Raw genomic sequence first — 126956 nt, forward strand, 5'->3', positions numbered from 1 at the left:
TCAGCCTTGATTGTCAGTTTGCTTACACTTGCATATGAGGTCTCACCGCTGTATGTGTAGCTGAATGTTGTTTGTTTCTCTACATTAGAAACTCTCAGCTTTGTACAAGATGAGGAGACTGAAAACCACGCTGTGTCTTGCTAGTGTTTTTTACATCTGCCAGAGCATTGTAATTTGTGACACCTACACTGCGATCTGCTTCTAATTGCACCACCAGTAAATACTCATGGCTTATTTTTATAAATAAGCTGTTTACTTTTTAACGCATTTGAAGCCTTTGTGTTGTTTTCACATTTTTAACAGAGGCTTGTTTTTTGGAAAATTTGATCTGTATAATAAAAAGAATCAGGCTGCTTTTGTCACCCTTTTTACCTCAAAGATGCACAAATGTACAAGAATTTATGCAAAGTGATTAAGTGTGCGACACAGAGAATGATGCACTATACATGCTTCTCATGTGAGGGCATTTTGTTTTGTACCTCTTGGTGTGTTGCCTGGAAAATTATGGATGCTACAAGCTGTGTGGAAAAAAGTAGTGCTGCTAAAGGGCATGGCGCAATTAATGTTATGTAGGACTTCATGCTTGTGTGGATCCTGCTGCAGGATCAATGTGTGATGTCAGTGTGAATCTGTGTGAGACACTCAGTCTGTGGAGTGGAAGTGGCAGGCTTAGGGTCTAAAATGCAGTATAATGCTTTGTCTTCCAGTTTGTTTTTCTGAGCTCTTCAGTACGTGCTACTGCTTGAATGCTCACCACTTGGTTTCTTCTTTCTTTGAGGCCCTGCCATGCTCAGCAGAAGTGCTTTAGGATGGAGAGCTCTGCATAGTTGAATTTTCAGCTTCCTGCGCTGCTGCATCCTTCCAACACAGTGCTGCAAGAGAAAGAGAAAAGGAATTCATTGTGAGAGAGATCATACTAGGAGCTAGGCTCCCTTCAAGAGACAGGTTAACCCCATCTCCTTGCAGAAACTGAGCCTGTCTTGTCCTGTGTCCTAAATTCCTTGTGTACAAAATGACTTTAAGCTGCCACAAGCTCTCGTGTATGCTGATGCGATCAGTCCCATTTGTTCTTGTATACTCGCTTTTCTGAGGTTTAGGTTTTGTTCAGGTGTTGCACTCTGAATCCAAAAGCCATGAGATACCCAGTGACTTCAGCAGGCTCTGGGGCTACTCCTAGATCCTAACTTCACCGATGCCTTTCAAAGGACCAAATGATTAGATGGAGTTTTGAAACAGGTAAACCAGCGGGATCTCCATGCAAGGTACAGCGTTGGAGTCCTTCTGCTTCACATGTTCTGAAAGTTATTGCCTTCCCTCAGATTAAGGGATGTGATTTTGTACTGAAACTAGTCTGTGATGTGAGACTGTAACACAACTTCCTACTTTCTATAGATAGAGAGAGTATACATTATGTGTAGACATGTAATTACAGTAAGACCTTGGTTACCCAAAGAGCCACAGAAGTCAAATGGGGTAATTTTTTCTGCCATCTCTAATGTAGTTTCAGCTTAACCCCTTACAAGGGTACAATAGCTCGTGATGTTCTTGTGGGCAGGTTCCTTGTGAACCTTCAGGAAACAGGCTCACTGCATCTACTTTTCTGTGAACACAGCAGCTGGTGACATGTAGATCTGTGTAAGATTTAACATGGTTAGAGGGAAAAATAAAGTTCAGATCTGCCTGTAGGCTGCCGGAAGAGACTACTGCCTTCAGCTGGCCAGGACAATGTTTTCTAAGACCATTGGGTCTTTGAAATGGAGCTGGAATATTGGGAACCTTGTGGAGCAGGGCAGTTGTGCCTCTGTCAACTACAGTCAGTTCAGGCAGGTGCTGCATTTTGACTTCCAGAAAAATTCACTTGCTCAGGCTCTTGCCATGTGTCTAGCTCACCTGGGCTCACCATGTTGCTTATGGGCACTTGCTGGGCCTGTTTTCGGGGACAGATGGTGATATTCAAAGAAATGTGGATACAGACTTTAATTTTAAGATGCCATGAATTTGTAAATTCATACTTGTTTAATTTTGTAAAAATAACAAAATTGCATTTATTTGACAACAATAAAGATCCACAGACTGAGAAACCTGTGTGTTGTGTTTATAGAGGGAGACTAGAAAGTGACTTCATTCATTGTAACCATCTCCTTTTTAGAAGAGCTAGAGCGTGAGTGAGTTGTAGCTGTGTATAACTTTGGCCTTGAAATTGATAGGATAACAAGTATTTGTTTTATTCTTGCTCAAAGACTTAACCAGTAGCACAGAATAACACGGAGATTCTCATGGGGAAATGCAGTGCCGTTCTCTGGATTTAGCTGTGGGATTCTGTTGTATTCTTATGGCAATTTTAGCTATGGTCTGTTCAGATCCATGTCGAGACCTCCAATACCAAGGCTGTGTGACTAAGAAATTCAGATCCATCTCCTTCCCAGCAGCAAGAGTCGGTGAGTTTTGAGTCTGGTTCTATGTATTTCCCAGTGTTTAGTGAAAGTTTGGGCATGGTTTTGCCTTGATACTCAGATCTCGCTTACTGAAGACCGTACCTAGGTTCTGTTGCCACTGAGCCTGTGTAGTTCAGCCAGGCATGGAGAAAGCAGCAGCTGATTGCGTTGGTTCTGCTGATGCCCACCATCCCCGGTGCAGAGTCCTATGCACCCACCACACATGCCGCACACCTCCAGCGCCTGCTGTGCCCCGTGGCTTGGTCCTTCAGCGTGGGGCTCCCCGACAGAGTGCACGTGCTGAATTAATTTCCAATGGGCTCCTCCACTGCCATGCCCTGACATCCCCATGGCTGGGAGGGAGGCACTCTGGGGGAACGCCGGTGTGAACAGCCTTTGGGAGGCATTCGTTAAACGTTAGCTTGCATGCAGCCTCACCAGCCACAAGCCTGCTTCATCAAAAGAGACACATTGCCATGTCTTGTCTTTAGACCCTGAAGAGGAGCTGGTGCTCTGGAGTCACGACATCCTCCTGTCCGCAGAGCAGCCTGGTAAGGAAGGCCCAGGGCTTGCAGTGGGTCTTTTCAAAACATTACTGCTCTGTGACTTCCAGCGGGGTCATTGCAGTTTTCTGTGCATCATTTGCTCCCCTGCAAAAAAGAATGCCATTAAATGGACTCTACAGCATATTTTCACATCCTTAAACATAGAATAATCTACAGAAATGGAAGAAGATCTGTTTACATTTAGCTAAGACTAAAACTAGACATTTGAGTTTCACTTTGATGATGCAAAATTACAAGACCGAAAGTATGATACAATAAATCTCCCAAGATCACCGAGTTCAAAGATTTATTTTATGTTGAACAGTAAACGTCTTGTGAAAGATCTGTTGATTGGGGTTGTTTCTGAACAAGTCTCTCCAAGTTGTGGATCTAATCTCTCCTTAAGAGCATAAGGTTAAATAATTCTTTACACCTGCTCTTGCAGTTCAAAAGAGGTTGCTTCGCAGTTGCTGTTTGATCTGATTTCAAGGTCTGTCACAATGCCCAGTTATTTTTTTTCCTATTGCTGCTGAGGAGTCGTGTGAGTTTTTTCAGCTACTGTTGCTTCATTTGAACAAAATAACCACATAACCTTCCGGTGCAGCATTCCTTTCTGGAAGAATGTTCGAAGTCTAGTAAGTTATCAAATAAATCAGCACCTAGCAACAGATTGCTCAGGATACTTACGGATGCGATGTGATTCAGTAATGAACAACTTGGTGATACATACATTGCCAAGTGTTTTTTCCTGTGCTACAGGACAGCAGTGCCATCTTGGGATCTGAGCCTTTTGATTTTTTGTTTGTTTGTTTGAGTCACAGGTGGGCAGTGATTTTTAACTTCAGCCTATTATTTTCTATAGCTAGCGAGGTTTCTGCACGATCTGGAAAGAGGAAGATCCTGCCCAGTCGAGCCCCTGTTGTGTGATAGTATTGGTAAGTCACAAGTAGAATTGACTGGTGCAGTGGTGCAGTGACTGGTTGGGTGCTGCTGGTTAACCACCAGCTGGCTCGAAGGGGAGGTGTTGATCGATCTCCTTGTTTACCATTGATAATCAAGTATTTGAGAAGGTGAAGAGCTAGAAAAAGGCTAGAAAGGTGTGGAAGATTCCTCTCTTCCCCTCCTTTTTTTGTTTTGGCTGAAGGATCTCACTGTGGGCAGCAGCAGTGACCAGTCTGTCCAGGGAGAACCGGTCGCTGGGTTTGGTTCAGGGGGTGGATCTGACAGCTGGCGGGGGGGCATGAGCTGAGCTGAGCCTTACCCCAGGCTTCCTCCATGACTGCCAAGGCACTCATGGGGTTTCACAGTCCCTCTTCCTCTGCAGCGGGAGAAAGAACAGCCACTGTCCTTGGAGGAGTGCTGAGAGGCTGCACTGTACATCAGTGTTGGGAAAGCCCTATGAAATGCGAGGCAAAATACCATTTGTTGTCTTATACATTAGAATAATTCACAGCAAATACTTCCTTTTGAAGAGGACAGCAGTTTAATTAAAGATACGTCTTGTAGTCGTGTTCTTAGCATGGTTTTAGAAGGACTCGCTTGTTCCTGTTGTGGTATTTCTAAGAGTGATTTGGTGAACGAGAAAGAGGAAGCTCTGAAAGCAGCTGTATAAAAATGGCCATCAAAAGCACAAAATAAATTTTAAACCAGACAGGCCGTGCTATTCTTTGTTAGCATCTTGTGCTCTGATAAACTTAGGAGTTGCTGCAACTAAAAATCGAACCGTAAGTGTGATATTTGGATGTTTCTTTCTCAAATCGTGGCTGAAAGTAGCTGAAGCATTTTATTACTCTGTACTATATAACTTAAATAACCCTTTTAGTAAAGGGCTTAGTTTATAGCTCTGCTACTTAGCTTATAATTCTTTATAATGAAGGGATTAGCTTCCATTTGTGTGTTTACCTTGGGTCTGTTTATTTGTTGTATCAAATGTTTGAGAAGTAAAGGCTGAAACCACTGAAGACACAGCACAGTATTCAACACCAAAAAATAGTACAAAAATAAAGTTGCAGTATGTACCTCAGTATGTTTTGTATACTAGATGAAATATTATTTGTATTTACACGTGCAGGAACTAGTTTTACAAGATATGCAACATTATCCATCCACACCACAGAGCCAAATACAAACATAAGGTTGGAGAAAGAGAAGGGAAGGGGGACTGTTGGGTGGACTGGCATCTTCCCTCGTAAGACCAGGAGCGTCCTTCAGCTCAAGTAGTATTGCTGAGGGCTGGTGCTGTCTGTGGTTATCTGGTGCCACTTTACCTTAGTTTAACTCCTTCAGAAAAAAAAAAAAAAAAAAACTAATTAAGTTATTCAAATTTTAAAGAGATAAAGTGGAACATATTTTTTTCCAAAGAGAAAAAGCAGATTTGGTGGCCCTATCTCATTCCATATGTATGAGACGTTAGTCAGATTTTTTTGTTCTGAAAAGCAAAGGTATCATTGCTTTTCTATAAAATCATCATTTTTAAAAATTTTAAGTAAATTTAAAAGATTTAAAAAATAATGAATGATTTTGGGAATACTTTGAATCTTTTATTTTGCTGGGAATTTACAGAATGCTTGTTTTCACTTTGTAACAGAGCCGAAAAATCTTCCGGGGCAGAAAAAAGAACGATACGAATCAGTTTTTCATTTACAAATGCTATCAAACGCTGTGGGAGTGATAATCCTTTTTAACTCTCTCCAACAGCAAAAGCTAGAACAGGGACATGCTTCTCTTGTCAGAGACCCAGCAGACAAATTTTAGGGGATTCTGCGACAAGTGAAGTCTCTCAGAGTCCTTCAAGATCAGCGCCCAGGGCTGGGTTTTTTGAGAATCATTCCTGGGTTCCTGAAGAGCCTTTGGTTGACATATTTAAGTAGAGGCCATCTAAGAAAATCAAGATGGGCAGCATCCATGAGTTAAATGTGTTAGCTGCATCACTGTTTGTTTTCAGCTCTTTGCATTGTGTTACTGGTTTCATTTCTTCCTGGTGAGCACTTTGCTCAGAAGCTATTGTTTCTGTCATGCAAGTGACAGCTGAATCAATTGAACCTAATTTTAAGTGAGCATCCAAAATTGCATTTCATCTTCAGAGGTGAAGCTTATTGGGGCTTTGAATGACTGCTTTGGTCTCCCATCCGTGCTTTAAATGCAAGTCTGAGAGTTTTGAGCAGGGTCCTCTACTCCTTCCTGCAGAAATCAAGGAAATAAGGTTTCCTTTAGAAAAATGTCATATCAAAATGTTCCCAGTTACTACAGTCTTGTGTTACTACTACTATGTGTGCACAGATGTGAGTGCTATTGCTGTACTGTATAGCTTAGTGCAGTCAAACACGCTGTAGTAGGAACACTGTAATAGGAGAGGGGAAGGAAAGAGCATTGCCTTACCTGGTGTGCAACACACATAGGCAAGACCTTAGCTGTGTTTCCCTTGTAGTTTACGTATCTCCTGGATGTTGAAAACCACAGATTTTTGGTCTTCAATTCTAATTAAGATGAAGGAAAGGAAGGATGGGATGAACATCACCACCATCTCTCACAGTGACAGACTGTATGTATGGCATAAAGTAGCATTTGATTCTTGCTGACAGCCAAAAGATAAAAGGTATCAAGAAAGTTCTGAACAGATTGTATTGTCTACTTAAATTCTCCAAGTTCTGTGTTTTAAATGAATTAAGCTAAAAAAAATTAGTTCACCTGTAGCCTTTTCTTTTTCTAACCCTTTTTTCAAAAGCCTTACTTATGAATTGTATTGTTCTGGTTTCCAGAAAATAGAGCTTTCAAATCATTAATGCTAAGACATATTTCCTGAGGGCTTACTGTCTTGTCTTTTCTTCCATTTTCTTATAAAACATCTGAAATCCTATCCTGAGGCACAGACACAAGGTTGTTTGATTTCAATTTCATGTTCTTTAGCAAATTAGCTAACCTTCTTGCTTTGGATGTCTCATGGTAATTGGCCCCAGATTTTTAATATAAGCTCTACAAGCACCTCAGGAAATAGTAAGAAAAGCCCAACCTGTAACTTGGAGAGGACCACTGTGAAAGACTGACCATGATACAGAGCAATGCCAGGTAAGGAAATGTTTCTGTACCAGTGGAGATAAAGCTATTGGACTGTATACTCTTTATGGTTTATGTAGGTAAAAATACAACTCTTAAAAATGGCTAATTTAAGCTGAACCCATTAAACTTGTGTGTGTGTGTGTGTGTGTGTGCAAGCTCCAAGAAGTGTGCAGAGGATGTCCTGAACAGGCGGATATGTCAGCAGGCCACAGTTCACACAAAGAACCAAATTTCTTATTTCTTTGCATCCTGTAGGTTTTTTTCCACTTTTGTGTGAAGTGAGTGACAGTGTTGCATACTGAATTTACCCAAAGCAACACGCAGTCCACGAAGCTTCCAGTCCTGCAACCTTGGACCTTTAGCTTTTAAAACGTTTTCACTTCTTTTTCAATGTGTGCATTCAGACTTTATTTTTTTTAATATTACCAATGTGATGAAATGCAGGGCTGTGGGCTAGATCCTGTTTATAGTCTTTCTTCCAGTGTAACTTGGCTGAATTTGCTGGAGCCAGTCTTGATTTACACGCAAGGTTAGTTCGCAGATCCTTGCTTTCTTCATCTTTCAGCTTCTCAATGACTCTGATTCCTTCCATTTTGTAAGAAATGACTGTGGTTGCTAACACATTCATGACTGGGATGTAATTTTTCCCATCCAGACTGTACTCACCAACAGAGTTTCCATGATGGTTTAAGATAGTATCTTGGGTGAGGGGTAGTAAAGAAGAACCTGAGCTTGCTTTGCTGCAGGAAGACCAGCCCTGCCATCCCACCACTTCTACTTCCACCACCACCATGCTCAGGCAGTAAATGCTGTGTTGGTTAGAAGGGCCAGGATGTCACAGGCAGATGGGATCTGAAGCAGAAGCTGTAAGGCCACTGAGCTTTCTTCTCTGTTTTGTTTGAATTGCCAGTGCTACCTGTTAGGAAGGAGGACAAGGCTTGTGTTCTCATCCTTTCCGGCCCTAATCCGTTATTCCAGAATGGGATGAAACTTATTTTAGTTGCTGGCAACACTTAATATGTAGGTGTGAGCAAAAATACCTCATTTATGGTGAAATGTGCTGCCAGCTACAGATTTTGAGGCAGTCAAAGTGTCCTTAGGCTGACTTAAACCTATTGACAGTCTAGACATATTATCCTGCTTGTATGGAACATTGTTCCTGTTCTTAGACAAGCATATATTTCTCTAGACAAACCAGAACCCACCAAATGATACATGCTTTTATCAGGGCTGAAAGGGGGAAAGTATTTTTTTTCAATGCATCTGAATAGAATCGGCATGTCCTGCAGGACTCCCAGGCTGATAAATAGCTAGCACCCACATCACCCTTAATCTTCACTGCAGCAACCAACACAGCAAGGCTTGTCTGGGTGTTAGATAACCTTGCTGTGAACAAAGTGGAAGGAGTGAAGGCTGCTCAGTGTCATCTCTCTAAACTACAACAAGGTGGCAGCGTACCTCAGGACATTACTGATGCATCTGCTGCTGGCTGACCATTTAGCTACCCCTTCTCTGGGACACCACTGGGTGTACTTCTGTCCTGCATCTAATGCTGCAACAGCACCCCTAGGCATGCAAGAGTCATGAGAAGACGTGTTATTGATTGTCTGTCTCTGGTAGAATAATGACCATACCAGGTCACACTGTAGGTCTCCCATGACAATCAGCATTACATACTAAAATGAATTTAAGTGTCAGGCTGCATGGGTGTGTATATACAGATACAGCTATAGGTACGTATGGAAGGGATCATTGCTGCAGTAGCCCACTTTTGGTAATCAGTGTTGTTAGGGGAGCATCCTGAGCCAAAGCTTGTGTCCAAGCTGTCATTCTTTGTAGCTACTGATGGTCACAGCTTCCACGAGGTTTCCACATTTTAGCCCATTTATACTTCTGTCCTCCAGAACATCACTGCCAGTAAGTACCACAGTTAAGCTGTGCATCAGGGGTGGCTCTTAACCACAGGCAACTGGGGGTAGTTGTCACAGGCAAAGTGGATGATGGAGCAAAATGGTTTTGTTGGGTGCTAAAGCTATAGGTCTGCGTGCGCTTCCGTTAGGCCATCAGGGAGCCTAATGCTGTATGTTCACTGGCTGCTGGGAAGAACTGATTTAAATGCCACTGAGGGGTCCTCACACAGATCTACAGAGCATCTCATTGTCATGTCACATTTGTTCCTTCCATCCATTGCTCACTTTTCCCACTTGCTTATGTCCCTGCACAGAGGAGCTCTTTCTGTATCCTGAGCTGAGGTCCTATGTGCAGTTCTGCATGTGCCAGCAAGGACTCACTGAGCATGGGGACTTCTGCCTTTGTCTGGAAAGCTCTCAGAGCAGGAATGAGCATGTTTGTACCTGGGTGTATACAGGCCATGAACAGTGTTCAGTCCTCCATGGGAAAGGAGAGGAGGACATCTTCATGTTGCTTTCTCAACAGCATGTGTTGTCTACTGTGCGTGTTGCTCTGGCACCCCTGCTGCCTCAAGCTGCAGCCAAACAGCTCCTCAAGGACTGTTTTGGCCTCATAGTGGCACAGATTACTGTGGTGAGATATCCCCTAGACCCCCAAGAAAAGAGGACACTGATCACAGCCCCCAGAAAGGCTTCATGCTTCTTTCACAGCTTCCTTGCTCCCTGCTGGTTGTCTTCCATGGCTCCTGAAAACTCCTTCATTTCTTTTTCAGTCTGGTGCCTGAGGCATCTGCTCGGCTGTCCTTCACACTGATTTGCACTTTGCGACACTGACTGCAAGCAAGAAGCTTAGAGCTGGCTCTGTATTACAGTGTGCTACATATCATGACAGATGAAGGTCTAGAAAGCTACTGGAGATTTGATACCAAGGTGTGTAACCACTAGAGAGGTGAGATGTACAGAAGTATTTGCACCCTTCCTGAAGACATGCCTTCCTCCGTGTGTTTCAGAGAAGCAAGTCTTTGGTTGTTTTTTTTTTTACTCTCATTGAATTTGCTTGGCTGCACATAGGCCCAGAGATGTAGCTCTTGAGAAGACAGAAAAATAATAATTTGGAAACAAGATAACAAGGGGAAAAAAAAGACAGCCATGATTTTAAGAAGTGTAAAATGGAGGGCAAATGTCCTTGTCAGCTTGTAGAGATGATACCATTTTCTCATTCATTTGGAATAGCTTTCGTTTTTTTGGTTTTGCCAGCTGATATATGAGCTTTTTGCTTTTTATTGCATATACAGGATCCTGATTTACAGGAAATCAGGTGTGAGAAAGGAGCAGTGACTTTTAGCTAAATCAAAATTCTTACCTATTTGAGGTATTTTTGCCTTTGAACTTCTCAGAGTCAAGATATCTACTTTCCACTGGAATTACATTCTTGTATTACTTTCCAGCCTGATTCTTTGCTTGGAATGAATTTGGCTATTCTTTTGCAGCCAAAACAAGAACATATTTATTTTGGTTTTTTTTGCTTCAGAGGTGTGGGGTTTTTTTTTTCCCCCAGGACAGCACATGTACAGACACAAACTTCCTGAAAGTACTTTTGGAATGAAACAAGCTTAAAGGGGTGACCAAGTCTCACAGCTTTTTCTGATATTTGTAGAGCTCTTTCCCCTTAACAAGTGGTGGTATGGCTTCAGAGGTAATGATTGCAGGATTGGATTCAGGCTTGAATTCATTGCATGTTCATTACAGGATTATCAACAGCTGCTTCTTCTGGTTGTAAATCCTGTCACAGAACTACAGGATTCTGCCATAAAGGTGAAAATTTCCTCTACTAGAGTTACCTGAGGGAGACAGCCTTGGCTGGGAGAAAGGTGAGACTGCAGCAATGGGGTGGGTGTGTGTTTACCTGAATTTTTCAGGAGTTCACTCTAAAGGAGCTTAAAGTGGAACTAAAGCTGTCCTCGCTTCTCTGGGAAGATCAGATGGCAAAAATGCTACCTAATCTTTCCCAAGAGAGGTGTTTGGATGGTGAATGTTGATTCACTGTGGAGTGTTTCTCTTGAATTCTGATTTTGGGTTGGAACAAACTTGTATCTGGCGCACAGACTAGAAGAAAAATTGTCTGTGGTAGGTGATAAGAACGTGCAATCCTTGGTTGAAAATAGTATATGTGATCAGGTTGGGAAGATGGAGAAATCAATCACTATGTGACAAGTCCTGGGCTGTGTTTGGTAGTTACAGAACGTATTTCACTGCTTTACACTGTTTGCAAAACAGCAGAAAGTAAAATCTAGCTCTGAAGTTTAAGGTGTTTACTCTGTGAAAATCCTCTGAGTTCAGTCTTCTTCAGATATTTATGATCCAGTGAGGATTCAACCTTAGCAGAAGGTTTATGAAGCATGAACACATATATAAGCAAATGCACGCAATTGGATATGCACGTCTGCACATTCTGCATTAAAGTCCTGATTTCCTACTTGGGGGTGGGGTGGGGGAATAATTGGCTCACAATTACACAACTGAATTTAGTTACTTGAAGTAATTAGGGCGGTGTGGAGGAGCTATGAAAGTGACTTTTTGTATGAAACCATAATGTCTCCTGAACTTTTAACTCATTAAAACGAAGCGTATAAACTGACTCTCTTGTTTCAACAGTCTCCTGGGACTATGAACTGTTGAGTTGGAGCTGTAACTGCTCTACAGTATGATAATGCTTCAAAAAAGACTTCCCAAGTAGTGTTTTGAGTCTATCAGCATACCAGCTACTTTGGAGATCATATACAACTGTGAAAGAGGGGGCACACTTTCCTTTGAAGTGGCCTCTATAGACTGGGATATGAGGGGTCTAATAACATATAGTTCTATTTTCAGTAGTCTTTGTGTGCTTTTTGCACAGAGAGAAAATAATTTAATCCTTTGAAGCAATCTCTCCTTTTGGAAATTCATAGTCTAGCATTGCATGTGATTTATATCTACCTCCTCTCCTTTTCCACTCTGAGAGTGTGTGCGTAGTACTAATCTGTAATAACATCTGGGGAAAGAATCACAGTTTTAAAAGGTTTTCTTTTACCTTTTTTATTAGCATTTTTTGGTGGTGGTGGTTTTTTTTGTTTGGTTTGGGTTTTTCGTTTGGTTGGTGTTGTGGTTGGTTTTTTTTGGGGGGGGTGGGGTGGGGTGTGTTGGTGGGGATTTTTTGGGTTTTCTTTGGCATACTGCGTAAAAGATGCTGTGTGTACCGTACGTGGAGCAGTAGCAGATGATAAACTGGCATGTGGAAAAAAAAAAAGGCAAACTTGGGAGACCTAGAAATACTAACACCCTTTTGAGCTAAATTATGAACATGTACTTTGCAGTAGACAAAAATTACACTGTAGTAATTTCCTAGCATTCAAACATATATCTGAGAACACCTGCTATTATAATTCCAGCTTTATGTTCCAAGTGAATAGAATCTAATAAAGGTTACATCTTGTTCTCATTTTCCTTATACAGACTTCAGTTTCAATTTACATAAGCCATACACTGTGGAGTGTTTTTCTGCTTCCTCTGTTTGTCGTTCTGTATATTTTCTTGTATGTGGTAACACTTTGAAAAGATTTGCTGTTTTTCTGAGACATATTGAATGAGGAGATGTATTCTCCGGTTTTATTCTTCTAGTGTTAATTGTCTTACTCCGGAAATAAATCCATCAAGCCTAAGACAGAATATTACATTTTATGTTGAAGATTATGATAGTCAAGTGAATTGGCAAACATACAGAGCCTGTTTGTTCTGTGCTTAGTGGTACTTGTACTGCCCCGGTGTTCGAGATCATATGTCTTTGGTCAACAAATCAAAATGTCATAAAAGTTTGTTTAGCCCATGTTGTGTTTCTGAGTGCTTTGATCTAGCAAAGTATGTAGCACTTGGCCAGCTGGGAGCCTGAAGTTAGAGAACATCTTGATTTACAGTGCAGATGGATGAAATTTATTTGAAAGTTGGTACCGCTGCATTTTCCCACTTTCCTGATACTCTTGCTTGTTTGTTTGTGAACTGTACTTTCCTACTTTTTCTACTAATCCTTGGTAATGCAAGTATTATTAACATGTTTAATAACAACAGAGATATGTGTTTTAATTTGAATTTCAGTTTCTACATTCATATCACAATTTTGCAATTGTAACATGGAGTAGTAAAATATTGCTTTGTTGGCTATGTAAAAAAGAGGACTTTTGATCATCTTGTGTTTTAAAAGTAGGCATAATTAAATCATTGCTAACCAAGAAAACAAATTAAAACTTCTTTTACTAAAATACTTAATTTGTAGTGTTAATTTGCAAAAACCCGGGGGATGATGGGGATTGATCCTGTGATGGGTGCTTAATTTGATGCTTCTGGTGCATGCAGTGCTCTAATCCTAATGACTTCCAAATGATGGAAGAAATGAGTTTTGCTCATCTGCCATTGCCTGAGAATCTTACATATATCAAATGCTGCAATCAGTTGAGAGGACTGATGGAAAATGACAGCACATAATCTCATTCCAGTGAATCTGTGTGCTCCCAGGGGGTTATTACTGAGTTTCTTTCGATACCTGTAGATTTTGCACTGCCATTTTTCTGTTTTGCAGTCTTTCAAACTATCCTTCCCAAACCTGTATCCACTATGCAGACACAGACTGGCCTCTGATTCATTTCTTGCTGTTTGAGAGTTGCAGAATGGTTCTCACAGATGGAGAAAAGATCCAAAAGGGAGAGAGACTCTTTGCTCACACAACTACTGCACACTCTGCAGGAGTGGGCATGCTTTAATGGGGAGGAGAGCTGGGGATAAAAGGGGCAAAAAGCCTTGTGTTCTCCCTCTCTCTCCTGTGCCCTGTGGAACAAATATTCAACCTGTAGCCATAACAACTTCGTACGGTTGTGCATTATCCTGCAAAAGGCCATTGGAAAGAGATTTATTTTGATTTTGTTTTATTTATGAAATTTGTTGATGTTCCCTTTTTTATTTCTTAATTCCCTCATTTGCCTTTCAAATGATCTTCCAAGTAGAAAATCGGTGATGAATTAATTTTGCATAGTTGACCAGGAGTTTACTGCCAACAGCTATGTATTAAATACGCTGTTTTATGATGAAGGTTGAAACCCTTTTCTTTGGGCCCCCGTGGCAAACTGAAGGAGAGATGACTTGTGTTTGACCTCCAGCCCAAGGCTGCTGTCAGTAAGGACTGGGCGATGGGGTGATGCCTTTGTAAGCACAGTCCATTCTCAACGCTAAAGTGGTTCTGCTTTCCTTCGCAGGCAGCAGCATCCGAAGCAAACAAAAAAGGGCTTATGAGCCAGCAGATATCTTGTACGGCATGTATTCATATAGAAATTGCCGTGGCCTCTGGGTTACCTTTGCTTATGTAAAGGAGGGGGTGGCGTGCTCCCAGCCTCAGGGTGCAGCGTGGGCAGAGCACGCTCTGCCTGCTGCCGGCGCTGGGCAGGGGAGCCCGGGCACACACACGAAGCCAGGGTGGTGGCAGTGGCTGAGCTTCAAGGGAAGCAAGTAGCTGGAGGTCTTCCTCGGGCTGGTGGTGGAGCTTCTCCTCGCCATGTCCCTGCCCTCTGTCTGGGAGTGCAGCCAGCCCTGCTGCTGAGCTCTGATGGGAGAGCAGGCATACGCTGCTGTGGAGGTCTTACCCGTAGCAGAAGAACTTAATGTTTTACTGAAAACAGTAAATAAAAACTTCCTGAGGCAGTGCAGGGTGGCCTTAGCTTTCTACAGGCACTGGCATTGAAATGATGATGGTTTATGCTATGTAGTCAGAATTAAATGTATCTTCTCCAGACATTTCCGTAACATTCCCTCAGCCTGAGGAGCTGCGAGTCCTAAACCAACACTCTTACTTGTCTCCTCTTAAGGTACAGTGTTCTCCAAGCATATAGTGAGCTGAAAACATGGGTATCTGTAGCATCACACAGCAGGAAAATGTCAAGGCTATTTGATGAATCCTTTAAGTTTCTGACGTACTAGTGAAGTACAACAAACAAGCATGGACCCCTGTGAATTCCCATGCTGCTTCTAAGACATTGGTTGCTTTTGATTTTTTGTATGCTTGGTTGATATTAATTAACACAAAAAGAAGAGAGATGCTTTTTATTTCTTCTGGAGCTCTTTTTGGTGCTGGAGTTGCCCATGAGTGCATTTGAACTCTCTAGGACTGTCAGATGCAGGGATTTCTTCAATTAGCAGTGATTCTCTCCTGCCGCTGGCTTTTTTGCTTTGTCTCTAAGTATGCCACTTTTGTCTCTCCTTTTCTCTTTTATCTGAATTTCTTCCTCCCTGTCACTTTACAGTAGAAGCTATAATGTCACTGAACGACTGCTGTGCTTCCCTGTCTGTTCTGTATCAATCAAGTCATCTGGGAGAACACCTTGAAGGTCACAGCTCCAACTTTGCTCTGGCTGTACATTGAAATGAAGGTTGTGGGCAAGAAGAAAATTAGCCATGCTTTTACTGGGGGATGTGGACCCTGCGCATCAGTTCTAGTTCTGATGCTGACTGCCCCATTTATAACCTGCGGATGCATTTCCTTATGAGAACAGTGTTACGTGGCTGTTAAAGGAACTGGGATTTCTGTAGAACAAAATTTCTCATGCTGCAATATGGAAAATCTCTTCTGACCAGTCCATGATGCAGGATGAGTAATGGGAATGGGAGTCGTGGGGAAGATGTCATATGGTCAGGGATCTTGAGCAGTAGCGGAGAACAGAAGAATCCTGGGCTAAATGCAACCACACCAGCTACTGTTATCATTACATTTAATTATCTGTGTTGTTCTTTGGCCAGCCTGTGGTAGTCCATGTTTTCTGAGAAGTGTGGTGCCCAGTCTGGGTGCAGTACTCTTGCCAAAGCATTAATATCTACAGGTGAAACAAATGTTTATAGGTTCCAAAGTGAAGTTTGGTTTAGGGTCATCATTTGTTTGTCTGGTTTTGCAACAGCATGACACAGACATATATTTGTGACCCTATCTGATCTCCACATCCACCCATTCTCCATATTGCATTTTGCAGCTAGTAACTATTTCTTCATTTGTTCATACTGTATTATCATCTTATTTTAAGTTCCAGTTGATTTCTCAAATCCTTTTAACTTCTAATTCTGTCCTCACATGTGCTCACAGCCCCTTCCAGATGCTGCCTTTAATGCATATAGAAAATGTGTTTGTTATTTCGCTGTCTGTTGAGACCTACACAAGTATCACACAGTACAGCCTTCCTGTTTAGCAGTGAACCATTGCGAAGCACTTTCTAGTTTTGTATTCTGAAAGAGCATAAAAAAAAGCTGTGTATTAACTGAAGATACAGAGCATCTCCTACTTCTGTCTTACAGAAAGGCCTTTTATCCTACTGTAGGAGGAAGAGTGACATGATCTGTCTCTGATAAATCCATATTAACTTTTCCTTAACACACTGTAATCTCCTGGGTGCTTGTCAAAGAGAGAGCTCATTTCTCTTCCTGCTTCCATGTTTTCTGTGAACTTAAGTTCAGTGGGGCCAGGAAATTACTGATCAGTTAGCATATTTGTTGCTCCCAGAAAGACAGCAAATTATGCATTGAATGGAAGTTCCCGAATACAGTCCACTCTGTCTCTTATGTGGAGGTAATTATAATATATTTTGGTTTGATTTTTCACTGCCTTTTTTACAAAAACTGTGTTTTGCATCTGTAGTTTTGATAGAAAATTTGTCAAGCTTATTTTCAATAATCACTGCTGAATACAGTGTGCTTTACTTAGTAAATTACCATGGCAGTAGAAATTGTGGTAGTCTGCTTTCCAAAACAGTGGGAGTCAGAAAGCAGAATCCTATCTCTGATACAAAAGCATTGATCTGTCTGTAGCTGTTACTATTGGCAGATCTAGATACATCAGCCCAAATTCACCCCAAAGAATTTGAAGCTTTTAAATGACAACTCATTTCCCTTTGCACAGAATGTAAACAGTGCTTGGATAGCAATTTAGGTGCCACAGCTAAAGAAAACAAGTTAGGTGCATGAACTTGGGCAACAGGGAGCAAATAAATGCACTTTGAAGTAAATGATTTACTGTATGAATTGATGCAGTCACTTAACCTCCTGAAAAAAACATGGGGACCTCACTAAAAATGGAATGGCCTGAGAGGGACTCTTTGTATTGGCCACGATTGTGACTATCCAGAATGCTGAGACTAAAAAGACAGGCTGATCAGCCAACTAATTTAGGTTGTGATCCAAATGGCACTAAAATTAATGGATGGACTGTGACCTCATGAAAGCTTAATTGAGCTCTAATAGATAAAAGAATTCACTATGCACAGGACTCTCCAGAATATTTTTCTTGCTGTTTAAAAGTTATATTTAGTTTAAAAGTTTCAAGGCTCTTTCACCATAGGCAGATACTATTTTAAGAACTGCAAATGACTGGTCTGGATTACAGCAGATACGGAGTTAGTGAAACCTTTGTCTGTTCTTGTCTTTCCTCAAAATTCTCAGTTTAAGATTTCTGCCATATCTTAACTCCGTTAAATATAACCTCCTTTGACTCTTGCCTTCATTGCTTTTCATGTTAACATCTTGCACAGTTTTAGCTTGCTAGTTTTAGGGGCAAGATGAATCACAGAACCAGGAAGGTTGGACAGGACTTGGGTGCCTCCCTTCCCACCTCCTGCTCAAAGCAGGCCCAGTTAGAGCAGGTGGCTTGGGTATGCTGCTGTTGAGTTTTGGATATCTCCAAGGATGGAGACTCCATGGCCTTTCTGGACAGCCTGTCCCATGGTCTAGCCAAAACAGAGCTCTGTTGAGCAGATGACATCCAAACCAGAGCTCTGAAAGACAGTGGACAGAGAAGTATCCTGCATTCCCTCTAGAAACAAGCAGGCATTCATAACTAGAGAGACTATATGTGCAATAGATATTCTGTCCTAACTTTTTTTTATATAGCCCCAGTTAGGTTTTAACTAGTGTGCACACAATCTGTAGTCTTACTGGATTTTTTTCAGACAAGGAGAAAACCCGGTCTCACCTTGACTGCTGCATGTCCCATTAAGTTTATCTGGTTGGATTTTTTGTTGGCTGCTACAGAGCTTGCTATTTAGGGTTGATCCTTTGGATCAGCAGGGAAGATCTCTGGGAGGCTGTGGTGGACATAGAGCTATCTGAGCTGGCTGCTGAGTCCTTTACCTTGACCCAGTTGCACTTCCTCTAGGTGTGTTTGACATTGGTTTTGTAGAAAGCCTGTCTCATGCAGGCAGGAGGGAGAGCATTAGCTCTGATAGCCTTCCAGCAAACATTTGGGCCCAAAGTCTGCCATGGTGCTGGCCTCCGTCCTTGCTGAGCTGCAAAAAATCAGTTTGAGGGGACCAGAAAAGCCTTGAGGAACAGTAAGGCCTAGGTCTAGACTTAAAGGTGACTCTCTTTTGTGCCAACCTAGACTAGTAGACTCTAGGGCTTGCCTCTTACAATATTTAGCCTCTATTTTTCTTGAGGCTGAGTCAAGGTGGGACTGTAGGCAGCTGCCTCCTCCCCTCCCTGTTAAGGTCTGGCAGTAATGCTGCAGTTTAGCACTTGGAGGGATGGAAGCTGCTTTTTTCCTCTTAGTGTCCTGGACGTACACCAGTAAACCATGCGCATCATGTTATGAGAAATATTAAATGCAATAACTTTCTTACAAGATTAAAATTTTTTTCGCCTCAGTAGGCATTGCATGAAGATTAAATATAATATTAGCTGAACAGGTTGCTTATATTTCTAGCAGCAGGCACTCACAGGGACACTTGCTATGCTCTGGTGGTTTTAGCGTGAATTCTTTTTGGGATGGTTATGCTCAGTTCTCACCTTTTAAATACCATTTCTAGTTTCTCAAGCACTGGGAAAACAAGAATATTGAGACCTGTAAACCAGAAGACAAAAACTTTAAAAGTATACAATCAACGTCTCCTGGTTGTGTTCTTAAAACAACGTCTTCAGTCCTGGGGACTCTCAGTGGTTTAAAATACTGAAATTCTGCTTTGACTAGCTTGTTCTGCAACCTTATACTGTCTAGAGCTGCTGAAACCAACCTCTGTTTGGGTCTCAAAACTCAAATGTTAATACTACTAATTAACTTCTGGCATGCTAAAATGGCAAGAGTATTAAAATAGTTTTTCACTTTGTGTCGTTTTGACTGATCGGGTTGTTTGGATGTCATTAGGCTACTTATTCATAGCAAGAGTATGAGTGCTGCACTATAAGCAGTGGAAGTAATTCCTGGCTGCTTCACTAGAAGTCCAAATGTTAATTTTTGTTAGTGTTTAAATTAAATGAAAGCACCATTTTGTTCAATTCTTCAGTATCCAAAAGAAATTGATGTGCAATTAAGACCATAATCTCTCCTTTTATCATGCAAGTTGACCTTGCCAGTATTAGCCTGCAATCTTCATGACTTGCTTACAAATATTGTACATTGCTTTGCAGTCACTTAATAAAATTAAACTTCCTGAACTGAAGAGAAATAGTTCAATTGTTTTTAGAATAACAGCTCAGATATCTATAGCATGGGGAGTCATGTTTTATCAAAATACATCCTCAGTAGAAGACACTTTGCAAAACGTGTCTTAATGGAGATGGTGTTTAATCTCACTGTCTCTGGATTTTATGTATGTGATTGAGTTCATGATTCAACACTGTTTAAGCTAGTGGTTATGCATGATACAGGGTCCTTAGATTGCAGAGCTCAACTCTTAATTAAAGCAATGCTTTAAGGAGCTAGAAAGTCCTATCGTGAATACACACACACCGATAATGTGCCTGCCCCCCAAAACCCAAACAATCCACCCCACGCATTTAAAAAATACTTCATGATAGGAAAAAAATTAGGAGTAACCCTTCCCTCCTAGCAGAAATCTTTGTTATAGAATTTGCCTGTTCTTCCTGCACCAGAGCTCAATTAATTTGGTTTTTTCCTAGATGCCTAGGAAGATCTCAGCCTTAGAGATCTCCTCCCTCCCTCCCTCAACTCCATCTTTTGGCTCTTCTCTCTTGTTCCCCTCCATCTGTAGAGTAATAGCTCTGCAAATTATTTTTTTAATTTTTTTTTTTTTTACAATCTTTGGAGTCTTAGCTCAAGAAGTTACCTATTTGTGTAGATTTTTCCCTTGAAAATGGTGTGCAAAACTTGGGATCAGCTAGGGAGTTTGTTCTCAGATCATCGTGTTGTGGTTTGATAGCTCTTGAGACTGCAGCACCTCCAGGGCCTTTATAGAGTCCTCATGACTATGGTGTTGATGAGAAATGATATTTGGTTGCACAGCAGCCTAGGACTGAGCTAAGAACAGACTATCAGGCCCTGGAGTCTCATTTTGGTTTTACATCTGTTTCCATCCTAGCAGCCAGGGCAATGCCTGTGCCTGAAACTTTTTTTGTCCCTGGGGTTTTCTGCCTGTCCAGGTCCAAAGTATGTTTTGGGTCTGACTTCAAGTCCGAGGGACTAAGACTGAGGAAGTACTCCTGGGCTGATCAGTGACTGAAGGAGGACAATTGATCTAGTGATTCTGGTTTGCTAGATACATAGGAAAATTATTGCATTTTAGAAGTAGAAAGTAGTTTCTAAGTTTGTATGTGGTTTTTTTTGAGTTACGTTTGTTAAAGATACCTACGGGCAATAGATGGACACGCAGACATAATCTCTAGATAAGTAAACGAAAGAAGACTGTGATGCTATCACCGATGGTCAATGCTTTAGTATTAACTGGCAGTTATGTGTTAAGTGTTTAAGTGAGAGAGTGCTCTGCAATGTTAATACACTTTGCACTGAAGTATGTAGCGTGATGGTCCCTAGCTGAAGAGTAAATGCTATGCTTAACTTATTATATCTCTGTGGAGTTGGAACCTGATTAAGATACCTGACAGCAAACAGTACAGAGAATGTATTTACATGAAACACAGATAAAATTATTTCTAAAAAGGGAGATTTAATTGGGAAACAGACTGAAAGTGCTAGTGAGCTAAATGCCACTGGTATGTTTTAGTTGTCCCTCAGTTTGCTCAGTAGGGATTACAGTTTGGTGCTGGTTTGTAGCCAGAATGCCATGCAGTGCCATAGAAGGCAGATCAGGTCATTTGTAAGTCTGCTGGTTTTACAGCATGCAGAGAAAGGCAGAAGTACTAGGTGTGAGCAACAAAATCATCTTCCTTTGTTGTATCTGTAATAAATAATAAAGCCAGAATAGTGCAGGATGATGAAAGGACCAAATGAATGTGTTTAATGAATGCCTGTGTGTAGACTTAAAAATAATTCAGTGGAAACAGAAGAGTCCTGAGGTTTTCTTTGGCTGGTATTTTGCAGATCAGACAGGCTGATGAGTATAATAGTCTTGCCAGCCTTAATATCTATTAATTCAAATTATGTCAGTCATTAACTGTTCTTTTTCCCCTTCTTTTTTTAGAAGAGGTACTCACATATTTGATTAGTTCTCAATGAGGTGGCGTCCATTTGATTTCTTCACATAATTGCAGTTCGTGCACATCTGCGAGTAGCAATTTTGAGTTTGCTTTTCATTTTTTCTTGTTCCAGTAAATCAGTCATGGAAGAAATGTGGAGACGTCCAAGGGGAAGATCTAAGTAGCCTGCCAGGCTGCCTTAAGATCAGACATGTAGCAGACTGGCATAGAAAGAATAATACCATCTGGACATGGAAAGAACCCTTAAGATGTTTTCACGTCACGCAGGGTTATTTACATGGTAAATGTGCAGCAGTAAATCCTGCCAGAAATCTGTGAGCTGGTCCGTGTGCTTTCCAACAGCTGTGGGTCTTAAAACTCCCCAGACGAACAGCCTGCAGCTGCACTTTCATTAGCTCCCTGTGTATTTCAGCTATCACCGAAATTTGGTTCCTAGATGGTGGGACTACTTGAAGAAAAAAACCCACAACTCATTTGATTGATTATTTTTGGTTCCCTGGTATGAATCTGTCCCAAAAGCTTTTTCAGTGTCAACAGCTGAAACATACTGCTTTAGCTAATTTAAGCGAGTGCTAGCATTCAGGGTCTATTTTTTCATCCATCTACAAAATTAATCTGTTTTAATGAAAACTGTTCTTAAAGCCTAAAATCTAAAAATTCTGTTCACAACCATTATCCAAACTTGTCCCTAGCAGATGTTAAAACCTCTTATTCTTGTTACGAAGCACCCTTTGGGATAGTTTCATTCCACTGTTTACCTAGTAGAAGCTCTGCTGACCCATTTGGTGAGCATGGCAAAGGCAGGCGGGTGTCATACTTAGCCAGGCTACTTGTTCAGCGTGGACAGCCGACACTTACAGTGAGGGTGCCTGGGACTGGGCTTTGGGATGCAGCTGGGACAGCGTGTCAGCTCTTAGCCAGAATCAGCTGCCTTATCAAGTCCACCGCTTGTTACTAATTTTAAATTCCAAATTGGTATTTTAGCCCCTGTACAGCTAGTGGGACTGGTTTTTCAGAAGCTCTCCCTCCAAGTTTGGAGGAAACAATTTGATCTTACCCCTCTGATTCAAGGAAAGATGACACTGCATCCTGCTGTTCACCTGCACTCTTCTACCACCCTTCGACAACTGTCTCGAATTTGGGGAAATGTAAGTGATGCCTTCGGTGCTCTGTTAAGCAGAACTCTTTCCAGGAGCTAACCCAAACTAAATCAAAATGTGATGTAAGTGAAGCTGAAAGGGGAATGGCTTAAAAGGCCGTCTGTGCTCTAATCACCCCGTGAACCTTTCCCTCCTTGTTTGGGTTCATTATCCCACCTGAGGAAGCTTAAAAGCAGACTGAGTGCAGATGTTATCACATCCAACTCTGTATTCTGTATGCAGAGCTCTGTGCTGCCTCCTGACTCTGCTCCATTTTTAGCTTCAGAGTAATGTAGTGCTCTCATGATTTATTGCACAAAACATTCTGGCAGCAGAAAGGATCAAGAGTGGGTAGGGCCATTATGGCTATTACCTAATTCCTTTTGAATGTTAGGTGGGTTTTTTTTTTTAAAAAAAAAAAAAAAAGCCTTTTTTATGTGTGCTCCAGGGTTTCCATTTTGTGTTGAAAAGAGTGGTCTGTCTAATAGCTAGTTGACCCTTCCTAAACAGGGTAAGATCCGAACACTGAAAATCAAGAGTGAAGAACTCCCGGTAACCTCAGGAAGCCTTCTGTTCATCCTTTAGTGTGACCACAAAAGAGACTTCTCCCTGCTCTCTGGAGGACAACCTGGACATCTCCCTTCCCAACATTTATGCCTGCTTTTGTGGGAGCAGAGGTGGTGCTGGAGGGGAACAGGCACTCCCTCCTGCATCTGCTCCCAGTGCATGGCTACCTCAGCAGACTCCTCTGAAACTACCTGGATCATGGTGCATGGAAGGAGAGGGTAGATGGGGACAAACTCATACCTCTTTGCAGGCTCCAGTGAATAAAGGACAGCTAAACATGGGAGGTAAAAGCAGCTGCCAGAAACCTCACATTGAAGCACAGCATATTTTTTTTCCCAGCAGAGGTGCATCATGTGTTGGATGATGCAATGGGCCACTTGCTGGTCATGTGACTGGGGAATGGCCACAGCACTAAGCCACATCTGTGGGTTGTGTAGTGGGACTGAGGAGAAGGAAGAGTGTCACCATCTGAAATGTCCTCAGCAAGAATATAGGGCTGTGGCCCCTCTCCTGCTCTCCTTTGTGTGGGGTTGAGCTGCTCAAGGAGACCATATATCACGCCAATGAGCTGTGTACAGCACATGGGTGCCCAGCGTTGCAGAGGGACATCTGTGCATGGTATAACCCAGGCCTGAAAATGGGTGTGAGGTAGGAACCAGCATGTGCCTTGTACTCAGTGCAGTGGGGAACAAGTGCTGCGTCCTCAAAGTACAGCTAAAGTGACCTGCAGTGCCGAAACGGTTGCAATTGGCTGCAGTAGGACTATGCATAATGTGCCTCCTGGATGCAGCTAGTGCAGAGAGCAGGAATGAACTGGCCATGAATAAAAGATCTAAAATGTTTTGGAAAAAATAGCATTATAAAAAAGAAAAAGACAAGCTGGTGGTTGCACTCCTTTAGAGAAGCTTGCTTTCCAATGCAGAAGCAATGAAGATTGCTTTACTCTTTTTGTTTGATCAAGTGCATTAGTCATTATTTGGCTTATTCTTTTGCTCTTATTTATACAAGCCTAGAACAAGGGGTGGCTGGTCTCTCCCTGGGAGAGCTTAGGGCATCTGCAGTCTGGAAGTACTCATGTCTGTTGAACTTGAAGCTTGATTGTGTGTGACTGTGTAGGGAGAAGCAAAGGGTTTATCTTCCCCTTATTTGCCTTAGTAATCTTGCAATGAAAATTCAAACCAGTTTACATCTTTTTTTACAGAATGTTTAATGAAGTTTATAAAGAAAAAGTGCGTAACTGGAAAAAAGAGCAACCTAGGTCCTCCTTGCAGTTTCTGGTTCCTGTGTATTCCTCTGGGGTCTCTAGCCTTTTAACTAATATTCAGCTGTCAAAATTCAGCCGAGAAATGTTGCCCACACATGTTTGCTCAGAAAGAGTAGCCCTCAGAAAAACCATAGGCACCACATGCCCTCCCACACCTTCTGTCCATCCTGGACAGACAGGGCGAGTAGGCTGATTGCTGGCAGACCTGCCGTCTGGGCGCGGCGCTGGGCAGGACATGCTCCTGCAGCGCAAGAGGCTTTCTATTCATGCTAGAGGAGGAGGAATCTGGTTTTGAGGAATGCTCTCAGGCTATCTTTAGCAGACAGACCGCTGTGTGTAGCGGTCTAGAAACAGAAACAACCCTTTAGTCTGACCTCTGTGCTGTTCAGGTCTTTGCTGCTCAGCTTATGCTTTTGTTTCTCTCCAGGGGATAACTCCTACAGATACTACATCAAGGCAGAAACATCTACCTCTCTAAGTTAACAGTATCTACTGAACCCTTCTCACCTTGCTGGGAGAACATTCTTCTGGACTGCTTAGGGAACACTCTTGGCTTCCTGAGTACAACTCACCTGTGTTTAGGTATTCCTGTCATCTGCTTTTCCAGCCAGGACTAGGTGGTCTTGCTGTGGTTGCAGTCTGGGAGCAATGATGTTCTCCAGATGCTCAAACACTCTTTAGTGTGACTCTGTCTTCTGCCCTCTTACAAAGGCCTTATTCTTTGCCTCCACGACAGCAAGCTGTATTGTGTATGTGCTAAACAAGTAGTAGTCAGCCTGCAGAGGTGATTTAATGTAGGATGGATTGTGTTTGTATCCCGATTGTCAAGAGTTTGGCAATAATAGCTACCAGTGATTAATTAGATGATGTGAGCTGTATGTCATAATACCAGTATTTACTGGAGTTGTTTTACTTTTGAAACTCATGCAAGATCAGAAAATAGGTCAATCAGCATTTCTGTAGTCCTTCTTTGCAGCACTTACTGGTAACTGCAGTTGTTTGGCTTCATGTACCTCACAATTTTCCTTCAATTTGGAAAAACAGAGAAAGACTTGCATTTACAATGTTCCAAATATGTTTGGCATGTTCCTCACTCATCTCTTGTTTTGCAAGGGCTAGTTTTGAGCATTCATTGCTCAAGTTAGCAGTTGACTCAGTTTGAGTCTATTATCATATGTTTTTGAAAAATTGGCCAGTTTCGCTGGTACTGACTTGAATGCCCACGTACAGAACGTAGTGGTGTAAATGAGCAACAAATTTATCAATGGCCTCAGCCTGTTTTATCTAGTATGAATGTTTAAAGAGGATTAAAATCACTGAAAGTTGTCATTTTCCTTTAAATGTAATATGGTTTTCCTGTCTGATGTAATAGCCAACATACTCCACACCTTATGTGTATTCTTATTGTATTGACTATAAGAGAAGCCAATATGAAATCTCTTCAGAGTAAGAATATGTTTCTGGATTTAATGACTATTTAGATTTTTGGATAGCAGTTGACAGTGCGATAACCTGGGATTTTATGGGTGGAGGTGGTTTTGTGAAGTACAGAAGACAGTAACTGAAAGTAGAACAAGTTATGTCAAATGATTATCTCCTGACTGTGTGGTCATCCATAGGAAATGCATTTTGTGGGCATGGCAAGGCTGTTTTTTATAAGCAGATCTGAATAGGAAGAGGGCAGAAAGCAGCTGACGTGATGTGAGTAAGAACTGGGAAAAATGAATTGGGAAAGAACACCAGAAATAGAAAACAGACAAGCAAAATCAATTTTTAAAAATGTATTTTATTTTTTCTTTATATGCAAAATGTTGGGAGTTGGGTGGCCCAGTGGGATTTCCTGCTCTGCTGCAGTGTAGCTTGGGACTGACTGCCTGGCTCAGGGTACTCCTTGCCTAACTTCAGGTAGCTGAATCTTAGACAGGTACAGCCCAGGTTAGCCATCTAGTTACCAGTCTAGTCAAAGGGGTTTTAAGTATACAAAAGCCACTATGCAATGGTGTAAGACAACTGACACTCTGTTTAAAAGACAGTATACAGCCTCTGAGTTGTGTAGATGAACATGCACAAGATTGTTCAGATGATGAGGTAAAGGGGATGTGTATGACTGGATTTCTTCTGGGACTGTGAGAACTCTCTTATTATCACTGTCCAAGCATCAGGCTACAGCTTGTTGGTGAAAACCTTGAGCACATTGGGGGTACTGCAAAAGAAGGCCTCTTGCTAATGCTTTAACAAGGGCAAGGCTACGCCCTCTCTTCTCTGCTCTGTGGTGGGAGTCCCAGGAAACATTGTCCTCCTAGTTAGATGTTGCTGTAATTAGTGTGTGTAAATACGCTAGCGAAATAGTAGATGTTACACCGGACAGTCCAGGGCTGCACGGACATTGTGTAGTGTCCATACAGCTTGGCACCTGGCAGGATCTGTCTGTGCAGTACAGTGCAATGCTGTATTCAGAAGCAATGCACCTTTGTTAGGAGCAGCACAGGTAGAAAGGCCCAAAGACAGCTTCTAGAACAAACTAATTTTTATTAGTTCATCTATCCTTTTTGATAAACTGAACTTCAGTATTTAATGACTGATGTGTTTGAGCATACTATGATGGTATTTTGCGCTTATTCCAACACTTATTTCTTTGGATGCAGCTCTCTTACAGGGCCATACAGGACAGTGACCTGGTAGGACCAGGTGATCCTGCCAGATGACTGCAGAAAGCTCAGGTTCCACAAAATGATGCATTGTCTTATACGTTTTAAGGATAGTCACTCAGGGATTAAATGCATTGGTTTAGGTATCTTAAGCCAGCTGCTGTTCAGGCAACTCTCACTCTTATTCTGTGTATTGGGTGGCAATAACCGGAGGAGTCAGTTGTTCCAGAAGATGGCTGTAGGGGGTAGGTTAATGGTGTTCTCCATGTGTGTGCATGTGTGCTGGCACACAGTGAGAATTGGACTTGCCTTCCATGTTAGGCTCAGTGTCTGAAGGTTTTAATCCACTGATGTGTGTGTGTTTGTGTGTGTGTGTGTATATATATTTCCCTGCCTGTATAAGGATCTCAGGATTTCATGGGATAAGAGTAGAAGTAGTGCACAGCACCTGTAGTAGGGAGTCCTTATCCAACGGTGTGAATGACATGTGCTAAGGCTCTCCCACATCTGCCTTGCAAGAAGGAATACTGCAAGGTCTCGGTTCTTTCTTACGTGATCCATTAGCTTTTTTAGGAGGAGGACATTCAAGAAATAGGATCTGAAATCCACAAAAATGGATAATTAACCATAATAATTGACAATGCAGCATGTGTGTTAACAGCCTGCCTTTACCTATATGTTTTTAAATCCTTGAAGAGAAACTAGCCTGACTTGTGCTTGGATTTGGAACTTCTTAAAAGTAATGCGTTGAAATAGCATTATCATTGCAAATATCAATGAGCAGTTGCTCTTGGCTTCCTCTGACCTGACATGGTTGCTCTTGAGAAGACTGAGACTTTAGCATTTACATCGAGTTCAGTTCTGTTTTTGTCAGTCACGCCATCTGAAAGGCAGGAGCTTTCCTCTGGCTTTGGAGCCTTGTCCATAAAACTATGCATCTGTTGATACCACTCCTGCGGCTAGAGGTGTGCTGGGTTATTCTCCAGCCTTCTACTGCTCAAGGTTGAGATTCATGTAATGATTTAAGTTGCAAGTAGCAGCATACTGGGAGTTTCACCACCTCCTCCTGCTTATGCACCTCACAGAATGTGTTTTCTCAGAGAATCTGTGTTGAAGAGTGAATTATATTTGAGATAGAGGTTGAGACACAAAGTGTGAGAAATCTTTCCAAGGAGGACAGGATTTTATTCTTGCATCTCCACTCTATCCTAGCAGGGTAAAAAAGCCTTGAATGGATGTAGGCCAGCCTTAGTGCAAATTGTAACTGGGCATGGGATTTGTTTTATCTTTCATCTGCGAACTCTTAAGGTCAGTGTTTGCTCACTAGGCTCAGAAGAAGTCATCTCTTCACTGCAGGGATTCCTTAGTTTTGAGTTGCTTAAACAAATTGAAAAACTCATGCCACTTCCCTCAAACTTATGGCCTCATTTGAAGCCTAGTTGAATTTTGCTGTTCTAGAGACTTCAACTGGCTTTGGATCACACTGATATTCTCAAAGGTAAGTGTTTATCTTTGGGGGACACATGTTAAAAGATAGGGAAAGCCTGTTGGATCATATTCTTTATCTCTCTGAATCCACTATGAGTTTTCCTATGGTGTTTATGTGATTCTTTTCACATCTAATTGTAAATTGCTTCAGCAATGAAGCCTCCATCAGCTGCCTAAGGGAAACATCCCACATTTCGGTAGAGCTGTCTTTCCCAAGGCTCAGCATCCATGCTCCCTCTCTTAGTTGGAACCCTCACTCGTGGTTACATCCCATGCTGACAGACTGTACATGTCACTTGGGAAACCTGAGCTGACCTTTGAGGACATGGGGCTGTTGCCTATCCATGGAGTTTGTTTCAAAGTGTTATCGTCTTTCCTCTCTCGTGCTAGCACTAGTCAGGGGCTACCCTTGCCTTTTAAGAAGGCAGTTGCCTTAGGTGTAGGAGAGAGGGTGAGTTCTGCTTTGCTCTTCGAGCACTATCTGCCAGAAGCAAAAGCTTGTGCACCAGCTGTGATGCTCTCCTCCTATGTTCCCATCTTCAGGGCAGCATGAGCTCCTTGCGGCACTGATGGGGGAAGGAGGGGTGGCACTCCCAAACCAATGACCTGTGTTCGCTCTGGTAGGATGAATAAGTGCTGCTGTTACCGTGGCTAATTTTAATATAAATATCGGTTTTGCTTGCTTGTTTTAAAGAGTATCAGTAGGATCAGGCATAAAGCCGTGGCTCTGCAAACGCCACCACTTGGGTGATGTATTCTGTTCAATGTTTGTATTGTGCCAGGCACAGTGGGGTCTTGTGCTAGACTGAAAGTGCCACTGTGTTATCACTAATAAATAATAACATCTGACAGTAATTGTTTCATTACTTTAAGAGTCAGATGCTTTACTGGGGCATCTGCTAATTGACAAACATGTTGTTCAGCTCTGCGTTTCCATTAAGGAGACTGTACCAGGCTTGTCTGTGTCTTTGTACTGAGATGGAGACTTGAAGTCATTAATCATTGTAATAAATAAAAAAAGACATAAGAAATTAGACAAATAAGTTGGACTTCAGGGCTTAATGGCTTGGTTTAGGATTCTCCCCACTGCTCCAGGCAAATGACATAGATAATGAAGGATTTGCTGTGCTGAAATCCATCTCTCTAGGTGACAGGTGAGGCAGGAGGCAAAGGGAGGGTGGCACAACAATCATCACAGCTTGGCTTTGACTTGCCAGCCTTTGCAGCCACACAGCTGCCCTCCCCACAGCTTGCCAGGGCATTTCTGGGGTGTCCTCTCTGCATTGGCCACCTGAAACAGTCTCACTTGTGCCAGTGGCACGCTCCAAAGCACTGAGAGGCAAGTTAGTTTTAGTTAAACAGAGGTATGATAATAGTCTGAAAATGGAAATTCTCTTCCAGGTTCTGCCGCACACTTCTGGTGATGGCTGGTACAAGTTGCTTCTCTCTCAGTTTCCAAAGGACCATGGAAATACTAATTTCCACTAATTTCCCACCACGTTGCCCTGTTTCCTCCCACAAATCTTCTTTTAGGGAATTTGCAACATTTCTGCACTTTACTGATTAAAAATGTTTGTTTCACCTCTGCAAAATGACACTTAATCCACACTGATATCCTCTTACAGAGGTGAAAGACCTGTCAACCCTGCGGTGATGAACTTCTCAAGAGTTTCCATCATGCATAAAAGGGGCAGTGATTCTGACTGGATTGCTGGGCTTGTATGGATCTCGCTGTATTAATTTCTTGTTGCACAGATGATTTTGAACAGCTTGGAATTGTTTTCCTGCTTTATGAATAAGTCCTCCTTTGGCAGAGAAATACCACTTTGCTCCATGATGTTTTTCAATTCAGTTTTTATCTTCCATCCTGGTCACAGGTTGGTATCTCTTTACATTTATTAATTGAAGTGAGTGAAGGCTCACTTAGTGATGGGTTAGTCTCTGCTATTACTGTTACCTGACTCCCCTCCAATAAACTAGATAGCATGGGCTTTTGGGTTTTGTTTTTTTTTTTTTCAACTACAAGATATGAAGTGGAATTAAATGAGAGGAAATTGTGACATATGGTGTTCGCATTCCATAAATCACATTTCTTACTCTGCCAGCTGTGAGTCCCCTCGTGTGCCTGGGAGATGATTTCTGCAGGCAGTTCTGGATAAGATGTGCGGGCAGGGTATGGCCCAAGCCCTGTCCCCAGCTGAGGGAAGATCACACTCTCTTCCAACACTGGTTCTGGCATACAAGAAAAAAAAATCATGGCATTAATTTTCTTCCTGTCATTTCAGCAACATCACCATTACGTTTGTGGCTCTAATTTCAGCCTAAGAGGAAGGCATAGGAAGATGGTCTGTGTTAGGATATGTGCACAAAACCAGAAGCAATTGAATTGCTTTCTCTCCGGTCATTCCTATTCTTCAGCTGAGCCCCAGGAGCTGCTCGTATGCTGGCGCAGACTGCCAGGAGTGGTGGCAGCCAGAAGGCCATTACTGCTATAATTTATGCCTAGACCCACATGAACTTGGAGGATGGGGGAGCCGAAAGGTGACTGAACATTCTTCTGTGTTTTCCACCTTCTGTTGGTGCTAGGCAGAGTTCACGTCTAGCAACTGGCTTTCCTGCGCTTGCGTGCCTTCAGTGAGACTTCTTAAACCACACTGAAAAAAAAAATTGTAAATAAATCATGCTGAGCTAAAACGAAGACAATTGTTAGGATCAAGGAGATCCAAAATTTCTTTGGATCAAACCCCATTTTACCATATGCTGTAAAACCCTCCCTCGAACTCCAGTTGAGCCAGACTTTCACAGATCAAGCTTATTTTATTTTGGGGAGTTTGCAGACTTGGAGCAGTTTGGGCAGTATTTAGTCATCTGTGATGTGAATGTGTAAAGCAGTGTCATGAAGTAAAGCTAAACAAAGTTCTTAGTTTGCCAAACTCTGCAATGAAATTTTTATGAATTTTGTTACTGATCTTGAAAGGCAGAGAATAGCTCAGTACCATATAGTCCTCAGCACCACATGGTCCTCTTCCTCTGCAAGAAGTTTTGACATTTCAATGTCTTTTTTTCAAAAAAAAATTGTTTTCAAAATGAACTGAAGTATACTGGACCATGTAAATAACTTCTGTTTATGAGAATAACCACACTAAATTGATGCAAATAAAGTCACACAGGTGCAAGAACACTTGCAGGACACTGCTCAAAAGGAAAATGGCTCTGGTCCCATTTACAAGGTGCAAATATCCTACTTTGTAAACACAAATGTCTTTAATTGAAGCATGACTTTCACTGGCAACTTCTGGTTTTGTTTTCAATATATGCCTTTGTGCTCAATGATGGGACAAACCATTTCCCCAGCAGAATTCAAATGTTCTGTTTTAAATTCTGTAGTGGAAAAATGTCTATTGAATGTAATATAGAAAGGACCACTAGGCAAATTTTAGTGGGCACAGGAAGGGAGGTTATATTAGCATTTATTAATTATTTATCTACTTTTTAATATTTATGACTATATCTAATTGTACTGTATTTCCTTTTTTTTTTTTTTCCCCCTGAGAGTGCCAGTGTAGTTAGGTTCTGTAGAAGTGGTATTTTGGGGTAAATAGCAGAATTGTTGACATCAAGTTTAAGAACTGAGACTAACCAAAAAACCTGCTTTCTTCATTTATCTTGTGATTCCTGAGCCTTCAGGCTCTAGGAGAGCTAAAAACTTCAAACTTTTGCATTGTTATTTTGCCTGCTGGCAGGTGCTGTATTCATCTGATGACACTGATCCAGACATGGGGTCCTTTAGCATCATTGTGGGATTCATTATACAGTTATGAGAGCTGGAATAATGCATTGGAAGGCTTGCATTTGCATAGTATTAACTTTGTGATCCTTTAAGTGTCTGAGCAGACATGATAATGCTGAATATCTGATTTGGGCTGAATTCTTTGTCTAGAATTTCAAGGAAAAACAAACAGTTCATCTATTTTGAGGGCAAGATTAAGGAGAATGGTTTGGTCTTGCCTATTGGCTGGTGGGCTGCAAGGACCTAGTCTCCTGTGAGGAAAAAGAGCAAAAGCCTTTTGTAATACACAACAAAAGGGTTTTTGGTTCTTGCAAGGAATGAAGGATGTGGCATGTGACTGTAGCTGTTTTGCCTCCTGTTTCACAGGCTTGGAGAAGGGACTTAGCTCCCAGATTGGCCTTCAGGCTCCCCTCTGCTCCAAAACACAAATACAGAAACACAAATACCCATTTCACCCATTACCCTCTGTTGGCCTATGGGTTAAAAAAGTCCCCAGGTAGTGCTGATGAGTTTCTATTTCTCTGAGGGCAGCAAGGCACAAATTGCTCACTCCCAAGAGGTGTGTGGGATGGAGCATTGTGTGCTGGTGTGCCTAGCCTGGATGTGGGAGGATGAGGACTTTTTTTTTTTTTCTTTTTTGTGCACACAGTTAGCTTTAGACCACCAGATTTGGTCCCAAAAGGCAGATGCGTGGAAGTCTTAGTTCTGGGATTAAGTGGGGAAAAGTATTGGAAGAGCTTAAGTCAGAACTCATAAGGCTTCCCAACATAGGACATGAGTTCAGGAAGCCAGACTTTACTCCTGCTTCTCAGAGAACTTTTTGTCTCCTTAGAAAATTTGTGTAGAAGAACTGAGCAATCTAACTGGAAACCATATCAATTAGAGGTGTACTTTGAACGTACTAAGTGCTATAAAAGTGGGAAGTTCTGTGCAAAATGAAACCAAAATTGGTGGCTGTTATGGCACTGATATTTCTGTGTCTCATTTTCCCTCCTGTAAGATTGTACCCTGTAATTTTCTAATGCATTTAAGATAGCTTTAGAAAAGTTTGAGAACTCTGGGAGTCTGATGATCCCACGGTAATGCCCTTGCAGAAATGCAGGGTACAGGGTTTGGGAAGTGACATTATAAAATAAGAAAAAACAGTTAGAATGTTAGACAGCTAACAAAGGCAAATGACATTTTCTTCATTCAGATGAATAATGCGAGTGTTGTGTTTAATCATTGCCCTTTTTTCTATGTCCTTTAGGGTCCAACAAGAGTATTGCTGTTGTGGTATGCTCTGACCAAGCTCCCTGTAAGGGCAAGCAGAAGTCCAGGACATGTTTTGCAGTCTTGGGAAGCATGGCAGAGCATGGCAGGTCCTGCTCATCTACACATAACCATGTGGCTTTCTGACACAGGCTTTATGCTTGCTGCACCTGAGAGCGAGGATGGAAGTGAGAAGAGTCAGCAGCCAGAAAACAAGTGAATGCTAAGATGTGCTTCTTCCTGGGGTGTTGCTGGGAAGCCAGTGTGTGCATGCTCCCCTGTCATGGTGAAGTGCACCAGCTTCAGCAGAGATGGTTATTGTGATGAGCTGGTGTGCCCTGCACTGTCTCTCAGTTAGCAAGGAAGGAGAGCAGCCAAGCACTGTAGAAGCTTCCTTGTTTCAGGACATGACTTCTTGCTTCCTTCTTACCCAGCCTTTGATTTTTTTTTTTTTTTCCTCCTCCTCTGAGAGGGCTGACAGTTCTTTTTCAGGAGCCGCCCTCTTTCCCTAGTCTCCTGGCAAATGTGCTTTGCCATCTTCTCCCATCTTTGATTACCCTTGGTCTACTCAAGCCTACCTTTTCATTCCCAGTCCTCCCTTGCAGGATCTCTGCCTGCCCATGATGCTCCCAGCCCTCTTCCCCTTGTCTCCTGTGCAAAGAGTGCTAATGGGCACTTTTAAACCTTTACTCTATCCGTGCTGTGTCTTGTGTCTACCATGAATCAGTGGATGGTGATGCAGCTTTGTTGAAATTATGGGAGCCACACTGACCTATGCTTGCTGAAACTCTTGTGGTGGTTAACGAGCAGCTCTGGGTAGCTAATCCCAGATGTGGCAGGTGAAGCTGGAGAAGGTGTACTGTAAGTTATGAATTGTGCCTTTGTTTTAGCCTGCCCGATCCTGTAAGTGAAGCTCTAGTGTTGTGGAGCCTAGTGTTGAACACTGGAGATTACTGAGTGGGGTTATTTGTAGGTACTTTGGCACCAATGTTCATATCAAGAGCTATTAAAATAATGAGCTGCTGCAGCTTTGCTAATGATTTAAGAGATTCTCCTTGCGTATATGAGGCTGATCTGATGCAGCCATCTTCATGATAGCATCCCACAGTGTTTTATCTTTATGAGTACATCTTGTTCTGGCTTGTTTCAGAAATCTACTCTTAGCTCTAAGGTCTGCAATTGTTGGCCTGTAATTAGTACCAATATTACAGTGCTATTACTGCAGTGGTCTGAACTGCTGGCTATTTTTAGATATGACATTGTTCAGGTTTGTGTTGCATAGCTTATTTCTCTCATCATGAATCAGCAGGCCATGGAGTATAAAATAATGCTGGTTTTTAGAACAATTAGTACAGACTTCTGTAGATACCAGTTAGCCAGTATTTACACAAACGTATCTTTAGATGGAGACCGTGGTCCAGTCCCAGACTGAGGGGGACTGTAGTCAATATTCTGTTCTGGAGGTGTGGAATACTAAGTACCTGCCTTGCCCATGGGCTAGGTAGTTGAGTGGATTTACGCTGAGTCTGCAGTGCAATTGGATACTCGGCATGCACACAGGTCATGCAGGTAACTTTTACCATAACTGAAACTGTGAACTGTTTGTCAAGAAGCTAAATACCATTAATGTCTTATGGAGAAAGAGACAGGGTTATGCCTTACTGAGGACTAATAACAGGAAGCCTGATTTCATGAAAGCTTGGGTAAAAACTAGGACATGTGCTGTGTCTGAACACTACAGCTAATGTCTGAGTTCTCTCAACTTGCATCTTCTCTTTGAATTGTAAAATGTTAGCCCTCCGGTGCCTGTAGTGTCCTTGAGTCCAGGTTAGTTTTAATTATAGATTGTGCAGCTTTTGTAGGTAAGTGGCAGCTTCATATTTTGGAGATCTTCTTTGAACGCCCTTAAGTTTTATTCGCGAATAAAACTGTATTCTCTTTTCCTTTCTCAGCTCTGTCATTCAAGAGAACTTCCTTTCTGTTACACCTCTAAACCAAGACCAAGAGGTGCTAAATGTAAATCCCCATTGAGTCTGGTGAAGAAAAAAAAACCCAGGCAGCTGTGGAAGATACAGTCCTTGATTCTGCAGGAGAAATTTTTAAGACTTTAGTATCCCAGAGAGCAGGCCGGTCAACTTAAAGGCTCAGGCTGAATGAGAGGTGATTAAAGGTAAATTAGAAACAGGCAGTTTCTAGCTGTGTTTTTAGAATCCTAGAAAATACTTACATTAGAAAGGAAGACAGCAGAGTGCAGAACTAGAAAAACAGAAATTGGTAGGCTACCTCCAACATAGATGTTCACTGCCCATGTGTACTAAGCAAGTCATCACAAAGAAAGAAAGAAATGGAGTCAGAAAATAAAATGGAATTCACCCTAAAATAAAGCTAGACCTGGGGAGAAATTTTCATGGAAAACTTGTGAAGGGTTTAATTTTGAAAAAATCTCAGGAGTAAGAGCTGCAGTTAATCCGTTATGATGTTGCAATTAATATGAATTACTCTTTATAATTTGATAGCATTCAGAGGTATCAACAACAAATGAGCATTTAGTTTTTTCTATAGGATCTGTTATTGTTTTACCTATACTGACTGGCTAATTCTTGCATAAATCTCGGGAGTGTAATGAAGCTTAATTCATTAATGTGTTTAAAGAGTTTTGATGCTCTGTGCTAAAAGATGGCGTCAATATAAAAGAAATAAGGACTTACATTTTTAGTGTCACTTCTGGACTTTTGTTAGTTGATGAATATCTCTAACATGCATCCCCATGTATGTTTATGAAAATGTGCACATTTTCAGTTTCAAGGTTCAGTGATTTGTACACTGCTCTAGTCTTTTACACTGTGCTTCAGAAGGCAAATTAGTGATAGTTGCAAAAACTGCATTTCTATATAGTGGTGTTTTAAGCCTTACTTACATTTCAAGTGAGAAAAATACATCCTGAGATATGGCTGACCATGGCCACCACTGCTGCATACCATGAACAGACAGCATGTGGTAAGATGTGGGTCCAAGCCTGTGACTCCATCATCTAGAGGGTTGCCGGCAGCTTTCCCTGTAGAAGACATGAGTCCGTTCTGCAGTTGGTGAGAGGATGTTTCAGCTCTTTTACAGAGGCTCTGTATCCAGCTGTCAGAAGAGAGAAGACCTCATGACTGGAGTGGCTGAACATTGTGATGTTCAATCACAAAAACCAAAGGCATTGGAAGTGATCTGGCAAAAATGGAGTAAGGACACTCCTGAGCACCTCCAGCTACAGTGATCGTGGCCTCGTTTCTCTGGATGTGAATATGAGCCTTGTCTGTAGGTAAATGCAAGAAATTACTAGCACTGATCAAACTATCCTGTGGACACTCATGCAGAGATGTGAAATGCTAATGTGGTTGTTCACCAGAGTGAAAAACTGCCTCGCTTCTATAAGCGACTGCAGCTAACAGAACAGAAGTATTTTTCGGGCCAGTTTTCCTCTCTGGTAGCTGAGCAATCTGCCCTCCGCAGGAAAGCAGAAGAGAAACCCTCCTAAAAAATTTGGTTACTAACTAAATTGAAGTGTAGGGGCTTTTTTAATTATTTTTTTTTAATTATTTTTTTTTTTTTTTAGTTCTGGAAATGTCCCTTCTCTTTAGGGAAATAAATATATCTTTATTAACCTTGTCAGGAAATACTGCTTAAGATCATCAGCTCTTTTTAGCATTTCATTTCTAAATGCATACATGTGAAATTTCTAGGCCTCAATGGGTTTTCTCAGTGATGAATATAACTCTTCATTTTGCCCCACTGCACAACCTGCATGTCTTATGTGAGCTGAATCTAGCAGCTTCTTTACAAATTTCTGGAAGTTGTGTGCCCCAGCCAGCCATCAGGGCGTTCCTGTACCTCAACCTACCTCATCCTCAACTTGAATTGCATCTGGTTAGGGCCTTCAGTTAGTGCTTTTCTTCCCCTTCAACTCCGTGTATGTGTGTGTTTGGGAGGGCAGGAGGACTGGGAGGTCTTCATGGGCACCATGTGTGTATCCCCTCCTTCCTCTTGCTGCTCCTGTCCTCTGCTGCAGCTCCTGGCTTCCTGGGCATTGTTCTCAGGAGGCTGCCACACGTTTGACTCACCCAGCCTCTCTTTACTGCCTCCCGCCATGCTAGAAGGTGCATAGGGCAGACACCCCAGTCACCCCATGCCTGCTGTGGCTCTGTCTTGAGAAGTCAAAGTAATTTTATGACAGATCTTGCATGTTCTTGGCTTTCTTGGCTCTTGGAAACCCACAGGAAGGTGTGGTATTTGGAGAGAACAAGAGTCTTCTGAGGTGTCCTAAAAAATGGAAGGCTGCTAGCTCCCATTGGGTTGCTTCAGGCTCCAGAATTGAATACTGGGCACTGTCAATCAGTCTACCTTTGTTCTGTGATGAAATACAGTGTGGGGATTAATATGGTGCAGGGAGACAACTCCAGCTGCTTCTGATCTCCTCACTGGGAGCCCATCTGTCTAGCTGCCAGGTTGTGATACAGTTGTATGCTAGTTGCATGGACTTGTACTCTTGTTTCCTAATGATGCAGAGATCAGTTACCCATATGTTATTTCCAGTCTGTGTATCTGCCTTTCATGCAGTCCCTCCTGAGGAGTTATTGACGTTCCCATGGAGCATGAGAAATGGATAGGACTTTTGGAAGCAGCCTCTCTGCTAATCTGTGAACAGATCCTGAGGAGGGAACTGGGAAATTGTTTCCCTTCACTTAGTGTTATGTGATATACATGCATATGAGTTCTCTCTAACTGGATTTTAATTTCTTTTTGATTTCTTCATTAAACGGTGTGCCCCACATATCTTTTTTCCTATTGCTTATGGCTACTATGCAGCTGAGCAAGTTTTTCAGTATCATGTCAAGGCTGGAAAATAGAGGAGAGCGAGCTGGCTCACACTCAGTGCAGATAAGAAAGGCTTGGGACAAATACCCTGAATATGCCTACCCCCTTTTCCACCAGGCAGTGTTGCACCCATGGGCCACTGAGGGCCCAGATATGGCAAAGGATCCATATGTACTTATTTATGGTACTTGTTTGTATTCATTTGCTACCACTTGCTGTTGCTTCAGTATTAGAGAGGTTTGCAATGAATGACATTGAGTTGCTTCTTAGCTGCTCTGCTAAGGACTAAGCAATGTACAATGCTGTTAAACAGAGCATCTTGCTTCAATCAGATTATACTGTGTTTTGCTTTCTTCCTGAAGGCTTTTGACTTTTCATTAGGTTTTTAAAGTACTGATGTTAACCCTAAGTGGACTGGGATCTGCATGGTGAGAGAGAGACATCCTATCTCAGGCCATATTGCCACAGATGAAACAGAAAAGTGCTCGAGCTCATTGGATTCATTTTTCAAGAGAGCCAAGTGGCTGGATCTGCTGGACTGTTTGCTCATAGCAGCCAGAGCAGGATGGTCTGTGGTGGGGCCCAGCTATAGTGTTAATCAGTGAGGCTGCTTGTCATCCTTGCAGAGCCTTAGGTCTTCTGGCTGCAATAAGGTGCTGGTTGCTAGATTAGAAAAATATGTCATTAACACATGCTACTTTTAGTAGGTTTGTTTTGACTGGACACAGTGACATGGTAGGAAGTAACAGGACTTTCTGTACAGAAACAGAGAGTTAACATTCTTAATCTTGGTTTAACTTGGCAGAAGCAGAACCATGCCACTGAACCTAGCTTTTGCAGTATGTTGGACTTGGAGTATTTATTAATTCTTAACTATATGAAACATCTTTACATGAATATAGCCTCACTTATGCTGAACAAATATTTTAAAATGCTTAATTTTTCCCTAGTTTCATTTTTCCAGAGTCCTGGAAGACACAATCAAAGAATAAAATTCACCGGCAGTGTGGTGTCTCTGTCTTGTGGTTATGTGTGCTTTCCAGTAAGAAGAAAAGTCTTGCCTTTGTTCTTTGCCAAGTCAACGCTCTTCTAAGAGGTGACGTGATGCTGATTTGTTAGGCTGGTTGGTCTGTTTTAAAAGAATTGAATTATGGTCTGAGCATGCACAGCATGTCAATAAATAGCAGTGTTGCTGTCTGCAGGTATTTCTGGGGTTTGGTTTGGCTTTTTTTTTTTTTCTGTTTCATTACTTTTATACTTAATGAAGGAAGCAGACTACTTAAAGGCACATAAGAATTACCAATTTGGATCACAGTGGTAGTTCACCAACTCTGGTTATGATCATAGCTAAGTACATTGGAGGAAAGTATAATAATATGCAGCATACAGTGTACTTCATAACTTGTCTCCACAAAAATTACCTTCTTCATCTCTTCTGTCTGTCCCCTTCCCCCCTCTAATCATGAAGATGTACTTTTCTAACATTACCTTCAAATTTTCTATTTGTAAGCTGTGCTGTTGTTCCTGGGTTGTTCTTGTACAGCATTGTTTGGGTACACAAGTTCTGCTTGTTTCCCTGTCTGAAGCCATTTTCTAATCCTGCTGGTTAGGTCCTGACTATCTGGGCAGACTTTAGGTGGCAGCTGAACCCAGGGAACCATGACAGATACAGAGCATCTGAAAGATGTCTGTGAAGGGAGGGGAAATGTCTTTAGGACAGAAAAACCCTGCAGGAGAGCTAGGAATAAACAGGTTTGGGAATTAACCTTGCATAGCAAGGAAAGCAAGTATCAAATTGGGCAGGGTGGAAACTTCTCTGTGAGTTTTATATTCTTGGAATATAATTCGTCAGATGACAGTGGGATGTGTCTCGGGCTGAGTGGAAACACCTTTGCTGCCTGTTGTTCTGTGGGAAATCTACCAACCCCTAGCGAATATTTTCTTGCCAGCACACGTTCGCCACTCCTCGCTGCATTACTAGCTACCTGTGAGTCTGGTGTTCACAGCACAGCATTGACATTTCACATCATCCCGGTGAACCTAACAGGATGTTAAGGTGGTTGATGTCATCCAGATCATTTGACAGCTAAAAGCCTGTGAACTTCATTTCCTGCGTCCATCAGGTCTCTGTTTATACAGATGTCAACAGGTGACAGCAACGTGTTGAAACATGTGCTGATGTAGGAGGCACCTCTACAAGAGGTGAGCCTGGCCATGCTGTAGAGGCTGTGCAGCCTCTTCAACTAGTCCAGCTGGGAGGGAAAAAAAAAAAAAACAAATGCAATGGAATCAGGTGGTTTTGTACATTCTTGTAAATAAACAGAATTGCATCAAAATTCCACTTTCTGGAATGCCAGAGAAATCAGTAACCCAAGGCAGTGTCCTCGCTCACATCCCCAACACTCGGGACAGCTGGTACCTCCCAAAGGCTCGCTCTGAAAGCTGCTGCAGTCACCTCCTGCTGCACTTGTTCAACCACGCTCAAGGTTTCTTCTGATGCAAGCCATCTCTCCAGGCTTCTCATGCTGAGCTGTCACTCACACACGCATTTCTGACCAAAGCTGTTCTCCACAGAGTTTCACCGTTCAAGGTTCAACAGCCTTTGGCCTTCCCCTGGTTTGGGAGGGGAGGAGGGATGAATACATTCGTCTCTGTCAACAAATATCTGTCAAGGTCTGTTTAGCTAGCTGGTCCCCAAGGCACCTCTTTGTCTCTCTAGCTCCTTCACATTTGTTTTAGGCTTCTGTGAATTTTGGATTTTCTGGATTTTCTTGTAATCCTTTTAGGAAACCAACTAACTACTTGCCCATAAAGGGATGCGATACCACCATCCCCTCATTGGTCTTGTGGAATGTATGTAAGCTTCTTCTGAATTTAACTAGAAGATTCAACACTTCCAGATATAAATACATTAAAGTAATTGCTTTACAAATACCTGACTTTATTAATTTCAACCAAAACTTCTCAGTGAGTTCTGGCTGACTTGTGACTTTTGCTGGGTCAGCTGAAACTGCACACTTTTTCTACAAATAAACTGTTAATATACTGACCCAGTCTTTCATGTTAGTCTAGTGTCCTGTTTACAGCAAGTTGAAACCAGCCTTGCCTTGATGAAATATGCATTTTTTTCCTATTTTTTTAGGAATTTTATCAATTGATAAAAAAAAATGAGGAATTTTATCACTTTCTCATCACTGTCATGGAGATGTTACGCTGGAAACATGAGAAGTATGTTCGTCTGTCAGGAGTTTCAGCTTGATTAAAGAGGTTGAGTATCATCAGTTAAAACAGGAGATCTGTGAATGGACGCTCATTAGAAATTCAGGAGTACTCACAGAAAGGTTAAATGAACTGGGGCACACTATCTTTCCCGGCCCACCCTGACCAAGTAGAAGAGATAGATGCTATTTCCCAGACAGGTGCATCTTGTTGATGAATCCCTTTAGAATTCTTTTATAATAGAACTGTGGCTCACAGTGTCTTAACTTTTTTCCGAAACCATTTCCATCTCTGATAAAGGTGTTTTCTAGTGTCTCTTTTACTGTTACTAAAACAAGCCATTAGCATTTAAATGGCCTTAAACGAGGCAGTTTGTATAACGACTGAAGAGCAACAAAACCAAAACAATGTGCCTCTAATACATACCCCAGACATGTGCATATTATTTAAAGATATTTCAAGGACCTAGTTAGACTTGTTATCTTTTAATTGGAAGCCTAACATTGAGCTGTACTAATGCCACATTTAACTTGTACTGTTACTAATGAGTTTTCTAAATACATTTTAATGCAAGTTGTTACCACTGAATTGCTGGAGGCAAGAGAGTGCTGGGAAACCATACAAGTGGTTGCAATAATATCTGGGACTAATTGCCTCTTAGGGCTTGGCCTTGCCAATTGCTTGGTTTTCATCAGCTTCAATGATTTATTTTTCACAGAATCAGAGTCAGAAAATACAAAATCAGTCAAGGAGGTTTGCTTTTTGAAAAGCATCATCTGTTGTTCGTTTTCAGTGAGTAACGAGGCAGTGGTATCTTTGGGCTGCTGCAGTTGGAGTCCAGTTCCTGGCTTACTTTGTGACTTGAGTTGTTTCTGCCAAGACGCTCCACAATATTCATTAATTTTTAGCTACGTCAAAGTTTAGGGGCAAGATGTACAACTTCTTTGAGGCAGCGTTTTAGATGTATTATGTGCCCTCTGCCAACTTTTGTACTTAGCAGCCATGAGTCAGAACTTCCAAAGTAATGAGATTAAAACCAGTGACTTTTTTCTCTTCGCCTTCTGTTTTATGAGTTGTCAGGTGTCACTCCTGACAGATGTTTAGCTTTTCTTTGTAATCAGAAATTTACACTATTAAAAAATATGAAAGCTGAGAATCTCACTTAGTTTTATCATTCTAGGCCTGGGAGTTTTGAGAAAGTCTGCATCAGGAAATTTGGATAAAATCATGAGAGTTGACAGGGCTGTGGTGGGACAATAGAGCCCTCCCTCCGTTCTGCATGCGAGCCTGCAGGAGGGCTTGCACACCTCTGCCAGTGATATTAAGGAATCAAGGTATCCTGACCCAAGAACCCAAAAGGACATAAGCCAGGAGTGACTGACAAGTGAACGATACTAAGGGCACACTCACCGTGAGTGTGGTCCCCTTGGAAGGGGGAGACAGCTGGTCTCCACATACTTCTTCTGAGTTATGTACCATGACAACTCTTACTCTTGGTGTAGGAAAGGTCATGGTCTGACCTAACCTTTGTCTGTGACAGTGGAGCAGTGTTTATCTGCCCTTGAAGAAAAGAGAAGAAAGTAATACCTGAATTACCTCCCTAGCGCTGAGCGTAGGGATTTACTTGTTCGTAGAGAACTGTGCAACGTTAGGAAAACAGTGTTTACAAGACAGAGCTCCTGGTGGCATTCAGAGCTGATTTTCAACTGCTCGTCAAAGTGACTGCAGTCTGAGCTACTGGGGCACAAGGATAAATCCTAAAATTAGAAATAGTGGTTTGCCGTTGTACATTCTGACCCCCTCAAGATTTTGTATCTGCCTCCAATAAGGAATTAAAAACAAAGGGGTGCTGTTAACCTTGTATAATTCTTATGCCATGGCCAAATAGGAGATTGATTGGAGAAAATGTAAAGAGAGAAATTATTCTTGTGTTTCACAGATACAAAGTAAAAAGTTGTTATCTTTCTGATTTTACATGTTTGCATTACATTTGAAATGGATATTTCCTAACATTATTTAAATAAGTTGTGAATGTACTTATCTGATTCTAAAAGCCTGATTATTTTATCCTAAGGAAGATCTGTGCGTCGTCTGAATGACACACATTTTGGGAGCTGCTTGTGCTCTGCTGAAAAGTCATTACATTGAGGATGAGGAATGGCATATGTTAGAAACTCAGTAATGTAATTATGAGCAAGAACTCTGCTACAGCCTTTGGTGATAAACTGCAGCCTAGATCCAGTCCTTCAGGATCCAAACAGTATTACCTTATGAGTTACTTAACCTGACTCACTGCTGATTCTCTTCTCTGTCGTGTAATGCCATGTGCCGTGCTCCCACCCTGTGTGAAATGTGAAGGCAGTGGCCAAAAGGGCATGTGTGCGATAAAACCATTTCCTTTCGGTATTTGTATTACAGTCTCGCTTCCTTTTTTTTGGATGTGTACAAGTGAAAAGTGTCAGCTTTGCATGCGGAGCTCAAATATGCTCTTTTCAATCAGCCAAGCTAAGACTTGGTGACATGTATTAAAAAACAAAACCCCAACAATCAAGTATCTGGTAGTTTAGGCATTTTGGTTATGATGTGCGCCTGCTCTTTGGTCCTTCCAGGCATGTGGAGTCCACAAGCTGGGTTCTGGAATTGAGGGAAGTTGAGAAATGAGTGTTTAGAGCAAGATGCGTTGACTATACAGCAAGTTTGATTTCGCCACCCCGATGATACTTTCGCTTTGTATCAGCTCTCTCACATGCACAGTGTCTATGCTGTTCCTACGACTCTTCATCTGCGCTCTGCGTGCTAACAACCAGCTACTGCGTGGTGCTTAGGGAAGTGGGCTGGCTAGAGGGAAGGATGTGAAGGAGAGGAGGCACAAACCGCACTCAGCATGCAAAGAGGTCTTGAGAGGAAGAGGTGGGTCAAGAAATCACTTTTTTTTTTTTTTTTTTTTTTTTTTTTTAAAGTTACTAGATGGGTAATGAGAGCTTTAATACTACCAAGGAACTGAGAAGACCTGGACCTGCACTGAGGTTTGCAGTAGGTATCATATTTGGTATATGCTCAGAGTAATTTTTGTGGTGAATTATCTGTACCTCTTACTGAAGTAGGAATCCTTGGAGAAGATAATTTGATTTCAGAAGACTAAAGAAGTTTAGAGGGAAAATGGGAGAATGGGGAAAGCAATGGGACATCTATCAGGCTGAAGGAAGCCAGCTTTTATCAAAAAATGAGGTGTCTAGGTAAAACCAGGAAGCTCATACCAAACCTGCCACAGGTAACTTTATTTTTGATGTTATAATTCACATGGATTGTTTTAAAAGTGGTTAGCAAAGTTATCTCTGTTCTCATACCTCAGTCCGACTTAGCCACTGGCTACCAAGGCTGGAAAGAAGAATAGGACCTAACTTTTCTTGACGTTATTATTGAGGATCCCAGAAATGTTCTTTACTGAATTATTTTTAGGTATGTCAAACTGTCTTGACCAAATTAGCAGTCTGGATTCCCAGATGCGCTTGTTATAAGGCAAGTCTGACTTTTCTGAGTTTAGTTAACAAAATTTGTATTCTCTAAGTTTTACTCAAAATTAGGTACAGCCAATGACATTTGTGTAATTGATTGATTGATTTTCCTTGGAAAAAAAAAATTAGCCATTTCTCCTTGCGTATTTGATTTGTTCATGTAGAGTGCAAGCCAGCCTTCCTTGCGGCAGTTTATTGTGCTAGAATGGCAAATGCTCATCAATGGTCTTCATCAAATGAAGACTTGGGAAAAACTATGTTCTGGTGAAGGATACTGTTCCTCTCTGTCCCCACACCTAATTTAAAGAATCCAGACAATTGCTAAGCTGGTGAGAACGGACATTTTAGCAATGCAGTTTCTACTTACGACTAGAATAACTTATGTCTAAGCGTGCCATGGTGATGATCTAAGCCAGAGAGGTGCTTTAGGTATACCTCAGAGCCTTCTTTCGCAGGTGACACTGGGCAGCTCAGGTGGCTAGTCTTCCTCTTGCCCTGGCGGTGCCCAGGCATATGGCACAAAAGTAGCTGGAGGCGGCGAGTGGGCTCACAGTTTGAGATCCCTGAGGAAATTACCTAGAAGAGGCTGAAGTCAAGCTTCGGTGCTGTGGGACCCTCGCAGCAGCCATGTGGCTGCTTCTAAAGAGCAGATCAGATAGGACTGCTTGAGGTAATCTTTTAGCTCCCCACAGAATGGCACCTATGTTTGCCTTTTTTATGTCAGTTCAGGTAAAGGAAACCCCTTTGTTTATGTGGGAGTTTTGACATATGAGTGAGGAGCCTTATGAGAGCACCGTTTGCAAAAGACTGCTTTGGAGACTTGTGGTAAGTCTCCAGACTCCTGCAAATAAGCTAAAATGTATCTGTCTATTTATTTGTACCTTTCCTAATTGCTGGGAGGGATTTTTTCTATCAGACAAGAGCCCAAGTCACAGACTCAAAAGACTTGTAGCTGAATTTTGTCATTGACTCATCACATGCCTATTGGTAAGCCATCTGTAAATAAGGTAATTGTCTGTAATTTGGGGTGTCTCATCTAAAGACCTCAATTTCTATTGCTAAAAAATGAGACTAATGCAAATAACACAAAGATATTGTGTAGAATAACTCACTGTATCTAAATCTTGAAGAGCTCTTTGCAGGTGTAGAGCGCCTGTTAATGGCTAATTAGCATTATTTAACTCTACTTCCAGCCATCAAAACTGCACTGTCCCAAATGAAAACAAATCAAGCTTTTATTCTAACCTGTACATAGAGAATAATTTTTTCCAGCCTTAACTGTGTGTAACTTGCCGTTTGCTGTCATCTGATCCACTTTCTAGCTCTTGACAGTGAATTGAGTTCAATCTCATCTGTCTCAGTAAGCTCAGATGTTCTTAGACTTCATCCTGAAGTCCTTTGCACATAGTTAATGCATTAAATTCCCATTTTGTTTAACAGAGCGATTTTGTCCCATTTCAAGCAGTTGAGGGGTGAGATCCCTACTCAGTAAGTAGGAGTGCAGATTAAAAAATAAGTATATGCCACACTCAGAAGGAAGCTTTTTAGACTGATGGAAAAGGGACATGATAGATTGCCTGCTTGGGCAGTATCTCACCTGTTGCAGGTATCACAAAGCCACAGAGAGCCTTTTTCCAAAGAAGGTACCTGCTTTGGCAGTTCAGATATACCCTGAAATGGCATGTGCTTCATCTTTGCATATACCAAGACAAAACAAGCTAGGATAACACTAGGATTTTCTTTCTTCTTGGTTTCACTGGCTGGAGATAAGTTCCTTATTCATTTACTCTGAACAAGTGTCAGGATAGAATGTGGAAGGTAGCACGAAAATGCTGATCATTATCTGTAATTTCACTGTGATGTTTATTACTATGTTTCACAAAAGTGATTTCCTTTATGAGGCAATTTCATGCCTTACTACTTCCTGATGCGTCTTGCTGCTACCTTGTAACGGACAATTTTAGAAGATGTTTCCACAAAATCCTTTTCAGTTCCTGAATTTTAAAATATTCTATATACTCCAGCATGAATGTCATTAGACTTTAAGATCTATAGCTCTATTGTGTTTACTTTTAAATTTCATTTTCTAGAAGTACTCAGTTACTTAGAGAAACATGTGATTGATGATACTTCTGCAGCCTGGTGGAATCCAGTTACTTGGTTCAGCAAAAAGTTCACTTTTTGAGGGGTCACAGTGGGAACACATTATCTCAGAGGTAGTTTTCAGCAATTTCCCATTTCCTCCCCCTTGCATGTATGTGGTTGTTTCAGCATTTGTTATGCTGTGCTGAAATCTTGTCTCTACAAGCTCAATTCCTACTCCAGGTGAATGGCGTATTCTCATTTATACCCTTTCAGGTGTTGTGGCTGAACTTGCCATCTAAGCAAGAGAGCAGAGGCTTGATCTAGAGCTCTTTGATTTCAAACTTTATATTTACTCTTTTTGGGTTTTATATACTGGGTTAACAGCCCACTCCAGTCAATTGCAAAAGCAGCACAGCCCTTTCCCCAGTCCAGCACAGAGCAGGTTGTCATAATTTCTTTCATTCTTGTGCCAGTTTTTTTGCAGTTCAGCCTGAGTGTCTGCTGTCTGATGTTTCTGCCATGGGATGCATGTTTTACAGTAAGCAAGGTTTGTTTTAATTTCTCCAAGATAAATTGCCTGTAAAAAAGATAATTGTTGCTTGAAAAAGCTAATTGCACTTAGTCAGTCTGAAACACAGCAGTTAAGTGTGTCTCGTTTCAGAGCTGGAGGCATGTGTCTTGAGCCCCTTGCTCTGCTCTCATGTCAAAGGCTTTTCCTAGTAAGCGCTGCTGGGAATGAGTACCTGCTGTGTCAGGGCCAGCAAAGCAAAGGTACAGGACATGGTACTAACCCCACCCAAGTGAGCTCTTGTGCTCCAAGCTACAGTAAGGAGTATACTTGCTGTGCCATCTGAATTGGGGGTGGGCCAGGAAAAGAAAAAGATACGCCTGAAGCTAAATGTCTAATTTATTTAGCAGAATGAAGTTTGTATTAATGTGAAAGTGGGAATGATGCATGTGTGTCAGAGAGCGAGAAGGAGAGAGAAAGGAAAGAAAGCTTCACATTATTGGAAAACAAAAAGTTTTAGACCTGTATGTTCAGATCCGATGCTAGTCAAATTTCCTAGTAGTTCTGAAGGATGATGAATGGAAAGCTAGAACCTCCTGAACCTAAATATCCTCGTATTGTAGTTAGTCCTGCTAGACATATATGTAAATCCAACAGGAGAACTTCTGTGTCCACAGATGAGAAAATACCTGTGTAAATCCTCTCACACCTTCCTGCCTACCTTGTCCACCTTGAACTTCTGACTAGGAGGAGTTGGGAAAGGACACTCCGTTGGATTTGCAGTAAAAATTTGGCCATGCACATATCATGTAATTATGTCATGCCAGACAATAGCTGTGTTATGTCACCTTAATTAAAAAATGGATCTGCTGTATGAATAAGGTACTGCCTATCAAGATGTCAGTCTGGACAATGCTGTTGATTTGGCAGACTTTTAAGCAAAAGAATTCTAACCTGTTTCCTCTTGATCACTTTATTAAATCCAGATTGATCTTTCATCCAAAATGTCAAGGAATCTGCCAGCAGCTTAGCAATTACTGAGAATAATGACCTGCTGTAAAACAAACAATGGTGAATTAAAAGTACAGGTCATGTCTGCATTTGCCAACAAGATACAGATAACTTTCTTTTCAGCTGTTCTTAATTATCATCTTTAAAAAAAGACATAGATACTAGGGAGAGTCTGTTAACTGCGATTGAACTGAGGTTTCTATTTGAGTGCTCAAAGGTTTTGGCTCACAAATAGGGACAGCTTATGTTAAGTCTGCTGCAGCGATTCTGACCCCAAGCTTTTCAGTCTGCTCTTCTTCAAAGATTTCTGCCCCTGCTGCTGGGATTGCTCGGCTAATTGTAAAGCAGTTGCAGATCTGCTTAAATTGTAGCTGAATGCACTGGGAAAGACCGAAATTGATTCCAGTTTACATTAATATGCCAGGGTGATGCAGCATTTACTTCACCAGGAGTTAAGCTTGTCTTATAAGGAGGGAGATGGACATCTAAAATGGGCAGATTGTTGGGACAGAAAATTATTCTAAGCTTTCCTGAGCTCATCTATATCTACTGCTGAGTCAGAGCTTTAATTCCCAGTGAATTAAACAGATCAACTCTGAGAGAGTTTTGTACTTGAGTATTTTTAAGAATCCAGCCCTTAAATTCTTGTTATTTTCTTTTCTTCTACAGCTGAAGCTCCTGAATCACTTAGACTTTGCAGTGTTGTACATAAAATACTGTAATTCCATTTAAACATTCATACAACTCATACTCTCTCTGTAAAAAATGTTCTTGATCAAAAAGAAAGTGCATATTCTGAGTGAATGTACTGTTTCTGGTTCACATTTATAATTAAAATGGGTTTATTTTAAAGGTTAAATGCTTTACGTTTTTAGACAAACATGGAAGTGAAACTGTTATATTTTAGCGTAAGTTTTAGTAGCACTTCTACTTTCCTTTCATGTTGTCATAGGCTACATGAAAAGATTTTATCTGCATAGAAGACGAGAAACATCCCTGTTACAGTACCAGGGAAGATGGGTGAAAGCAAACTTAAGTCAGAGGCAAAATTCTCATTTAGTTTAGCGAAATCAGAGGTTTCCTAGTGTGTTTAAGAATATTTAGTTCTTTGTAAAAATCTTGTTCTTTCCTTTGGAATAAAACACTAGGATCTGCTAAGTACAAGAGAAAAAAAGTCACTGACTAGCATAAGCCTCTAGACACCATTGGAGACATTATTGCTTGAACAATGTGGTTTCATTTGCTCGGGTTATTCGGCATGTGAAGATACATCGGTTGTTTCTCATATGTGTATTAATATCAAAGCCAAAGCTAATCTTTGTCAGATGCTGCATGGGAGAACCTTGGAGCTCCCAGTCACTTGGATACAAGTCCCAGCTTCTTACTTGGCCTCCAAGAGGGCATGTCAAAAGGTCTTTTTCACTTGTCTTTGAAACACCAGGCCTTTCCTGACTTTCGGTGCTGTCTTCTCAGAGCGATCAAACCAGTAGTGTTGTCAGTGTATCCATCAGCTCCCAGCCCTGCTCTCCCCATCACTCGCTCCTGTAGGCTGTGTGACCCCTCTCATGCGGTGTGGAGGGTGCGAGCTGCATCTCTTCTGACACACAGCGGGTTTCTTAGTCAGTGGCTTCATACCAGTTCAGAAAGATGTACCATCATTTCTCAAATGAGTGTTGTTTTCTAGGGATAAAATGGCCAATAGCTGTTTTGGCTATAATGCTGCCCCCACTTTAGCTGGGGTGCTATGCTAGCTGTGAGATTTGCAGTGGTTTGTGAGCATCTCCCTGTCTGTTCAATTGCTGTGTGTTTTGTGCTCTGAGACGTTTCCTGACCACTCAGTTGAAATTTCTGATTAATTAGATATCATCAGGTTGAGATGTAGTTAATTACAAAACCAGAGGTAATTGCTTTAAGGATGATGCTTGTATATATAATTTTTTCCTGTTGTCACACCCCCCCCCCCCCATTCTACTGTTGAACAACAACCCGGTTTTTTGTTTTGCTGTTGAAAGACCCCGTATAAAGAGGAGACACAGCTAGAACTCAGTTGTGCACAAAATGTTGTGAAATGAAAGTGTGCGAAAATAAGGAAAAGGAAATAGTTTTTTCACTACCTCTTTGATATCTAGTAAAGGGTCGAGAGCCTGCTAGAGTTCAAACTCATCCATTTACCTTAAAAGTAGAACGTTGAAAACCAGTACTTCTAGCAAGAAATTTCTGTAATTTCTCTTATATAGTGTGAACCTGCTTTTCCTGAATAGATAGGATTTTTGAGATACATGGAGCTTCATATCCAATTGGGTTTACCTGGTATGTAGTATTTAAGTCGTGATTGCATTTCATTTATGAGCTTATAATTTTTTATGCACATAAACATGACAAAAGGCATGCCAAAAGAAGTATCTGCATTTGGATTGAAACGATCCATTAATGCGAAAAACCAAGATATATTGACATCGTTTGTATTCTGTATACGTGCATATGCTAAATAATTTTGTTTTCAGAGTGGATATATTATGGCTTTCTGACTCTGAAATAATTACAATCCTTAGCTATAGCTGAAGTGTTAGTCACAGTGATTTAGCTCTGCTGGTAATGTTGTAAATATAGAGACTGTGAGGCAGCAATGGTGAAGATTAATCTGTGGCTGTACTGAGTATTCACCTTTCCAGACACCACCACTCATCTCTGTCAGTACTTGTACCCATTCGCCTGTGTAAAACTGGAAAACACTATTAAAATGAGATCCTTGTTTTCAGTATTTTTTTTTTTTAATTAAGACCATTATATTATTTAGTTTTCCAAGGTCTTACATACCAGTTCCCATACCTGTCCTCACATGCCCTGATGTCTCAGTGCTTTCAATACTTTCCAGTACTGCCCTTGGTAAGACCAAAATGCACCCAAAGCAGTTTATTATTCCAACTATACTATTTTGCTAATATTTTGGTTTCTTCAACTTTTCTCTCACAGCTTCTTTTATTTTTCCATGATATTTGTGGATACTGAGCATAGAGACTGTGAGGCAGCAATGGTGAAGATTAATCTGTGGCTGTACTGAGTATTCACCTTTGTGATTGACTTATTCGTAGGCGATGATCAGTCTGAGCAACAAGTATTGTGGTCGCCATAAAAATTATGATTAAGTTACCTTTTGCTTAAAAAAAAGAGTATATTTCAAAATGAAGAGGAAAATGTTGCAAGTTCAGAGAGGTTGCCCAGAAGACGCTATGCACTGTTCAAGCATACGTTACCTTAAAAAGGCGAAGGCTATTGCTCCCCCTCTTAGACAAGGCAGCAAAGACAGACAGCCACATCTTTGCTTGTGCACGTTGTGTTCTCATGTGGAGCGTGGGGTTATCAAACCTGCTGATTTCTCATTCAGCAGAGACCTGAGCTAGCTTCGGCTAGGGATTCTTGCTGCCCCAGACGAACCTGAACGCTGGCATGCTTCGCTGCCTGGGGTATGCCATCAAGCATGTCCTCTAGAGGTTTTTACTGTCTGCAAAAACTAACTACAAAGATAGTATCTGATCATATAGAGCAAGTCTTTTTTTGTCTAACTAAACAAAATTTGTATTTTTAGCCTTTCTGCCACTGAATTTTTTAACGTTTTTCCTCATTCAGTTAAGTAGCAGTTTACTGAATCTTAAGTAGATGTTCAGTTGTAGCTTGTACCCAGAGATCTGATGATATTGCATATTCAGTGAATTACATGGTAACGATTGAATTTATCAGAGTATAGTGCCAGGACAGCATGGTTCACTCCATTATTTTTTGTAGTGAAGGAAGAGAAGAATACCTGTAGGTGGCAATAGTACTGAAGCTGTAGCCACCTGCCATTGTGGGTTTTTTTAATTAGTAGGTTACCATCAAGTTAATTTTCAAGTTAGCTTTCTTCAATTCTGATTTAATAAACTGCTTTACTGATACTGAAGGCTAGGGCAGCATGGTCCCTAATGTCTGACTGCAAATCTAAGTGCCAGATTCCCGGTACTACCAGCACAGTCTGGCTTAGGCAAATTCATGGATGGCTTTGAAACTTTGTTTCAATGTTTATCTATTTATCTATTTCTTTTCAACCAGTGAGTGCTGACATGGATTTTTAGTGACAGCATTGAGACAAGTGTGACATTTTTATCATTAGCATTATTTTAATAATGTTACAATAATAGAAGCTGCGATAATAAAGTCACAAATTATAGAATTCTCTCAGTGAACTGGAAAGATAAAAGGTTGTGTGTACCCAAAATAAAAAAAACAAACACTGTCCATGGATGAAGCCCAAGTCCTAGCCTGTGGTTGCTCTTTTAAGGTGAACTCATGGAGCTGATGTGTAACAGCAATATCTGGGGAGTGTAATGGTACTTGTGCAGCTCTGAGGGCAGCTGAGGCAGAAGGTGTGCCATGAGCAGAAGCACAAGGGACCCTGTCGGCGTTAGCAGTTGATGGGCTGGTGTGCTCTGGGTTTCAGCTACACACAGGACAGAAGTCAGGCATTTTATACGTGAGCTGCTGTAACCCTGGATTGCTGCAAAATACTCTGGGAGGTGTGGCTGGCTCCAGGTCTGCCAGACTCAGAGCAGCACGTCAGCTGCTCACCCTCCATTCGGTGGGTTGCACAATGCCTTTTGCAATGCATTTCTTCAGTAGGAGCACAGCTAAAGTGTCAGAAGTTGCTAATTCAGTTGGTCGTTGCACTGTGATGCACTGGATTTATCACTGCAGTGGCTAAAGACCAACCAGGATTACAGAAGCATTGTAAACAGCTGCACAGGTACAAAATAATAAACAGTTCTTAATTTACAGTCTATATCAGTATTTCTTCTGCATCATTATTACTTGGTAGGTTATTTAAATGCCTACCGAAAATTAAGTAGGATCTTACTTTGACACAAATAGCTTGCATTAGATGAGGGAATACTAACTGAATAGAAAAGTCTAAGTTCTATTTATGGCCCATTATCTGTGGCGGCATTTTTATTAAATTCCACAAAATGGGGAAGTGGTGCATCCACTCAAATTTCTAGTTGCCCCTAGAATAACTATTTGTCCAGAATATTACTTTCTGGGGGAGTCTAATATATGCATTCCAAGTACTTTGCTGGCTGATTATAGTTCAAAATAAAGAAAATTTTTTGCAGAAATTTATTCATTACCTTCAGCTGTGAATGCCATTGCTCAGAGAAAATTGTCCCTGCAATTGTGCTACCATTTTAACAGGCATTTTAATTAAGGCTCTTCTGCTTATCAGTGTAAAACCAGGGACCATTTGTTGTGCACCTGAATTCGCTGAATAAAATGAACAAGTTGAAGAAATAAACTCCATGTAAAATGTCAGAGAGTTATTTGAAATAATGAAATAATTGCAAGTGCCAAACTAGCATGTGAAATCGTAGCAAGCCTGTTGTGACTCTGGGAGCAACAGGTGAGGTGGTGACTCTGTGACTTACTTTGCAGTGCTGATTTATTGGCATTAGTCATCCCAGTAGCCGAAACCCAAAATTCCACATCTGTTGATATTGTTACCCAGATGCTTGTACGGGAAAGTCCATGATGGCAGTTTCAAGCATGACTGTGATTTCTCTCTCTGTGATTCACTATGTGTGACTAGACTTGTTGTCCTAGAAGGTTAGCATATTGTTGTTCTTGACATATTTTATCCATCTTTTTAAATTTCTTTTTGCTCTGCAGCTTCAAATAGTCCAGGCCTTAAGAAAACTTTTATGGTAGTGGAATTCAGCAGTCAAATATCAGGAAAAATACAGCTAAGACTAAGCTTGCAACTGGTGTGTGTAGGTCTTGTATTTAATTATTGATCCTAAATTATTTGGACTACCTTGTACCATGTGCCTGCTTTCTCAGCAGTCTTAGAGTTCAGCCTTGTAGAGGAACAACGCTACAGCCTCCAAAGGCTAAGAAAAATGAGCAGCCAACACACATTAGGGGAATTTTATAACAGTAGTAGTGGGTGGAAACAAAGTTAGAAACCTTTCTGTGAACCAAAGATCAGACACAGGTTTCTATTGTCAGGGCTGGGAATTCAGTTAAAGAATGATGACCTCATCTGACCTTAATTACCTTGTTGGACGATGATCATAAAAAAGGGAGAGGCTTAGAAATACTGCCTTTGCCATCCTTATATAAATGCTGGGCAAGGAATTACTGGGTTACATAGAAGCTCAAGTTGACTTTTTTGTGTGTGTATGTGCATGCTTCAAATCTGTGCGATGTGTTTCTGTTTTTTTTTTAAAAAAAGATTGTGAGAGAATTTAAAATCTTGATTACACAAGTCACTTAACTGCTGATAAACCTGGGGGCCACCCAACCCACGATAATTGAGCTAGGCAATATAGGTAAATGGTTTACAGACCAGTAATATTCTAAAATTACATTGCAGCTTCTCAGTTTTACAACATGGGCAGGTCTGGCACTTAAGCTAACAGGGTTCATAGGGGATATCAAAACATCTTTCAGCACGTTACTTTTGTGTTTGCTCTGCTGCCATTTTCCAGCTCATTGTTGCCCTGTCTTGCAGCAGCCCTCAGAGGGACGGTCTGTCCTGGGCCGTGGTGAGCACAGGAAAAGCACACCTGCAAGTATTGCCTCCATCTCTCTCCATGATGAGTGTCTGTCTTTTGCCTTGCTCCAGGTTACCAAAGGGAAGCATCAGGGAATGATGTTATATCTGTCAGGAGGGATGGTGCAGTCCCTTGGGCCTCTTACACTGGCAGAGCTAACTGGCCATTTAGCTCCCATCTCCCTACCTGACACCTCCTCCAAGTATGGTGGCATACAGCTCAGGGACCCTGTAACCTGCCCTGACACTGCGTTGGCTGGTGTGGGACTTGTGCAGCCCACTGCATCCCCCCCCAGAGGCTGGGGACTTTGCAGGCCAGCGAGAAGTCACGCTTGGCATTGCTGCACGCTCCGGTGCTGTGTGTGCCAGGTGGTGCTGCTGTGTCTCACTGGCTCCTCTCACCAGTTAGCACCTTCCCTGGGGGAACTTAAAGCAAGGATGGTGATGTATTAAAAAAACAACGCGCTTGTTGCTCTGAAAAATGCAAGCATATAGCCACTGTTTGAGTTTTCCCTGTCTCCAATCTTGATCTTCCCAGACTGCTGCTTCCTCCTCTGTCCTATCGCTTTCTCCTCCCGGTATGTCCAGATGATGGTGCAATGCATGGGTTAAAAACAAGTCTTTTGAATGAGGAGCATGTTTACAGCAACAGGAGACAAGGGAAACAAAAATCAATAGAAATGGTTTTCTGGTTCACAGTTTCATTAAAGTCTTCAGCTTTAAAGGGATTTGAGATTTTTGTGAGGTAAATGACCCATTGCAGGCTACACAGACATTTCAGGTTACGTAAAAATTTTAAGGCATAATAAAGGGTTTATGCGCACTTCTGCTCCTGGGGATTTGAAAGGTTACTGCAGATTTCCTTTCCTGTTGCTACATCTTTTATTTTCATTCTTGGGAAGCACAGGTGAAGGTGAAGGTAGCAGCTGTTTTGGGAGGCTGCCCATGAAGCAGGAAGGTTTTGTCAAAGTGCTTTAGGTACCTCCTTCCTTTCTTGTTCCATCCTGCACAAGAGCAGATGCTGAATACCATGTGCTCTCCTATTTTGTCTGTCAGCTTCTTACGTAGGATTCATCTCTGCTTCTTGTGTAAAGGCCTCCAAGTAAGCTTCAGCCCCTGAGCCTCTTCCTGTGTCCCCATCCCTGTCTCTGTTCTGTAAAAATGCACCTGGAGAAGGATTACAAAATTGCCTGTGCCCCAATAACTTCCCACGACAGTCCCTGGGGTCCTGTACAAGCAGTATATATTTGATAAACATAGCAACAGAAGGATGGAGCTGCTGATGGTCCACCTCTTCCTCCGCAGATGAACTGGTGCGAGTCAGTCCCTGCTGGGCATTTTTCCAGGGTAACTGACATTAGTAAATAGGGCCACAGGCAGATTTTGACAGAAAAAAAATAGCTTAAGAATTTATCATATCATATCAGCAGAGGCAACAATATCTCTTGGCAGAGTTTGCACCCACCTCATGAGTGGACGGAGCAGGACACACGCCTGCACATCAGCTCCTCGAGGGCACAGTAGATGACATCTGCCACCCCAGCCCCCTCCTCCTCTGCTCTTGCTGGAGGAAGGATCAGATGTGTAACACCACGGCAAATGAAGCAGCATTGGACGGAAAGAAAGTGCTCGTTGTCCTGTGCCTGGGACAAGAAAACACTCTTTTCACTGGAGCTGTGGCTAAAACATGTGCCATGCACACTGGTTTTACTTTTTTTAGGCTTCCAGTTACCATGGTATACATTTAAAGATGGATGTTGACATATACAAGGAGGTTGTTTACATTGAGTTTTCTCAGCTCAGGATGAATTTAAAACATGGTACCGCTGGATTACAGCACGCCAACAGATGCGGTGGATTGTTTCAGGCAAGCTTTCATGTGTCTTGCAGTATCACCTACGCAGCAGATTGCTGAGTTTTGTTGCCATGCTTAGTATCAGTTATAACTTTCTCAGTGCCCACGTGCTTTTAACTTCCCTTGAAAACTGGCTGCTGCCATAAAATAACCCAATTTCTGTTATTATTGTACATTTAAATTACATAGCATGGTCAAAACAAACCATCTGTGCTGACAGGAATTTCCATCAGTACACAGCTGAGACATCAGCCTTCAGCAGAAGAGACCCAGTTAACAACATCTATCTTCCTTACGATTTATTTCAAACTCATCTGTCTAACACATCCATCCACTGTCTTCCATCTTTCAGAGGGGCCGACAGAAATGAGATTAGTTTGAAACTGTCTGAGGGGTGAAATTTATTCTTTGCTCATGATGATACCCCTGATGGTGGTATGGAGCCCAACACAGAGAGGGCTCAAGATGTTCTGTTCTGGGAACAGTGTCATCTCCGATTTGCTTAATAGTATCACTTAGATATATTTGTTTGTGTTACATTAAAGCACAACTGCTATAACAGTTTATATATATATATATATATATATATATATATATATATATATATATATAAAATATCCTTCAGACTGAGCTTTGAAAAATCCCTGATGTATCAAGCCTTTCAAGTAAGCCACAAAATCAAAGGATGCCGAAAGATCAAGGTTGAATATTAATAAAAGGAGGTTGCACCTGGAGGTCTTTCAAACTCCCTGTTTAGCAGTGTCAATGCTGTGGCCATATCTGACAGTGAACTCTTTTTTTTTTTTTTTTTTTTTTTTTTTTTTTTTTTTTTTTTTTTTTTTTTTTTTTTCCCCTTCTTTTGTTGCTTTCTTAGTGCCTCACCTTGATGCTCTCCAGATCTCTTTTAAGGAAAGACAAATTAAAAATGAAGTGAAAAGACCAAGTAGACTATCCAGGGAAAGTTAAGTTTTAATAAATGGTGCAGGTACTATAGGCCTGAAGGATGGATAATTTGGTAAAATATCAGTGTGCCTTTGAAATAACCTTACGGAAGAGCCGTTGGCCATAAATTCAGTCAGTAACTTGTATGTGCGCATTTCTAAAATCTCAAAAATAGTTTCCATGTTCTTTCTCAGGTGCCAGGTGATCTGACAAGGTCAGCATGTTCTTCAAAGTACTTGCAATAAATAGATCCGTGTCTTTGCAAAATTACGTGAAATTCTAAGTCCAAAGAATTAGTCCTGAGTATCCATTGCAGCAGGTGTCTCACTTACGTGGTAAATTCTGCCATAGCTGCTCCAGAGACTGATGCTGATGAGTACTGACAGCATGATCTACAAGGTCTGACTAAATTGTGATGTCTCATGTGTAGGAATCCACATTGGTCTAAGCAGCAGCACTATACACTGATCAAATCCTTGATGATCAAAATCAGTTTAATTGCTGTCATTATATTTGAATCAAAGAGGTAATGTACATACAGAAACCTAGAGACATATTTCTAAAATTTCTTATGGGGAACAAACTGTCATCATGTATATGGCTCTTATGACTCATTCAATTAAATCCTAGTAAATGGAATTAGGAAAAGCCAGCTAGAACAAATTATGTATTTCTTCCCTCCTCCTGAGATACTGTCCTGGTGGAAGTGCTCCTGCTAGCTTACAGCCCACCTACTAATAAGAAAATGCTGCAGCTGCTCAGTATTAAAACTGCAAGTTTTCATACACCACCTCATACTTCTGATTCAAGAAATGATGGTGTTGCATAGTCTTTCTTTTATATGTGCATATATAAAAAAATACATGGATTTATGTATATAAATATAATTTATGTAATATATATAAATTCTAGCTTGAAATAGCTAGGCACACACAAGTAAGTGTCACTCAGGGTTCCATATCTGACATTCAAAGGTATCCAGAATTTGTGGTGAAAAGACTTTCAAATTTCCCAGTGGCTGAAAGTAAGATTTTATTGCACATCTGCAGCAGGGCTGTAGTAAACTAGACACTGATGCTGCATCTTACTTGAATGGTTCTGCAGAACATGAGAAGAACTTCCTCATTCCAATTATGGGACTGATTTTCTTCCCTACTTTAATAAGTGTCCAGTCCACAGTTGTTGAAAATTGGTAATATTGACAGAATTCAAAAGGTTTGTTCCAATTTCACAACATTTTAAAAATATGTTGCAAGAATTAATTACTAAATATCAGCTCGGAAACCCCTCCAGTGAACCTGTAACATGGAGAACAAGTCCACTTACTTTTTTCCTCTTCGGGGAAAAATGTACCAAGACTGGAACATCCTTTCTGAAAGAAATTGTTAACTTTCTTCCCACTGCCCTGTGTTACTATTTACTCTTTGTCCAGTCCGGTGCCCAGCTGACAGCTGCTCAGGCTTTTGGCAGACTCCAGGAGGCGTGATGTGGTGGTCCTCTTACACGCTGCATGGTGCCACGTGTAAACTGCTCGCTCCGCCAATACAATGCCGTAAGCAGTGGGGAGGCATAAATTAATAATGTGTGTTTATACATATGCATGTCTGTAGAATACCTAATGAACAAAGAGAAGGTAGCTTGAGCAGTGTAATTTTAACCTCAAAGTTTTCTGTCTAGTGCTTTTCTTATTTCTGAACTTACAGGGCAGTATGAAGACACGTTGAAAAGAGTAGGGATTCGTTAGCTGGAAGTGTCATTCACAGCTGTTGAGGAATATTGGAGAACTAAGGGGGGAGGCTAACGCTCATGTGCGAGTGTTTAGCAATGCGCATTTGCATAGATCGAGAAGTTACGAAAGGAAGCAACAGGGCTGTGTCAAGGAGTTTTGGGGGAATCAAGTCAAAAAGAGGTTTGTCACAATGCAAACAAGTTGCAGGGAGTTTATCTCTGTGCATGCAAAGAGGAAATAAAAAGTTATCCGTAAATGGAAAACACACCTTGTGGGCGGACAACCTGCTGATTTGGGGTCTGTTAATCTCTTCTGGTTTAAAATTGCTGTATAATTTTGATAGGTGGGCTGAAGATGACTTACTGAGAGCAGTTACTAAACGTTTGTTTTTATTCTCATCTGAAGAAGAGGATTCACTTTAAACTATTTAAATACTTAGGGATGTTGTTTAACTTTTAAATGTTTATTCTACTGCCTGACTCCATTCACTACAGAGGAATGCAAGAATTCCCTGCTGATTTAGCTGAGTTTATTTACTTCTTTTCTGCATCAGTGAAGCTGAGCTGTGTACAAGTGCACCCTTATTTCTTACTATCAGTTACCTCAGAAAAATAAATAAATTGTGGTTTTGGGGACTGACCAGATGAAGTCCAGATAACTAAAGGAGATTTCATTATCAGTAGCAAGGGGAAAGTTTATACAGATTTAGTGAAGCATCCACTGGAGATGACACATTCTTAGAGAAGAGTATATTCCTGCTGGGTCGCTTATTTTAGTTATATTGAAAGATTTTTTTCACTTTCCTAGCAAACCAGATAATTGTTTGCATACCTCAGACGCTTCATCTCCACAGATGTTCTAACGCCACATTTGCATTACTCTTGATCCTTCAGGCAGTCCTGTTAGTTTTGATGTTTCGCTCATCATAATTTCAGCAGCTGGTGTGATGATACTCAGATATAATTGCTGATCTCAGCTTCACCAAAAGATTCACTCTGAAGCTTCCCGCTAGGTTTTTGCTTGGATTAAGCTGTTTGTTATTTTTCCAAGGCCTGGCTGAATCATCCTATTATTGAAGTTCTGTTAGAAAATGAGAAAATAGTTCCTTTTAAAGGTTTAATAGTTCATTTTGGGATGAGTCAGTTTGAGGAGCTGTGTAGCCAGTCAGATGAGGGAGCTAATAAGACTCATACGTATGTATTTTTGCAGTCTAATAACTTATTTTGTTTTGACAGAGGTGGTTTTCACCTGGATCAGCTCTCTGAGCAGCTTACCATTGTTGCATCCAAATTACAACCCAGCCTCAAGGATAAGCTACTAGACCAAACAGAGGCGTTAAAGGTACATTTCTGCCCTGATCGTACGTACACAGGTAGCATCACAGGCTACCGGTCATCAACTCTACACCCTAACTCTGAAGCAGTGGCATCCAAGCAGTCAGTGGGTTCTGTTGCAGCTGAAGTACACAGTATAAATAAATACTCCTCTGCCTATGTTACTGCCTGTGGGCCGCTCGCATGGGTTTCTTCCAGGTTGGTATCAGTAACTGGCCATTTCTGTTTATGGCCCTGGGGCCTCTGATACCTTCCCGTGCCCGTAGTTCCAAGGCCGCTGATGTCAGCTGGTGGCTGTGCAGTCGGGAGGCCCCACCTGTAGCTGGGATCGTTCTTTATCTACGCAACAGGGGCATATATAGGGAGCGCCCTTTTGCAGCTGCTTGCTGTTACCCCGTGCAGTTACAGCAGAGCTACAGGTATGTGACCAGAGCGACTTCGCTTACCGGCCGAGGCACAACTGTGCCTTTCAGCTTAAGCAGATCCTCAGACCATGTCTAGAGTTTCAGCGGCGCAAAACAGAACTGCTGGAAAATGGTATGTTTTTTTCATGAAAACTTTTTTGGCAGAAATGAAAACTAAGTGGAATGAAAAATGAAAATAAAACCTCTTGTAGGAGTTTTTTCCCATTAAAAAAAACAGTGAAACGTGCTAGGGAGAGAACGTGAGAAAATGTATCGTTTAGAAAAAGACAACCTTTCATTGAAAGGAATGCAAACTTTGGGTGAGTGCAATTGAAGAATATGCTCTGTTTTGTAATTGTATTAGACTTGTGTATTTGAGATGCTGAAAATCATTGGAATTGATGAGCATCGGAGTGAGTTGTAAGGTAGGCACTTTCCCTTCACGTCCTATGTCTCTGCGATACCACTTGTTTCTGAAGGGTTTGTCTTGATTTGTGGAATATGACTTCTCCTCAGCTGTGTTACTTTGTCGTAACTTTTATATGCCTGGGCCCTAGAACTCTTAATTATTTATGATATATACTGTGTTGCTATTAAGAGTTTTTATGTTCCTATTAGTGTTTGTATATTGCTCCAATGCTTTCTACTGAGACTCATGAGTGTTTCAAAACCTACATGTAATAATTAATTTTTATTAGTAGAACAGAAAAGCTGGAACATTCAGTTTCTCCCCTTATAATACTTTAAATAAAATTGTTTATAAGGCTGTGTATGTGTGTGAGACACACAAACAAATACAAATAAATTTAAGGGCACATTGTAAAAGAACAGTTTCACTAGTAAGCCTATAATTATTACAGTTTTTTTCTTTATTCTGATTTGTAAGCATGTACCTGTAAGTTTCTTGTTGATAATGTCATGCCTTTATACTGGGCTTGAGAAAACTGTCTGACATCTGTAAAATTGTTGGCCTGAGGTGGTTACAAAAAAGAACTGGGGGGCTGCTCTTAGCTCAAGCAGAGGCAATTACTTGCCAACCTTCCAGATCAGACCAACCCAAACCTTGCTGCCAAAATTGTGGGGGTTTTTAGGCAGGAAGAGGGACAGCTTCATCTTTCAGTGACACTTGAGGCTAGCTGGTCATGGACAGGGCTGAGCACACGGTGGGCACTGGAAGGGCAGAGGGGTTTCAGTTTCTTCCAGCCACAGAGCTGTCTGGCTGCTGCAGGGTGTCTTCTGCAGTGCTGCCAGGCATCTGTGGACACCGAGGTTCTCTACGCTTCTGTTGCCTTAGGATTGCTTTACCTATAAATGCTTTATCAACATAGCTGTATTGGTTAAGAAGGTAAAGAAAAAGAAACTCTACCCTTCATGGATATAACTTTAGTAAGAAAATTTCAGTTACAATTATGCTGGGAAAGAAGGTGTTAATTTTGTTCCAGAAAATGGTATTACTATATAGCAGAATAGGAATTTTTATTGGGAAATGTTGTATCTCCGCTGCTCCATTTTCTAGTGATCTCATGCTGTAACATTTTCCATTTGTGGAAGTTCACGGGGAAGCTCCCCTAAAATGCTAGGTCTCTACTTTGTGTTCCTACAGGTTCCAAAAACATTGCAAAATAAGCTGCTGCTTATATATTCCTGCTAAAACTCTGGTCCCAGGGATAAGAAAATTGTACTCTATGATACCTCACACATTTCACTGGTCATATAAGAGCAAAGCAGAAGACTTCAGTCATTCAGAAATTGTCCCCAAAATTTTGTAATGAGTAATAGCTTATGAAATTATGATTTTAAAAGGTCCAAAAGGATAATATGAGTATATATTAAAAATTAGAACTTTTTTTTTTTTTACTTAAAATCTGTATTCTCTCACAGACTATTCTGAATCATCCGACAGCATCAGGATCGTTAAAATAGGAACCATGTTATTTCTTATCACTTGCCTCAGTGGTCAACTAGTCACATGTCTAACTCACTAAATCTAAATTCCAGTCTAAATCATGATTCCAGTAGCCATAGTTATGTAGATCTGATGCAGGAATGTATGTATCCAGATGCTGCAGTTTGATACTGTTTAGAATGAATACTTACATGCAGAAAGTTATGAAGCTCTGCCCTGATCTTTGGGACATTAGTAGTGACTGAATTTGCTGTGGAATATGCAGAAATAGGCAATAAAAAGCCTTGCATATTGAAGCAATTGGCAAAATTTTAATCAAGGGACCTAGATTTTCTCCATAAAAAGCATTATAAAATGAAAGTAAAATGGATGTAATACCTGTTAGCAATACAACCAAGAAGCAAATAAAGCAAATACTTTATTCAGTGAAAACTGTCCTGTAGAATTATATAGTAATACCTAGGAATAACCTAGAACAGGCTTCTTGATAAATTACGATATTTAGATGAGTAAAGGAAGTGTGTTGCTGGATACTTATAAATGATGGTTGGTACCAATTTACTTAGTGTAATGTAAATGTCCATGCTATGCTGTGGCATTTTTGTTTGCAATTTGCTGCCTTGAAAATATTTGTTGTGGAATTCAGGCACTTGGAAGATTTATTCCAATTATACATAGTGGCATTTGGGCTCTTCTGCTTAGTTGATGTTCATCTTTCAAGTCTCTGTCACCCAAATCAGGACTGAATGTCATATGTTTGGGTCTGGCAGACTGAGAAGTAAACTGGAAGGAGCTTTCTGGTTTTATTAAGCTCATCTTAAATGGGCTTTTAACCATATTTATCTAGTGGCTTTTGTTAATGCCTGGTTAACCCACCAGATAACTGACTTAAACTTCCCTGTTCACCTGGTTTTAAAGGAAGACTTTCATATTGCATTGAATTAGATTTAGCAGAACCACAGTTAGATGAGTTGTAGGTGGTTGAATTTGATAATGGTGAGGAAACTTGAGCTTCATGTCCCTATAACTTGCATCTCTGTAGATAGTCACTGCAGTGAAACCCAAAGGCTGTGTTCTAACAATGCTCACCAGGAAAAGGTATAGGCTTACTTGTATAATCATTAATTTTTCTGTCCTCTCATAACCCATCTGTGTTTTCTGCTTGACTGGCAAAGAAGTCCTCATCCTGCATTTGACATTGTCTCTTGATATGGAAATAATTGATGTCGCACATTTAGCATGACATAACTTACACAGTGCCACAGCCATGCAACGTACTTCACAGACAAATACAATTGACAGGTTCCTATCCAGCACAATCTGCAATCTCTGTGTGCAGCCATCGGCTGCAAACTGAGCTGGGATGTCTGTGAAGCTACAAGACCATAAAGCAGCAGGGTGAAAGCTGTGGTGCATTGACCTACAGAGCCTTTAGGAGTTCAGATGTCAGTTACCCAGCTACATGCCACTTCAGGGGGGCTGCGTGCAGTTCCCTGAGCAGTGGGTAGAGGTGGCACGTCCTGAGAGCAATTCCTGTGCTTGTGGGCTATGTCTAGTTTGAGGTTTTGGCTTGTTTGTTTTAATTTGGGATAAAAGGTCTCACTGATGTAACCAGCAGGATATGCAGTAATAGGAGATTCAGGCTGGCTGTCTTCTGGCTGCAGTCTGAACGGTTTGGATGCAAGTTCACATTCGTGTTTTGGAATGGGGTACGCATTTATGCGCCAACAGGCTGCAGCTGTTGGTCCTGCATACCTCATGGCAATATCAAAGTGGCTGATTTGGGACAGACAGCCTGCATAGACTCACTCCCAGAAGGGCCCCAAATCACTATGAGGCAGAAGAAAACGTGTAAGCTGATGAGCAGGAACCATTCACATTGCCCGAGGGAGAATTCTGTACTCGCCTCTGCAACATGGGTCATCTTTAATGTAAATAGCTAGGTTCCAGGCAAGTTCTTGGGTATACAGAACAGCTGGCATTCAAGTCTGCTAAAAAGGTGGCTCTTATTCACAGCATTTGAAATGCAAAACACTGCCACCATCCTGTAGGTACTGTTTGCACTATTGCTGTCACTCAGCAGCAGCAATGAGGGATTATGTAGCAGAAATTTCCTAGGCTGTACCAGAACAAGGGAAGGGCTTGAAATTGCCTCTCATCGCACAGCAAGGGACACAGGATTGTAGGCAGGGCAAATGAAGAAGAGGGAGAACTTCTGTTACCCTCAACTGGAGTTTTTTACTTGCTTCTCTATCCTTCACCCGCTATCAATGCATCTCAGTAATACACAATGACAGTCTTAGATTTGATTTTTTTTTCCTGTGTAGAAAACGGGTACTCACAGAGTGTTCATGACATATCCTGAAAGCACATAAAACATTTCTTAATGAGGAGAGGACAGGGGAGGAGAGGAGACGATTTATCAACATCTTCTGAATGAGCGTCACGGCTTGGCAATGCAATCTGTAAGTCTCAGTGTGATCCCTTGGTAGTTTGTGCTGGGTACAGACAAGCGGAGTATCTCCTTTCCTGTGGGTGTGAAAGGCTCACGCTTTGGCAGATAAACTGAGCAGCGTGACAGAGCAGGCATATGAATAACTGCGAGACCAGCGTCACTCAGCTCTGTCCCATTTGCCATCAGACTTAGAAATGGCATTGACAGTCTGTCATCATGTAGACCTTTTCCTCAGAGGCTGGTTGCTACAAGCTTTTGGAAAAAGATTTGGAGGGCATGCTAAAAAGTCTGTCGTAAGAAGCCCCCGTATCCTGTTTAGAGTACAGATGTTACCATTGTGGAAAAAGGGACCTTCGCCTTCTTCCTGATTGTGCCTTTGCCAGTATACTCTTGTCACCGTATGTTTAATTTATCCAAACAAACATCAGAACACAACATTTAATAATAGCATTTTTAATTCTGGAGAACTCAAGGTTCTCCGCAGTAGAAAGATGTGCTGTGCTTCTCCTTTTACAAATGTAGTCGTGGAAGTCCAAAGAAGTAAAGTAAATTGCCAAGATCCAGATTCATGATAAAACTGGAAAGAGAACAGGGCCAAGTTTCAAGCCAGCCTCCCAGTGACAGAATTTCCATGCCTTCTATCTCCATAAAGGTTTCCTTTCTTGTGATGCTTCCCAGTGTGTGTGCATGACCTCAGCTATGGGATTACATAGGGTCGTGCTTTGGGCCTCTGCTGCCCCTCCAGGGATCTGATTTTCCTAAAGCAGGGCAAGGTAAGCAAACCCAATATTGGTGTCTGTCCCTCTGAAAGCCGAATGCAGTGGTGTATGCCCATGTACAGTGATCTTGTGTCTAACCAGACCTTCTGTTCCATTATTGTTTAAAAGGTCACTTTAAACAGGTAGGAAAAATAATGTAAATATCAAGAGTTACGCATTGTGGGTCATGCCAGCATGCTGAAGTGAGGGAAAGCACTGGAAAAGGATGAAATTACTCTGTGCCTCTAAGGACAGCTGGGCAGCCAGTGAGGAATTTTAAGGTATTAGAACTTTAAAATTGACACAATGGATGGCTGGGATATTTTAAAGCTTTATCATTAATTTAAACCGTAGAAATTAATTTTAAAAATACTTTGTGAGAAGAACAAAGGATAAGAGAATTCATTTTATGGGCTACCACTTCTGTCTTATGTTGCTGTGAGTCCAGCCTCGTGCTCTCGGCAGGATCTGGAAGGATTTGCTTTAGTGGGTTGAAGGTTCAGTTGGGAATAGGTGCAGTGTGTGGGAAGAGCATTTATTCAAACTCTGTGGGCTTTTGAAAATAGCAATGAGAGAGGTACCTGGTGAGGCTGTCAGAAATACTGTGCTATGCAGCATTCTGCCATGTTCAGGGAGTCGTGTCTCTTCTCGAGTGGGGAAGGAGAGCTGTGCAAACCAGCTGTCTGCGAGAGAAGGGGGACTTGCCTTTGCTCAGCCAAGCAAAATGAAATGTATTCCGCAAACATGCCATAGGATAACAGTCTTTCTGCTCCTGCAGCAGGCCAGGGAGGACCTAGTGGCACGTGTGTGAGGGGAAAGAAAGGGGGAGAAGGGCAGCCTTCAGCTGGCCAGAGAATTCCATGGCACCACAGTCTGATACACACTAAACTTACATTCTGATTTGACTCCAGCATATGAAAAGAACCATTTATTGAGAAGTTCTCAAAGTGCAGCACCTGCAGAGACTGCCAAGATGGCAACAGCTCCAAATTCAGCTTGTGTGGAAGGTCTCTCCTGACCTGTGGGGCAGGTGCCTCTACCCAAGCAGCTTTTTCTCCTCCCTGGTAACTTGCTGCCCTGTGCAGCAGTTGTTCCTAGCTGCCCAGCCCGCTGCCCCGTGGTCGCAGCCCCTCCAGGAACCGCCCGGTGCCAGGGCTTTCGCTGCTGGTGTGGGACGCGGAGCTGTTGTTGCTGGTACGCGTGGCAGTAACTGCCACTGCTGAGAGCGGCACCCGAGCAAGTGGATCCATGGGCTTGATTGGAAGGTGTGACTAACGCAACACCGAGGTCTTCTGAGACGAACTGTATTATCCTCTCTTCTTAGAAGCTACAGTATGAGAGAGTGCTTTCTTCATAAATATATTAGCGTGTATGTTAATACTACTGAGCCCAACCACACATGATCTACCTCTAAATATGTATTGCATATCCCTGCCTCTTTTCATCTTGAAGAGGAGTTTCATCATTTTGTGGCTAGTCTGCTGTTATTATTTAAATAAAGCTGATATTATTTAAATAAAACTCTTAAACTTTTGAATAAACTGATTTATAACAAGCCTTGTATTACTAAAGAGCCAAGCAGTTGAAGCCTTTTATGTGCCCCTTTTCCAACTATTTATCTTCTCTATGCTTTGATCAACTATGTCTGGCAAGGCTTAAAAAAACTCCCAAAAGTTTCTGAGGAAATAAGGGTGTTTCATCCTCGGTGCTGGGAACTGCACAGTCCCCTTTGGAAATGTGCAATTATGACTGCAGTGGAAACCCCAAACCCACAATGTTTGCCTATTTAATTTCTTACCAACCTTTACCTCCAGAGTTCCACCCCCCTGCCCTGCTCTGGCACATTTTGAGTTGTGAATTAACTTTCATGTCTGAGCTGAAGGACTGAAGAAATCCAATTCCTGTTTTAAAGCTTTTTCCCGGCAGCCTTCCAATTTCAGCTGTCTCAGTCAGCTGCATAAGAAGTATAGGAACGATGGCAAGTCATTGCCTGTGTGCAGGTATCCCGTGTCAGTTGGGTTATTTTGAATACTGCATTGAGCAAATAATGCTTCCCTTAGTAAACCCACTCACTGCTTCATTTGGGATAACTTTGTAAAAAATGCTGTTACAGCTGAAGAAGAAACACTTGCCGAGAAGGTGAGGTCTAGGATTTATTTTTACTCTGGAATTTCAGGTCTTTTATTTTTTAAGACCTTATTATGTGAAGACACCAAGGAGGCCCTTGTGTCAGGTAATTAACCTCCAACAGTAGTGTTATCTCAGAATGTAAGATTCCAATAAAAAATGTGAATGGTGGCAGGGAAATATTTTTTAAAAGCTGCAAGCGCCCCTAGCTGTGTTGATTTAGGTATGTTTATATATGCACAGGTCTTGCTGTCTCCAACTGGAGAAGCAAAGCAGCGTGACTGATGCACGACCGTTTTAACAACTGTACCTAAAAGATGAAGTCTTGCCACTGTTGGAAGGGAGTCAGTCTGAAGGAACTCCAGATTTACTTTGTGTAACAAGGTAGAAGTGGAAACCCAACTATTCTACTTATTCCAGAAAAAAAAAACAAACCACCACAACCACATTTCCTGTACAACTTAATGAGTGATTATAAAAATGGAGCTTAAAATGTGTTAAGTGTTACTGATTTAAGTGCATTCCTCAGCATAGGTACAAGTATCAGTCAGGAACTCCACTCAACTCTTAGACATTTAAGTACATTGGCGTACACATGCCCTGGAAAACACGTTTTCCTAGGTTGTTCACAAGTATGGTTTGAAGCTCCGCTGTGCTAGGACACCGGAGGATTTATCTCATATGTGTATTGTGCAGAAATGGGGACTGACTTGGTTGCTGTGCTCCACTGACCACTTTGGAAAATGCAGACCCAGATTATTTAGTTGGTTTGACAGAATTTTAATAATGTGTTGATTGTGGAAAGCTCTGGGCTTTCCAGCAGCAGCACTCAGTCATGTCGAGCAGTCAGATCCTTACAAGTGAGTCTGCCCCAGAAAGACAACGTACATAATACTTCGGGTTTCTTACTTTCTTTCCCCGTTGGACTTTCGAACCTTTAGGATGTGCTGTGTTTTGTGAGGTTTCGTTGTAGCCACAGGGTTTCTATTTGTTTTAACAGAAGTAGAGATGGCTGCTTGGGTTTAGCTGGACAGTAACTCCCTCCAAGAGCTGGAGCTTTAGGAAAAAGCCCGAACCAAAGCAGCGGTTGTCAGCAGGAGGAATGGGGCTGTCACCCCTCCGTCCAGCTATGCCTCTCGGAAATCATCCACGTCCCAGCTCCTGCAGCCCCCCTCAGCCTTCAAAATTTAAAAAAAAAAAAAAAAAAAAAAAGCAGCGCGATTTATGGCCCACTCCCCCTGGCTAAAGCTCGCTCCCACCCTCTTCTCCCCTCTCCTTTTCTCGAAGAGGGCGGGGGAAAAATCCCACAGCCCCGACTCCCTCACGGCGCGATCGTGAGGCGCCACAACGCGCGGCCGCCTCCCGCCTCGCCCCTTGCGGCGGGAACAGGGGCGCCGAGGGGTTAATCCGGGTGTGCAGGCTGAGGAGAAGCGCGGAGCCGCTGCCGTCGCCGTGCGGGAGGGCCGGGCACGCCCGGAGGGCGTGCCCGACCCTCCCGCACGGCGACGGCAGCCGTGGGCCCCCTCAGTCCCGCGGCCGTTGGGCTGGCGGTTGGGCGGCCGTTGGCGGGACCCCTACCTGCGCGGGGGGTTTTGGCGGGCGCCGTTGAGGCGGAGGCGGCGGGGCAACATGCCGGGCAGCGACACGGCGCTGGCCGTGGATAGGACGTACTCGGACCCGGAGCGGCACCGGCGCCGCAAAATGCGGGTAAAGGGGGTGAGGGCTGCGGGGAGGAGAGGGTGGTGGGGGTGGGTGCCGGGCTGGGAGGCGACCGGCAACCTGTAGCGTGTTGCTCAAGAGGTCTCTGCGTTTGCTAGGTTGTCTATCTAAAGGGAAGGGTTGTTTTTTTTTTTTTAATCTGTACTTTGATATTCCTACTCGAAATACTCTTTCGGTATAGGAAACCGAAATGAAACTGGTTGTTGACATAACAGAAACCGATGTTCAAGATACATCCCCAATAGAAACTAGTTGGAGGCGAGAGTGATAGAGAACTTACTCAGCAAAGTCCACAGCGCCGACTATTTAATTAAGTGACTGCGTGGTTAGATCACACTGGCGAATACTTGGGTTTGGTCTTGTTTCTCAAGGTCTGTGTCATAAACTGTGGATGGGGTGATGGTATCTGGCAGCAGAGAATGGTTACGGTTCCCTTCCTGAAGTTACTTGCAAGAAGGCTTGTGGCAGGGATGGAGATTGACAGAAAAGGTGTGTCTGTGTGTGCTAGGGATAAAGTGAGCATATACTGTGTATCCATGACGTATGGCTCTATGGGATGGTCTGCTGGCAAGTTCATCTTTGTCTTACTGTTTTGATGTTTTGTTTGTACAATATGTGATAAACATGTATAGGCAACGCTCGTAATCCTGTCATATATTTAATAACCTTTGTGGTGATTGTTCTGCTGATGAAAGCAGTTGGCTCTAGGTAACGCACAGATTTCAAATTCTCGCCGAAATTCTCAGCTCGAACAGGTGTAAAACAAATACCTCTTCCCATGTGCTGCAGGAAGATGTAAAAGGAGGTTGCTCTAGCTGACTTGGGATATTGGCAGGGATTCTGTTTTCTTTTCTCTGCTAAGGTGAGATCCTTCATGTGTCAATAAATGAGCTTTACAGTTTGAAGTGTAGGGATTAGCTATTTGTGAGAGAAGACTGGCTTTGGGTTTTTTGTGGAGGGGTTCTTGGGAGGTTTTAGTTTTGGGTTTTTTTTTTTTGTTTTGTTTGGTTGGTTTTGTTTTTTTTTTCGTGTACTGCACATTAGCAGTACTTTCCATCCCTCCAGCCTATTAATTGACACTGCTGGAAAGAAGATGATGTTCTTTGGATTGTTGCTGTATAATGAAATGTTTTAAAAATAGGTAACCCTATACACTGTAGCTTTGGTACTGGAGTCTGCACTGCTCTTCATTCTGTAAGCAGGTGCACATGCTAGTCATAACCTACTTAAAAATTTTATGTATTTCCTTTGTTTTTCTCTTTGAAAGTTGCACTGACTAGTTTTTCTTCGTTGTTCTTGCTGTAAGAATAATGTGCAACCTAGCAGAAGAAAATTGCATACCTTCAAGGATGTTTTTTGGTGTATTTTAAGAGTTAAACCTGAAGTCTCAGCTCTATAATCTAACAGATCTGCTTAAAAGCATAAAGTATCATGGCTAACATTGTGTTGCATATTGTACCTGTGTATTGAAAAAAAAAAAAAAAAATCATGCTTAAGACGATGTTATGAAAGCATTCTGATTTGGGGTTTCTTATAATCAGGATTAGTCTCTCCTTCCCTGCCTGTGACCATGAGAACTGGAAATATAACTCTGTAAACAAAGTTTGTAGAGTTGTATATAATTGCATTGCTCCAGGGTTTGGGCTTTACAAGTTGTGTCAAGTATCACAGAACTTGTGATATAATTGCTAGAGGTGGTAGCTGCAGGTTGTGTGTTCCAGATGATGGCAAGAGCCTGCATTAAAACCATTTGTGCTTATTTCAGACAAATAGGAATTTTTCAGGGGTAAATTGCCTGGATAACTTCACCATTCCTCTTACTGCTTTAACCGGGAGGATGGAAATGGTCAGGTACTGGAGCAGCAACAGTTGGTGGTATTATGTAGGAAAGAAGCAAGAAAGCAGGATGCTGTTTTTCTTTTAGAGACTGAATAAAAAACTGATATCAGAGCAGCTGGAGTTGAAGCTGCCATTTCCAAACATCCATGGAGAAAAACAACGCAGAGTGTGAATGCAGCAATACAGAGCTGATGGGAGGATGGCCAGAGAACCTGAACAAACTAGGGAGGCTTGCTTGTGTGAGGGAAGTCTTGGGGTTGGTTTTGTCATCAGGATATGGAGCATGTGCACTAAGTACGGTGAGATCCATTTAGTAAAGCCTGTGGAAAAGAGAGGTATCAAAGTAGTTGCTGGATCTCAGTCTGTATAAGGCTATTGAGTCCAGTTTTTAGATGGGCATGTTTTGAAGGACTTCTCCAACCCTAGAGGTTAGTGTCTGTGTCTTTCAAGCCCACCTGAGGATTTTGCTTACAAGAAAGTGAAGCCTTCTCAATGGACAGGCAAGAATTCCAAGATTGCAGCAGTATATACTGTAGGAAGGCATCATCAAATTAAGTTTGCAGAAGTGCTAGAACAACATACTGTGAATATAGCCTTCTGAGTTTGTAAATGGTAGAATCTGAGGAGAAAAGGATTTTAAAATTCCTGCTGCAGCTAAAAAGCTCCTTCAGTGTAAGGCAACAGGTTTGTTCAATACCTTCTTCTTTGAGGCCATTTGAAATAGAAGATATCCTGAGCTCTGCTAACAACTCTCTAATGAACTGCGTCACGTTTTGTGCAAAGTTCCCAGTGCCTGAAAGAGAGCAGATACTTCAATGAACAACAGCTGAGCCATTCTTAACACGGAGGAGTCATTGCTGCCTAAGGAGGCAAAGTATTCTGAGGGAGGCTGGATTCCTGTTCCCTGCCTTGAACGAGTCACAAGAGAGCCAAGCTGTGCTGTGCATAGCAGCACAGAGTGAGGCATGAAACTACTATTGCTGTAGTGTAAGGGTATCAGTGCCTTACAGTTTCGGTAATCGGGTATAGATTTACAGTCGTGTCATTACCGTGGTTCTGGTGAATCATCCGTCCCCAGCTTTAAGAAGGGTACCCTCCCAGGAGGCTTTTCCTGCCTCTGCTTCTCAATACTATCTGGTCACTACAGTCTGGATTACTGCAGCTCACTCTGGTGGCACAGGCGGAATCAGTGTGCACAATACAGTTGTGCAAAATGTTTCCGTTCACCTCTGCTAATGTCAGTTCCTGCAGCTTCACTGTGCTTCACATCCACTGCTAGTTGATTCCTGCAACACTTGGAAAACTAATCCAAATCTTTCAAAATCGGGACCTAAGCCATGAAATAGGAGAAGATTTGGGAACAAGGGTTGCATTTTTACCTGTCATGCACCAAGTGCTGTTCTTCTTGATGGAATGCAGCTTGCAGGACAGCTGAAGGGTGTTATGGCACTTTAAGGGACTTGTTTTTGCAGCAAGTACTGTGGGAGACTAGAGGTGCTCAGATTCTGGCTACACCGTGCTTCTTGAGCAGTAAGTCCATGCAGGGATCTATGCAATTGCAGTAGTAACATTCCTGATACTCAAGCTATCTTGGCTATGCTAACTTATGCCTTGTTATGTTGTCTTTTTCTTCTAGAGCATAGTGTCAGAACTGCCTTTCAAGGCTCTATTAAAGCTGTCGTCTCTGAATGCTCACCAGGTTGTCTTATTTAGACCTTGGAAACCTGTGTAGATGTGGGGGGTTTTTTGCTGCTTACCAGGACATTGCTCTTCACTCTTGATCTCTTACCCTTTACAGAATAAGAATCCCCCACATTTCATCAGAATTATAAATTTATACATAGGGCTTTGTAGGAGAAAAATCCTTTTCTAGTACAAATAAGACACATGAGTTCCTTTACTGCATCCCATCAGAAGTCTATGCAGAGATATGTCCTGCTTTTAACAAGAACCAGATGCTTTAAAGAGAGATGTGGGAAGTTCCAGTTACATCATTTCTTGTGCATTGGAGCCTATTCAGAACTTTCTTTTTGTTAGTGGTAGACTTTTATTTGAAATGGTAAGAATTCTTCCTTTATTTAAAACCAAAAGAATGTTGCCTGGAACAGATGTGGTGTATTTATTAACAAATAGGGAATCTTAATTTCAATCCGCTTTCAGCCTTAGTGAGACTAATGGTAGAATCACTGCTTTGTGCATGAACTGATTCTTACGTGATCACACATGCACACAAAAAGGCTCACGCTAAAAAAGAATACAGAAATCAACTTGCTTTCTACTGGTGAAAAAACATTCTGTGGAATGTCTCTTCTCATTTTCAGTGTCTCTCTTATGATCCTGCCCATTCATCTTGTCTATAAGCGAGGCACTCTTTGTAATAATCTCTTCTCATAGGGAAGTCTTTCTAAGCCTCTAATCACTTTCATCATCTGTCCTTGAATTCCCTTTATTTCTTAAAATCTTTAGTACCCTTAGAGGAAATAACATAAAGGGACCTAGGAGGATTAAAAACTTAAAAAAAACAACCAACCAAACAAAAAACAAACCAAACAACAAAAAAACCCGTCTGCCCAAAAGTAGTTGCAGTTGTAGGAGCAAGGGAGATTCAATTTCCTGGTGCTCCTTTAAATGCAAAGATCAGTGTAGAAGAAATGCTTATTCTGCACTTTTGTGACTTGTAACCAAACCTCCAGATATTTTGTGCTCAAAGAACTTACGTACACTTTTCCCACAGTTCCCCCATGTGTTGACATAAGATGAGGATAATTTGATGGGACAGAATATTGTTAAGACCTCCAGACATTGGTTTGAAATCTACAGTGTATCTAGAAATGTGTGAAACCTGTCAGAGGGTAGGCTGCATGACGCAGGGGTGTTGGGGAATAAGAGAGGGAAGCCATAATTGTAATGTGAACCCAAAAAGACAGATTAGCTGGTTAGAACTGAAAAAAAGCTTGGTTTGTTAATTTAAAACAGTAACCATGTTTTGATTATTTTGTCATTGTAGAACTGTTTGGAAAACTGTAACTAATTAATTTTTGTGCTGATGCCAGAAGGAAATGTTAGGAAGTTTACAGAGTTGGTATCTTTTTTGGTATACTTTTGAGTTTTGGGATTAAATACATCTAAAAGCTAAAGGTCAATGTTAGGTGTAATTTGTTTTTGTCAAATGAAATAAAGGGGAAAATTGTTGCTGTACAGCTTAGTATAGTATGGCTGTGCTCACCTTATCCTGCAAGGGGAACCTCTTTGGTAGACTTATAAGCCATAAAGGTTGTATTTTCATCCAATCCATCTTTGCTCTTCCAACCCAAGAAGACAGTTTTAAACAGCAAGTGGAAGTGGGGATGCATGTTCTTCTTAAGGTGTAAGCTGATTTTTAGGTTTGAAAGTTTTATACTTACACCTTTCACAGTTTTTGGTCTCCACCTGGAAAATTCATGTCTCCGAAGATTGTACAGTCTCTCCTTCCCTGTTTTGAGTCATCCTTATTGCAGTGGGTGGTATTGCTTACAGGACTGAGGCGTCTATTATCACATTTAAAACGTTACGTATATTAAAAAAAAAAAGTCGTTGGGGGAAAATCACCAACCTTCTGGTTTGCTTTCCTTTTGAAGGACATGTAACTGTCCTTCTGTCAGATTGCGAGTGGTGATGTAGGGGGATGCCAACAGCTCAAGATCGCTAGCTTGCTCGTCGTCATCATCTCCATAGGTAAGGCTTTAACTAGGCACTGCCTGGCACAATGTCTGCACAGAGGATGACCCTTTAAGGTTTTGGCTGGATTTAACATTGTCCAGGCTAAAAAAGATTAGCACTACCTGTTGTCCAGTTTTAGTTGGTTTTGCACCATTAGCAAGTGTGCAGCTTTCATCTTCACCCCCACAGTGAGTGTGGGTTTGGGAAAGACCTGTGTGGGAGAGGAGTTTCTATGTAGTGTTGGAGAATGGAGGAACATAATTCTCACTTTTCATTTATGTATCCAGATAGAGAAACTTTGCTGAAGAGCATTTGCACTATTGCTAATGAAGGTTGCAAATATCTTTACTATTGAAAGTTTTCTGCTCTTCCTTTAGTCTGAAGGAAGAGTGGAGAATTAATATGCAAAGCCAAAAATAAACGTGCTGTTCTAAAGCCTTGACATATGGGACCTGGTATACACCTGGAACGGCTCATAGCTGTGCAGCTTAACCTTTTTCAGACACTCAGCAAGTGAGAACTCCTCTAAGCAGTTTTTTATATCGTCATACAAAATCTAAGCTTCAATTTAGGGACAAGGGTGAGAGTGGAGGAATGCCTCTACTGGCTGAGGTATAAAGAATAGCTACAAATTGTGGTGCTGTTATTGTAGAAAGCTGAAATGAGGCTTTTTGTTTTCCAAAAAATTGCAGAAAAGCTTAATAATGTTGAGGGCTGGCCTGCTTCGTCATTGTTCTGTTTAGGTGTTGCAACTGGATAAAATTCCACAGTGCAGAAATTATGGAAACCACTGCCACTAGTATTTTCTTAGTTACCTCTGTATTGAACACTGAGGCTATGGTGTACTTGAATGGACCTTCGGTATAAAATATGTATTTTCAGTCATCAATTCTCAATACTTCTTAGTTAACCTTTACTACAGGAGGCACCTTTTCCTTGGTTTACCTGTTTGTGTGCAGTGTAGTAACAGTTACCTTTGTAAATTTTGGTTTCAGTAGCTCTGGATGATGAAGTTAGGTGGGAATGCTATTGTGCTATTGAATGAAGACTGAAATGTGATCCAAGTAGTGCTGAATTGCTTGGAAACTTTTGATTGACATTAGTGGCTGATGGAACCAATCTGAGATGAGTTATAACAGCCTTATGGGAAATTCTCTACGTATCAAGTGTTCTTTACAGGATGGTAGATGCTACTTCCAGTTCATATTACAGTCTCATCTAGCTTAAACCAGGATGGTGTAGGTGCATATTCTTTTTTTGTTTTGTAAATAAATGGTCTTGTAGTGGGTTTGGCTAAATGTATGGAAAGCTGTTTAGTTTCCTGGCATTGGTTGTGACAAAAAGAGCAGTGTGTGTGTGTGTGTGCACCTAAGGACTGCAACAGTTAAATGCTCTGATTATCTATGTCATGGGATTTTTATTAAAGTTAATAGGGCTATGGCTTTCAAAAAGGCTACCCACATTTACTACTACACCATTGGCTTCTCAAGCATTAAATAAGATCTTTTTTCTATTGACTTGCTAATCCTGTGTTTAAAGCAAGGCTTTTCAGTTGAAGGTGGAGCATTATGGAGGAAGTTGGTGTTTTAAAGATAGGGAAGACTGCAGTGCTCTGGAGTCAGTTTATATGCACAGGAGGTGTTGATTAACAAGGCAAGACAAAGCCTTGCACAGGGCTGGTGGAAGTGCAAGTCCTCTGTTCTTCGGAAAAACCTAGTACTGCCTACCACCGCCAAAAAAGCAAGTAACACAGCTTACAGGAAATGTGGAGTCAGTGCTTTGGGGTCTGTGGGTTATTAGTTTTCAAATCTATGTGGGCTTTTGGTGTGAACTGCAAGAATTACTGTGACAGGACGAGAAGCTTTGTTTTAGGCTAAGTTGATGTAGCAAGTTTCTCTGGTTTTACAGGATTCACTCCTCCTTTATTCCAAGTTATTCCAGTACATGTAATACGGAAATTACAATTAAGCTAGTGATCATTGTTCAAATGCAAAATGATATAAATATGCAGAAAATGTGCTGCTTTATACCAGCATGTCTGTACAGGTGAATGATGCCTGAAGACCAAACTGACAGACCAATTAGAACGGACTCTTAACATGTTTCTACTTCAGGGCAGTACAGCGTAGTAGCATACTGTACTGTAGGTATGCTAAGGACCTCTGAAGATTTACTGCTTTGTTCTTGCTTCCGGGGAGATGAATTTACATCAAACGGGAGGTGGCTGTTTGCTTGACTGTTTTGGATTACAGTAGACAAGAAGCTTTGTTTGAAGGCTGCAGACAGCTGCAAGGAAAGGTGGAAGCTTTGGAACAGAGTAGGATCAAACCCTGTACTAGTCTCAAAAAGACATTTAGTGTTAGAAAAACTAGATGAACAGATCTAGTTGAGTGAGAGTTGTCTAGATCAGGTGTGAGGAACTCTTCTTGCTTAAGAAGGGCCAAAGAAGACTTTTGGTTTTGCACTCTTTCACAGCTTCTCCTTGAGTCTGCAGCATTGCAGGCTGCCACCTTGACTCTGCCAGCTTTGCCAAAGCTGCTGAGAGCTATCTTGTATTGAGTCCATTAGCAGCACGCTAGCATGGAGCTCCTTCACCTACACTGTGGTTGTACTTACAGATTCTGCACCTTGCCCAGTGCCAAGCTTCCTCACTCCCTGCCCCAGGACTGAGGGGCAGGGGAAGTGTGTGGCTGTGACTGCGCAGCTCTCAGCAGCTTTTAGGCATGGTCAGGGCAGTAGCAAGGAAAGGAGAGGATAGCAGGGAGACATGACAGAAGGAGGAATAGAGGTGGAACTTCATGTGATCTGCTCAGAATGGAGTCACTCCCACTTCCTCTCTGACTCTCTCTCTCATCTTTTTATCTTTTCTTATTTCTTTTTAAGAGAAATGTCTAAATGTTGTAGATGCTGTGAGACACAGAATTCCATCTGCAGTCAACACTGAATGTAAGTCTAGAAGAAACATGAGTTCAAATCTGAGAATTATAGTAACCAGGAAAGGACAGGAGAAATGTTTCTTTGGATTGGAGGCAGGGCACACATTAAAAAAAGCAAAGGAAGAAAAGATAATAAAATATTGTTAGCGTGAGAGTGACTAAATACAGTAAAAATGTTAAGCAAGAAGTGTACATTGCTCCTCTGATAAGCCTTTTTGTTAAGGCATTTTGTTGCAGGAAAGCCTTGTTAGATGTCAACTTCTGGAACCCATTCTTCTCATACCTGCCTCAATTCTACTGTTTAACCAATAACATTCTGGTACATTTGTGAAGAGGATGCATCCTGTATTACATGCCTTTGGATTCTCTTTGGCCTGGTAAAATAAACTTGACTGCACTTTGAATTATATATCTGGCTTATTTTTTTTTCTCGGTTTGTACCTAAACCGCTAATAAGAATCTGCAATGTGTTGAAGCAAGTGTGAAAAATATGGACTTGGCTAGAATCACGCTAAAAATTTATTTCAAAGGCCAGATGTAATTTTCTTGTTTCACTTCTTGATTTCACAGAGATGACTTGAAAATGAAATGCTTCTATACTTGGTAGCACTCCAGTTACTGGTGTATGTGCATAATATGGGAGTGTGAGGCTCTTACTATGTTAGGAATCTTTGTTTTACTAGAGGTTTTGGCAGGAATAACAGTTCTGTGTCATGATTTTCCTTGATATTTGTTGTCAGATCAGCAAAGTATCTCTTCACCTTGTCAGACTTCTGATTTCTTTCTTCCTGCTTCCCTGCCATGTACAGAAAAAGCAGTTATCTTTGTTCATTCCCCCCTCCCATACCTTAAGGAAGAAATCTGGCTACATCTTGTCACCTGTAATCAGTCTTTTTTTGGAGCAAATTACACAATTTCACTTTGATGAACAAAAGAAGGATGGCAGCCTGCTCCTAAGATAAGAGTTAAAGGGATGTTCTTAGGAGTCTCTTTTAAAGCCGGGTAGTAAATGGCAGCAGACTGATTCAGTAGCTGCTGGTCTCCTGTTGTGCTAAAATGGGCTCAGAAGGTTCACAGTGAGTTTGCTATAACCTTAAGTTGTTGTCCTGCTCAGCTTTTCGTGAAGGTCTCTACAGTGGAACCCTTTCTTCATGCATGAATTCACACAATGGATAACACTTGGGCCCTTCTGATATACAGCATCATCACAAGCAGGTGCTGCTGGTCCTGATGAGGGCCTGTGATCTGTACAAGAGTCATGCTCTTCTGTCCTGTGCAAGTGGATTGGATTTGGTAGGCCTTTGTACCAGAGGCATGGGAAGGCTGGGAGATGAGAGAGTATTTATTAACAAGACCTGAGGAAGATTTAAGAAAAGAAGAGCGAAGACAATAAGAAGAGCTTTGACAATCAGTGAGAGTTTCTCCTCTGTTTGCCAGTAGGTATATGAAGAAATTCTGAGACTCTCCTCGTTGTCCCTTGCGTGTTTTGTTCCCATAAACTGTATGGATGTGCTCATAAGTAATTGGTCTTGGGAAACACCAAGGAGTTACTGTCTGTAAGAGCTAGTTGCTTACTGCTACTGGTAAAGGAGGTGTGCCATTACCAGTTCATCCCATTCTGTCTTTCCAGTGTGAACTCCTATATTATTATCTCTCTAGTGCGCAGAGAGATCCCGTTGATCCTATTAATCTTCTGTGTCTGATATTTATGAAACTGGTTTCCTATGGATTTCTACCTGAGGGGCATCATTGTGTCTTGCAATATACATTTAGAAAAAAAAAAATGCACCCCTCTCCTGTGCGGTTTTTTTTCCTCCAAGGAACTCTTTTTCTCCCTTTTTACCAAGGAACTGGAAAGGCTCAGTTTGCAGGGGAATTCAGGAGGATGAATAAGACGCAAACTGGCAAAGCTTGATCTGAAAGTGATCAAGTGGAATCTCTAGTGACATTCATAAAACTTGGTGTCAAGCTTTTGTTTGTGATTTGTTGATGCCAGAAGCTATGATATAACAGAATTTAGGTTTGGGAAGCAAGGCTTTAGGTGCAGTAGCTTACAAATTGTCCTTTCACAAAATGTTTTGACTTACGTTGTTACTTTTCATGTATTCTTTAGGTGGGATTTCTCATTTACCAGTGAATATGTAAGTTACACTGCAGTGTATATGCAAACTGCTCTTTAATTTTGGAGAAGTACTCTTGCGATGAAGATACACGCACTTGTGGTGTTTTGAAACAAATAGGCAAGCCCTTGCTTCAGTTATTCTTGTTGGGACTTGAGAGAGTCAACTAGAATAATCTTTGTGTGCTCTGTGCCATTATGTGGTGTGGCAGTTATGTCAGAGAAGGTTAAAGTTCAGTGATTTGCTTGAAGAGAATCTGTGTTTTGAAATGAAGCCTAGAGCAGTAGTGACAATGTTAGCCTAAGGCTGTGGTGATGTGGGTTCAGGCTACTGTGGCAGCTTTCAGCCCTTGTGTAGTGATGAGAGTCATTTAACCTGTCTGAAGAGAATGTGATTTCTTCCATTGTGCGCAGGGGGAGGGGATGTCATAGAATCACAGTATGGTTTAGGTTGGAAGGGACCTTAAAGATCATCTAGTCCAACTCACCTGCCACAGGCAGGGACACCTTCCACTAGGCCAGGTTGCTCAAAGCTGCATCCAACCTGGGTAAATACTGTTAAGAATACATATTTTGGAAGCATGAGCCATTTGGGTGGATACTTAAAAAAGTTCTGACTTTTTTTTTTCCTGGAGATCCAAAAATACAGAGTGGATGCACGTTCCTGCTTTCCACATCAGGCTGATTTTAAGGCCATCTGCCGTAGGTGCTTCTTCCCCCAAAATTGTGTCTTGCACAATTGTAGCACAAGTGTAGCTGTTTGAAATTGGGCATTTGCTCTTAAGGCAGTTGAATAGGGCACCCTCTGTAGCTGAGAGGGGGTACATCTCTTGCAGGTGATCTGACTGATCTCTCTTGATTTTGTAGAAGCTTAGAAGCTTAAACTAAATCCTGTAAAGGTGGCTGTCTGAAGCTGGGTGAGACTAAATTGAGTCTAAATAGCTGTGTGGCGGTGGATAGTGCAGACACGGCATAAAAGATGCAAGCTTCACAATTTTTCATGCATTATAGAACTAGATGTATGTACTGAAAATCTAGGCATCTGTGCCAAATCAACTTTATTCTTGAGCGGGACTTACTTTTTATTAGGCAGAAAAGCAAAATGCTTTTCTGGCTCTCCCTCTTGTACAGTGCATTCTTAATATTACTGAATCTTCCATTTCACTTATGCATAACCGTACTGTGTTAGGAAATTTTTTTTTTTTTAATCTTTGTCTTTTGCCAGCTTTGCCATTATGCAAAAAAATGTTGGTCTCTCATTGCTCAGAAATTTGGCAGTACAGGATTGTTACCTTTCCTTTCCCCTCTTCTCTCTGTTTTGCCTCTATTATGATCATTATAGAGTGCTCCTGCTGTGAGTACTGTACAGAAATGCATTCTTTTTCTCTGTGTAGTTAAGCCAGAATTAAATTGTGTAAAAGTTGCTGCTTTTTTTTTTTTTTTTTTTTTTTTTTAAATAAAGGAAGAAAGGTGAAAAAATACCAATGTGTGACTTGGAAAGAAGGAGGGTAATCTTAAGTTTACCTTATCATTACTGCGAGAAAGTAGAAGATTGCTTCTGTAAATCTGTAGGGCTCTTACTGCTTGTGGTAGCAGCATGTGCTTCTGGTAACATTAACTTTGGCAGTGATTTGCACTTTTAGTGTGTGTTGAATTGGAATTAGACTGGTAGCAACTTCCATGTGTTGTCTTGTGGGAGACTTGTGGCTGCAAGCAGGTGAGACTCTACCAGGGCATCCCTGTCAGCTGTGTCCTGCTCTTGAGTAAATCAGCAGCTACACTGATAGTTTCAGTGGTGCAGGATTAGGGCTTCTGCAGATGCTGTTTGTAATAATTTCATTAATGAAAACAGGCATTTGTGAACTTTTAGCATGAGAATAAGTAGTCAGAAAGAGATAAGCTTTTAGTGATAGGAACTGGGAGCACACAGCCACAGCCACAGCTGGTATTGTCTTGTTATAGGTGTTGCTGATGAAAAGTAAGTAAGTAAATTCATTTTTTTTCAGCAAGGTAGGCATCACAAGGTTCAGCATGAAACTGAACTTGATTTTTAAAAAGCCTAAGGCAGAAATTTATGTAGGAATTTTTAGAATGTGGCATTGGAAAGTGTGATTGAACTTGTTCCTTTGTGTGTATACAGTACTACTTCGGGTTTGAAGTAAGCTGTATTTTTTCAGTACATTTTTGTGTTGGTTTAAGGAGTTCACCTTGGCATCACCTAACCCTCAGCAAAAGATGTACTGATAGGACATGTTAGACAGTTTATTATTCTTCATGTCTCTGTCAGACCTCAGTCTACCTTAACCTTTTTGGCTGGTTCTGCCAATGAAAATGAATCCTCCCTAACGAGCAGGAATCTAGTTTTCAAAAAGTTTTTAAAGTTGTGTAGTGTTTGAGCATGTGCAGCGAGCCTTTGTGTCTTGGCAAGAAGCGGTGTATGGTAAGTTTTCAGTGTCACTCTTAGGTCTTGTTTATACGAGACTATTTCATGCCCAGGCACTGGCAAGTATTAATGCTGTCATGTTCATTTTGTAAAGTAGGTGAGACTGAAAAACGGACCTGTACAGCACAGTGGTGGGGGTAGAAGGGTGAAGAAGGCTGAAGTTTGAGGTGGAAAGACTGTCTTGGAGCATTGCTGTTGTATTAAAGCATGTATAGAATTTGTACTCAGTGGCTCTGACAGAGGTCCAAACTAGAGACTGCCTGAGAAAATAAGTAACTTAACTTGCATAAACGTGGCCTTCCAAAGACAGATGATACTGTGTCCTAATTCCTTTGAAACTTTTAGTCTTTATGATGATCTTCTAATTTCCTCCATTCCAATCCTTAGAGTAAGAATGCATTAGTTCCCCTTGTAAGTGCTTCTTCAGCATGATCTGTCAGTGAATTCCCAAAACTGTAATGTCTTATTTTCAAAATGTGCCCTGTAATCTTCAATATGTAATTGCTTTTGCTATTTCTGAATGGATGTTTTGAAGAGAATGGAGGAAAGGAGGGAGCTGGGGGAGAGAGGAAATTTCTGCCCTTTATCTACAGTGCTGTGGTTCAAATCAGGTCTGTCAGTTAAGGAAATTTTGGTCCGACACTTATCACTCCTGAAGTGTAACTGTGTATTTAGTATTTGTCCCTGCTTGCTTGTGACTGACAGCACGTTGGGAGTTGCAGCACTGGTCCCTGTTCCTGCAGGCACAGAGCTTATCTTGCCGCTTTCCCTCACTTTGTCATTCTCTAGCAATGAGAAAACAGAGGTTGTTCAGCCTTATACCATTGTTACAGATGCCGATTGAATTAACTTGTGCTGAAGTTGTTAATATGGAAACTGAAATCTTAAGTGAAGACTTGGGTTAGAATTTGCATTTTTAAAAGTGGAGAAAGTAATTTTATGTGTAAAACAGAACCCTGTCACTGTTTTGAGTTTGTGGGGTTTTTTTAACATTGATGTCTAGATTTAGGAAAATAAAAGGCTACAATTAATTTCTAGACTGCCTAGTAAGGCAGCTTTAAAATGGCACATAGAGTTAAATTCACTTTATTAATATCCCTTGCAGATTGTAATAGAGTCTTAATTTCTATTTTTAAGAAGAAATTTTTATCTCTGGTTACATCCAGTGTAGCTTGCTAATTTTAGGTGTGTGAACTCCTAGTGGTTTAGTGAGACAAATTTTTAATAGCCGTGTCTGAATGCTTGTTTAAAATTTATCACTGTATGTTTCTGTGTAGGGCCAAATATGTTGCTTATGATGTTGCTGTTTTGGTGACTAACAAGCTGATGGACTGATAAATACATTCTTTAATAAAAGCAGGATTAGTGAATTGGAAATGGGAAGAAATTCTCATTCCAAGATGGTTTTGAACAGTCTCGCGTGTTAATATATTGAAGCATTGTATCAGTATGTTTTAATGCTACAGAGTTAGCATTGGTTTGGAAGTGTTGTATTTGAACTGAGGTTTTGAAACTTCCATATACAAGGCAGTGAACTTGCCGTATATTTTACTAGCCAACAAGTGAAGCAATATTTTTATTCCTTGTAGTAATTATTCTTTGCTAAATTTGGGGAAGCTTTAATTTTAGAAGGGTAGTGCCTGGTACCATCCAGTGCTGTGATTAACATGCTGAGAAGATTCAGTTCCGAGTGCTTTGAGACTTCTGTGATAAAATTGCGTCATTCTTTGAAATGTCTTTTCCTCCTGGGGCAGACGAGTCTATCTGTTGTCATTATCTTTGCAATAGCAATAAGATTTAGGAGATGGTCCTGTTAACAAAGGTACAAAGTGTCCTCAATTCAGCAACTATTTCCAAACACAAAAAACCCTCGGCATTATCACAGCAGATGTGCTTGCTTTTTGAATGTTGCATGCTCCAAAGTATTCCTTAGGCTAACACTATGCTCAGCTTTCTTCTGCCTGAGCAGGCTTTGCATTGTTTATTCAGCCCTTTGTCATTCTAAAAAGGGAGAATGACTAAAGATGATGCTCATGCATTATTTGAAATTCTAAGTATATGTTACTGTGTACTTTTTTCAGACGTGAACAAATTGAGAGTGTGAAAATATTGCCATGTTTTTATATTTGAACTTCCCAGGAGATGCACTCCTGTTTTTCATCTCCTTATTCTGAATTATGTCAAGTCATCCCCCTGTTCCCACCAAAGTAATGGACTGTCTCTACTGTATAAAGCTTTTTTCTGGCAAGGTGTGTTCTTCATGTGACGTGGCGCCCTCAAAATAACTTTTTTTTTTTTCTGAATGGACTCAGAACTCCATGTTCTTGGTATGCTAGATGTTACTCTTGCAGGTGCCAAATGGAGTTCATAATTGATAGACGTTAATTTAACATGACTAGTTTGCACCAAATATGTATTTTCAGTAGTAAAAATTTTAGACTTGGGCTTGTCTGTGTTTTGTGGGAGAGGACAGAAGAGGACACGGATGGTATTTTATTGCCATAAAATATGCCATTGTGTGTGCTTTATTTTACACATATATGTACATATGCATGTATTACATATCTAAAATATTTATACCCTTTCTATATTTAATGTAGTTAAACTTTCTTTTTCTTTTAGAAAAATGAGTGACAACAGAACTGAAGGATGAATGCTCTGTTTACCTTAGAAAATCTGTCTGATCTTTTCCTCCAATGTTTTGTTTGTGGAAAAAAATTATTGTAAAATTACACCGTGTGAAATGCATGGAATGTGATTGTTTTTCTTTTTTCTCTGGGAGCTGTATTTCATACCAGTTCCTGCAGTTTCCCATCTCTGGGAAAACTTGTGGAGAAATTATAGTTTATCAACTTCATTATGAAAGGTCAAAGTTGAGAGAATAGGGGTGAGGGCTTTGAAGATTAGGAAGGCGCTGTTAATCATTGTTCATCTGCAAGCTACCACAAGAAAAGAGAATTTTGTTGCTGTTGGCTCAGGACACATCCGCTTTTGGGATTCAGTGGCCAGTGTGAATTACAATAGCAACACGTATTAATTATTTTTATTTAAAACATTAGTATTTCAGTGGCTAAACTGCTCCTACTCTTGCATGTAACACCATGATTTTGGCCAGAAGTCTCATAAATTGAATTGCCTGTGGTGATTGTAGTGCTGACAGTGCTTAGGTTCAGTAACAAAGAACCTGTGCTATCGCATCAGCATAGATTTATCATAACATTAAAGAAAATTCAGGAACCCTCTAAACAGCCCTAAAAGTTTCCTCACACTATAGCTCTATGTCCTGTCCAGAGCTTTTTATGAAACTCATGCATCATTTTTCAGATTCTTCGGGCATTTTTTTTCCCAGTCTGAAACATGCAGGTGTCCCATCACCTCCTAGACTAACCTATCTCTTCTTTTCCACCTAATTTTTGACTAACTCATTCTTAGCTCATTTGTCTCCTTAGGTTCTATTTGTCTTGGATACCTTTAAATTGTTTATTAAGTGATTCAGATACTTGTTTCCAAAGTATTTACTTTTTTAGTCTCTTAGAACTAGAAACAGTGTGTTTTGCTATGTAAATAGAAAAAGAATAAATTCCCCAGCGAAGGTAAACTGGGAGTGAGATTAACCTATTTAGATATATGCATAGAATTTAAATGGCTAGCTTTGTCCTGGGTGTTTGGCAAGGCACTGGTGTTTGAGCAGAGGCAGAATGGCAAATCAGAGTGAATGTGTAGAAATGCACTTGTAATCAAGGTGAAAATAAAACATGGACTTTGTCTTCAGTCTTTGTGCTGGAGAGAAAACTGCAAGGAGTTAGCAGGACTAACCTCCTCCAGGAGAACAGCAAGTGTAGGACCCCTTTGTAAAAGAGAAGGGAATACCCCAAGTAAATACAGGCCTTAGTATAACCTCAGTGACGTGGAAGGCTTTAAAGCAAATAGATCTCTGAGCAAATTCTCAAGAAGAGAATAGTGAAAGACTTAATTAAAGAATTGGAGGTAAATAGAAAATGAAATAAGTTTAACTTTTGAGTTAACCAGTGGTGGATCCTCCCAGTTAATATTGTTTGTTGCCTCAGCAAAGGTAAACAGCATGTGTGCTGAATTCCCTGTGCTTAGAATATGAGTGTGGCCCTGAGTCAAAGTCTTGCTATGGTGCCACGTGATAAACAGTATGTGAAGTTACAGATTTCACAGGGGACAGGGAAACAGAAGAGAGATGGGGTTAGAGATGGTTAATAATCTTGCAAAGTGTCTGGTGTAATTTTCCTTTAAGCAAAGAGAGGAAGTTTGTGCTATTAATTTTCATTTAATGTGTATCATCCTGCACCTATGCACCAATAACAAGGAGAAATGGTTGAAATCAAGCTGGGTATAGAAGAGAAAGATCTAACTGCAAGTAAAGGTAGTAAATCAAGATAAAATTTTTATTCGTGGGAATACTGATGATCTGAAATCACTTTCCAAAATTAAGTAGTAGGAAAAATACATGACTTCTTTGGAAAGGAAGCCTGATAAGTTTATGAATGTAACTTCAATGTTAGGAGCCAGGAATTTCCTTTGAGTCCTTTGTTTCTGCCCTGGAAATTATTTTACATATTTCCTGAGGCTGTTGCATCGTTCAGGTCTGTTAAAGTGAATATATTCTGCTTAACAAATTTGTCAGGAGACGAGAGGCTTCAAAGGTAATGAGCCCAGACATCTTGTGGAAATAGTTTTTGTGTGTCTTCACCAGGTACCTATCCGTTCTCTCAGCCAGTGAAAGTCAGAGACAGTTTGCCCATTATCCACTGGCTGGCATGCTGGTCAGTCAGTAGGCAGATAGTTCAAGATTATCCACAGGATACGCTTTATTGCCCACCTGCCGGGCCAGAAGGGTTGTGCAAGGGACACAACAATGAAGTTGTAGCCATTATAAAGGACAATTAAGGACACTGGAGGAAGCAGAAAATATTCTGTAGCATTTTAGGGAACTAAAAGAATCTGAGGGTATTGAGGAGTGAGGGAGTCTGTGAAGGTGTTGCTGGCATGTTGCTGTAGGAAACAAGTGTAAGGTCCATGTGATACCGTGTTTCATTGTTTTTGCTGAACTAATGCTTCTGCTGGATAATGTGGAGCATTATACAGTAGACTGTCTCTGCCACTTCTTCTCTATCAGTTTGAACATGTCCAAGGAAATACAGCAATTGTTCCATGCTGCTGTTCAGGCTGAGCTAAGGCTCAAATCTATAAGAGATATGGATAATTTTGCATTATGGGACACTTTCAGAAATTTTGTTTGTGGTAAGAGAACTGTCAGATCTCCTTATCTCACATGCTTTTCCACACGCAGGAATATATGCATACACACTTGTATTTCAGTTCAAGTGTAATTGTATGTTAAACTGCTTAGCTAACAATCCAATCCGTTTAGTGATGGGTAAGCCTTAATTTTGCTTAGCTGTGTCAGAATGCATGTTCACTGTAGCCCTCTGTCCTAGCTGCTGGTCCTGATGCCCTCCAGGTGTATTGGAAAAAGTTGTATTATGGGCATTGTGCTGCTGGAGTTTGTAGCCTGGGTAATTTAAGCCAACCACAATTTTTTGCTTAAAAAACAGTAACGCTGTGTTGACGTGTAGATGTTCTTGCCTGTAGTGCTCACCAGTTCAAGCATTAAGTCACAGCCTAACAATATTGTTGCAGGGACATCCCACCTATTATTAAAAAATGGACTGGCTGGACTTTGTGGGTATATGTGGTTTCTGGCAGTGGTTTAGAGATGCTTCTTGGAAAATTCATACAACTTATCATGGGAAATGTTGTTCATCTGTCAGTTGTCTGTTGCAAGACAGTTGTGTTGCGAGTGTCTTTAAAGCAGTTACTAGTCTTTGCTTTTGAGCTGTAGAACTGTAAACAACTTGCTTAATATACAGGCTCTGCTCAGGTATGAGGTTTCCTATTTAGCTTCTTTAGTAACCTTAGAAGCGTATGCCTGTCTGCTGGTTCTGAACACAGGCTGATGCTGCTATCTTTGGGGTGACCCACCAATCTGCATGTAACGAGACCTGCAAAAGAGTTCTGTCTCTCTCTCTGGAAACAAAATTTTAATCATCTGTGGTCTCCTCTGCATTGCGTTGCTAACAATAATGACACCCTTCAGAAGGAGTGTGGAGTTAATGTGGGATCGAGTTATCCACCTGATGGATAACTGGTGCTTATTCAGCCACCGATCAGGTGTAACATGTGCCTTCTTATGTCTGTATCATGGAGCTCTGCCACCAAAGGCAGCTTTATGCTCTAATTTGAATGAAGTTTTCGTATCAGCAGGGTAGCAATGAATTGACAAAAATGTGTTAATTGTGAAAGCTGTATTAATGATCTGCCCTAAATGCTTGGGCGAAGGTGCTCTGGCATCTTCAGTGTGTCACGTGAGAGTGTGGAAAGAGAGAACAGGCCTGCCAGAGAGCGCCCTTCAGGAGCACCGGGAAGGAGGCAAGTTTGGTTTGAACACAGCATCCCAGCCAACTCTTGTGTGCTCTTAGCAGCAAATAGGAGGCCAGAGAAGGCACTGTGAAGGAAGGTAGATGACTTCAAAATGAGATGGTGTGCCTTTGGGAAGACACAACACGTAAAGTGAAGAAGCAGATATTGACAGCAGACCACTTTGCTCTGGTGTGGTGCTTGGTGTTGCTCAAAGTGCTTCCTGCCACAATTGATATGCACAGTTATTCTTGTGTCCATCGCGTTTTGATGTGCCTGTTTCCTATCACACCGTTGCTCTCTCCATTGAGAACAAGTGCCATAGGAAGTGTTTACATTGATACGTGTAGAATGCGTCATTGAAATTTTAGGAGGGGGCTAGATCCTTTTTGGATTTTTTTTCACCATTTGTGTGGTTGCATTTGTTATTGAAAACTGAAATCTCTGTTTTTTTCATCTGTGTTCTCTGAGTTAATTTAAGATTCACAGAAGACTAGTGTTAACCAAATTTGGGCATATGCTTCATGTGGCAGGGGATAAACAGAAAATTCTTGTCAATCTACATTTTGAATTCTCTCTCTAGAAACACAGCATGTTCATTGCTGTCTAGTGGTTTGTTTTATTTTTTGCTTTCAGTAGGCACGGTTAATTCTGTTTGACAGTGTTTCATTGTCTTCAGGTGCATAGTAGAGTGATGTTCCTGATAAATTTTTTTTTTGAGAATCTGGATTCATCCACGCTTGTGAACACAAAAAGCAATTGATGTTAGTTGGATATTTGAAATGCCTTTCTGCACTACTTCACTGCCACACAGTGTGGAAGAATGGTCTTTACTGAAGTAGCTCTGGTTGCTGCTTCTGAAACTCTGGATCTAGGTGTCTTGGGGGTTTTTGGTATGCTTCATTCCTGTCCATGACATTAGTGTTTCACTTTGACAAGCACTGAAGCAGGAAAATCATGACCTTCATAAAAAATTAACAGATGTTGCTTTTTCTGGAATGGATCGCTGTGTAGTATCTTACCAAGTGTTAAGTGTTTAACAGCTTGGCTACGCTTCGTACACCTCCATTAAAAAAATAAAATCTGACTTTTAATAAGTGTTGGGCTTTGCTGCATACAAGGCTGGATATTGCAGGCTACTTTTTAGCTCTGGTTCAGTTTTTGCTTGCCGAACTTTAGACATCCGTGTTAAGATTCATAATCTGAAGAACTGAAGCTTCTGAAAGAACCGAATTCTTAATTTTTTTTTTCCCAGAATTTTCACGTTAATTTTTCTAACACCTGACATGCAGAGCAGGATTGTCCAGGAAAATGTTCCAAAGGTTGTAAGCTATTTTGTGCAGGTACTTGCTGTCCTCTGACTAGTTGATGAAAATCGCTTTCATGGGTATATTTAATAGAAAAAAATAAAATCAGTAGAGTTTTAAAATAAGATGAAGTGCTCAAGCATAACAGTTAAAGTTATTGTAACCAACAGCTTGGGGTTTTTGAGTGGGGAAATATGCACAAAGGAGTCTTAACAGTAACAGGCTTTTGTGGCTTGATTTCAAACTAGAGCGCAGCCACCTCTCTTCAGTGATGAATTATTTAGGTATATAAGCCAGTTCCAGCCTACTGTGATTTTTGAGGTAACTAGATGGCATTACTTGTATTATGCATTTACTGAAGAGGTAAGAACAGTGTATGAAAATCAGGTTCTGCCTGCAGTCCACTTAGGCACTCTGGCTTGCATACAATACCGTTTTTCATGTTAGTCCTGTCAAAATTAAGTAGTGATGGATGTGGTTTTTGGTAAGCTCCATTCAGGTCGTGGCTGGTGGGGGAGCATTACAGCACAATTGCTCTTTTAGTGGGAGATGTGTGTGGCTCAGATCCTGCTGATTAATGTACTGGAAAAAATGGTCCAATATATGGTTTTACAGGAAAAGGATAAAAATTAGACTCAACATGTTTCATGGAAGCTAAGGAAAGGAGTTTGTTGGACACCTGGAGTATTCCCTACCATCTTGGTTGATTAGCTGCTTGGGAGCCTGTGTTTCTGAGGTGTGCAGTCTGATCAAGGACTCTGTGCCTTCTGAAGCAGGTTGGCCCCAGCACTGTAGGGGCTCAGGGTAACAAGTTCGCTGTTGAAGAATACAAGAGCAAGCCCAAGAACACAAGGCAACATGCTAGCGTGCCTTCTTGCAGTGACAGTGCATTTCTTCAAATGCACATCTGTGGTGTGAGGACATTTTCCCCTTGCTGGGGCATGTTCTCACTGCCTTACTGTCTTCTGTAATCTCTCAGTGCCCTACTGTCTTTTGTAACCTCTCCATAAATCTTAGAATCCAGTGGCCAGAGTTCTGAGAAGAGGCAGAGGAATGCTGTTGTCTTAGGTGTCAGGTTGGTGGTTGGGATGTCTTTCTTGAAGCTGTGGGTTTGCACATGTCTTAAGATGAAGGGAGCCTAGAACCCAGCTGTTAGTTCCTTGATAAACGATCTTAACTGATGAGCAAGGCTACAGCGTATTTCTTCCCCTGTGCCTGTTGCTGAAGGCACATATGACTAAACACGATTCATCTTTGATGGAGTATTTCTTCCCCGTTTATTTCTTCAGTGAAGTCATGATACATTTTGCATCTGGGTTGATTCTCCTGGCAATAGATTGTGATGTCAGTGTCCCCTTTAGTGGACTATTATGAAGTCACTGCAAAGAAATCCATGGAGAATGAGGGAATAAACTCTTCAGGAAAACAGATTTTTAAAGCATGTGAAGTAATAGGAAAAACAATTCAGGAAATGACTGGCTAAGTGCATCTCACTTGAAACAGTGTCATCTGCTTAGTACAAAGTCTTCAGACTACGTACATTAGTTCTCTCATATGTTGTTTAGAATCGCGTCTGTGTTTAGTGTCTGTGTTTCAATTGGCTAAAATTGCTTTTGAAGTGCTACTTACCATCCTTCCAGTCTTTGTTATTTGAGGGGCACAAAAGAGAGGCAAAAAGATGTTGGTAATTCTTTTCGTTATACAGATACCACGGAGCTTTAACTTACTCTATTAATTGCTGTAAGCTTAAAAAAAAAAAAAAAAAGCTTAGCTGAAAAAATTAGGAAGTGCATTTTATAGTGCATTTGCAATCATCTCCCCCTTGTGCAGTATCTACAGCACAGTGCAATGGTAGGTTTTAAAGCAGATGGTATTTTTGCTTGACAGGCAAGTGGCAGCCTGGATAGCATCACGAGTAGATTAGGGCTGATAATAATTTAGCCCTTGAGCTTTCGTTATTGGCCTGGATTTGTTGGGATTTACTTGTTTTGGTTTTTATATATGATCCCTTTCATACTTTTTTTGTGCTTCTGAGAAGGGAAGGTGCATACACAAGAGACTAGAGAGGAAAAAGTTTATTCTGGGCACTGGCAGGCTGATAGGGAATGCTGAGTGTCGGAGTCTGTTACATGGCTTAGAGCTGCTTGTTCTGCATTCACACTGATCCTTACTTCTGCAGCTGTGTCATATTGCTGCTGTTAACTTACTTTTAGACTCCTAGAGTTAAAGCTGCTGTTGCTTTCCTTGTAAAGTTGTGTAAGAATGTCTGTATGTTTGATAAGGCATCTTTTGAGAGACTGAGAATGACCTACTGGAAAGTTTGTGCTTGGACAGTGAGATTATTTTCTTCAAATTTCCTAGTGTGAATGGATATGGATATGATTTACAGGAAGTTGTATCACTAATGACAATTATATGCTTCCGTTACAAATGTTGTAAAGCTATATCCTAGCTTCAAGACCCCTTGGCTCAGAGATGAGCAAAATCTAAATTGAGCCTGGAAATTCTGGGGAGTAGATGGATCCTGCAGAAGTTCTGGGTGAAGGAAAGGTACACACCTATTACAAGGTATGTAGATAGAAAAGTAGGAGGGAAGCAGTGACAGAAAAGGACCTGAGAAACGAAGAGTTCACAAAAAAAGTATACAGAGATAAAGGAAGGGGAAAAGCCTGAGCTCACGTGAGGCAGAAATTCACATGAGCTGCTGCTCATGGGAGTAGAACTCATGAATTTGTTCTTAACAGTAAGCTGTGATTTGAAGCGAAGTCCTTTTATGTGGTGTCCTCCCATTCTCCAGGAAGGAGGAGAACAGGTCCTGCAGTGTGTAACACTTAGAAGAGTTCCAGGCCTTCCTGCTTTGCACAGAATAGCAACTAGTTTGGCTTCCACTTGCCAAAGTGGCTTCCATCGTCATTCATGGATGTCAGCTGTGCCACAGATGAGATCAAGGGAAGACATAAGAGCCTTGGTTATGATTTGCAGGTAGCAGAATCACTATGTGCAAGGTGTCAGGTGCCTGTAGTATCAGACTGGGGGTGAAGTTTCACCTGAGGTGGCTGCAGGAGCTCTGTGGCATCTAAATGTAAGCACAGATCAAGTGTCTGTGGTTGTCAAAGACACACTTGGTTTACTTTTGGCCCAACAGGAGTCATTGAATGTTTCAACAATGAAAGCAGTTGTGACACTTGATCTTCTGTGGGTGAGAGATCACAAAATCTTCATCTTATGAACACTTGCTGAGCAGGTTCAGGAGGCAGCACTAACCAAAAGGGAAATAAATAGACCATGTTTTAATACTTAGAACTCATGATTGGTTTGAAAGAACAATTTGGTGCTTAATTTTTGTTCTTTTCATTGCTGGCTTGTATTGCCCACCAGTGTGTCTGGGTGCTTTGGGGGTAGGGGGAAAGGCAAATTCCTATGGAACAGATCATTGAGTACATCTGGCATGACTATCTCAATGCAAGCTTCGAGACAGTTTGTCACTGGGGCTTCTCTTGCAACAAGTGGAGTTTGTCTAGGATTTGCCTTTTTGCAGGTCAGAAGTACAGCTCAAATAATTCTGGCAGGCTGTGCCAGAGGCAGATATCTAGAACTACCAGCTATAACTTTTAAATTCTACTATCAAGAATGAGAACTCTTCAGAAGGTGATCGTACAGGCATAATACCCCAACTTTGAAGATTTTGCTATAAAAATATTTTGACCTTGCTAGACTTGCTCACTGTAAGGGATGTTGGCAGGCTGCCAGGTCTGTAGGTAGTGATTTTATGTACGTTCACATGTAGCAGTCTCTTACACAATCAGTGTGCTAGCGCCTTTATTGAGCCAGTTAGATTTTCTTTTAGTGGCACTGTGAGATTTTGTCTGTCAGCAAGATAACTACTTGTAGTTACTTGTAGTTGGGTCTCAGCATTCTAGGCTGTAACAAAATTTCTCTGGTTGGGTTAAACTTGCGTAGTGCCTACAGGGCTGTTGCTGCATGTACTGAAACTGTGTACCTTCTGGAATAACGCTCTTTCCAGGACATATTTCCAGGAAAAGTCCTTTTGTTTCCCTACAGATTAATAGTAAAACTGTAAGAAAACTTGTGATCAGTTCTGACACAAGTTTCAACCCTAATACGTTTGGTAATCAGATGTCACAATATTGTGATATTTTAAACATAGTAAGAACTTCTCTTATCTGTTACCTCATGTGACCCAGAAGCCATCTAGAGAACTCAAAAAAGCAGTGTTAAAATGGTGTAGTTTTTTTATTACACCATGTCATAAGTGTCTTAAGTTATTTACATTCTGCTAACCCCAGCCCCAGCTCTGCATGCTAAACAAGACTTCGTGCACAGCACATTGCACGTGCATCTTTTAAAACCTGTATTGTGAAGTCAGTACCACAAACTAAGCATCACCTTTCTCACACTAAGAGGAGTGAAACAGCTTTTCAATAAAAAGCTAAATAAATGACAAATAATTTGTTTTACTAGTCTATTTTAAACTACTTTAAATGTGCTTAAGAGTTGTTACATGGATATACTGTGCTATAGTGATCCCAGTGTCTGTGGCTAAGGAAATCTGAAAATATTTGAATATATATCTGCTTTTATTTTGGTGAATCTTGGGCTTTCAGCTAGCAGACAGCCCCAACAGGCTTTTTCAGTAATTTTTACTGTATCTTTTGCTTTCAGGCTATATGACTATTGTCTAAATACTGTTAAATTACACAGAGGAACACAACACCTGGTGTATTTATTTCTGTACTGCCCTTTATTTTTATAACACTCTTGTTAAAGCAGTAAATGAACAAGAAAGATAATCAAAAGCAACTAAAAAGCCTACAGACCAGATGGGATGAATAATTAACTACGTCAGTTTATTCCATAAAGCTAAAGTGACGCAGTGTTGCCTGGTAGTACCAGACTCATATGTAGAGACAGACTTTTTAAGTCTTGAGTTTTGAGGGCGGATCAGTTAAAGAAGTGACTTGTCATTTGCTCTTTCAGTTGGGGTGGGGGGGAGGGCGGAGTTCCTTGCATTCATGTTTGCAGGGAAGGTTTTTTGCCTGTGCAAATCACTGCAACTCATTAAAGTTTATCAAAACATTTAATGGAGGTTTGCAAATCTACAAGCTTCCTCCCTGGCTGGCGTAGAATATAAGCCATTCAGGCCACCTTGAGTTGCTGAAATGTTAGGTATTCTTGGTTTTAGTCTACTACCTGCTTTTTTTTTTTGTTTCCCCCCCCTCCCTGCAAACCTTTGTTTTATTATAAGCAGTGTTTAGTCTACAGGAGGTAGTTTTTAAAGTATATGTCCATTCAAATGTAATGCTGTACTTTTCTCAACTTTGGAAAATAGTTGATACTCTGGAACCAAAATCTGGACTGCAGCTAGGTTGGTGTGTGTTACTCTCCTGTGTACAGAAGGTGACACCTCTAACCTGTTTCTTCCACTTGATTACCTGCAGGCAGCCTGCTTTGACTGTAATGTGTACCAGGAACTGGGGGACATAAGCTTAAGTAGCTTCCGTTGCAGTTTGCACTATAATTTCCTGGACAACTGTCTGTTTCTCTGAATTCAAAGTTGTATCAGCAACAGCTTCTTGACACAGCAACAAATAGAAATTGTTCTGGGAAGGGACTCTCCAAAGTTTAACAGTCACTATCCATGTGGCTCCTGAATTTTTGGCCTTGGCCATAGTTGTGGAACCTGGACATGTATGTTGTGGACATATGTATATGTTTCAGTCAAGTAACAGGTAGAAGCATTTTTTAGAAATAATAGAATTGAAATTGAGGCATGACAGACTTCATAGATGAGCAAAGAGCAGTAGTTGAAAGGAAGAGCAGGACTTGCTTGAGGAAACACTGGCACCATGGGCTTGTGAAAGAGCTGTGGTGCGATTTATGTGTTTCTCAAAGATGTCAAGTAACTGACTACAGAAAGTGAGAGTATTTGTCAGCCTGTTTCTTTAGGAATAGTATCTGGAAAATGTTTTTTCAACTGTAACAGTACAGAATATTAACTCACTGTGTGGCAGTTGTAATTAGGCTAGCATCATTTGGCCAATCTCACAGGGGGCATATTTTTGAGGGTTTAGTAGTGGATATAGAGCTTCATCTGTCTGTTGAGACCACTAAATACCTCACTTATAGATGGTAGGTTTTGCGGGTTAAGTTACTCTAAGAACATGACCACATGAGAGAGAAAGGGAAAAAAATAGACGATTTTCTAGTGCTTTGATCTTTTAAAATGAAGACTATGTTTTGGGTTTTGTTTTGCTTTTCCACTTTCAAAGGTATGAGGTCTCATGTGTCAAATGCCAGGCTGTTTACTACAGGATTGCGAAGGCTGTAGTCAAGCAGAGCTCCCTGCTCAGGTATAGAGCTCTGGCTCAGTGCAGTGCCAGTAACCGTGGTCGGACTCCAAGGACAGCATAACTCTTGTCTGCTTCCTTTCCCACTGAGCTCCCCTTTGTTCCTTTTTTTCTGTGCTGTTGCTATGACTGAATATGGTAATATGTTTATAAATCTTTTACACCAAAGCCAATCGTATGATAAAGCATATCCTTTTAGACTGTCTGAAGAGAAACTTAGAAAAAAAAATGAATCTATTTAGAAAGTTCAAAGGAGAGGGAGGCAGGCAGGCTAGGAATGGAATATTGATTGCAGCTTCATTTCTAATCAAATCATATTGGTGAATAGGCTGCTAACATCTCCACATCTCTAAAAATAGAAAAATCTAATATGAGTTTGATACGTAGGAACTAGCATTAAAAGAGAATTGGCAACTAGCATTTTTGTGCCTTTGAGAAACCCTCTATGTTTAGCTTGAATATAAGCAGAACACATGCTGTTATCTGTTGATAATGTTTTTTTTTAAAACTCCGAATTAAGATTACAAGCTGCCTTGAAAAGACCATCAGGCTTATTGCAGTATTCTATGGCGTAATAAAAGAATATGGGGAAGGTAGGTAGGGAAATACATGACTGAACTTCTGTATCCTGCTTTAAATGGTTCCATTGTGCTGTAATGGCCAAAGAACATGGGGAACAAACTTACTCAAGTTGAGCAGCCTGTAGCTTCATACAAAAATGTTATAATGAGGTGAGCACAACTGTTTGACTATGGCAGTGGCTTGAGAGGGGCTCTCCCAATTTTCTGTGGTTAGATAAGGGAGGCAGTGACTCTCAATAAACTGAAAAATAACTCTTAAAAATGCTCTGAAGTGTCTTCTATTGTTTTCATATACTTGGCAGAGAAGTTGATTGGTGAGCTCTGTGCCTCAGTTCCTGGAAGGTCTAAGTCATGGATAGTGAGCTGTGGGTTTAATAATGGATACTACTGAGGATGTGGCAAAATCCATTCTCTTTTAAGATTGTATTTTATTAACTAAGCAATATTATCAGTTGTGTCAAGTATCCATTCAAATTGAAATGATGGATTCCATAAAATTGTGTGCTTTGGAGTTGCGGTATCCAGAATAAAACACTTCTTGTTTGTGTGGTGCAATATAAATCATCAGTATTCTTTTAAAAAGACAGATTGTTCTGGGATAGTCTTAATTCCCTGTATCTCCTTCTAAGACTTGTAAGAAATGTTAATACATAGATTGGCAATTTTTTAAAATCTTGGCGAGTATTGTACCGGGTAAAATATATGCCAGATAAAAAGTGTGGTTAAACTAATTTCAGGTAAAAAGATGAAGTTACAAACATTACATGAGCTAAAGCAAGAAGATAAGAGGAAAGATATAACTGAAAAGAAAAATCAACAAACTCAAAGTGTGAATAAGCACATAACTGTTCGTGTAGATATTATTTCTGTAGCAAGCTATCAATTTGGTTAGCTAATGGTCATCTGATAGGAATTGACAAGTTTGTCTGTTTTGTTTAGAGTCTAAGTTATGGTTAGTATGGTGCCTAGCTGTATAAACATCTTGCTAAAGTAATCCTCTCTGAACTATAATCATGGTTCAACAAATGTTGTTTGAAGAATAATTTTATGATTACCTGAGAGACATTATCCCAGAACAATGAAACATTGCTAGTATTGCCCTGTTCAATTAAGTAAATAATCCCTCCGACACCATCACGTCCTTTGGAGGGCTAGGATGAAACACCCAAAATACCCTTAATGATGCTGAGATCCAAATTAAGTTATGAACCTAAGAAATATTATAAAGGCCTTAATCCCCTCTGTACTCCTAGACAGAGTTTTAACAAAAATAAAAAACCTGAAAGGCCTTGAATATGAAGGACAGGGGTGTCTAACGCTTATCCAAAAGGCAAGAAAAGACAGTAAAAGCAATGCAGGCCGCAAAGCCGTCATTGCTTTAATTTCCTTATGTGACTTTGACTGTTGCTGTTGCATTGTTGATGTTGCCTTTTTAGCCCTGCTGTCTCCTATGATAGTTCTTGACTAGGGCTGTGCCGCATTGAGCTCAGTTTTGCATAAATGTATTAAAGAAGTTGCATAAAGTTGGTCTACAATATTTTATCAATCCTCTCAATTACAATATATATGATAAGGGTGTTTAATTTCACTGTATTATATGACTTTTAGATTAGCAACATGGTTTTGGCAGATTAAGAAAGACTGACTTGAACACAGTTTTTTCTACTGAATTTGTTCTGTTCTATGCAACTTAATTTGCTGTGCAACCGTACAGTTTCTGAGCACTTTCCAGTAGTCTGTTAAACAAAGTCAATGCTGTTTCTTGCCTTTGATTCTCAAGTCACAGTCCTGCACTTGTGAATGGTTTTTGTATTGGATGGTAGAGAGAAAGGAGTGCGGGTTTTGTTTCGGTTTGGTTTTTTTTTTTTTTTTAGTTTGAGCACTGAATTTGTGCTTAAATTTTGTGTATAATACACATTCTCCTGTGTATTTATACTACATGGTTCACCAAATGTGCCCTGTAGTTGGAGTAGAAGGCAGTGAGCTTTGTAATGAGCCTTTAGTATCAGCAGGAGTTCATTCCACCTTTGACATTTTAGTTTTGGCCAGATAGATGTATTTTTATTTTGCAAACATCTCCGAGAGGAAAAGTCTGCCTTCATTTGCCAGTACTGCCCTGGCAATACGTAATGCTTACTACTCAGGCTTGTTCAAAATGGCATCAGAGGCTTTGTACCATATTCTCAAAATCCCAGTTAAAGGCAGTTGTTTAAAAAATAGTTTCTATACCTTTTAAAAAAAAAAGTGATTTAACACTTTTGTTACAAGTAATATGGTGACATAAGTGTAGTTTAACTTAGTTTATCTTCCAAAATTGTCTGAATCGCTGTCTCAAAGTAATTCAGTTTAATAAATCTCACTAACTGGGAAAGTGTGTTCTCAGGGTACAAATACGTTTAAGGCAGATAAAAATGTACTGTAGGGTTTTATTCCTCTCTATTTGGGTGAATCTATTTGATTTTCTTTTCAGTTAGACAAGCCTTCTGCATTTTGGGTTTGTAATTAATTGATGTTATCTTATTGACTTGTGGAACTTCTCTACAATATAGTTTCTTTTATGGGTTGACATATCTTCTGTAATATGCATTAGTATTTGAAGTGTACGGTGTATTCAAAAATTTCAAAGATAAAGAAAAAACGGAGTATGGAGATGATCCATCACTGTATAAGTAGTGGGTTATTTTACTTCAATAAAATTGATATAACAGTCTTAGCTGCACTTGGTTCAGAGAGAAAAGACTGATAGGACATTGTTTGTTTTTTTAAAACAAACAAACAAACAAACAAACAAAACCCCAACAAAATGTCCTACAGCAATGATTCATGCCGGTACAAACTCATAAGCATTTTGAAAGATCTTGTGAGAAACTCTTCAAAATCATGTGCTATAGACAATGTTTTAATGTATGGTGATTCCTTCAAGACACTTAACCTCAGGGTTTATTTAAAATTTTTTTAGGCTTCTAAAAGGGTTTTATTCTGTTGCAACTAACAAACAGGCGATTGGTGCACACATGAAACGTGTTTCTGGAGAGCACACCCAACACTAGCTGAAGTAGTCATTCACTCTGGTGTGTTGCTATTATATGCACATGGAGTCTCTTCAAAAAGGAGGATTCTGGGAGATATGCTTGTAGAGGCATACTCGTCTTCAAAATGTGTGCTATTTGTGTCTTTTTCTGGGAAAGTTATCTTTTTTTGTGAATTTGTATTTGGTTGTAACTCTTTGGATTGATGCTAGGGTGTGAACTTAAAATGCCAGGAGCAGGTTCTCCAGAAGATACACATCAGCTGAAGCATTGCTTTATTTTTTTTGTATGTGTATGAGATTTTCTGTGGATAGTACTTGCTTGTAATAGCAATAACTTTGTGTGTATTTTAAAAATATTTATAAAATCTTGGTTTTGTACATGTACCTTTATATAAACAAGAAGATAATAAGCATATAAATAGTATTTGAAGATATTTCCCCCAGAATAAGAACTGTTATAGTTGCTCTCAAGACGATTTGATTAGTTCTGTTCATAAACGGAGAGCATTGCCTGTAACCCAGCTTAGTGGCATAGTCACAGCAGCAGGAAACCCTGTTCCATTATATTTTTACTGCTCAAAACATTGCTATTTATATTAACTTGGGGGCAATGTTTCATTTTCTTCCAGGAGGAAGATATGCAAAGAGTACTGCCTCAGCAGGAAACTGTGATTCTGTTGCCTAATGCTTTATATTGTCCTTCAGTGACGAGAAAGGAAAAGATTTTTGCTATTTTAAAAAGAAATGTAACAAGAAAATGCTTTAAAGTTCTGTTATTGTAGTCTTCGGGAGTTAGAGGGTTAAATCCATTGAATCGGCAGAGAATTTTGGCATTTATTGCACTGCAATTAAGATGTTTTCCCCAGAATTTATTCAGAGCAGTCTTAATCAGTTACGTATAGTAGCTTAAAATACCATTATTGCAGCAGTGGTTTTGAGTAACAAATGATCTGTGTAATAATGCATCTGTGTGATTCCAGTTTTAGTTGTCCTTATCTTGCATAATGAAATACAGTTTCGTTAATAAAAATAATTTAAAACTTTTCTAATAAAGTAGGCTTTAAAATAAAACCTTTCATCTCTCTTTTCTTTTCTGGGCTTGTCTGTCTTCTTTCAGTATATGTTGGACCGTGAAGTATGGGCTGAGGTTCAGATTTTTGGTGGCCCAGTCTCCCTGTAGCTCTCTGCCTTTGGGCTTATTTGTGATGTTAGGTACAAATAACAAGCCTTGGATGTCAGGTGTGGAACAAAAGAATACTCATATGTGTAATGTGGCAAATAGTGAAAATTTGCTTGTGTATGTAAGTAACTAAGCTTTAAAAAATAAAATTACCCTGTCCAGAGATGTACTAGTTATTATGGAGAGATAAATAAAATGCTCTTCAAAATGGAGATCCTTTCCTGAAGAGCAGCCTGAAGTGTAAGGGCAGGGGGTGAGGAGGAGGAAAGGGGAAGGAGAGACCTTGTGGTGTTCAGCAGACTTCCAAGTTTAAATAGGTTTCTGCTGACACCTGGAAGGAGGGCTGCCAGGTATTGAACTTAATGGACAAGCACAGCTTGGAGCCCTCATACCTAAAAGTTAGAGAAGATGGGAGGAATATCGGGTATGTGTGAAGTCTTAAAGAGGGATCAAAGCCACAGCTGTAAGCCTTCCAGTAGTTCCCATAATAGTGAAAAATGACTTCGAAGCTGCTTATTAGGCAGCCTGTGGTTGTTAGTCACATAATGCAGTGAAGCAGACCTTATCTTTTGGTTAGGCCTTCGTATCAAAAAGTGAACTAAAAGTCCCATGTGTAAGCAGAACTGCTGATATATGAGAAACATGTTTTTTGAGATTTTACTTTATCAGCCCAGTGTGGAGAGAAGGGGGGGGGGAAAGGAAGAAGCAAGCAGGCTCCCTTGACTCAGTTCATGTACAGGACGAGATGTGATTGTTTATATGCCCAGGATATGCTGCCGCAGCATTAACGCAAATGAAAAGGTCTTGTGCGTGATGGAGCTATTGTTCTCTTGTTTATAAATGGAAGTTTTGCAGTGGTTAAAACAAACAAAAACCTCACATCTTGGGTGTTTGGCCTATGATGGCTGGTCTGTCTGGATTTAGTGTTTTGTCTCTGAATGTAATACTTCCAAAATTCCCTGCTACTGTAAAGTCCTAATGTTCCTTTTACAAAATAGGTTTTATATAAGTGTAGCCAGCTCAAGGCAATAAAAAGTCATGAATTAGACTTTCTAAAATGAGTGTTGGGTTGTCGATTTGATTTTTTATAGATCTCTGAATCACATATTTCAAGTTTCCTTAACATTGTCTCTATTTTGGGGGAAGGAGGACTTGGTTGGTTGTTGACGATTAAGTTAGATGTGGGAGTTATTTCTGTTTCTCTAAGGGCAAGAAATTTAATAATATTCCCTGGAAGTTTCTTACATGATTGTACAGTTCCAGGAGATGGGATTTCAGGAAATGCTTAGATAATCTGAATAGCAATGAAATTAAAGAGCTGTCTGTGAAACAGAAAGAACCGGGTGGAGGAAGCAGGTGACCTGTTGTAGCTTTATCAACATGGAGTAGATAATTTGTGATGCGAAGTTCCACAACAGAGTGATAGGAAGGAAAACATGCTCTAAATTGCAAGTGGTGGGAAATCAGAAGCATATGCTGCAACTGTGAGAAGTGGTTAGTCATAGCAGGGATGTGGCTGGCTTTTTATCAAATTCTCATTCATAGGAAAGGATTTAATAATTGAAAATGTATAGCAGCTGGCTTTTCACAGAGTATTTCACAGTATTCTGAAAAATTTCATTCTTGCCACCTATTGGAACATCTTTAGAAAAAGAAAGCTTATTATTGAATGGGAAGCAAAGAAAATCCATGAAAGCTGGGGGGGGGGGGGGGGGGGGGGGGAAGGGAAAGCACTTACTAGAAACTCTAAAAGTCAGTTGAACAATTAGTCTAGAAGAAGAGATACAGAATGTCTTGCACCACTCTTCAAAAATAAGCCACCCCCACACTGATTCATGGTGGCTTTATGTTGAGGAATTTGTGTCAGGTGAAAGGCACTCTCCTTCATGGGCGTGGGAGCACAGGCTTCTCATAAGCACTTCTTGATGGAGCCACCTGTGTAGCACCTGGGTCTCCCAAGTATTTCCTTATATTGCTATGGAAACCTGAGACAGAAGGAACGTACACATAAAAGTGACATTTATTTTGATTTAAGAAGTTAGGAGAGAGTATTTTAGTGACACCTTGTTAATTAATGGAGGTTATCTGAAGAGTGGGACTGATATGAAGCAAAATCGTTAGCTGTGGGGTGTGGAGCCTACCATTTGCATGCTTAAGAAGCTTAACCATAGTAAATCTGAGTATTAGTTCATCGCTATATTGTTTTCCCTAGCCAGGGCACTGACTTATTAATTTATTTATCTTTACATGACTTCTGGGCAGTAAATGGAAAGTAGCTTGCTTACTTTTATAAAGGCCTGTTGGAGTTTGCGGTGTCTAGGCACAGAAGTTTTTATTGGAACTGGTTTGCTTGTGTCAGTTTTCTGCTGTGGAATAACCTGGAACAGGACTGAGTCATGACAGGGGAGAGTTTTCAGTGGATGTTGTTGAGTTTTGAAGGATCTGGTCATAGCAATGAAGCAGAAAACTGCCTCTTCCCCCCATTGTTCTCCCATTGTTGGTTTAATCTGAAATAGTACCATATCTAAAAACTTATTTACACATGAGCAGTGACCTAGTTAATTTGGCCTGAGTTCAGTCCTTTAATTAGAACTTAGGTGAAAGGTTATTTCTAGGATACTCCTAGTTTGAACTAGCATGTTGATAGGATTCAAGGCAAAACAATGTTGCTATGACCTTGGCTCTTTGGGTTGCAGGTTATACGTGGCTATTTGGCTTTGACCAAATCAGATCAAGAGAGTAAGAGCTGGCTTTCTAGTAACACCAGAACTTACATGTATGTGCTTTCTTTGCAATTGCTTTCTACAGAGTTTGTTTTAAAACATTTTAAACTACTTTACTTTTTTTTTTTAGCTTAAGCTAAAGTTACAAGCACAGTTCCATTTTTCTTGAGGTGCCTGTACTTACAGTCCCAACTCTGTGGTGCAGATACCTGCCAAAGGGTGTGTGGGATTATCTTTGACTACCGCCTGGAATAAACCCCTAATGTATTAGGGAGACGCTGCACAGCTTTCGTGCTTGTCTTTTCGATAGGTGATAGAGGAACTGTTGGTAGTAGAAGAATCACCTTCTGTGTTATTTGACTCCAGTGGCGTTTGCCAGGTCATCTCAGACCAATCACTTACCTTGGATCTCTGATTTCCCTGGTAAAAAGTAGAAGCAGAGTTTGCTGTCTCCCTCCATTCCTATATTCTCAACTCTCTGCATGATTACCAGTGTGACATTCTGTGTGTAGGTACTTCTAGATATTACTGTGAAGTAGCTCTTTAAAAAAACATGAGCAGAAGGGTGTCTTACTGTAACATAATGTACAGCAATTTTGGGGGCTGATTTTATATAACTTAAAATCTTTTATGATGATTAAGCACTGTTTTAAGCCTTCCGTGAAGGGCTCTTCTGTGGATTTTAGAAGGAGCAGTGAATTTGAAAGAGGTGGTAAAAGTCTCGCCCCAAACACATTTCTATTTTGGAATATACTGAAAAAGTACTGAAACCTTCTCTGCATGCTCTTTTACCCTTTGGAACCCCTGTGCTTCTGGTATATGTATTCTTCTTGACAAAAAGCTAATTACTCCTGATTATTTATGTTGTTATTGCTAAACCTTAAAAGCTTGAAACTTACCTTAATCCTATCTTGTATGTTTCTTATGGGAGTCTTTTTCTACGCACTGCTCAGAAACCCCTCTAAAAGTCTTGCAAGATAGACTTAAAATGTCATTATAAGCTTTTGTTTAGCTTGCAGAGCTGTGACTCGTGATGGCAATGAGGGTGTTTGGGGGAAGAAAAAGAACACCCACCCAACTGCCTTTAAAGTGAGCCTATTTGAATAAGTAAATCACTTTATGTCCACATGGTTTGCTTCTGTTAGTGAGGCAACCCAAAGACCTATGCTTTCTGGAGCCTGATGCATATATGTAGTCAATGACTGTCTTGCAAATGCTTTCTCTCTGGGCTTCTTACAGACACTTCTTAAAAAGAGTATAAGAGAAATCAATGAAACACAAGTTGAGTTCAGTTTGACACCTAAACATAGGTGGCTAAACTCTCGCTTGTTGGTGGAGAGCTTTTGACACGGTCAGTGGAACAGGGGAAGTGATTCATCTCAGTAGCCATGAGGTGTGTGCTTGAGGGTGGGCTGCAAGCTCTCTCTGCTCTGTTCGCTAGAGATTTCTTTCACAAATGGATCCCACCCAAAGTCTTTGGAAAAGAAATAACATTCTGCATCTGCTTTACATTTTGCAAGCAGAGGATATAATGGCCAATCTACACAGGCTGTTAATCATGATGTTCTCACTTGTTCAGCAGTTCCTGCCCAGATGGAACCCCTTTCCATCAGTCTTACCTCTCGTGTTTGGGCACATGGGTGCTCTCATGCACTGGGCTCATTGTTAGCCTGCCCAGCAAATCTGAGCTTTGGGTTGCTTTTGCAGATGGCAAGTGAGAAAACGTGGATCATTGTGATGCCAATAAAATCCCTATCCTTGCTTCTGTGGTTGGGCTTTCAAAGCACTACTGTGCTCTGAATGCTTCTTTATGAGTGGCAGCTTGCCTTTTATCCAGCCCTCCATTTGCATGGCTCCTTGGAAGAAGGGGAGTCAGAGTGGAAGGAAGCTGCTTTGTCTCAGAGAGGTACCTATTTAGTCATCTGTGGTGTCTGGCTCTGATGCAGGCAGGGGCGCTGAATTGCTGCACTCCTAAATCACTGTTCTTAAAAGCTAGTCTTTGAGCAGCACAGACTTTACAGTTAGTTCTCAACTGGGTTGTAGCAAAGTGCATATGTAAACTGCTCCATAAAATGCAGTCGTCTCTCCCAAGCCCCAGATTTCTTCTTCAAGCTAACATCAGCTATGGCTGTTCCAGTAACCGTGTGCAAATTGGGTTTTCCGTGTTTTTCCTAGAAGCCAGGTCCTGGGCATGTCTCTGGTATTTCCTCAGATTCTGTGCTAGTGCCTTGTCTCAGGACTGCTTCCTCTCATCTGTTGCTAATCCCCAGCTCCCTATTAATTGTTAGCATAGTAGGAGAGGTGTATGATGATTCCATTCTTTTTTCTTAAAGTGCTTCTCACTTCCAGAAATATGGCTGGTCCCGTTTTGGCTGTTGGGACCACTATTGTGTGTATATATATTTTTCTCTGGGCAACCACAATGAAAATCTTAAAAACCAAATCAATCTTTCAACAACCTCTTTATTATTAACAGCTTGGTGCCCTTGTCAGGTGCTGGTGACCCAAGAGTCACAGAAAGAACAATGGCATTCATCATCTCTTCCCATAGCATAGCAGGAAGAGCACTCACGTAGTTTGAGGGGGCTGTGCGTTCAGTCTCTGTGTGGGGGAGGATTTCAGCCCACATTGCAGGAGGGCGCCTCAGTCCCTGCGGGGATGGGGTAGCATCGCGGGCTCCTACTTGACAGTCTTCTGTTCAGTGTAAAGAACGGGGCATTCGATGCAGCTGGAAGTGCAAGCTACGCTTACAGTGCTTCAGGGAAGGGTGTTAGTGACTACCATGGAGGGGAATTCTTCTCATCTCAAGATGAGACTGTTGCAGCAAGGAGGATTTGGGGTAGGATTTGAAGTTGGACCTCTGGTGTCTTGGGGTGGCATTAGTGCTGAGCCTATAAAGCAATCACAAATGGATCTTTGCCAAACTGTTTTACCTAATCAAAGTAGAAGGCAGCTGGCAGGCCACTTGTCTAGAGATACCTGGGTCCTCCAGTGTCTGCTTACTTCTGATTAAAAAAAAAAACAACCAACCAACCAAAAGCCAAAACAAAACAAAAAAACCTCAAAGCCTGAACCCACATAAAAACGACAAAGCAAAAAAAAAACCCACAAACAAACAAACAAAAACTAAACACCCCCTCCACACACCCACACCACACCACACGCCCCCCAAATAACCAACAAAAAAGGTGTATTACATCAACAGGAGATTTCAAGAGCTTCTGTTGCTTGGCCCAGCCTTGCAGCATGATGGCAAGACAACATCTGCAATTTTGGCCAAGTACAATCAGACAGAGGAATGTGTTGGATGTGACTCTTCTGTACCCTTGGTGAGCTCTCAATCCAGTGAGCTAAAAAAACCTACTCCTAGCAGCATTTTGGGAATTTAGACACAATTCTCTTCTAAACTTCACTGGATTTGAACTGACCCTATGGTTGGTTTTACTCATTACAGAAGCAGATTTGCCACATGCTAATTGATTTCCTCAGCTCCAAAAGCAATGCAGCTTTCAGCAGATATATTCCCTCGATGCTATTGTTCTTCTTATCTCTATTGCTGTTGTGACCTTGAAGTTCCAGGAAGGCACTGGTTCGTGGTGATGATAGACCTTGCTGCCTGCTAGAGACTCCAGTGAGGGAGAGGACATGAGGGAGAAGGGATTTGGTTTGGGCTTGTATCCAATTGTTACAATACTTTTTTAGACTGTTTTGTACTGAGGAAGTAAACACTTAATGCTGTGTAAAGGTTAGAGATAGACCCACCCATTCTTGGAAGTATGTACAGCTTGTCCTGAGTGACATCAGAGAGGGATCTGTCTTGCGTGTGTATACAAATCAGTGATTTATTACAGTATAATTTTGTGCCAAAGCTTATTCAAAAATGTCTTAGGTTGTTTCAGGAAACTGTTGTTTTACATTGGGCTTTTTCTTTTTACTGAATTTGTCCAGACTCAGTAAATGCATTTAAAGAAATATTTGCAATATGGGATGCAGATCTACTATCTAAGCTTTTCAGCTCTTTGCCTTGATTGCTTTTCTTTGCCGAGTGAGCCTTTGAAAAGATACAAGTATCTGATTTCGAACTATTTTTGCTGATATTAAATGCATACTTTAGCTACCACAACAGTATTACGAGTGTTATCACTTTAAAAAGTGATCTGTAAAAGCTTTTTTTTTTTCCTGTTAGTTAACTATTTCTAAGACTTGTTCAATTAAAACCAAAAATCAATAAAAATGGAAGTTAGTTTTGACACTTGTGATTTTTGTCACTCTTTAAATTTGGTATCACCCTGAATATAGAATGCCATCCGTGTGCATCATATCTGTGCAAATGTGCAAATACTAAAATGAGATCTCATCAACAAAGTAGTTTTGTGGAGCACGTATGACTGATATTAAATCATATACAATTTTTATATATTTATAAAAAGTACTTGCACTTTTTTTAATAATTAAGGATATGATTAAATTTCAATTATTTTTAACAAACTGGTAAAGCACAGAGTTATTAGGCCAGAGCACTGGTTTAATCCTTGGAACAGAGTCCAAGTCTTAAAGGTCACCATTAACCAATACTCTCCAGAAGAAATTGTCAACTCAACTCCAGAACTCTTCAGTTTGCGTTTTTCAAGTGTCCATTTTTGTTAGAGATTGTTGAATGTGAACTTTTACGTTACCTGGTTTGCACCGTGAGCAGTGCAGCAGCAAAATAAAAAGAAGAAAGAAGAAAAAAAAAAATAGTACTGTAATCCTCAGTAATCTGCTTATAAGGATAAGAATATAAAGTAGGAGTAGAGATGATCTTGTTTCTGAAATGGTCAGGTGCAGATCCAATTTTATGGCTGTATTACCCCCTCTATGTTTGTAACCCATCATGATAGACACAGGGTGAGAAAAGCTGTGATCAATCTGTGCACAACGCATGTCATTAACAGTAGGACACCATGTCTGGTTCCCAAGCCTGCATTTTAAGGGCAATACAGGAATGCTGGGGAGAATTTCCAAGAGGGCCACCAAAACTGCACAAGGGTGGGAAAACAAACCTTACAGCAATGCTTAATAATATTTATGGGTTTTTAAGAAAAAGATTGAATGGTCGTCACTGGACACGTACATGTGCATAGGTTTTGTTGCAAGATCTTCAGTATTATAGACAATAATAAATACTGTAGTTGGAAATCAAACTTTTAACGTAGTATTTCAGGCACTTTGAAGCATAGAATAGTAGTTACAGCATTTCACATAAGCATCTTTAAAAGTTACTTTGATACAGCTTCTGTCTTGTCTCTGCAGTGGTCTTGCCTGAGTGATTGTATTGGTTCCCTCTAGGGTAAAGCTCTGAAAACCCGTTATGGCTGGAGCATTTGTTAAGCAGTCTCTGTAGATACAATGTTGTAGCAGCTTTAATGAAATGTACCTTCTTTGTCGCAGAGGCTAGCACAAGGTGATAGTAGGGATGAAGCTGTTTTGGTTAGATCATTCTTGTCTCATGCCTGCCCCATGCCTTCGACTTCTTATGAGGAAACACTTTTCATGTTTTGTATCAGACTAACTTGCCTTTCTGTTGAGAAAGACAAATACCCTGTTGTGTTCATGTTGACCACGTTGCCTGATTGTTCTTGTTATACTTCCTGAGAGCATGGTTCAGGTGTACAGATCCCCTGTTTGAGTGAAGGCAGTTTTCTTTCCTTTTTCTGTAAATCTCACTCAGTGAATTTGCTGTTAAAACAGACTTAGCCACAGCAGATTGAGTTGTTCAGCATCTCGATCAAGCATGAAAAGTCAAATGCAGGCCGATTCTTTCTTTATGCTCTCTGCACGGAAAACTAGCAGCTGCTTCCTGTTGAAGCATGCAGTAAATTTCCAAGAACTCTCAGCTAGTTGTGCAAAAACTTTGAATTGTGCGATGAATTAGAATGGGAGGAGCATGTGTCAAAAAAGGACTTTAACCTGGTAAAATATACTGAACAGCATAACACTACTGTAGGAGGAAAAAATCCGTTTACATCTCTAATGGTGTTTGACCATTTCGAAGAGGAAGATGGAGTGATTATCAGTCATGATCCGTTTGAAACTCTTAATAATAAATGATATATTTAGGAACCTTTTCTAACAACTAGTTGGTCTGATTTTGTGAATAACTGTAAATGATTCTGAAAAACTATATACTTGAATAATTTTCACTCTAATTCATCTTGCTGCTTTTTTAATAGAGATGGGCAGTTCCTTGGGCTGTTTATCAACCTAGGGAAGTCAAGAAAAATGCTTCTTAATTTCAAAGAAAAGTTAATTCTGTTTTGCCACTCTAAGCTACTTTATATTGTGTACTTGTTGTAGTTACATGCAGAAAAGGAAACTGAAAGTTGGATTTAAAAAAGTAGAATTCACATTGAGTTTATCTTTTTTTTTTTTTTTTTCCTTCCCCTCTCTCAGGTGGAAAGACATGACATGAATACCCTGAGTTTACCGCTTAACATTCGCCGTGGAGGCTCTGACACCAACCTGAACTTTGATGTACCAGATGGGGTCCTAGAGTTTCACAAAGTCAAACTCAGTGCAGATAGCTTGAAGCAGAAGATCCTCAAGGTTACAGAACAAATCAAAGTTGAACAAACAGCTAGAGATGGAAATGTGGCTGAGTATTTGAAACTGGTAAACAGTGCAGACAAGCAACAGGCTGGGCGCATTAAACAAGTCTTTGAAAAGAAGAACCAGAAATCTGCCCACTCCATTGCCCAGCTGCAGAAGAAATTGGAACAGTATCACAGAAAGCTCAAGGATATTGAACAAAATGGATCTTCCAAAGCTACAAAGGATGCTTCTAAAGATAATTTGAAAGATATGCAGCATGGAAAGCCTCGTACCTCTGGGCATGGAACAGAGAGCAGCAAGTCGGGTGTGCCAGGTGTATCTTTGACACCACCTGTCTTTGTTTTCAGCAAGTCTAGAGAGTTTGCAAACCTAATCCGAAACAAATTTGGTAGTGCAGACAACATTGCTCATCTCAAAAATACCTTGGATGAATTTCGTCCAGAGACAAGCTCTAGAACGTATGGGGGCAGTGCCACTATTGTCGCAAAACCGAAATACGTTAGTGATGATGAATGCTCAAGTGGGACCTCTGGCTCAGCAGATAGTAATGGGAATAATTCCTTTGGTCCTGCTGTGGCAAGTACCCTGGACAGCCAAGGAAAGCTTTCCATGATTTTGGAGGAACTAAGGGAAATCAAGGAGACACAGTCCCAATTAGCTGATGATATTGAGAATTTAAAAACACAATTTAAAAGAGACTATGGCTTTATTTCTCAGATGTTGCAAGAGGAAAGATATAGGTATTTTTTTAACTGTTCTCTTGAAATGACTGTTGGATGGGTATAGAAGCTATTTGGAAAGTGTAAATGTGGGTGTGTGTTTGTGTGTGTGAGATTTCAGTAGCAAGAGGAAAAAATAATTCCAATCAATATCAGATATCAAAATGCTCCACTCCTTCCAATAACTGAAAATACATGTAGAACATCAGTATTTCCTATCGAATGATGTAGTAGTTCTTCACCTTTTGTCGAAGGCTTGTCAGAAAATTCTCTCATCTGGCATTGTATTATGTGAATACTGCGTCCAGGAGATGCCAATTGTTTCATAACTGGTGGAAGGAGTCTGATCTATTGTGACTTGAAGACACTAACCAGTCTACAGTGTAGCAGAGCTGACTTCCAGCTAAGTGTACCCTTGGCTCCCCAGTACCTTGTCCAAATACTTCTCAGACACATTGCTATCTTGTGTATGCAGTGTTACTTTGTACCCTGCTGTTAGACAGAGCTGTGAAATGTAATTTTAAGTGCTGAAGCACAACTTCCGGTGGCATTTGTTACTTGGCAATTAATTCCTTTATCATCCACTGTGGGAAGTGAGATATGTTCTACAGAGGCCTTGCACCTGCTCTACCTATATCCCATTTGTCCTATCACTTGTTAAAGTAAGTGTTGATTCTTGAAGTCTTTACTGTGCTAACGGGCAAAGACTCAGAATGAAAAGCAATATTTAATGTTTCCCTTGTTTACAGTTCTTGAAATACAAGGGAAGGCTGCATATCAGGTGGTAACATGGGGGAGAAAAGAACAGAACAAATGGCCTACTGAACTCAGGACTTGGTTTCAGGAGAAGGCAGAGCGGTCTTTTCTGGCAGCTCACTAACATTAAGATCTCAAGTGTACTGCCACCTTTTCCACAGCTAAACAATTTTGCCTCCATCATCTTTGTGCTGACTGTGGCGTTTGCCTGTTTGTGTGTTAAATCATGTTACAAACTCACCAAAAAAATTTTCTAGTTTCCTGATGGTTTAGTTGAACTGGTTTACTGTGCAGGGACACGCCAGAACAGGCTGTATATGAACGACAGTACCTTGCAGTTGTGTTTGAGAGGGGATCCAGGCAATATATTTTTCCTTTCATTACTGGTGAGCTGTTAACTGGCTCAAGCTTACTTATGAAACTGTATCTTCTTGTCTAAATGAAGAGTGAGAAATGGAAAAATGTGAGTTGGATACCCTTAGGCGCTGTTTATAGTTCACATAATTTGCCAATGATGTACAAATATTTGCCTTTTAACACCCTCTGCCAGCAAGAAACACTCAGAAAAGACTTTCAGTTTGCTGAATAAATGCTTACGGAGAGTTTCCAAAGTTTTTACTGATTTCTCTGCATTCTGTAATTCCAGTCACATGAATCCATAGTACACTGAGAAATTACCTTTTAAAATCTGTAATTGTTTTCATGATTTAGCATTACTTGAATAGAAGGCACTAAATTTAGACCTTTTTTTTTAATAAGATACGAAAGATTGGAAGACCAGTTAAACGACCTCACTGATCTTCATCAACATGAGACAGCAAACTTGAAACAGGAGCTAGCCAGCATAGAGGAGAAAGTGGCGTATCAGGCATACGAGCGATCACGAGATGTTCAGGTACTTTTTTGTTTTCCTTATCATAAACTTCTAACATTTTGTAGAAATCTTGTACTGTAAAACACTTGCATCTTCCTACAACTTTGTATATAAGGAATTTGGGGAAAGATGTAAGGCCACATGTTGTCTGTTTTAAGGTGAATGCCCAGCACGTTTAATTTGGTGACAGTCTCCGTTTGTTTCAGTGGATTCAGATTTTTATCTGCTGGAATTGCCTAGGCAGACTTGTAGACGAAGAATGGAATGTTTTAATTTCTTGCACCAGAGGAGGAAGGAATTGAGTCTCCTTCTGCGTTCACCTCTGTGATCAGTTGTAGGTCATGTCTGGCTTCAAACAAAAGCCAGTAATAATGCCTACAAGTTTGTCCTGACAGCAGGTACTTCCATACTTGAGTATTTATTTACAATATAAGTATTTATATTATGCATAATATTTCTACCCAAAATCTGAGCAAGTGGTGAAAAAAGGTGAAAACATTGTTGCCTTACCTTGGGTTTAAATTCCCTAACAACTGAGGAACACTCAAAGGCTGTCTTCATATTGGCTCAGATGGTAACAAAACCAAACCAAACCAAACCAAAAACTGCACAAACCCTGTCCTGTACACCCCTGTGCTCACATTTCTCAGTGTAGAGAGTGCAGGCAGCAGGATGATCACACCGTTTCCTGATCGGTGTGAGAGTCAGGAACCCCCTGGGAACAGAGTGGGAAAGGGATGGTACTGAATCTAAGCATATCATAGGTTCCTTTGTAGGTGTAAGAAGAGAGGTCTCTTGTACAGGACTCCTTTCTGTGAAGGCGTCTTGAGGATGTAAAAACTGAGTGAGACCCGAGTTCTCTAGCAGAAGGGCTGTGAAATCTTTGCTAACTCATTAGCAGAACCCTGGAGGGATGTCAAGAGACTTTTAAAACTAATTGAAGCGCTACGTTGACACAGCCTTGTTTCTTTTATCTCTATACAGTTGGGCTTGTTTAAACGTGTCTCTTTGGGGGTTTGGCAAATAAGCTAAAATAGACTAAAAGCGTTTAAGTTGTGGATATTTTAAGTAATAACCTAACTTTGGAGCACTCTGTCCCTAAGGGATGGGCAGATCCTTTTTAAAACACTTGCTCAGCCTCTCAATGCAGAACTGCAGGTATCAGACCTTTGCAACTGGACTTTCTTTAAAGCAGCAGGAGATGATTTTGTGGTCAGAGTGGAAGAAGGACAAGGACAGTTCTTTAGTGTGCAGTGGAGAGCATGCGTGAACCCTAAGGGACTTTGTGCTACCCATTAAGAACTGTCTTCTATATTATTACAAATTCCTAGAAGAGTGAAAGGAAGCAGCCTCCTGTAAGGTGCGGTGCCGTGTGCTTTGTGCTGACTTTGATGTCTGACTGGTCACAGTAAGCCAGTCCAACTTGCCGAAACAACGAAGAACTGACCCAGCAAAAGAAAGCGAATAATTATGTGCAGTGGTTTTGTTTGTTTTAGAGAGAGGATTGCATTGAATCAGCTTACTGTGTGATGTGCCATGTGAACACAGGGTGAACACCCCTGCCAGTGCAAGGAAAATGTTTGCGGTTTGAGAGTGGGGAAGGAAGTAGGGGTGCTAGAGCATAATTTTTCCCTTTTACACAGTGGTAAAAGGTTATGTCAAGTTGATCGATCTCATTAAGTTATAGCCTTCCACCATGTTACATAGTGGTGCCCCAGTCCCAGCTCTGGCAAAAAGTGGTGTTTTGGCAAGTAAGCAAAGCAGTCAGAAATTTTTCCATGTTTTGCTTTGAGAGGTCTTGAGTGCAGGGTTAGTGACTTAGGAACCATTTTACTCAAAGACCATTTCTAGTCCACCCTCAAGCAGAAGAGAAAGGTCTGCTTTCTTTTGAGCAAAATGGGAAGCGGAATGTATCGTGTGAGAGAGAGAAGCCCATAAAAGTATCACCACAGATTTCACCACTGTCCCCGCTGCATGCTGCCCACTTAGGGTACAGATTAATGAGCTTTCACACCGACAGTGGGAGAAGGCAATCTCTTACTGAGAACTCAAGCCCAGCACTGTACGGTGGGTGGCTTTGAGAAAAAGTAACGTAGACCAGAGAGGTGGTGTAAACCAAATGCTACGTGTTGCAAAGTAGGTTTAATTAGTATCACAGTAAGTCTGTACTACCATAATGTTTTCTATAGTGTATACAAAGAAACTGACTTTGGTGATGTTTTAATGCACTGAAAGTTGTGATGGTGACAGCTTTCGCAGTACTTACCTCATCAGTATATGCAGGAAATGTTATTGGTCGTGAACATTAGAGTTATGGTACTTCTCAAGCATGAAAAATGTAAAAACTACATTTTGGACAGTGTTGTCAGTTTTGATTATGACTGAGCAGACAGTGACACACACACGCAGATATATATGTGCATTTATTTTTTAAAAAGTTGGTGGTTCCTTCAAATTTTAGGAGACTATAATAAGTTACACTTCTAATCTAGCTGACAGATGGCTCTGCCGCTGAAACGGGAGAAGCGGTGTATGGAAGTACAGCTGCCCTAATTCTTGTTTTCTGTCTCCAGGAAGCCTTGGAATCCTGCCAGACCCGGGTTTCAAAGCTGGAGCTCCATCAGCAAGAACAGCAAGCACAGCAGTCCGAAACAGTTAATGCCAAAGTGCTTCTGGGGAAATGTATAAATGTTATCCTGGCCTTCATGACTGTCATCTTAGTGTGCGTTTCTACTATTGCAAAGTTCATTGCTCCGATGATGAAGAGCCGGTTTCATATCATCTGCACTTTTTTCGCAGTAACACTGCTGGCAATATTTTGTAAAAACTGGGATCATATCATTTGTGCCATAGAAAGAATGATTATACCAAGATGAAGCTGCTGGTCTGGCTGATTTCTTTTTCTTTTCTTTTTTTTTTTTTCTTCTCCTCCTCCCTGTTTTTTAAGTGCTGTGTGCATACAAATTACTTTTTGTTTGTTTAAATGTGCAGACTGGATGGAGGAGGCTACAGAGACTCTTGGACTTTGAAGTGTAAATACATAAACGCATACTTGTTGGCAGTCACTTGCCTGTTCAATCCGATTGCGTCTAGTTGGCTCTGTCTGCAATGAACTGCTCGCTTATGTTAGTCTTCTGCCTTAATCCAACGGGTTTTCCACTTTACACACCCACAAAAGATGGTATGATGCTCTGGGACCGATCCAAGCAACGGCAAGTGTCAGGTGTGCTTTTTACAAGACTGCAGTGCAAAGAGTGTGATCAGGAGGGAGTGCCCATAATGTGTATCAGCCCTGTTAGACTAATAAGTTAATTTTCTCTCTGAATCCAACTAGAAAGCCAAATTATACAGTCATATGTATTGACAGTTTTTGATTCTAAATGAATGGCTGTGTGTATATGGGGTTCTAGTTTTCAGGACCGGGAAAACTTGGTGCTTCTGCTAGTAACCTTTTGCACAGAGAGTTTATTGTTTGTGAATTAGAGCAGCGATGACTGTTGACCACAGTTAGCAGTTGTTCTATCCTGGCACTGTTCCTTATCACATTCGGGAAACACATAGATGTGGCATAAGACTCCCAAAGATGAACTGAATCGAATTACAAGATCTCCAGGCCACTTTGTAGAGTAAAGAAGCAAGTATCTGGTGGGTAAGTTGTCATGCAGACCAAAGCACTGACTTGCTTCAAGCCCTGCAACCTGCAAGGGGAAGGAAGTACACAGAAAAGCCACACTTAGGTTTGCCTTTTTTAGCACTGGAACGTTGGGGTGCTTTAACTGAAGGCAAAGGAGATTGGTGGGGGGACTCTGGGTACAGTGGATTTCTTTCTTGTGTCAGATTAAGGAATGCGGAAGAAGCATGAGGGAACAGCTTCTTAGAGGAGGAGGGAGTTAAACTTCTGTAAATATGCAAACACTGTGCAGCCTCTCTTGATAAACATTCCTGAAAATAATGTATTAGCATATAGTACCACTCCTAGGAGACAGGGTTGGTTTTGGGTTTTTTACTGGAATTTATTTTACTTGATTTAAGAACTGCAAAAAAATTTTCCTGAAATCTGCTTGCCTTTCAGCCATGGTGTAAAACAAGAATTTAAAAAAAACCAAAAACCAAAAACCAAAAAAAAAATCCAAACCCAAAACCAACAACAAAACACCACAAACCACCATGCCCAGAATTCTTATCCACTCTCCGTTAAATGGAAAGACTGTGTCTCCAGTTATATGATATTCAGCGTTACTTTGAAAATAATTGTCACGACAGATTTTCTTTTCAGTTGCAGTATTTGTTATGCTGGTTTGGGGGGGTGGGGGGTGGGAGAGGATAACTTGGTGTATTTGGTTTTAATCAAGTGCAATAGTTAGTGTAGAAATTCAGAAGACCTTATTCTGAGGAAAGGGAATGGGGGAGAGAAGGCAGGGGAAGAACTTTGACATTTTACTGCAATTGGATTAACAGTGAATACAGTTACTTTTTGTGGCTTCAGGGACTGAAGGGAAGACTGAAGGAAGACCATAAATAATGGTATGACTCAGTATTTAGAAAATTTAGTTAAACACTTTAAAAATCATTGAAGAATTCTTTGTATGTGCTACATCTTTGAACAGAGAAACCAGGAAGGATTGTGCTGGATTACAGGCACCAGAAATGGATCAGATCAGGCACACCCATGCTATTCTAACCCAGACCTGCCTCATCATTGGAGGAAGGTGGAGCAAAAAGCAAAAGTCCTGCTGAGAAGGATATGACTTAATAAAGCCCAAACTTACCAATTGGTTTATCCTTGGCTGTGTCAGGAAGAATTATTATATAGATATATTCTTCTTTTCTTTATATTTTTTTCTCTTTGCCTTTACCCCTGTATTCCTGGTATCTCCTGAAGAAGGAAGGAGGTGTCGTGTTACGTATAAAGCTTTTCTGTCTTAATTGCTGCATGCGGTTCTCCTGCTGTTCAGTTCAGGGAGACCTTTCTTCTCATGTCTCTTAACCCATTTTGGCACTGTATGCTTGCATTGCAACAGGCCTTCACCCCCACCTTCCAAGCACCTGCGCTTAGGCTGCTTTTACGGCCAGCTCATAGACTGAGGGGATTGCTACCACCAATGCACCTCATAAACTTATCTTTGCAGGAAAGTCCCTTCCACAGTGTTAAAAAGATTAAAAGGAAAAAAGAAGTAGCACTTCCCTGGCCTTTGCATCACAAGAAGGGGTTTCCCTTGGTTTGTTTTTATGCCCTTTTAATGTTTCCTGAGATCCTCTTGGTCTTTTCCACTGTTTTCATATGATTTGTTCATTTTTGAAAAGGCTTATAATGCCTTTTTGTAGTGTGTACTTTCCATTTCTTTAGCCAAAGAGTCCTTTCCTTTCTGAAGTCTTCTCCTAAATTGCACCACCCATTTTGCTAATCAGCCCTATGACTTTGGTTTTGTCACCTCATTTCCATAGGCCACGAGATTATACATCCATTACAGAAAAACCCAAGAGTCCTGGTACTGATCCTCAGAAAGCTGTGACTCTTCATAGCGTTTTCTTGCCATCTTCATTATAATCTCCATTCTTCTATTCCATTTGCACAGCCACCTTGTGGTTTGGCCACTTGAGAAGACACTGTTTGTCTAGCATTTTGTTAAATGGGTTCAGAAGGGCACCTGTGCAAGGAAAGAATACCGCGTGTTAATAATTTTTACATAAGGAAGACTTCTTTGCCTGTTACATGGTTATATGTTGAAAGAGATAGTCTTCCTAGTGCTAGTGTATGTAGTTAAAAATGTAATGGTCAGGTAGTCTCAGGGTCAGGCAGGAAAAAGGTTCGTCATTTTTTTTATAACAACCTGGAGATGTGGAGGCTTCTGCTCCAAGGGCATCCTGTGACAAGCCTGGAAGATGACCTCAGTGCGCAATGAGGGTAGAGCATAAAATCAATGGGCCTGTGAAGGTTTGCTCAATGTCTTGATAAAATCTGATTGGGTCCAAATTGGAAACAGAAGGTTTTTACGTTTCCATATTGGCATTGTATCTGGCAGGGGACACAGAAAAAGCTGTAAAGGCTGCATAGTGTTACTCATGCAAATTAAAACAACCTGAACTGGTAAATGGGCACAGCACCTCTCTATGTTATTTTCTGTGTTGGATTTAAATCACTGGAGGATGTGACATGCATCAAGAAATTAAAAAGAGATTTGAAGGGCAAAAGCCTGCTTTTGGGTGAAACTGCTATAGTTTTGCACAGAGTAAGGCTGCAGTGCTAGGAGCTCTGCCAAGTGGAAGGCCACCCAAAGGAGAGGGAGGTCTCCCCTCCTGCCTTCACCCTTCCATTTCTTACCTTGTGCTGACACGGGTATGTGTTGCCGTCTTCCGTCTGCCATGCTAGGCTGGAAGAAAAACTGAGCAAAAGATAGTTCTCCGCAGCTACAGACTTAAAGGGCTGGTGGAAGGGTCTGGCAAGTGCGAAGCGGGGGCAAAAAGGGAGACGAGCGTTTTTCTTTCTTGCTGCAGTGAATCGTTAGCTGCCCCTAAAACTGCAGAATGATGGCAGAGCTTCAGAGTAGAAAGGTTCTTCCTAACTTGTCCTACAGGGAACAGATACAAAGAGCACCGGGATGTGGTAGCACAGCCAAGGCAGCTGTGTCTGTACCCAGGCCCAAGAGCAGGCTGGTGGCTGGGCGAGCCGGCACTGGTGCCTGCTCAGGATCAGCATCGCTTCTCCCCCTTAGGCTGGGATTATATGAGTGATGTACCTGGTCTGCAGTCAGAGCTCTGCTTGCTGCGAATGTGTGCCTAGGCCATCCCAGTCATGAGACCTCTCTTAACGAGAATTTTGTTCAGCTTCTCAATGAACTAACCATGTTCTGGCAGGATACCATTTGCTTTTATGTTCTCGTACGACACATTAGGCATTCTTAGCGTACTCCTTACACTTACTCATCGTGAGCCTCTCAAACACTCCCACTCAACAAGAAGTTGCCAGACAGTGTCTTCTGCTTGGTGCTGCCTGGTAGTCAATTATTTCACTTCACTGTGACAGTAGTTCTCCAACTGAAAAGTCCTTCAGTTAGTTGCTAGTACCTATTCTGTAGGCTTTTGGCAGCTTTTTTGCTCAGAGGTTTCTGGAGATTGGGTTAGCACAAATTTCCTGATCTCTCCCATTTCAGCATTTGGGTCTAAATTAGGTTTCCTCTAGAACTTATATAATGGATCCCGCCACTACCTTCAACTCTAACTCCATTATTGTTGAACATCCAATTAGTGACTGGCAGCAGTGACTGAAACCCAGTTTAAATTCCTTCTCCTTTCTGCTTTACGTTATATGCGTTTGTGCAACTTCTCATTTTGCTGTGCTCCTGTGATGTCTGCTTGTGCTGAATTCTTAGAGGGGCACTACAAAATCTGACTGCTTTTTAACTTTAATATCAAAATGCTTGTGTTATGCAGTGCCTCTGCTGCAGGACCGTCACCTAGAGATCTGATATCTGCACTACACGAAGGGTATTTAAAAGACAGTGGTTTCTTTGAACAAATTGTGACTGCTTATCTGGGGAACAGAAATTCAGTAGGTGAAAGCAGTATGCTGTAGGAAAGATACATGATCCACTGACTAAAGCTGAAGCTACACAAATCCAGTGTAAGCATAAGCTTCAGTTTTGTAATCCTAAGGGTTACAAGCTAATTATTTGCTACTGAATAACATAAACAAGGACTCCAACATTTGAAGTTAAGTTGAATGCTGCTGTTCAAAGAGGGATCAGTTCAGGCCCGTGTGTGATACAAAGTCCACCACATAATCACAGGTAGTGCTTTCTGGAGTTGAAATCCATGAACAAGAAATTATTTGGAATAAAACCCAACCCACAGAAGCTTGTGGTTCATTTAGGTGGTATGGAAACCAGTTTTGGAAACCAAGCCCCTTTCCACTGTGGTACAGACATTTTACTTCTGGATTCAATAGTACAACAGAAGGTAAACACAGATTAATGTAATTAAACACTTTAATTTGGATAACGGAATTTAATCACTTCTGAAAGTCCATCTAGGAATAGCAATCAGGCCAGCTTATTCTCCTCCTTTTTAATCAAGCAAACATTTATCTGCTTTTTGCATTTACCATCATGCCAGAATGTGGCCTTTAATTAATTATATTGCTCCCTTTCAAAATGCAAGAGATTGTAAAAGGCTTGTTTTCAGATAAAGTTTGAGTGGTCTCTCTGGTGCTGAGTACAGTCCAGCAGAAGGAATCAGTCAATTTTACATTAAAGCAGTGAAAGACTGAGAAAAGTTTAATTTTAGTTAATGGAATTCCTTATTTTCCCTGAAAAAGCAAACTGAGATGGTGCTGTATATAAAGACTGCATGAGGACTAGTCAAACTAACTTGTATGGTTGATTTGCTGTATGTTTAGCGTATTAAGTTGTACTCTTGTTGGAATGTTTTGCACAAAGTCACCTTTCCTTTTTACCCAGCAAACCCGGGTCTGGTAGTGTCAAGGTGTACCAAAAATGTCTGTTTTATTGACTTAAGTTAATTGTCTCAGTGTGTGATCTACAACGTTTCTTGTACCATTTTCATTTTGTGCAGCACTGTGGAAAGATGCAACTACGAAAATGTAATTTTTGTATATTTTGTTGTGTAGTCATGACTGCCTCTAAGGTGCCATTAACATTTTTTAAAATAAAAATATTTACATTTATTTGATGATGAACATTGTCTCTTAAACTTACTGTCTGATTACTCAAACTCCTGTCAGTTTTTCTTTATCAGTAACAAAGTTATTCGACTGAGCATAAGCCCCAGCTTTAAAATACTGATGAAACTGAGCATTCTGCTCTGCTGCAGTTTTGGCCAAAACTGGTAATTTGAATTTTATTTACAGCTATGACCAGCAAAACCACAAACATCCAATGAGGTATCATCATTGCTCTTCTCCAGAGCTTGTGTGAACATGCTATGCAAATGTGATGCTGTTGTGCCAAGCAGCTGGGCTCGCTTTGGATTATTTTATTTGAAAGCTGAATTAGAAACCTACGCTGAATTTGTACATTATTGCCAGAAATCTTGGTCACGTGTGCCAAAAACATAATGCTGGCATGCCTGATAGTTAACATAGCTGACACAAAGCCAAAGGTTTGCCTTTATTTTTCACAAAGCAGAGGTCTTGTCAGCTGGCGCCAGCAGCCGTTGGGAATTGGATTATTTTTACACCAAGCGCAGAGTAGCAACGCTGCGGTACCAGCGAGTTGCTTTGCAATCATGCCGTACTTCCTGTTTCCTCCTGTGCGAGGAAACGGCGGTTCCCATGTCACCTGCAGGCTTTCCGAGGTCTCGTCATGCGGAGTTTGACGCGGGTGCCTGGAACTCAGTCTATATTAAGGCTAACTCCATTCACAAGCAGCAGGTTCCCCCTCAGCCGCTGATAACTTTTGCCCACCTGTGGCAAGGGCTGAATAACCCCTGCTAACACACTGGCAAACCAGACGTTAAAAAAAAGGCATCTCGTCATCAGTTCTCTCAGCTGGTCATAACTCTGGCTTTGAAGAGTGTGTAACACACCCTGGTTACTGTTTTAGCACCCAAAAATAGACTGGCAGAGAGGTAAATACAACGGTGCTGTGTAACTTGGCACAGAAAGAGGAGTGTCACGCGTAGCCAAGTAGCAGTCGCTGTTCAGTGCTAGGCATCACTGGATGAGACAGATAACCCTCACCAGCAGTGTGCACTGGGAATACTTTGTGCTGGTGCCCCCAGTCCCTGTGAGAAGCAAAGTTGTACAGGTGTGCCAGCAACCAAGGCTTCAGCTGCTGCTATACTGCAACCGATCTCGCGACATCAAAACCTGCTCTGAACTAGCTAGTTCAGACGCTGCGAGCAGCGCCGTTAAACACGGTGACAAATGCTCCCCGCATGCACACGTGCTGTTGCTCTACTGGTGCGCCCGTGGAAGAGCACAGCCATCCAACAGCAGCTCCTGCCTCCCACGGCAACTAGCACGGAGCTGATGTAAGTGAAAGGAGAAATTTCCACGCCGTATGCCCCTCAATTCCTGTTTGGACTTTGGTGACAACTCATTAGTTTTTGTGAAGTCACCTAGTGGATCGATGCTTTGTTACCTTTTATGTGCAGCCCACCAGGTTCAGGCGGCAGTAAAGCAGAGAGGCTGGACTCCCCTGCCTGGGGATGAGCTTGCGGCTGGCCAGTGCTAAGCTGCTGAAAGAAGCATTGACACGCTTTTGACAGAAACTTGGGGAAATGAGCTTGCGTTCGATGTAGTCGTGATCCCTTCTGTTGGTGACTCTGTGGTTCCACCCATCTGTGTGTGTAAATTTCGAAAAACTCTTTTTAGTTAGGGTGGCCAGAAAGGAGTCAATCTAATGGAAATGAAAGCACAGTCAGGGCTGAAGCCTGTAGTACACATAATTGTGAAATCTCCTTGTAGTCAAATAAATTCCCTCTGTATTTTTCTGTTGAATACAGTTTTAATAAGTTGGTACTGGTCTGGGAAACATCCTTTCTCCCCATAGCCACAGGCACATGGTTAAAGGGGAAGAATGCAGAAGATCAGTATAAGCATGAGATACTCTTAAGTACGTGCTGAACAGAGAAGTGGAGAACACAGTGCCTAGGTGATCAGCAGTCCTGTACACTCACTTGCCTGAGTAAACTGCTTCATAAACTGCCTCAAACTTCAGATCTGCTGATGTCCTACATGGTAAAAATTACATTCTGGCCCTGCTGAGCTTAGTGGTAAAAACCCCTCCGAGTTTAACCGGGAAAGACTCTTACCATGGCACTTAAAAGCAATTTCATCTTCTGATTTTGCAATGCCAAATCTGTTACTTTTCTCAGGCAATCGACACACAACAACGTATGGCTTTAACTCTCCACCACAAACGCCATACTAGTCGGTCACAGGCATCTCTGCCGCAGTTGTGTGAGACGATGAAAGTATTTGCACGCTTTCAGGGGCTGCTGACTCAGAGGCCGAACAGAGCTTGTACTGCCAACACTGATTCCCCACTTGGGCTCTGTCCTGCTAGGTTGGATTCAGGTCAAGGTGACATAAACTAAGCATGGATTAAACTACAGGTATGACCAGCAGCATGTGTGCATAACAGCAAAACCCTTCTCCAAAGATATGTCCCAGGCTACAGGAGCTGGAGGATTTCTCTAATCTAGAAACTATTTTCAGCTTGCTCAACTGAGGCAGTGAGGAAGTCTGAACAAGCTTTCAAACTCATCAAGACATTTATACTTACACAGTATCTTCCTCCTGCAAAATGCATTGAGACATTTTCCTGGGCTTCGCCATGTATTTTACAGCTCTATTTATGTTGCTTTCTCTGTGTGAGGATGAACCTTGCTGCTCTGTGAAATGCCGACCTACCCAGAACTGATATGACATTTAAAGAGACATATATAATCTCTAATACTGTCAACGAAGAACCTGGAGGTCTCTAAATGAAACCTCTTTACTTTTACTTGAGCCTCACAATGAATTTAAATAGCATATCTTAAAAATACTTTACTTCTTTGTAAAACAAACTACTGAGATCTGTAGCTGCAGAAATTTCTATTTCTACAAAAAAAGTGTGCTGTGAGAGATGTTTCAAAAAGGGGAATTCACCACTGTTGGAATAATCCAGTGTATTATAAAGGTACTATACTTGCTTCCTTTAGGTACTGACTTAATTAGAAGAGTAAGACTGACATAAACAAAGAAAACAAACTCCAGTATGTGTTTCCCCTCTCTCCTCAACAAGATGGCTTATTTTCATATTTACCTTTCTAATTTTTTATCATTTGTCTTGTAATATTTATAGTCTTCATTTTCCAGCTGTTTTTCCCTCTTGCTCTCTAGGCTCATCTCTTGTTTGGCCCTCCTCTCTCTCTGCTGGGTCCATAAGCCCCATGGCACCTGCTTTCTATTCCTCCTTCCTTCAGCCATCTCCTCCTTGTGCCCTTGAACTCCATCTTGTCTCTTCCTTTTTCTCTCCCTTTCCTCGTACTCTGCAAGATTCCCAGGTCAAGCCCATCTGAGTCACTACAGCAGCTCTATTTTTAAAGCAAGCAGAGGTAGGAGCAGGTTTTCAGCACTGCTGCTCATGTTGCTGTGAGACATGGAGAGAGACGGTCACTGTGACGAAGAGGGGCATCATTACCACCCATACTTAAAAACCATGAGCTATTGGGTGATTAATTACAATCGCCTGACTCAGCAGGCCTCAGAGGGAAACAAGTACACTTTTTTTTGATCAGTATGAAAAACGTGGAGGCATAAATGAAGTAACATGATTTCCACCATCTTGAGTCATCCTCTTTAGAATGAGATTCCACATTGGAAATGATTGCACAAAATTTGCACCATTATTCAACAAATTAGCTGGCAAGAGACACTCAACCCTGTCTGTTGATTTTAGTTACCCAAATGGTTAGATTTTGTAATTTTTTTGCTATGTCCCTTGCAGAGCTCACACCCAGTGACCTAGATTCTTGATATCACGTTTCTCATGTAAATTAATTGTTTTCCAATAGATTACAGCTGCGTAATCCCGGTATGAACAGACCCTAAGAGAACCAAAGAAAGAATCTGGGCCACGCTACCATCCCTGTTGATGAAGCTGTACAAGGGAGGAAGATTTCTCTTTGACCTTAGTTAGCAGCTATATTTGTAGAGCTGATAGCGAAAAAAATAATTTTCAAACGAGAAAATTTGATACAGAAAACAAGAGTCAGGCATGCAACTTCATAATACTTTTTTAAAAGATTTTTTGCATTGTAAAGCAATGGCCTTCCCCCCCCCCCCCCCCCC

At 41.0% G+C, this 126956-nt stretch overlaps 1 protein-coding gene across 1 annotated transcript; it reads left to right on the forward strand.

Annotated features, from left to right (window-relative positions):
* Window positions 1-70454: 70454 nt before the first annotated feature.
* On the forward strand, window positions 70455-117033 carry TMCC3 (transmembrane and coiled-coil domain family 3). Its single transcript, XM_086470947.1, has 4 exons — window positions 70455-70532; window positions 111650-112548; window positions 114043-114178; window positions 116731-117033. The coding sequence occupies exons 1-4, from the start codon at window positions 70455-70457 to the stop codon at window positions 117031-117033; spliced, it is 1416 nt and encodes a 471-aa protein (XP_086327073.1).
* Window positions 117034-126956: the final 9923 nt, after the last annotated feature.

Source organism: Leptosomus discolor, chromosome 1 (genome assembly GCF_034619465.1).
Source record: "Leptosomus discolor isolate bLepDis1 chromosome 1, bLepDis1.hap2, whole genome shotgun sequence".
Lineage (NCBI taxonomy): Eukaryota > Metazoa > Chordata > Aves > Leptosomiformes > Leptosomidae > Leptosomus > Leptosomus discolor.

Excerpts from the sequence above, each read along its gene's own strand:
- TMCC3 (XM_086470947.1), top strand. The coding sequence starts at position 70,455 with ATGCCGGGCAGCGACACGGCGCTGGCCGTGGATAGGACGTACTCGGAC. Across the intron at positions 70,533-111,649 it reads ACCGGCGCCGCAAAATGCGG|GTGGAAAGACATGACATGAA; the intron begins GTAAAGGGGGTG and ends CCCCTCTCTCAG. Across the intron at positions 112,549-114,042 it reads TTGCAAGAGGAAAGATATAG|ATACGAAAGATTGGAAGACC; the intron begins GTATTTTTTTAA and ends TTTTTTAATAAG.